The 144,179-nt window shown below is 42.5% G+C and overlaps 1 protein-coding gene across 3 annotated transcripts; it reads left to right on the top strand.

Annotated features, from left to right (window-relative positions):
* Positions 1-26,447: 26,447 nt before the first annotated feature.
* On the top strand, positions 26,448-126,506 carry EPB41L3 (erythrocyte membrane protein band 4.1 like 3). Of its 3 annotated transcripts, XM_050915677.1 has the most exons (23): positions 26,448-26,495; positions 56,844-57,043; positions 62,279-62,476; positions 85,246-85,350; positions 87,672-87,714; positions 91,244-91,319; positions 92,726-92,944; positions 93,265-93,352; positions 96,918-97,070; positions 99,119-99,216; positions 100,573-100,748; positions 102,872-103,092; positions 106,811-107,377; positions 111,502-111,555; positions 113,472-113,507; positions 114,224-114,415; positions 120,392-120,514; positions 121,027-121,425; positions 122,484-122,615; positions 123,054-123,152; positions 124,268-124,348; positions 124,613-124,729; positions 125,983-126,506. In XM_050915677.1, exons 2-22 carry the CDS (start codon positions 56,855-56,857, stop codon positions 124,721-124,723), a joined length of 3,360 nt encoding a protein of 1,119 aa, XP_050771634.1. In that variant the 5' UTR covers positions 26,448-26,495; positions 56,844-56,854; the 3' UTR covers positions 124,724-124,729; positions 125,983-126,506. The 3 variants fall into 3 exon arrangements, with proteins under 3 accessions (XP_050771634.1, XP_050771635.1, XP_050771636.1); XM_050915678.1 differs by lacking the exons at positions 106,811-107,377; positions 111,502-111,555; positions 113,472-113,507; positions 120,392-120,514 and adding an exon at positions 117,796-117,870; XM_050915679.1 differs by lacking the exons at positions 106,811-107,377; positions 111,502-111,555; positions 113,472-113,507; positions 114,224-114,415; positions 120,392-120,514.
* Positions 126,507-144,179: the final 17,673 nt, after the last annotated feature.

The following is a 144,179-nucleotide window of genomic DNA, read 5'->3' as shown; positions in this document are numbered from 1 at the left end:
AAGACAGCTTTCATTGTTTAACCTCTACAAAATGTTCCCTACCCTTAATGAATGTCTGATGCCAACCTTAGATATGTAGATGATGTCTCATGGGGAGAAGGAAATCATTGCAATAAGGTTAAGATTTTAGCTACTGATTTGTACTTCCCAAATGTTCATATTTACTGGAAGAGATTCTAATTATTTCATTTTAATGCAGTTAGATTTGTCCTTATGTCTGGTCACAAAAGAATCCTTAGGTTTCTGGCTCATCACGTTTATTCTGTAAATATTTTTTTCATTATATCAAATTTCTCTGAACTTTTGAATATGAATACACTGAAGTACAGTGGCTTAACTTTTTTTTTTGGCATGTGTAACATGTTAGATAAATGCATCTTTCACCCATGATGGGGGTTCTATGCTTTGCAGTGAGAATTGTACTTTGGCCAGCAACATAAAGATCTACTTGTGAAATGAATAAATATATCACGACTACTGATGAAAACCTCCTCCCCTTCCACCTCCCCATGAAGTGCTGTTGCTTTCTCCTATGCCAGTTCACTTCTGGAAATGTTCTTTCTAAGCATGGTTAAATGGCAGCCCAGCAATGGCCTGGGTTTTATTTTCGTCGCTGAGAGGAATGATGCTAACATGCTGCAGAAAGTGTCTGACAGAAAGTGCACAACCATTTTGACTTTCCAGGCTAAATGAATTCTCTCCTCCTGTGGTATCATGTTTTTAGCTTAGAGCTCTGCTGGTCCAGCGTAAGCGCATCCTTCCCACGACTCCTCTTCCTGCCATCGCTGTCTCAGGTTCATGGTCCAGCTCCTTCCCTCCCTCTCGTTGCTCTGCCTCCACTTTTACTTGGGGATTTCTTCCGGAATGACAGCTGATAAAATAGTGGGTAGCCCTCTTCCCTTCTATGTTTTGTTCTTCTTTTTCTTTATTAAATAAAAAAAGAAAATTCTTGCCTGCTGCCCTTCTCTAGGTTTTCCTTTCCCCTGGCTCCTGTACAAAGTATAGCCAGAAAAGGATTTTTAATAGCTGTCAAGTTTTCAGACCAGTACCTTGGATTTGGGGAACGGCTCTTGTGAGCTTTGATTTTCCTTAAAGCTCTCTTTTCTGGTGACACCCAGAGAAAAGCAGTGGCTGCTGGTTATGCGCTTGCTTGGCATCCGTGGGCTTCTCTCACCTGCCCTGCTGTGTGCCCGGAACCACCTCTGTCTCTGGTCCTACGCCTCGGTTGTGAGCTCTGCCTTGAAGCAGCATTTGGGAGGGATGCAACTGCTGCTGCTTCATGCAGTGACATACCTCCTCCTGATAATGAAAGTAATAAAACATTAACAGGCTCTTGCATAGGAGAGAATAGCATTTTGCAGTTATTAATCAAATCCAAACATCCTTACTTCCAACAGCAGGAGGTTGGCCTCTCGGACCCAGGGCAGAGAGAGCGCTTTTCTGCACAGTCTTTGCAGCTTCTTCCGTAGGCTTTCCCCATCTGGGATGGTGTGCTTTGAGTCCAGTGATAATGATAATATTATTATTATCTAGAGATTTGTGAGAAGGACATTCCTCTCCTTTGGGGTAGGTTGTACTGGGTACTGAGCTGAGGGGCACCCTGTCTCTTTTTGTGGGTCTCCCAGAAGGTAAGAGTTCAGCAGAGCTCGGTGGTTAGAGCAGCAGCAGTCGATGGGAGAACACTATAGCAGCACAACACATTTAAGACAACAATCCCAGTTTGCTGTTGATTTTCCCAGGATCCTGTCCCCAGAGATCCATAAGATCCTGGGTGATATCTGTGGCCTCTTGCCCAGCAGAGCAAGCTTGTCTCTCTTAATAACAACCATCTGGGAGGACCACTTGGAGGGATTCCTGCTAGCTAATTATCAGCCTTCAGCATCTCCTCAGCCTTTTTCTGAGCTGAATATGGGAGTCAAAGCAGCTGTACAAGCAATTTTTGAAAATATTATATGTGAGAAGTTACTTCTGCCAAGTAAGCTGCATTTTATGTAATTTTTTTTGCTTTAACTTCATGCTGTGTACTAGAATTAAGTAACTTCTACTGAGCTAGTTTGGAAGTTTCCGTGATAAGACTACATCTGCGTATGCTAAATAATAAATCAAATTCAGTATGAATAGTTCTTTATTATATTAATTAACAAAAGATGCCTTTAGATTCATATGCTTGAAAGTGATTAATACATGATGCAAAAATAAGTCATCTTCTGGTTTGTCCATTTGTTCACTTACAAGCAGTTTCTGTAATTCCATGTTGAAATGAGTTTTCCTACCTAGCCTATATTGCAGCAAAACATATGTTCTGACATACCAAGAGGAAATGTAAACAAATCATCAGTTCATAGAATAAGATCCACTGATGTTTAGTTTTTAAAGTGTTCCTTCCTCTTCCCCCCCCCCTTTTTTTTAAAGTTTATATAAGGCAACGCATGGCAGAGAGATTAGAGTCTCTTATTCCCTCCTGAATCCTGCCCCCTGCCCCAAATCTATGAAACACATGCACAGAGTCCACCAGACGCTTTGGCAATTACATTAGCAGAGGTATTGCTCAGGTTTCTGCGTGGCATTTGGCAGATGTCACCTATGGTGGCTGCCGAGGAGAGGGTGAATGGGGCAGTTGGTGGTCAGTGGCCCTGGCTATCATCGCTAAGGGATGGAGGGAGGAATGCTTTAGGCATGCCAAGTGAGTCCCAGGCGCTGGTGGCTTTGCAGGGGAAGGAAGCTGCCTTTATTAAACTCTGCAAACACTGCAGAGAGTCGTCAAAGTCTCTGAAGCTCAGTAAGTTGTTCTAAAAAATGTTTAACTCTTTACTGTGAATATTTGGTATAAATATAGCTGTTCAGATGAAAGAAAGGCAGCGATCCATAGGCATTTTTTTCCTGCATTAAGCTGCCCAGGATTAGGGTTTTTGCTCTCTTTCCTCATTTAGAAATAGTTGCCCACCCTCTTTGCAAGTGTGAATTGCTCTCCTGTAATGAGATCAATGGAGCTTCACCGATTTACAGTAGTAGAGAATAATTTGGCTCATTACACATTTGATGAGATATGATCTGGGAGGCTATCTTTGCATGGACGGGTAGTAAAATAAACATTAAGGACTAATAAAAAATGTCGTATCCTCGACCACTGTGCTCTGGCTGTGTATATAGGGATATGTCATTACATACAAGTGGAGCAAAAGTATCCGTGGGTCAGCTCCATGGGTCGCCCAGATGAAGGCTTTTCTCTTCTTCCTGCTTCTGTTGTGCTAAAGTCTGTTTTACCAGTCAAGGTGGCAAGAGGCTCAGGTTTAATCTTGGGTTTAGCACATGTCCTGGCAAAGTGCAGCTGCTCTTTACACAGGCATAACTGTTGTTTGGGTTTTGTTTTTTTTTTTTTTTGTCTAATGGAAACCCAAATCCTAATGAAGTCTCTTACAGCAGTACCAGGCTGATGTTAAGGGTGGGTGTTTAAAGCCATAATCGGGATTTAAAATAAAACCAGTCACCTCAAAATTGGTTGTTCCTGCAATTTGGTTGAGTAAGTAATCAATCACCCTTTGACAGCCAGCTGGCTACAGGCAAGGCTTTCGCATTCCTGCAGTTCCAGTGCAGATCGTCAAAACCTCTACCACTGTGACAGCTCTGGTGACTGGCTTGTGTTGCCTGGCACTGTTGATCCTTTGGGAAAAAGTTAAAAGTGCTTTCTTAATTTTATTTTTTTTTTTCCAAAGAAAATATGTTGCAATGGTATTTTCTGTGATACTGATAAATTACACACGTTCCACCCCTGATGGTGTGAATTCTGGAAAGGGAAGTGGGAGAATAAGATAAAATTGATTGTGAGATCTGAGGAGCGTACTTTAAAAGTAGTAGCATAAATTATGTGGAGGTCATCTTCTGTAGTCTATTTTAAGAGTCAAATTATTTTTGTTTCTCAAGTTTATACATATCTCAAATTAGTAATGAATTAATATAGGAAAGTGAATTTTGCCAAAAGGCTGTTATTAAGACTTCTGTAGAAAAGTAAATATGAAAGAGCTCTAGTGCTGGCCATGGCTACTGCATGTTCTTTTCCAAGTACTTTTAAAAAATACTTTGTTTTCTTATATACAAGTATTTCCCCCCTTTATGTAACACTATAATGAGTTGGATGATGTTATATTTCTGGTTTATTCACATCTTGCATGTAGACTTTTCTGGACTGACTTCTTGCTCTATACAATACATGTGATGTTTTTACCAAACACATTAAGAGGATTGGGCAGAAAATGTCTAAAGGGATCACCTTGAACTTATAAACTTTATCCTTATAGTGTAAAAATTCAGAGTGCTTTGAATTTTTCACTCTGTAGATGCCACTGGTGAGTAGGGTTTGATTATCTCTGTTCCTAGTAATGGCAGAGCTCTCTTCCTTTTTTTTTTTTTTTTCTCCCCTAAGTAGAGAAGAACTAAATAATGCTTATAATACTAGAAGGCAATGTATTTTACACATTTTGTGGGTTAGGAAGCACTCAGGAAAACAAAGATGGCTTTGGTGAGGTGGAATAATCCTTCAGCTTCCTACTCAGGAGGCTTGGGTTTAATTTCTAGGCTACGCTACTTCAAAATAACCCTTTTCCTCCCCTCAATTAGTGCTGATGACCAGACTGGAGTGTTTTGGCTGCTCAGTGAGGCCTCCCTGCCATGAACCGGAGACATGTTCTCTGGTGGCAGTAACTGCGGATGAAATATCTGCGACAGCACGGCAGCCCTTCAGTGCCCGGGGCTGCATGCTGCGGATCCTTCGTTTTGTTTATCCACCAGCTGCTTTGAAATGGGTCGTAACAGCACTGGAGTCTGTGCCACAGAGCGGGCGCCTGGCCTGCGGGAGGGATAATGTATGAACCTGCTGTGCTTCAAATGTGATGGTGACGTCTCCGTAAATCAGAAATGTTAATTTGCTTAAAACGTACTGTATTTTGCGTGATTGCATGGCTTCATCTGACGTGGGATGCAGAAGATGCCTCTTGTCTGCTGACACCAAAACTTTCCTCTGATGTGTGGCCATGGTGCTTGTGAGAAACACACATTTGCAAAAACAGCAGAGGTCCTTCTCTTGTGACGACCAACGTGGGATCAACTCCAGCCGTGGGTTGCCCCAGGACTTCCTGAAGTGGGTGGGAGCCTCGTGGGCTGTCCGGTGCTTGCAGAGGTTCTTCATTTACGCCATAAATTTCAGTCATTGGGAAGGACCTTATTTTGCTGTGCATTGTACCAATTTCAAACTAAAGTGGGAAATTAAGGGTTGGGGTTCCCCCCCCTCCCCCCCCCAAGGGAGAGGCTGTATTCCACTGGGAAGTGGCAGCAAAGGTTTTCAGACCTTTTTTTGGTTTTCATGGCAGTTGCAACTGGACTACAATGCACAATCTTTTTTCTTTTATTATTATTTCTTATTCTACCTAAATGCCTCCTCCTACCGCTGATAGTGATGGGGGCAGTAAATGCAGATCCACCAGGACAAATAAGCCCTTGTATTTTATTTTGGGTTTTTTAGAGTATGCTTCACCTCAACACAAATCTCATTCATTTGCTTTGCAAGTACACGAATAGAAAAGCTTGTCCCAAGTTCTGCAGGGGGTGCGTAACTAGTGTGAATCAGCATCCCAGTACAGCCCCTGTGTCCTTGGCAGCGTGCTCAGGTAGCGCCCAAGCATGGCGATGATAGCAGTCTGAAGGAGGAAGGATTTGGGACACTGAAGGGATTTTGTGTGGCACATTCTCTGAGCAGCTCTCACAGGGCTGGAGCTTCAGTATCTTCTCTGGTGTCACATATGACTGGGGGGGAAAAGAGCTCTTGGGTAAGGTGCTCCCGAAGCGTGGTGCTTTTGGAGGTTAAACCTATTACCTTGAATTATTCTCAGAAGCTACCCAACAGCTAATGCAAATCTTTTCTATCCTTGGTGATAAGTGGCATGATCTGAAATTTCACATGATAATTGGGTGGCTGCGTTTCTTCTTGTTCCCGAAAAGTTCCCAAGCCAAGGCTGCACTCAGAGCACATTGTAATCCTCCAGTCTTGAAGTTCATCAGCCAGTTTGGGCACCTGCAGCTTAAGACTATCACAGGGCTGCTCTTCTCAAGTACAGCTGAAAACATAAAGTAATCATATATGAGAACATGCGGAATAATTTTGGGAAGAGAATAAGCAGGGTCTTAATAATTTTTTTTAAGTTTCGTAGGTCCATGGTCTTTATGTTGCCTAAAGATGTTATTTTTGAAATCTTTTATGAGCATCTGTTTTTTTTTATTTCACATGTCTTTCATTTCATGCTGTTTAAGATTTCACAAGTGAATATGCTCTGCTTCTGTGGAAAAAGGTAATATAAGCTCCAGATGTGATTTCATTCTCTGCAGAGGTAAATTTAAACCTAGTGATTCCTTACACGCTTTGAATCAGCCATTCTTCCTTTCTTTTTCTTCCTTAATACCTAGCTGATGAATTACAAAAGTAATTCAAACTTTGCTTTTCAGTTCTTTTCTACTGGTAGCTGGCAATTCTTTCACTGTGATGCATATCAAATCGCAACTCACTGAGGCTGCTCAAAAATAGGCATGCAAAGCTCTCGCGTTGTGATGTCCTCAGGTTTTACACCTTTGGGTTGAGAATATGCTGGTTGAATATGAAGTCATTGAGGACTGTTGATCTGAGAAACCTTAGAAAACTTTGATGTTGTTATTTTAAAAAAATAAATTACCCCCCCAACTGATTTCACAGAAAGTCATTACTCTGTTGCTGCTTTTTATGCCCTTTGCACAACCCTTCAGAATCATTTGCCTTAGAAAATTGAATGATGAAACAGTCTTGACAAAATCAAATTGAAGTCTCAAGTAACAAAGAGTGCAATTGTAATGTTCCTGCTGCTAATGAAATGTAATTTAACAAGTTAGTTCAATAATTTACTTCTAAACCCCAGAGTAAAGTTTCATTCAGTGACTGTCAAATATAAGATACCCCAAGCCTCGCAGATGAAGCAAAGACCATGTTTATAGCCCATTTACACTGGGAGCCAGACTGTCAATGTGGAGCCCTGCCAGCTTGGGTCAGATGAGAATCTGGCTCCATACAGAGAGCATGAGATCTGTGTTTTTCACAACTGCTTTTTGACCCTGACATCCAATCCAGTAACCACAACTGTAGCTGAATTGCTAGCAAACAGCAATTTTTATTTTTTTGCGCAGTAGAAACATGTGTCAAGCACAGATAATGAGGTTCATGTGCTGTTACTAGCGTGTTCAGGGAGGCTGGGCAGCCTTCCTCACATTGCTCTAGCAGAGGACTAGATATCACATGCAATCACACCAAAAAACCCCTAGGACAGTAGCACATGGAGCTTTAATGCTTTGGGAAGGGGCAGAGGATGAAGACGAAGCAAAGCTGGCCAAAGCGGGTACACAATGACACAGTTAAAGCATTTTGTCTGATGACCAGCAAAACTGCAATGGCCTTGGTGTGGGCAGGTGATTACATCCCAGCTGAGATCACCAGCAACTATTTTTGTGTGGGGCCATACACTAACCTTTCTGAGGCAGAAGCCAGCCACGTCACTTATCAGTTCAATTAAATATTGTAGGAACTTAGATGGCAATTAGCATCCTAGCATCAATACTTTGCTTCACTGGTGATGGATGAAGTGATTTACCTTCCATGAACTTTTTACTTGAGAAACAATTCTCTCTCCATTGTGGGCAGAGTGGCATTAAGCAGGGATTTCAGAGGAATGAGTCAGCTAAATCTGTTCCTTTCTCCAGCTTCCTGCTTTTTCTTCATCTTTCATGTCTAATATTAATTTGATTCTTTCAGAGACAGCCATTTTAATTGATTAAGTAGACCTGAAAGGTTGGTGATGTGTTGCCAACTTTTTTAACAATATGTTCCTTCAAAAAGTCATCCGTCAGCTTCAAGCTCTTTTCAGAGGAGGGGGAAAAAAGAAACCTATCAATTCTACATTCTTCACCTCATTCCCCAAAAGATCAGTCATTCCTCCTTGTTGCACGTCTGATTTAGTACTTCTTAGCTTGCATTGATTTTTGCGTGCCTTCACATGAGGGTAGTTAATGTTCCCAGAAGCAAAACTGGAAGAAACGTATCCTGTTCCTTCTGCAGGAAGGTGGTTTGGGGACCTTTTCTAATGAAGGCTTTGGGAGCAGAGTTTGCACTGCATTACTTGGGCTGCCTTTGAAAGCAGTGGATGCTTATCAGCTCCCTGACTGAGCAGCAGACGGCTCAATCCTAGGCTTGGACATGAGCTGTTAAGAGGTGTGCCAGGATTCAGGTCTGGATGGGTGGACCTGCCAGGTGACTTTATGCTTCAAAGACTTTTTTTCCTCTGTTAAGAGTAAGTGATTCCCGTTCACTGTTACAGTGCCATGCGAAGGATTGAATTTTTGAGGAGTTAGGAAGGGAGAACCACAAAAAGCTGCATTAGTGGACTAGGAGGGAACCCTGTGAGGCTTAGCAAAGAAAAATGCAAAGTACTGCACCTAGGAGGGAATAAGCCTAAGCAACAGCACAGGCTGGGGGACAGCTGCCTTAGTAACAGCTCTGCAGGAAAGGATCTGCAAGTCCTTTCGGTGGACAAGCTGAACATAAGTCAGCAGTGCGCCTTTGCAGCAGTGAAGGCCAACCACAGGCAGAGATCATAGAATCATTTAAGTTGGAAGAGACTCTTAAGATCATCGAGTCCAACCGTAAACCTAACACTGCCAAGTCTACCACTAAACCATGTCCATGATGATTAAAAAGAGCAGAGATGGCATGTCAAGAGAAGTCCCCCCTACTCAGCAATGGACAGGCTGCATCTGGAGTCCTGTGCCCAGTTTTGGGTCCTGCTCCCATGGAAGAAAGACTTTCCATTTTCGAATGAGGATTATCAAGATAGGAAGGAGGCTGAAGGACAGAATGATGGAACAAGAGAGGAAGGAAGTGTGGTGTTATTTATGCTGGAGAAGAAAAAATTAAAGGGGGATCTTATGAATGGTTTATAGATAAGGTGGATCAGACTCATCTTGAAAGTGCATGGCAGCAAAGGGAGTTCCTGCTAGGTGTAAATAAACAAATTTGACAGTAAGGATCATCAAATATCAACACAGGTTGCCCAGAGAGTATGCAGACTTTTCATCCTTGAAGGTACTCAAAACTTGACAGAACAAATGCTCGAGCAACCTGATCTAACTTTGAAGTCAGCCCTACTTTCAGCAAGGAGATAGGACTTGATGACTTTCAGAGGCCACTTCCAGCCTGAATTATTCAATGATTCAAATAAAATCCTATGCTTCATAAACTTTTTTTGATTTTTAGCAGGAATGACTGCTAGTCTGATGTTTCTCATGGAAAGTGTTTTTCCACCCATAATTATTCCCAATTTGAAACACTTAAGGCTAACCCTTTTATCCAAAAAGAGTGTGTGCCTCACCTGGAGTGGAAGAGAAGGGATTTGTTTTTTCCCAAGCCAAAATTAGCTTAACTTGTTTTCAGGAATGAAAGGATAATATATTGTTTTACTTGTATTCAAATATTTTGACAGTCCTTTCTCAAAAATTCTATTATTCTCGTGCTTTCAAGCAAAGCGTATTAGCCTGGCAGGGTGCATGGCTTTTTGGCAAGGCCATACTGAGTGAAATACTACATGAAAACTTCGTATTCAATGAGGATTTGAACAAGTTGATAAGACTAGGGCTGGATGGAAGGAAAGCCTCAGAGTGGAGAGTATGACAAGGATCAGAACGTGGGGAAAAGAAGGGAGCAGAACAGAAACAAGTCAGAGGAAGGGACCAGAGAGTGGTATGTTTGCTTTGTCCTGGGTAGAACTCATTCAGTGGTGTGCTTGGAAGCCAGCCGGCCTCCTGTTTACTTTTTGCAGAAGGGCTGTGATAAATGGGGCAAGGCAATGCAGGTGATGAAGTAGCAGGCTGGACTTGACTGATCGTTCAGTCCTGCACATTGCCCCAGAGGTCCCTAGTGATGCTATGTCGCTCTATCTGAATTTTCCCTTTTCTGAAGTTTGAGCTGAGATTTGAGAATCACGGTGCAAAAATGATGAGCTGTAGCTAAAAAGTATTGGGATTGTGCTAGAAGATACCAAGTGGTGTAAGCACTCTTCTCTGAGTGGCACAAGCTGGTCATCCCAAACTGATGGATGCTTTTGACTTTAATGTGTGTGGCTCGGTCTCCTGTGTAAAATGGTGGCTGGGGAGATGGTGATTATCAGTATTAATGGCTATTCTTGCAGTTCTCATTTATCAGTGTTAAGCACTACAGGAAAGCATGTGAGGAAATTGATAATTCTGTCTTCATAGCTCAATTCCTTAAATACTATTCACCCTTTACACTGGATAAGGCAGCAGTTCTTTCCTGGCAAAAAAAAAAGGGGGGGGAGGGGGTTGGAAATAGTGGAAGGCAGTAGAAGGCAACTTAATTCTCGTATTTCTTAAGTACTGACTTCTGTAATATTAATGGTAATTTAATATATTCTGGTGGGTAATTTTACATATAAAATTGTGTCCCTATTTCAGTTTTGTCAATTTTCTGTTGTAAAAATTGGCCTTAGTGACATGTTCCTCTGAAGTTTATCGATCTGTTTACATCCTCAATGTTATCTGTGTAAAAGGAGAGGGCCACAAATGTCTTTGTCCTGTCTAGTTCGCTCAAAGAAAAGGAAAAATGGTTTTTCAGAGGCCTAGTGGGCCTTTCTGCTGCATGGGCTTCCACCATCCCTTTCACCCCACTGATAGCGAATATGTATTTCTTCTGCATTTTGGCTCCTGCTTATGATACTGTTAGAGCCTTTATTTTTAGAGTTGCTATCTTTTCTCGTGCTGCCATATCTGTCTGCAGAGTATTGCACTCCTGCCAAGTTACACTTGCTCTAGACACAACATAAACAAAATTACATGTAAGAAATGTGAAGTTGCTTGGATTCACTGTGAAAAGTGGTTTTAGTTTCAAAATAATTTCACTTTAGCCCTGTTGCTAATCTTAATCCTGGCTGTCTAAAGCAAGGGTTATTGTTGATGTGTGCAGGGTATAGCATGCTTTAGCTCTTATCACTGCCTGGAGTTCCGAGGTGCTACAGGAGAAGAATTAATAATGTTACTTATGTGTATCAATAGAAAAAGCTTTCTCATTTTCATACTGACACCTGAAAATGATCACTAGAACTGTTAAATAAATTAGGGGTGGGGGGAAAAAAAAAAAGAGAAAGAAAAGATAGGAGTAAAATATTTATCTATCTTTCTTTAAAAAAGGTGGCCCAAATAGTAGATGGTACTAAGGACAGAAAAGAATTTATTCAGTGTCCTCTGAGGTCTGTCTTCTTCCTAAGTCCTTTAGTTCTCTGATTATTAAGACTATCATGCAAACCAAGAGGAAAATTTAGGCATGTTCTGAGAAAGTGAAATACTTGTGCTTGAGGACACATTACTTTGATGCTAAGAAAAGAAAAAAAAACCAAACCCAAACAACTTTGTTTGGCTAGCGTTAGTTCAGAAAATGCCTGTTTTCAGTTAGGTCTGAAGAGTAAATACTTTGAGGCTGAACTTCAATAACATCTGTTACTCAAACATTGCTTTGATGACTTTTTTTAACTTGGGGAAGAGTCATAGAAACAGAAATGAAACGGTAATTTGGATGGGTCCTGGTATCTGATCCAGTGCTGGTGCAGAAGGTTGTAGCTGCACATCACAGCTATTATGGTAACAGAGACCCATTGAAAGCCAATTTTTTGTTAAGGCTGTTTTCAGAAGAGACATGTGGATGTTATGAAAACATATATACAGTTGAGTTTAAAAAAACCTTTCATTGAGAGATACAGAAGTAGTTGAATGTAATGAAAATGTTAATTTTATTCCTGCTTCTTTTCTGTATCTTGTAGGACTGCCTGGTATCTGGTGGGACTAAAATGGGTTTGACTCTCCCTTATTTAGATAGTGTTATGCAGTTGGGAGGTAAATGTGGTGCTACAATCAATGATGAAAGGAAGGAACTTGATTAATTAATTGCAAAGCAAGGCACAGATGAGCCCTAGTCCAGAGGACCCTGGCTCTTGAGGAGGCATGGAGCTGCACAGCTCATGGGTGACGTTCTTCTCTAGGACTCATTAGAATAAAACAGGCTCTAGAGAAGAGGTCCCAAACTGCTCTGATACTGAGCGAGTGAGCCCAAGAAAACGTTATGTTATCCTTGACAACATGTGGAGCAGTGTCTTGCAGTGATTTAAAACAAACAAACAAAAGGATTATGTGGCCATTCGTGTGACTCTGTGAATATAGGCAGTGTTTTTGCTGGCCTGAATAACTTGCAGACTCATTTCTGAAGCTCCTGGCAGAGCAGCCCTGGAGCCATAGGGGCTGCACCCCGCTTTCCCCTCCCCTTCGCTTAGGGGCTGGTGGCAGCTCTTACCCTGCCTGCACCCAGCCCACCTCCCTGCATGCACGCCCGCCGCCACCGCCCTGCGGAAAGGATGCTCTGTGTGCCTTCTCTCTGCGGCAGGGGACAAAAATTAAGCTTGGGAAAGAGGAATATTCCAGACCGCGCATTTTGCAAGTTCTCCTCTGCAAGAAAGGATTGGTGTGGCAGGTTCGGTGAAAACTCTGGCTATTCTGTGTCTGCTCCCTGTATGCCGAGATAAGATATAGTTGTGGAGCAGCCTATTTAAAAATGTTCCTCATATTTAGAGAAAAACATGGGTATAAAAGAGGGAGAGATAGGGTTGTGTTATGGCCTGGTTGTGCTCTTGTAGCACCCATTTAAATTCCCATTTATATTTTCCTAATACACTCATCTCCTTTTTGCCTCAGAGCTATTTTAATTGAATTTGCTTGTTCTGCCTGCCATTTAGCTGCGAGCTGCCCTGACTAAAACCTGTTTCAATGCAATAACAAACCAAGCTGTTTCACTAAATTTCCGGCGCTAAAAGCAGCTGACCTTCATGTGCTGCTGGGGGAAAGGGAGGGGTCTAGCGGGTCTAATGCTGAGCGCTGCATGCAAAATGCAGTTGCACACATAACTTGGATGAGAAATCATTGTAATTGCACTAACTACCCATATTAAACACAGTTGCTGTCTTTTCCATGCAAGTGTGTGTGTGTAATTTTCAAATATTGATTGCATTTGGAATTGAATTATCAAATGGACTGTAATCATATGCTAGAATACGTTTGGGATGAGTATGTATTTTGTAATAATTAGTTCATTACTAGGCGTAACGTAGCTGTTTCTCTTGAATGTACTTCTTTCATGTATTTAAAAAAAAAGAAAAACAGGTATTTTTAAAAATTCTTCAATGAATACAGCATTACTGCTCTTGGGTAAAACACAAATAAAGGGATGGAGTCAGAATTTAGTTTACCATAGTATATATTTATACAACTGTACAGCTATTAAAATTATCTTTGTCTAGTTTGTAAAACAGAACAGTCAGCCAATGCCCTGTTTCTCTTTGACACTATATTTCTGTTGTATTTGTTGGGCCAACTGCTTGACCACCAGGAATATCAGACCGCAGAGGGCAGAGACATCCTTGCATCATTAAACTCATGAGTTTTCCCATCTTTTTCAGTGGTCCAGGACTTCATCCACTGAGCTGTTGAGATTAGACCTGTCTATTGCAGGGGGGAGTATCATGTTTGCTTATGCAAAACTACTGTGGCAGATATTATAGATATAACTGATTCCCCCCACCCACCCCCCACTGTGCTCTCCTGATAGGAGACTCCTGATAGTCTGTTTCAGGCTCTTGTTGAGTGAGTGATAAGATTTTCAAACAGAGGTTTAGAAGGTCTCTGTTGCTTCTCAGTGGTTTGGTTGGAAAAGAACGTGTCAAGATAAGGCCTTTCAGTAGCACCAATGAGTAACCTATGTGCAAAAAGGCAGAGAGGCTGCTTATTTGCGTGTTTTATAGTGCTGCTTTAATTCTTAGGTTTATAAACGACACAACTGTTCAGGCAGGGAAGTGGTCTTGTGAAATCTGATATCATTATCGGATGCTGCCTGAGAGCTGAATATGCATTCAGAAATGGGTATGGAGGAGGGAGGGCTGCTTCTGCCTGCCCCGTCCTTTCCTCTCGCCAACACGCTCAGGTTCAGTCCAGCTTTCAAATCAGATTTTAAACCTGTTCATTTAAGCAAACTGCTTGATCTGACTCTGGTCATGAAAATTCTTCTATTGCTTATAATAACTTGAGGATAACACCTCCTAAAATCATTTGCTAGAAAACATAATAGATGTTAAAATAGGTTGGCGCATTCTCAGTGTAATGATGAACACTTAGAGAAAATGTCTTGATTATTTTTTTTTCTCGTTCTCATGCACATGATTAGTTTGAGTTTCTTTTATGCTAGAAAGTAAACTTTATCGCAGTACAATGAAAACTACAAATAGTAAAGAAAATTATAGTCTATAGAGATATAAGAAGCCTGGATAAGAGCACGTCTAAATAGTTTATACTGGTTGTCCACTGGGGAGTCTGAGTTATACAATGCTGGGTTGCTTTTATTAACTAAAAATTTTTAAAAAGTTAATTTTTTTGTGAGTTACATGTCACACAACTCAGCATGATTCGTACCACCTCTCCTTTCCATGTTTAATTTTCTTATCCTAGTAGCAAACTGTTACAACACTCTGCTTCCCTTCCACAAGTTACTTTACTGCTCTTTGGAGCTGTGAGGCTTAAGCAAAAGCAGAAGACGTAAAGATGTGGGTGGGAGGAAGACGGGGGAATTGAAACTCTCAGAAAGACCTGGTAGTTTTTATTTCCCAGAATATATGTATATAAAGAGAACCTGCTATAGAAACAGGTATAGGAACATTGGAAATTTGGGGAAGAGAATATACAATACAGTTGAAAATTATATTGCTGCTACATTGCAATGCTTTCAAAACACTTTCTCTGATAAGAATTTCAGGCTGGTTTTAGTCCGCTCCAATAGTAGGTATTTGCAGCTCATCTATTCCACAGAACCTAGGCTTCTCAGGTCAGATTTGTTATTGGTCCTTCATAACGAGCTAGGCTGACCACATCCCAATACCTAAAATATAGGCTTCCTGCGATCTGATCCTGGTATCATTGGGAGTCATGTTCAGGCATGTGTTTGCTCAGGCACCCAAGGCGCTGGCTGTTTTCTTCATCTCTCCAGCCCTCTTGCTGTTGAGCGTTGCAGTTGCGGAGATGAGTTCCCACTGCAGGTCTCCAGGTCGGTGGCCCAGAAGGTGGAGGTGCTCCGTGGGCTTGTCCAAGCTCGACGTTGGCTGCGCAGTTGCAAGCAGCTGTTGTTTCTCTCTCACGTTCCACTTCAAATGGTCATCTCTGTGCACACAGTGTACAGTTGTTCCCCATATGTAAAACTCTCAAATATTTGGGATTGCCTAAGTATAGCTATAACTACTTTCTGTGGGCTAAGGAAATTGTACCCAAAATATTCCTTATCCTTAACTTACTAAGTTCTACACTTGGTAAACAACTGCTCTAGATGTTTCAAAGGTTTCCTTACTTTTCATCACTTTCTTTTTCTTCTGTAAATAAGGAAAAACAACTCATTTTTTATTTTATTTCTGGAAATCTTAGTTTTGTTTTCAGATAGTTTATACAACTAAACTTTTCTGAGTTTGATCTGGAGTGTGGACTCCCAAGGCAAATTTTGAATGGAGTATCTTTGGTAGTGGTTTTCTTCTTTCAGCTAATGCACTGCAGGCCAATGTATTTTGAAGTTTTTGTGTAACCAAGCAAGTGATATAAACACATATTTCTTTTAAAGAGAGAGTTACTTCATCCGTATTTTACATCAAAAATGTTTACACTACGAATTAGTGAAGTTTGAACAGGGTACCATGAATTCTTGGCCTACCACTTTGCATCGTAGCTTCTCCAAGTAGCCATCACTCTGCTTTTGATTTCAAGGCAGCCATCAGCTTGACTTGACTTTTTGTACACCACCCTTACACAATGAAAGTGTTTTACAGGTTTCAGACATTAAAAAAGGTAACAAGAAGTGGTTAAGAGCAGTCGCTGTACTCGTGGTACAGAAGCTGAGGGTATTAAGGACCTAAAAGATAAAATAAGATGTAACATGCTACATAATCTTACCGTAATAGCTCGGTTTGCATGTATATAATGCATCATAACTGCTGTTTTATGGCAAGTTTTCCAGACGTCATAATTGCCTGGTGAACGTTGCTCTGCTCTGCTAAGTTCATTGACTGATGAATTCTATACAAACTTTAGACATGCCACATAATGTGATGTCTGGGAATTGGCAAAGTGAAAACTTCATTTGATTAGTCTAAATAAAATTGATAAATAATGGGGAACATAATTTTAGCTTTAGAGAGGCTTTGAAGAAGGTAAGCGAATAAAATATCCACATTGATGATGCAGCCTTTGCAAGAGACCTTACAATTCACGTGCATTTCAAGATCCCAGTCAATTACAGAAAAACAAAATTTCACTTTGCTTTACCTTGTAACTTAATCATTGGGGAGTTTAACTTCAGAAGTCCTTACTTTAATCATAATAGTGGACGTATGTCAGAGTATTTGATTTCATGGGAGTTGCGGAGTATAGAAAATTTATTTCTCTCAAAGGGTAGACTTTTTGTCATGTTAGTCTAGGAAATGTTCATTATAAGGCTTTTTATTATTATTATTATTAATTGCTGCTCATTAAAAACAGGAGGAAAAAAACCAAAACCAAAACCTGCCAGTGAGGAATTTACTGATGACATGAAAACACTTTTTCTTTGAAGCTCATTTCAGAGTACCGCACAAAAATGATCTTGCTGTCTGAAGGGTTTTGGCACTCTTGCACCCCAAGAAATATGTCGCCACAGTTGTGGTGGAAACTCGAGGCTGAGTCCTCCAAGAATAAGCCGCTATATCTCCTGCCTTTTTGCTTGGGTGGAACATGAGAACAAGAGCTCAAGTTTCATCATTCATCTGTATAATCACTTTCAGGTTCCTTCAAAGAGTGGCAGAATCCCCCAAAAAGGAAAATAAAGCGGTACTTCGTATGCTTAATGCAAAGCAGAGGGTGGGTGGCGCAGGGAAAGACATGGAAGCTCTATAGCATGAGACGCTGCTACAGCATCTTTGATGCTACGCATTCAAATCCACCCTGCGTAGCGGTAAGAGAAATAAAGAGTAGTGGTGGTGTTGTAGCCATGGTGGTCTAGAAGAGTCTAGAGACAAACCTTGCCTAAGGGAAATGTTTTGCTTTGGCGTGAGCTCAGCCATTAAATGTCCTGCGTGGCCATAGCAGGCAGGTAGCCTATTTGGCTAATCAAAGCATATGTTGTGATAGACAATCAGCATGTGCAGTGCTGCCTGTCAGCATGCATATAGCTACTGCATATGCTCTCTCTTGCCTGACAGAAATATCTAAAGGGATATTTGAAGAGCTGGGCTTGGTGGTGGTAAGGATGGGGTGTAGAGGACAAGGAGCAGTAATGAAACCTTAGGAACACAAGCTTTCCCATACTTAATTTTCCTCTTTCCAACTTTTCTCCTCAGAATGTGAAAGGAATATAGGAGAGCAACTCATTGAAGTCATCCGAACCCTCTGAAGACTGTTTTTAGGAGTTGATTTATCTGGCTTGCTTATGTTTCTTTTTAATTTCTTTCTTCCACTTAAAATAACTCTTAGACTATAGATTAGCTGCTGTATGAAAAGCAGTAAAATGGCCCAAACCTCCAGAAATGGATTCAATACCGAAGCCAGAATTGGAGGGTTTGGGGACATTTTATTCCAAACTAATTGAATAATAGAGTTTTCTTGCAATTGCAAAGTAAACAACTGTGTGCTGCATATTGTGTAAAAGGAATGCTTCGTATCAATGCCACCATGTTTCTCCTTTGAGAAAATGTTTGTGGCTTTCATTACTTGTGCAGTTATGTGTCTTGTCAGGAGAAAACAATGTCTTAAAGTGAAAATACTCCTTTTACAGCCTTATTGCACTTGTCTGGCGCCTCAAGTGTCAGTGAAATCCCAAATACCATGAGCTCTGGTTACTTCTGTTAAGAACGCCGATAGTTCATGGTACTTGTTAATAGGTGCAATGGCAATTGCAAATTTTTCCTAAGCAGCTTCATGGGTCGAGATACCAAAGTGCAAACTGATGTGATCAGTCACCATGGTCTCATCAGAGTCCTGCAGGCAAGCTGGGAAACTGAGGACCAGTGCTGTTTGTAAGCCCTGACACTATTAACGTGATTTTATCTTGCAACAGAGATTCCAGTCCCGCTTGTGCTGTTTGTTACTTTGTTTTGGGAGAGGAGCTAGGATTAAAACCTTGAAAAGTGTGGGTGTTTGGCTGCTCTGATTGGTATATTAAAGAGGACCTTGGAAATAATTTGACTGACGCTTGAGCAAAATGAGTTCAGATGTGGGGATGAACGCAGCCTGGATCTCTTTGGTTCACAGGCTTTTTGTAAATACATTATTTTTATGTTTCTTTTGTAACCACTGAGATGTGCTTACCTTTAACTGTCACCAGTGGCACTGCATTGGCCCCCAGATACACTGAATCAATGTTTGCTTGTTCCTTGATTTGGGTTAGGAATGGGAAGGCAGTATACTTTGTCTGTTGTCACCCAGAAAATGGATTTTTCAACCTGAATCTTTGTTTAGATTTCAGTTTCAACCTTAGGAACTCCAGCACACAAATTGTTTCTTTGTTTTGGAGGCAATGACAGGAATTGCTACATTTATTTTACTACCAAGAACAAACTGTACGCCCAGAAATTTTCTGGGAAAGAGGCAGAGCACCTCTTCTAAATGCAGGGTCCTTACGTAAGCTTGTGCTTTCCTATCGTCCTTTCTTCTGAGTAACTTTTTTAAAGCAGGCAAGTTGGCCCGATGCTTAAGGCATCGAGGATGTTGCCTGGCAACTTTGGGCTGTGCGTGTGTCTCTCCGGGAGCAGCCAGACAGATGTTTGCATACAGGCTGACTGGGAGCAACCCGGTGGCGACCGAGCAAACCCGGTCCTAAAATTACTGGTTCAGGGGATGTGTGGTAAATTAAACATTTGCACTGTGAGAGGCTGTTCGTGATACTTGTTATTTGCGAAGTGTGAAAAGCTTTTCAAAACGGTGAGAGGCTGAGATGCCTTTCTTGGATATTTTTCAGTGCCTAGGGGACAAATATATATCATTTGTCATTTGAGTGAGTGAAACTTGTTTAGTTTAAAGCTGTGAATTGAAGATGATGGGGTTGGGGTTTTTTTCTTTCTTTTAATGTAACAGTAACATTTTCATGCTATTAAGAGGACTGCTCTTCAGAGATACAAACCCAGATCCCCCGGGTTGTTTTGCAGGTCTGTGTCCAGTTAGCAATTAGCTGCATTTCAGTCAGAAAGAAACCAGTGGAGTGTGACTCTGCTACTTTTGTATCCCAGGATACAATATGCTGGGTGCATACAAGGCACTTTAAGGTATGCCAGTATATTTGCCAAGGGAAAGACACGAAGAGACTGGATCGATACCCCTTGATTTTTCTCTGTGAGTACTGACAGTGAGTTGCAGGGGGAGTAAGCTGTCAAAGCAGAAGGAAGGGATGGGTTTCTCCTCACTACCTTCAACTCAGTTTTACTGGCAATGTCCCATCAACTGAATGTGAGACTTAAACTGTAAACTGAATTAGAGCATGTTTTTAAAGGGTACTGCATTTTGAAAGCATCTGAGCAGCTATAAACATAAGGTGGAGGAGCTCCTGGCTGTGCGCAGAGGCCGTCTGTTAGCCGGAGGTGGACTGGTCCCTGGGAGCCCCGTCAGGCAGGGGCTGAAGGTTAGGGATATCATTTTGAGCAGTCGCTCACATAAATAAAGGCTGGTGGCCAACACTACAGTCTGACGCCAGCACAGGCTGGCGTGGCTGCCAGAAGAGGCGGTGGTGTGACTCTGCCGTCATCCCCACTTCTCATGTCACACCACCTCCCCCCGCTTTTCAGATCTCATATTGATGAGATCTCATGGGGAATCATGGTGATCAGATTTATTGTCTCTCCTCCCTTTTTAGTTTTAACTTGGATAGGTTTGCCTGCTTCCTCCCACGGCCTTAATAAATGCTTGTAGTGGCTTGGTGAAGGGGGCAGGATGGAGGTGGGAGGAGCAGCCAGGAAATGGGGGGAAAGATGGAGACTTTTCTCCTGTTGGTAATGCAGATGTTTAACTGGCTGGGAAAGCGTGGCAGACTGCGGGACAGGGACAGGCTGCGAGGAGCAAGGGCTACGTCTGGCTGCGTGGGCTTGGAGCAGCCAGGCACAGTCTGGACACGGACCCATGTCCTTGGTTTGTGAAGAGCAGCCACTTCTGCTGGCTGTTAAAATACTGTGCAAGGAAAAAAGTAAGAGCAAGAGGAGGCAGCATACTGGGAACAAATGTGCACTTTTCTAACTAGAGATGGAGAAGTTGCACTATATATTTTGGGGTTTTGCTTTCTTGTTGTTTTCTTCAGTAAGCATATTTGGTAGATTAAGAACGCTAGCCCTTTCCCTTTCTGTGAGTAAAGTTTACTTATTGTCAAACATCGGAGCTGGGTTTTCTACTCTTCTGGCACTCAGAGAGAATAAAAATGGAGAGGGATAGTTTGACAGGAAAGATACCCAAGGAACCTAAAATTCTTCTTTAGACATGCCAGGTCAGAAATGTTTGAATTCTAAGGAATCCTTGGAGCTAAATTAATCTTTTAACCATTAAAGAAAACAACCTGTGACATCTTAGCATGCGTAACTGTAAGACAATATAGATATAGGATAAATGTGTTAATTCTTGAGCAGGACTTCTTACCATTTCTTAATAACACTTTAGTATTATGATGAGCATAAGCATAGTTATTCATTGTACTTTAAATAAGAACCTACTAGCGCTTCCCTTAATTGCTATTAACCTTCATTAAGATGAGAGGCAAACTGTGTTGGGTGCTATGCAAACACTCATTAAAGTGCCTTCCCTCCCTGGTAAATCTTGCAGCTTACAAAGACAAATGATATAAAAGCAGTTGGGGGCTGTGCCTATTAACCTGGCCACTGAGAGTCATTTTATTACAGGTGTCATGAGGAAGAGGTATCTTAAAAAGAGATTTGTAGAAGGCAGTTATGATGCAGGATGGCATTTCTATTTCTGATAGTAGTTAATAAATATGAGCATTGATTCTCCTTTGAGTTAGTGAGACTTTAGCTTATACTCAAGGTAAACTGCTTAAATCCTTCTCTGAATTAGGTGCTTCATGAAAAGAAGACATAAAGAGCTAAAGATAGTTTTGTAACTAAAATGCAAGACTGGGTTTAATGGCATGGAAAAGGGGGAAGGAAGGTATCTGCTTTCCTGTTTAACACCCCACAAGTAGGGCAAACCAGCATGCAGTGTGGTAATTAGGACAAAAAGCCAGAATTTCATGGACTGAAATAGATGGACTCAACAGAAAGCACCCCAGTAAAGGAGAATGGTCCATGGTGACCTTGGTAGAGGTGGTCGCCATCTAGGAAGCGCTCAGTCCTAGAGTTGTTACAATAGAAAATGAGAGTTTTCCTTGCCTCCCTCATTGTTAGGCTGTTTACTTAAATTAAAATAAATTTGTGTTAACTGCATATTGCATGTCTTCTGTATTTTCTTTTTCCTATGTCAGTGTATATTAAATCAGAGTACAGTTAAACCATATTAATGATTATGCATAGACAAAATAAATTAAATATTAAAACCTTAACTGAGATAAAAAGCTTCAGTTTATTACTCTATCTGAAAACTAATTCTTGTCTGTTTTGGGTACAGCCTCAGGTACATCCCAAAGCATCTCAGATCCATAAAATTTGGTTACCTTTGGTTCATAATGGGGACTGGAGAACTGCAGCAGTGGGTAATCGCTTGAGAATCCAGTTAATGCTCTCAGTCAGAAAGCAGCTACAGATATGAAAGTGGCAAAGGGCAGTGCTGAATTAATTGCAGTAAATCTCCTATAGGCAGGATTTCAGTTGCAGAAGCACTGGGGCCAAATTTACTGATTGTTCCTTCAGTAGTCTTAAAATGGGGTGGATTTGGCACTGACTGGCAAAGTGAGACTTACTTCAAACGACAGACCAAATAAATCCCTAAACCGAGGTCAATAATCCAGTGTCAAGAATAAATCTGACCTGCTGTGTCACTGAGTTGCACTAAGGGATGTCTCACCTGAAGGTTTACTACTTATATATTTGAAGGCAGTGGTAATATTGGCCAATTAGAGGTCTGTGGGCATTATATTTGCAGTGAGGGAAGACAGGAATAGAAGATTTGGTCTGATTTCTAAATCTTACCTTCATCTGCTGTCTCACAGTGATCGTTCTTAATTATGAGAATTTTGTTTCATTGCCATGCAGAAAGCGAAGCTGCATGAGTCATGGGCAGAACAGTTTGCTTTTAATAAATGGAAGTGGATACGGTAATAATAAAAAAAAAAAAAATCGGTTCGGCTCCAAACCCATCTACCCGTCTAGACAGATAGTGCCAAGCTCCTGTCTGCTAAGAAATATCTTCTTAATAATGCTGTAATAATGCTACTACTTTTACAGTACTTGCCATTTTTCAAAGTGCTGTACCCAGCTAATTCACCGTTGGCTGGGCTTGAGACGGCCTTTTGCTGAGTTTGATAGCATTTTTGTGTCTTGCTTTTCTGTAATGCGCTATTTTGAATGCCATGTCCAATCAATTAGGGAATCACAAGAATGTTTTAGGCAGCGGTTCCCAGGGCTGGGCAATAATCCTTGTCCCTGCTCTTCCAGGGTTGCCTATTCATCCTTTCCTGGCAGAGACCGTGAGTCTCCCCATTCCCCTCTCCTATAAAAAAAAGCCCTTGTCATGGCCAAGTACTCTGTGTGGGCCCATTTTCCTTATGGCTGCCCTCCTCTGACTGGTACCCCATGGCAAAGGGGGGTGCATGCGTTGGCACCTTTTCCTTCCCCACCTCGAATTTACCTGCTTCATGTTGGAGGCTGTCTTTGCCTTTATTCTTCCCTGGCTTTTCATGCCAGAACAACTCCTTTCCTTCCTCCCTCCCTTTGCAGGACTTTCCCAAGCAAGTTGCATGTGTTTACCGAAGAGAAGAAACTGGAAAACCAAAAGGGATGGATGGATAGAAAAGGGAATAGAGGGCAGAGCTTGCCGCCTATTTTACCCATTTCCCCAGCTTAGTGTCGATCTCCCGAGTGACTCTGAGTATTGCTCATACAGTTGGGTCCTGGTGTCTCAATAGCTATGTGCCTTCCTCCCCAAAGGATGGGGTGCTGGGAGCAGCCTGGCTCCCAGACCAGCACAGAAGCAATTTGGATGTCCATCTAGCTCCTTGCATGGGAAGGAAATGGAGGATCCTGGCCTGGAGAAAATGCAGGGAAGGTATATGGCACAAGGGGAAGGAAACTGCTTTGGAGGGGAGGAAGATGAAGAGATACCTCTTGTAAGGGCAAAGGAGGAATAGAGGGTTGGGAGGCCCCTGGCCAAGAGATATGGTGGTAATGGAGGGAGAGGGAGAAGGGGCTGAGTGGGGGTGGAGAATGGGGCACGCTGGATATGGGAGGAGGAAAGGGGATGACCTGGCAGGAGGAGGCTGGGAGAGGTTTTCTGCAGTCACTGAAATGGAGAAGAGATGGTGCGTGGGTAGCGGTACGCAGGGAGCTTGTGTGTAGAGCAGCAGGACGTGAAGGGTTCGAAGGCTGTTTGTTCAGGGCAACCGTGAGCGTGTGGCATCCCGCATCCTGCCCAAGCTGGTGCTGTTTTTAAATGAGCGGAATGTAGGAGTTAAAAACTTCTCCGTGGCAGGCAGCGGGGGCTGTGTGTCTGCCTGCTGGTGGAGGCGAGAAAGGACTGCCTTGGGCTGCACCTAGCCTGATGCGTTGGGAGTTGAGATGAACAGAAACTCAAATGGGAGCGTTAAACTCATTTGCTCCTGACATCTAGGTCTGAATCACCACCTCCAGAAAGGCAAGAAAATAGCAAAAATAAAACTATTGTCCCGTAGCAAGGCAGGAGATCAGTCTCTTCTAGTGCTGCCTGCACTTGTCATCCAAGCTTCCTTTCGTGTAAATGGACACTGGGATAACTCCAGTGAAGTGCGGGGGGATTATTCACATTTCCCACCTGTGTGAGAAGAGTATGAATTTGGGCTTGCTATAAATTACTGGAAGAACAGGGGTTTTTAAATAATAATTAGAAACTGCTGATTCATGGAAACCTAAACTTCCATGGAGCTCCCATCTGGCAGAAGTCAGGGCAAGCTGGCCAACTAACCCACTTTGGAATTAGAAAGTAACATTTGAAAATGAAAAAAAAAAAATTAAAAATACTGTGAGTGTTGAGAACTCTGAAACTTAGGCCCATATTGGTAGCCCAGAGGTATCAGCTACCTCCTCTCTGTTGCAAAGATTTCCTGCTTGTAGGAACAGCCTGTTAATACCGCTTGATGTTTTGAGGTTAAATCAGTGTGCTGAAAGCCTTCTAGATCCTCGGATGAAAGATGCTATTATATATGCGGCATATCCACAAAAGGGATCACAGAGTATATTGTAACTGTGGGGCAAATCTGCCTGCAGTACTGCTCAAGGACAACATGTGTTGCTGTGAAGCGCTAATACTCCAGCAGTGTATCTCTGCTTAAAAGCAGTGTCAACACTTCCTCTGTAATGGGCGGTACAAGAGCTGCAAAAGGTTGAGCTGGTAAATCTTGCATTGTTTTTCAAATAATATTTCTTAAGTCTCCTAGCTTGCTTTTGAGACTCGATCTGATTGAAACCAACTCAGTCCTTTTCTTACTTTGCTTTTTTTTTCCCCCCAAATCAAACCTTGTTAACGCTAATGTGTGTCTTAGCTGTCAAGTCCATTCCCTTGTGATTCATGATGGCTTCCAGAGCTCCTGGTGGAGAAGAGTATACAAGTCTTTTTATTTCAACTGCATGACTAGAGGTATGCCCTCTCTTAGTTGATGGCATGCATTCTCCTTTTGAAGTCTCTCTTCTTCTTATGCATGTTGCGATGTGCCAGATCTGCTAAATGGCACTCCTGTATAGCAGGTGAAGGGGCTGTGTGTATGTGTGTGTGTGTCTTGCTACGATTCTACAGTAAATACAGAGCAGCGCAGTTTTGCAGATCTGAGAAATGGTACGTCCGCTGCCTACTGTCAAAACCTCTTTCCCTTCTTAAATCCCACAGAGATGCTGCTAATTAAAGGATATCTTTGTTTGGGTTTTTTTTCCCCTGATTCATATCAGAGGCCTGAATATAATTTGGATCTTATCATTTTTGGGAGCCCTCAAAATACACTATCTAAAGAGAGAATAAGCCTGATTTATCCACTTTGTTGCACCAGGATTGAAGGTGCAGCATGCAAGCGTGTCGGTCTGTGGCTCTCTCATAGCCAGCCATAGCTACCCTTCCCATGGCCAATTCCTCCCCGGGAAAAGAGCAAGTTCAGCCGCTTCTGGTCCCCCAGAGAAGCGAAGGAGCAGTGCCTCTGAGTGCCGTGGTGCGGCAGAGTCTCAGATCCGACAGCCGTTCGTATGCATGTAGTTAGTGGAGAGCTCAGTTATGTGCTCTAAGAGGAGCTACGTATTTACCAAAATGAAACGGTGCAAGTAGAATTATCCCCTTCCAAACGGCTTCTGTATGCGCTGGGAATTTTTGATGCTTTCTGACATGTGGCATGTTGTGGTCTGTATTGTAGTGAAAGCTCAAAAGTAATTTTCAGTTTTACGTTACCCTTTCTGGATCGGGAGCTGATGTATGGCAGGACCTATATTTTTTCCTCTTTTGGGGATGCTGTTGAGTGAAATAGGGTCCAGATTTTAAGAGCATGTGGTTTGTCACTGGAAATAAAAATCTAAAAGGCTGGTACCACCCTCCCCCCCGCCCCCCCCCCCCCCCCCCCCCCAAGCAAAAACCCCACGTGTAAATCAAAGCCAGACCTTGCCAGCACCCAGCTTGCTGCTTTTAAGTTCACAGGGAGTCTCTCCATCGCTAGGGCTTGGTTGCAACTGCAGCAGCTAAACTCATCTGTCTAAACAGAAGAATTCATTTAGCTGAGCCAAAAAGCGGCCGGATCCCTCCGGAGGCAGGTGGGGATCCCGGTGCCGGGGGGGGGGGGGGGGGGGGGGGCCTCCCTGCTGTGTGCCCGGGGAGCAGCCCTGGGCGCCCCCCGCTCGCTCCGCGGCAGCAGGCGGGGGGACTGGCTCCAGAAACCTGCCGGCATCCGGCTTTTGCCGTTCTCCGTGGCTTCCCCCCCTTCTTTTCTTCCCCCTCTCTCTCTTTTTTTTTTTTTTTCCTTCCCCTTCCCTTTCCTTTTTCCCTCCCTCTCTCCGGAGGAGCCTCCGCAGCCCTGATTTGCTGGGAAGCGGCAGAGGCTCGCTCTGGGCAGAGCCGGGCTGCGCTGCCGCTGCTGACGCGTGGCCGCCGCCCGCCGCCGGGAGCAGCCCCGCGCCCCGGTACCGCTGCCGCCGCCGCCGCTGCTCCCCGCCGCCGCCGCCAAGGTACCTTCCCGCCGCTCCCGCCCCCGGTGCGTGCAGTGTCCTCCCCGCAAGGGGAAGCGGAGGATATGCCTGGGGGGGCGCGGGCAGATTGCATCCCTCCCTCTTTTTTTTTTTTTTAAATATACGTATTTTTATATATATATATATATATATATGAGAATATATATAAACCTCATTCCTAGGAGCCATTTTTAAGTTAGCAGCCGCGGAGGGGGCCGGGGGGCGGCGTGTGCGTGAGGCCGAGATGCCCGAGGTGGGGGGGCGCCGGGGGAGGCAGCGAGCGGTGCCCCCCGCAGAGCGGGGAGGGCGGCGGGGGCTCCGCGGGGGGCGCTCGCTGCGGCCCGGCGGGGGGGGGGGGCACGGGACACGACGACGCGGCTGCTCCCGCCGCAGCTGTGCCAGAGGGGGATGTAGGGGGGGGGGTTTGCAATTTTAATTTTTTTAGGGCGATACGCATTTCTGTGGGAAACTTCTGTAGGCGGCAGAGGCACGGCGGGGGGGTGTCTGGCTTGGTAGGGCGCACCTCGCCCCCCCCCCCCCCGGGGGTCTGCTGCCCCGCTGACCCGGGGGCACAGCGCCTGGGTGGTGCAGGGGGAGCCGGGCCCTCACCCTCCTCTCCCTCACCGCCCGGCCGGGGTTGCGCGCCTTGCGGTGGCGGGGGGGCTGTCGTCCGTGTCCCCCCCCGGCCGTGGCTTCTGCAATGCGGTGGGTGTGGTTATGTACGGAGCACATCGCAGCCCCGGACCGCTGCAGTGGCAGCGCCGCGCCGGCCCCCGCCCCGCGGCCCCGGCCGGCAGCGAGGGGCCCCGCCGCCCGCGGGTGTCGGAGCCGCCGGGCCGGGGCTGCTCCGCCCCGCGCTGCCGGGGCCGCCCGGGGGAGGAATCGCGCGTGGGGCGCGCGCCTGCCTGCCTGCCTGCCTGCCTGCCTGCCTGCCTGCCTGCTTCGGCGCGGGCTCCCAGGTGCGCTGGAGCGGCGGCCAGGGCGCTGCCCCCCCCACCTTCTCCCCCCCGCCACCCCCACGCGTGTCCCCACGGAGCGCGGCGTGGAAGTTGCGGTACTCGGCCAGGTCTGTGGGGAAAGGGAAATAGAGAACGCGAGGGTGTGGCCAGCAGGAAGGCTGTGCGGGTCCCGTCCTCCTGCATCTTGGCTGCGGCCCCTCGCACTCGGGTGACCAGAGAGGGGCTGGGGGGGCGAGGGGAAATAGTATTTTGTCTTTTTAGGTTTTCTTATTTTTTGTTCAGAGTTGAAACTTTGTCATATATACCGAGAAGCTTGAAAACTCGCACTCCTGGGGTCATCGCAAGTAGCAAAGTATAGCCAATCTGGCCTTGCGGTTTCTTGATTTTTTTTTTTTTTAAATTATTTATTTCTCTTGGGGCTGTGCTTGAGGAGGAGGGCATTTGGGAAAGGTGGTTATCGCTCTGAACGCTGTTCTCCAGTGTGTGCTTGTGCTTGAGGCAGAGATGGAAAGTATTTCCTCAACTCAACATGCATGTCGCTTGTAAGTCAAAGGGAAAGTACCTACGATGTTTGAAGTCTCTTCTGTCAAAATGATTGCAAGTCAGAGGCCTGCTTGCCAAAAAAAAAAATCTCTGGGTTAGGTGTGTCCCACGTGCATCTGTTTTTTTACAGTGTGGCAAGCTGAATGATATCTTTTTCATTTTACTTTTAATATTGTCAGCATTTGTCTGTGTCCATAGAAAGCTGAAAGATTTCTATAAAGAAAACAAGTATAACTAAATCTCATAGAATATGAGAATATGAGCAAAATATGTAAGTTTTTGACCAGTAAATCTTAGTCAGATGCGATCGAGTGTATGCTTTTCCTCTAAATCTATGGAGAACAGTCCTTTCATAGAGTATTCAAAGGTCAAGATCATCGTGCTGCATCGCTGATGTGGTTAAATTCGTGGGTCTTGCTGCACCTGTGTGTGTACATGCATAATATAGTATAGGCGAATACTGCTATGCTGGTCTCCTTGGGCTGGAAAGTTTCAGCTCTAACGTGAGGATGGGATCTGCATGGCAATAAGGGGAGAAGAGAGCCCAAGAGCACCGCATTAGAGTAAGAGCCGCTGGAAGTTTATTCCTTACGGTACTGCTTGAGCAGGAAGGCTCCTTGAGCCGTCGGTGTGCTGCAGACCTGCTCACTGCAGCAGAGAACATGAAACGCATCGGGAAGCATTAAAAATACATTGGTTTTGTGTAATCAGACTGGTACAGACCGGGCCTCCCCCCGAACTAATTGCACGCAGTCGCATCCCTCTGTTAATGATGCAGCTGATGGCCTTTTCTCCCCAAAGGCTGCCCCGTATGACCGAGGAGCTAGTCAGATGCATGTCAGGAGCTCATCCGATGGGAGCCTGCTTCTGCGGTGGGCAGGTTTTGGCTTTGGGGGGGGAAAGAAGGAGGAGGAGGAGGAGGAGGAGGAGTGGGGGGGGCAGCAGGGTGTGGCACCATCGCCAGCCACCCACCCACGCCTCCGCCGTGGTGGCTCCTCGCAGGGTAGGGCTGTGTCTGTCTGCTGGGGAACTGCAGCAAAACTGGAGAGGTCTAATTTTAGTTGAGGTTTTATTCTCTTCAGAGAAGGAGCAAGTGAAGGTGAAGCTACAACTTACGTAATTTTTTAATTAAACAAGGTGAGATTTTTTTTTTTTTTTGTAGTGGAAACCTGCTGAATATGTACTCTTTGAAAAAGAATTACTGTTCACAGGTTTTTCTTTGAAGGCTGGGGGGTTTTTATAGATAATATGGGCACTGGTGGTAGGTTTGACCCACAGTAGCGTGCTCACACCTATATTTTTGTTAGATTTGTTGTTTGGTGCAATGGTTGTGAATTCCTTGGGGGCTATGCGTGGTTATTTTTTAAAATACGTAAAATGTCACTTCTTTGTGTTTCAGGCATGATCTTGAGCTAACAGAAAGTTCTTGAAATGTGTTAAATGTGTTATTCATGGCGGGTGACATTCAGACTTGTTTCATGGAAATCTCATGTACCAGTAAATGACTGCTTGTTGTCTCAGAGAAAACATCAAACCATTTATAAGTGGTTATAAAAGAATACTTGTTTCTCATGAGATGAAGCATCAGCTTTATCTCTCAAGCTACAGCATTTTCAACATGAAAGTATTAATAACTGTGTGACTTTATCACATCGAAATATATCCTGGGGTGAGAATCTGTGTACATTCAGTGCACATTCAATGTACGTTGGGCTTTGAAAACAAAGGGTTGATCTGTGCAGGGAGGGCTGTATCGTGAGTCTGCAGGATTGTGCTTTTTCAGTGTGTATAGCATGGCCCTGGGATATTGTGTTTTAGAATCTTATTCATCACATTTTTAACTGGAAGTATGTTATGACTGCAGAGTTTGAATTTTCAAAGTGTTTTGTTCAGACATAATTTCTCTCTAATCAAGTGAAAATAAATGCGTGCGTATAACTGAAAAATATGATTGCTGTCAACTAAGCTGAAAATTAAGCTGAAAACGTGTTTATTCTGAAGGATCATGATGGATTGTTTTTATTTGGTACAGAAGTTACAGAGTATGTAAAAGAGTGTTACCCAGAACCAGACTTAAATAGGCATCGCTAAGCAGTTTGAATCAGTACCATAAAGGAGGCCTTTAAAAGAGATGAACTACTGAAAAGATGGTGGATTAGCTAGGTTTTATCACATGTTTCTCTTAATTTTTAATCTCACGTATTAGCCATTTCTAATGGTTGGGGAACGGTCCAAGTCTAAATGTGTATATGGACACATAGCACTTCCTCTCGCATTAGCTGGCTAGAAGCACCCAAAGAGAAATGCTTATTTTCTTTGGAAAGATCTCCATTTGTTAAAATGAACAGCACAGGTAGTGGAGAAGAGGAGCGTAAGCACTTGCCTTAGCTTTGGTAAGAGAAATCCTACGGGCCCTTTGCTCCTGCCCCTGCCATTCTCAGTCGTTGTCACCGTAAGCATCAGTGCAGAGGAAACTCGGGAGGATTGCCGAGGACTAAATATCTGTGGAAAAGCAGAAATGGGTCAGTATTTGGGACAACTGAGTTAATCTGAGACAATGTGCTGTATAGACATCTCCTGCACCCTTCCTGAGTAATTGATATAATGCAATTTGAGTAATTGTCAGCTTTTTGTCTCTGGAGGAAAATGAAATCTTTACTTTTTACTTGGTCATTGACTGTATCAGCAGGGCTGGTTGTTATTGAATAAAGCGGATAAAAGCAAAAAGGAAATTATAATAATCTTCTAAATCCCTTATGAATCTATTTGCATCCTATGGGACATAGTATATGAAAGGGTAATACATAAACAAAAGTTTAAAAAGTACATAGAAGTAAAAAAAGGGGGGGAAAAACCCCTTTTTACATACACCCCTTCAATTTTTACCCTTTCCTGTATAGATCTTGGAAATACTTTGCGTGCCACAGACAGAGAATCCCTTTCAGTGGCTTCATTACTTATCAAAACTGATCTGTTGGCAAGCTGAGAAACAAAAGAAGTACTGAAGTCTGTATGAGGATCACCCACCAGATGTTTGATCCCACTGAGAAAAGTCTTTATAGTATAGAGGGTTAAAGAAGAATGTGGAAACCGGGGACTCAGAGCGTGTGTGGGGGGTAAAGGGCTAGAATAAATGGAAAGCATATGTGCATATAAAGAAGTATTTCGGGAAGGGGGCGGGGAGTGTAAAGAGAAAAAAGCAGCATACAATTTTGGATAAATGCTCACGTGCGTGTATTTGTATGAAATGTATGTTTACTGACAAATGTGACAGAAGGGTAAAGTCATAGCACTGCTCTAGTGAGTTAGAGGTGGGAGAAGAAAGCTCCTGCGTGGAATGGAGAATGGTTGATGTTTCTGTTTTCAGGCTATGTTAAAATCTGAACTACCAAGGTATAGCATGCATCTCTCACGTGGCTTCTGTTGCAGCCTTTTTCCTAAAACAGAGGCTGGGTTTTGATCCCAGATGGGCTGCAGGTAGCAAGCGGGGGAATATATTTGAGGTGGGAACAGCTGACCTGGGCGGGCTCTTGGTTGGAGCCCTGTTGGTGGATGATGGGATGTTCATGGGGGAGAGGAAGGGAAAACACCCGTGTCCGGCTGGTGGTCAGACCAGAGCAAGCCACATGCTTATGTCTGTGGTTTTACTCTTCTCTTTAGTTGTGTCCTGCTCCCCCAGCCAGGCTCCTGCCTGTTGCTCCCACCACACGTCCCCTTCCCCTGGCTGCAGTCACTGGCTGGGTACCCCTTCCTTTGGGCTCCTTGGCAGGGTCCCTGCTGGGGCAGGAGCCTCTGGCACCATCCGTCCTTCCCATCACCCAGGAAGGTGGCCAAGCACCTGCCCCGCTTCCCTTCCTCCCGATTTGGGATTACCTCTCTGCGTTCCTCATCCTCAGAGCTTCATCCCTTGCAGTGGCTCAGCTTCAGCGCTCTCTACCTCCCCGGAGGAGCGGAGGAGGTGAGTAAATCTTGGGAGGCTGGGAGGCAGCCACACATCGGGGTGCACCAGCAGCCGTTCCCCAGTGGCAGGAGGTGACACCGCTCCCGGCAGCTGGGGAGCATGACATTGCTGGTGGCGATGGAGCAGGAGTTGTCCCTGGTGGTGGAGGTTACCTTGTTTACTCCTTATGAATCTGAGGGCAATTATGTGTAACACCTCCTGGTTTCCTAGGACATATTGGCTGCAAATAAAATCTTGTTTAATAAAGCAGCAAATGCAAACAGGCTGTGAAGGGGGAGGAAAAAAAAAAAAAAAAGCTCTTCCAGACCTGGGAAACATATGTTTATGGTAACTGAGAGACCTGTTCTTGCGTCCTGACTCGCGTCAGGGAGTATCTTTATCTGCCAGTCTTCCCACGGAAATCGGTAAGCCTGTCTGTGAAGCAAGGCTTGATTTGGTTTAGATACAGGTATCAAAATCTGATGCTACCAAATCATAGTTTAGGTCAGGAAGCTGTAATCTCTCTAAGGACCCTGGAGATGATTACTTCACCAGGTCCACTGAATTCATCGCTGTTTTCTTTCAATTAAATTACTGCTGTTGCAGAGCAAGGTTTGGGGCAGGCAGCGCTCAGCCCCTCTGCTCCCCAGCACAATGTGATTGCTGTGGGTGCCCCACAGTTGCACTGGAGTCAGTATATGGACATATGCATCTATACAGAGAGAAACATTGCCGCTTGCCTATGGGAGTTTGCAGCAAAAAACCTAGTACCTCTGGTTTGTTCCTAGTAGTGGTTCTTAACCTTGCATATCAGTAAATACGAGGTTTGGTAAAGGTAAAGATGGTGGGTGAGCTATAAAAGTGTGCTCTCAGGAAAGCGGGGTCGTTTTGGTTTATCCAGATGGCCTTGGTAGTCCAGGCACTGGTTGCACAGAGCCCTTTGCCTGGGGCATCTGGCACCGGTGTTGGTTGGGGAGGTTTGGGGAGGGTGATGGGCAGCTGCCTTTTTGGAGGTCAGCACGTCGTCTTGTCTCGAAGCAGGAGTAAAACACAGGTCTCACTCCCACTTGAGGGGCTGGCGCAAGGCACAGTTGCCTCTTGTTGTAAGCAGTTTTCTTAATTGATCATTTTATAAATGGCAGCACGTGGCTGGTTTAACTGTGTCTCACTAGGCAAACGCCAATGTAAAATCTTGAGAACAACTCTGGAAGGAGAGGCCCAGCTGCGGGGTTGAAAGGTGAAGTGAAATGGTGGGTTTTCACCTTGGAATTTGTCTTTTCCATTTCTTGTCTCTCTCCTTTGGATCATTCCAGAAGACAGAAAGTTTTGGTTAATTATACGTGCTTAAAGGGAAACACTGTAATGTAGTTTCCACATACTGGAGCATTATTCTTGTACAGCTGGAGCTGGCAGCCTTTCATTCCCTTACCACCTCCTTTTTCTCCTAAAAATAGCAGCACACTACAGTGGGATTACAGGAGAGGCAGAAGAACGTTTTCTGAGCAACAATTTTTGCCGGATGGTGGTTGAGGTGGCATCAAGAGCAGATTTTGGGGCAGTTGGAGGGAGATAAAAATAGGAACAGAACAAAACGGGACAGAGGCAAAACTGGGGTGGAGAGCACAAGGCTGGTAGTTGGGATGGATGGCAAGGTTCACTGGGCTGTGTAACAGCCTGCCCGGGGAATGGGGAGAAACCTCAGCGCTTGAATCATTTAGGAGTTGCCGAGACAGAGCACTCAGCAGCACCGTATGGGTAGCAGACTCATGGTGCGGATAGGAGGCGTGGGCAAGATGACCTAATTTCCATCTCTGATTTCTATGATTTATTAAAGAGTTTTGCAGGCTTTCTCTTAGCAGGCTTAGAGCTGGAATTTGAGGCATGGCAATTAGGAGGGTCCTTTAATACCGTGCCAGCAGACTGTCGGGGTTTGATCGCTTACTTGCAGGGGTAGCGTGCTAAGTGCAGCAAACGGAGGTTGTGGACAGGCTCTACGCCACTTTAGATCTGGTATTGACAATGGTTTGCATTCTGTGTTCAGTCCTGCCCTCAATGCTACTAGTCCTATATGTAGATTATAATAATATATTAATGGGCTATAGTAGATATCTTGGAAAAAGTAAAAGTAAAAAAGATAACCACCACCCAGAACCAGTTCTCATGCCACCCTATGTAATGACACCCTCAAGAACTAGAGAATAGTTGATTTGTCTTAGTTTATTCCAATCTTGGGAATCCCTTTGCGCCTGTAATGGATTGGAGAAGAAGAGCCAGCAGACAATACTTCCGCCCCCACCGGTTGTCCAAGGCAGGGAGAAAAGACAGCACCCACTGCCTTCATCAATATATTTAAATATATTCAGCTAGGCTTTCTGTCTGCATAAACCATGTACCTACTTGCTTTTGCACATAACTAAATATGCCACACAATTGTGATAGTGAAATGCTGATATAACTAAAGTTACTTGAAAAGCCTGCCTTTCTCTTCAAAGTGTTGGCGTTGAGGTTATTATTTCTGATTTGTACCTATTGACCACAGTTCTTGCAAACCCAAACCAAACCATCCAGAATTTCATGTTTAAAGTTTGAAAGTGTTTTATCCTCATTTGCTAGTGGCGTGACACAGATTTCTCGACTTGTTCTTCATTGTGCGAACCCAAAACTATTTTTCTTACACTCACATCATACATAAACCATGACTATTGTACTTTGCAGCTTTTCTACTAACATGGTAATGCAGAGCAGTAAAGCCAGTCCTTTTCTCAGCCCGAGGGGACAGTGATTGAATTAAGGATGCAGAGCTGAAGAATAAAAAGAAGTTCCTTCTTTTTAAAATTTTACCAACTTCCCACTGCTGTGCTATAGGAACAGACATAAAATGTCTCTTGCAAGTACCGGGCAAATGGCGTGATTTTGGGGTTACCCACAGAGTCGAGGCGGTTGTGGTTTCTGTGTTACACTGGCCAGAAGGGTACCAGCAGCTTCTGTAACAGGAGTGTCTGTATTTATTAAAGTAAACTCTCTACCTGGTTTTGGACTCCCTCCCTCTTCAGCTCCAATTTTGTTTTTACCTATCTGCCATGCAGACATGATCATTGTGTTTTCCCTTGTTGTTCTGAATCACTGCACTTCACCCCCGTAGCAGTTTGGTTATTGCACTTTATTTTGCTATTTGCCTGTGTCCTGCATTTTCCATCATCTGAAGCACTGCTTTCTATCTCTTGCCAGTGTTTCTTCTATCTAAAAGCAAGGTAGCTGGTATGAAAGAAGATGCCCCCCATGACCTTCTGATCCTGTGATGTTGCTTTGAAGAATGCAATCAGTGTAGTTATGCTTTCTTCTTCTAAGCAGTTTGTGGAAATCAGTACAAGTGTTTAATATCTCCATAGATTAGTGAGAAATCTTGCTGTGCCTTTTTTTTTTTTTTTAGTAAAAAAAATGCTGGTGTGCAATAGATGATGCAGCAACAAGCCATCATATTATAAAGACACAAATTGCCATAAGAAGGTGTCTGTCATTCTCTAGCTTGCAAGCAGTTATAAAGGGATAAAATAGATGTATTTAATACATACTACATTACATAGTTTACTGAGAACACTTCGCTACCTTCTTTTAAGGCACGCCACGGCTATCGTTGTTCCTAACCCGCAGAACTGTGGGTTCTGCTTCCTTGGTAGTGTCCTCTGCGCCTGGGATGTTGTTGTAAGAAGAAAAATCACTGCAGGATGGGTCTTGGCAAACAAATCAAGGTCTCGGCCAAGGAAATGCGTTGTCTGTTCATTTTCTAAACAAAACTAGTTCAGCTGAAGGCGAGTGTTTTGTATCTGGTTTCCACTGGCTGTATTTTGATTTTGTAAAGTAGATATGATAAGCAATTATTTCTACTTACATGCCGTTGTTTAAAAAATACTACTGGTTAATTATTTCTTAATTAAATGTTGGCTGCTAAGCCTGAAAGAAAATGTCCAGAAATTCAGAAGAGATAGCACAAACATTAACAAGAGTCTGAATAAGTATTTACATGATGAACAGGATTATTTCCTACTTAAAAACATACTAGTTTGAGAATTGAGCTGAGCAGAAGTCACTCTTTGACTAGTGGCACGTTTAAGCCCAACATCTTGAAATTCTCAAGCAAGGAATCCTGCTTCCTGGTGGCATTTGGCCTTCGTTTTAAGACCGTGTATAACCTATTCTACTTTAACCTAGTATTCTGAAATTGTGGTGTATGGAAACCCCATTTTAAGTTACTCTGTGGAAATTTTTAGAACTTTATTTCTTTCTGAACTCTGGTTAGACACATAATAAGGAAATTATTGATCAGTAATATTAGAGAGATACAAAGTTAGTACCTAAGAGTAATATTTAACATCTCTTAAGATGACAGCTCTGCAAAATGCATGGTATCTTCCAGAACTGGGGTGGCAAGGCATCATGACAAGTGTACTCTATTAGAAAAAGGCAACTCCTTGAAAACTTAGTGGGAGCTTGGAGTATTTATTGCCTTCTGTAGGGAAATGAAGTAGTGACTGGCAATAGGTAAGGTTTTCATTCAGGCATGAGTGAAGCTCCTCAAACTCCTTGGTCTTCCCTGCCAGAGCTGCCAGTACAGAACGAACTGCTCTTTCCAGGTGCAGATAAAGCCCTCAACTTTGTTTCTCTGTCGCCTTCATTGCAAACCACGGCATTTCTTATCAGTGGGGCTGCCCAAGGTCCTCCCCTGCTTCAGAAAACTGAAGCTAGGAGGTAGCAGTGGGAGCAAGGACGGAGGTCCCGGGCCCTCCTGGCTGCAGCGCCTGCAAGAAGTGCTTTGCTCCGGGGTGCTGCAAGACGCTGCTTCCCCATCTCAAGGATGTTCTGTAGTAGCTCCTCGGGCTGGTAACTGACTGACTGCGCCGCTTGATCCTTTGTTGTAGGCGCCGCAAAGATTAATAATTCAGTTTGTCAGGTGAAAATTTAAATTGTACCAGTCACACCTCTTGTAGAGTTATCCTGTGATTAAAAATGACAAACAGTTTTCAATGAAACACTGTTTTCACGTTCTTCTAACCTCTCAAAGCATACGTATTTGAAGCTTAAGCGTGTTACGTGCACTCTTCAAAATTCTCCTTTAAAATGATACGTTTAATGTAAGGAGGGAGGAAAGTTTCACCTATAGTTTAGATAGAACTGAAAGCATATTAATTTCCACTTAAAATGTTGACCTTTCTTGCCTTGCTGCTAGGAACAAGCCATAGCTGTCCAGGCTTTGAATTTTTGCACCTGTCTGGTATGATCTCTTCACTAAGCAGCGATGCTTTTAGACTTGACAAAACCCAAATGATTAATCTGGTAGCCTACCAAAAGAGCCTTATGGTAGCTGATAAATCCTGCGCAGTTATTCAAATATTTTGCAACATTACAACCTTAATGTTAAACTGTTAACCTCAACCAGCGGGATAAAATTGAAAACAAATGCATTCCTTTCCTGAAGGTGCCCCCACTTTGTTTAAATAGCAGATAACTTTCAGCAAGGCTGCAGCCTTCATCCCCTATGAAACCAGCCTGCGGTTTCAGAAACGTGAAGGCTGGATCTAAGCACTCAATTTATCTCTGCCACGTCAGGCAAAAGGCAAAGCCAAAGCACGCTGCGACTCCTAAACACGTTAAGAGGAGTCACGGGGGTGGCTGACCCTGAACATCCCCGCGTCTTCATCAGCAGGCGACGCGATTGCTGCGGGCTGGTGGGCTGTCAGGATTGCCGGTGGACGCTTGCCAGTCATGTTATGAATGGAGCCCACTCGCTGTTTGTAATGATAGCTCTTCGGCAGTCGAGCAAATGTTGCCCTGCTCTATAACAGATAATATTGGGAGACGTTGGCTCCTGGTTTGCGGTGCACGGAGTTGCAGAGCTCTGGGATTGAGGATGCCGTGCGTGGTTATCCAGCCTTCAGGTTTGGGGTGGGGGAGCTTTGTGGACTCCGAGGCTCCGCAGATGTCCCAGACATTTGGGGCTCACAAAAGTAACACGAGTTACCCCACTGTCTGGTGGGGTTTTCTTGTCCTGGATCTGAAGGGCTTGTGGATCATCGTTCTCCTGAAGCCCGCGGTGTGTGCGCACTGGGTGTTACGCTGACCTGCTCTGTTCAGCTGCCCCAGGGCCATGTTATGTCACGTTACCAAAAAATACAGTGTTTGCTTCAGGCATCTTCTCCCTTCCTTTTTCAATTGTGAAGCCAGTAATTTTCTCATAAAATACCAAGTCCTCTTGAACACTGTAACAATAGCATCAGACAAAAATGTTGCCAACCATCTCTACTGTTCAAGTAATCATTTACATGAATGTGAAAAACAGATTTTTGAGATTGAAGTGCTAACCCCAATTTACTGTTGCAATCTAAAGTAAGATGTTTGGTCTTTCATTACGTTTATTCAGAAGGTCTTTCCAAATCTTAATTCTTTCATCTCAGAGCTGCTGTTTAAACTTTGGGCTTGGATTGAACAGCTTTGTAAGTGATGGTGATTATACAGCTCTTTCCAGTGTATTTTCCATGCAAAATGTGGAAGCACTTGCAGCATCTACCCATCAGTTTTCAAGCTCTTTGCACTCCACCTATTGGCACCATAAAAATGCATTAGTTTAATTATTAAGATAATACTACTCGGCCATTTAATTTCCCTAGTAAAAGATGGGACAATTTGTAAGTGAATGGAAGGTTTTTAGCCTAAAACCTGTGAGTGTAAGAGGCTTTGGTCCTAGCCTATGGTCTTGGAAATTGGAAAAAGAGCTTTTTAGGGACTACTTAGAAACAAATGATGGATATTGGTGCCATCTCCGAGTGCAGCAGCTGGAAAGTTTAATTATAGGCTGGAAAGTCAGTTAGGGATTAAGGAAAGTGTTAGCAGAAGGGGTGAATGTTAATGACAGCTGTTTGCTGTAGGCTTCAGGGAGGCAAAGTACGTATAGAACATAAATAAAGTGTAGGGCCAAACATATGCTGGCTTTGAACATTCAAAAACTCCAGGTCACTTGTTCTTGAGACGTGAACCTGGTTTGTACGAAATCATTTTAACGGTTTGCACACATGGAGAGGTGTATGTAGAGGGGGGGAAAAATTCCTGCCTTCGTGTCCCCCTAGAACAAGCGTGTGTTCACTGTTGGAAAACAGCACCTGGGCCAGGGATAAATATAAACCCCAAGAGAAGCCTGCGCCTGCATTAGGCAAGGGGCATTGGCCTGAGAGAAGGAGGTCCGTACAATGAAACGTTCAGGGCTGAGGACCTGACATCCACGTGCTTTGCACTGGCTTTACTCTGGTCCCAAACAGCACACTGCCTGTGCCTGCCAAGACCTGGAAATTAAAACGAGTTAGAAAACCCATGCCACCGAGCGTGGGGTTTGTAAGCACATTGTAGCTCGTGTTGCAAACTCGCACCAGTAGTTTGAGGGAAAATTCCAGATCCTTTTGCCTTTAAAAGTGTATAGGTTGAGAAATAGTTCAGCATCTGCTTAGGGTAACTATAAATCCTGTTGTACAGATCAGGCACTGCTGCTGAGATTAGTAACGGTGTAAATTGCTAGGACAGTTATAGCCAATACATTGTTAAGGCTGAATCAGTCTTCCCTTTCTGTCATTTTTCTCAGGTCTGAGTTTAGGTCTTTTCATTCAAGTACATTCTGTCTGATCTGAAAATAGTTTGGTTTTTTTTTTTTTTCTTCTGTGGCACAGGTTTTTCACTATATAGATTTTGTTTGAATGAGGAGGAGTTGGAAGGGATGTGTGCCGGACTTAAGCTTGCTAGGTGCATACATGACTTAACGAATCTGCTTTCTAACACACTACGGTAACCAGAGGTCATTGGCTGAGAGGACAAAGAATGATAACATGAGCTATCTTTTGGGGAAAAAAACCCAAACAAACCAAAAAACCCCAAACTCCCAAAAGCAACCAAAAACCACCCCCCAAAAACCAACGCAAAAACCAAACCAAAAATCCAGCCTTTTTGTTTTGAAGAGTGTTTAAAACAGACATGCAATAGTGACTTGGTGGAGTTTCTAGTCTTATGTTGAAGGGTAGTAGCATATATGGAGAAGTTTGGATTTATCCCTGTTGGATGTGAGTTTTAAGATTGCCTTTTATTCAGCTGCAGTAATAGATCTGCTGTACCCTACAGGCTGCTGTGGCCAGAGCATTAAAGGAATAAACTAAGGGAATAGTCTTCCCCATAAAATCAAACTAATTTGAACATGTGGCATTATTTATAATACATTTCATAGATTTATGGTTATACATGATCTTCCTTGACAATTAAAAGCTCGTAGAGCACAAAAATGTGTCTAGTTTAATAAGCTACAGAACTGTCCCATATGAGACTTCTGGGTGTTACAACACTGAGGTTGTTGCGAAAAGGTAATAATTCAGCCTTTCCACACATAATTCAGTATGACCGGCCATAATGAATGTATGGCTGCAGTATATAGGGTAGTACAGCCGGCTGCTTGAAAAATAACTGTGCGATCTTCATACCAAAAATCGGTAGCTTTTGGGTACTTGCCGATTTCGGTTACAACTGGAGCGGGTTGGCGGTGGAGTGAAGTGGCTGGTTATCCCGCCGATGGTATTTTCTGTCCTCGCTCGAGTGAGCGTGGGCGGAGGGGGCTCGGGCAGCACCCAGCGCTGGGTGGGTGCCGTGGCACACAGGGGCTGCTGGCTCCCTCTCTCGCCAAACTGCTTCCCACTCGCCAGGGAAGGACAAAGGTATTTACACCTCTTTCTTGGAGACCTTACGGTCCTTGGGAAGCTCTCTGGCAATGGAAGGAAGGCGCTTGATGTGGTATTTAAAATGCTGGACAAGAATTCACAGCAAGCATTTCCTCTCCTCTGAAGTGCGAGCGGAGGGAGAGAAAAAAGAAAAAACCCTAATAAAATACGGCTCACTTTAGGGATGGTGAAACTGCATACTTGAACCTGTTTTACTTAAGGTTATGTCAGCGTAGGTCAAGCAACGCGCTGAACTGCAGATGAAATAATAAGAAATAAAAAGAACCCTCATCTTCCTGAAGGCAGCATGCTTTTATGAGACCGTAAAAGATTACAAATGAGGTGAAATAGGGAAGAGCCTCGAGTACATGTGTTTTGGGAGTTGTGCCCTTTATTGTATGCTTGCGTGTGAGTGTGTATGTGTGAACAAGAGAAGAAATCCTTAACTTGCTCAGTCTGCAGGCTGCTGGGGTTTTTTGGGTTGTTTTGGTTTAGTTTTTTTCCCCAGTTGATTCTTTTTCCCCTCAGCTTGGAAAACCCATTAATTACAGCTGTAATTCTGAGGCTTAGATGCAGTTCTGGGTACAAAGGACCCTGCCATGTTTCTGGTCTTATTTAGTACTAATGGATTAGACAAAAAAAAAAGTCTCAGAACCCCACCCTGAAATATTGCAAGCTGCTTTTCTTCTTAAGAACTCCTAAATATCCAAGTCCACACTTGCATCTACTTAAGCCAGCTTGAACTAGCTTCTCTGCAAGTTTTCAGTCGTCTGAATGCCAGCCATTGTCTAGCAACTGGTTTGAATGAAATGGTATCCTATGTTGGCCTGTCAGCCCATTCCTTGGCATCGTGTCCTGATGGCACATTTACTGTCAGTACCAGGGACAGGAAGAGTAGTTGTTCTCCTTAGTGGTGTAAGGTAGGTTGGGGTTTTGTTCCCTCTTAAGAAACCAATATCAAAACTGTTCTTAAAATACAGGTTAAAGGAGTCAGCCTCAGTCAGTCTTTTGATTTTCCATTTTTCATTGGCGAGGCGTAGCATGTAGTTCATTTCATGAGTATATTAAGATGCCCAGATTAACCTGAAATTGCAGTCTTTTCTCACCATTTAACTTTTGGTTCAGAAAGGGTTGAGGCAAACATTTGCCAGCATACCGAAAGGGACCTGACACTTCTGTTGCAAATAACTTTTCCCCAGAAGCACTGCTTGTGTTGAAACAGTTTGGGTTCTGGCTTGCAGCCATGCGTTCACCTAAGCATATTACAAGAAGTGACAGGTAGACAGAAGTAATACATATTTTAATGTGTTTGACTCGGCTAGAGACCATAAAATGGGGTAGACTAGACTTTCCTTTCCTAGCAGATGTGAGCTTGCTCCCAATTTATTAATAAGTTACAACACTGCCAGCACTGCCACTCAGGTCACCTTAATGGCCCTGAGGCTCTTGAAAGCAGATGAGAACGTCGAGTTCCTGCGTTTTTTGGAAGATGTTCTCAGCTCCCGTGAAACCACTACAGAAAACGTGCTGAGGGGTCGGCCCAGCCAAATTGCTAATGCCCCTAACACCGACCAGGGACTGAGGTGACTGTTTCTGGAGTATTTCAGCAGTGGATGGAAGCTATAAGTGAAATTGGAAATGTTTCCAGTTGGTACTCCCTAATATTTCAATAAATAAGAGAGTATCTGGCTTGAATATACTTCGGATTCAGGGAGCCACAGTTGTTGTAATATAAATCATATGCACTCTGTCACTGAAACTAGATCTCATACATTAATAAATGCTTCACTTGTTTGAATGATACTCAGCACAAGAGAAGGAACTTTTTAAATATAAAATGAAGAAAATAAAATAATATCTACCTAGTAGATTTTTTTTTCCTTACTTTTTGTTGAATATAATGTAGTTAAGATAGTTTTCTTCCACTTGGGAGATGTTTAGGCAGGAGTTTGGAGAAAACTGTGGGATTATGAATGGATCGAAGGTTAAAACTAAGTTGTTAAGTGTCATAATATGGTGAAAATATTGAACTCTGCTACCAGGAGGTATAAAGAGGAGTATTGTTTTCAGACATAAAGCCATCCTTGCAATCTGTTCAGCACCAGTAAGCACAGTTGATCTTCAGCTGAAAGTAGGGTTTAGATGCTATTGCTCGGGAAAGAGAACAGAGAAGAGAGAAAAGAGCCTGAGAGAGGACTAAAAATAGGACTTGCCAGAAGAGGCAGAGGAGAGAGTGGTCTGAGGGGCGAATGGCAGCCGTCTGCAAGCTGCAGAGCCATGTTATGCATCCACTGTCATCAGGGTGAGGAGGAGTGTGCCTACATTTCAAGTAGGAAGAATTAGGTCAGACATTTGGGAAAATTTTCCTCAACAGTAAGGCTAGGGAATCAATGGAATAAATGGTCTGTGGGGAACATGGAAACTTCAGCATTGTGGGATTTTAGTAACAGGTGACATAAATATATACCAGGTAGAGTTTAGACAAGGGAGGCTGGGAAGGGGACCATGAAGCACTGATGTCAGTATGCAAGACATTTTGAAACGATGAGCCCCCCTAATTAAGATCCAGCACGTGTCTGATGTGCTTGTTTTGTTGGTGGTGCTTTTGGCATACTTGCATGTCTGTATGTCTCCAAAAAAGTTCGGTGGCTGCTGCTGTAGGGATAATTAATGCTGTTCTGGAGCTGGGGGGAGGATTAGTTGGTTTCTTGCTTCTTTGCAAACCTTTAAAAAAATGATTTCATAAGGGTAAGGTTTCTGTGGCCCCAGCTGTGGTGAAACACATGCATATAGCGAAGGTGACGGAGAGCAGAGTGGGTTGGACCCCAGCTGCAGGGTACCGCTTCCCCAGGGCATTCATGACATCCAGGGAGGGGGTGGATTACTTCATTCATTCTTTAGTTCAGATGTAATGGCCATGTGAATATTGGCATGGAGATTTCTGTCCCCACAGAAAACAGACTGCAGAGTGAACAGAAGAGGGGAAGGAGAGGTAAAATGCAACTCTGTTGTTTATCTAGCATCAGCCATAGCTACTAGAAGAAATTTTTGGTTGCTGAACCACAATTTATGATGAAGTACGGAGTAATTCTCTGTATTTTCTGCATGTTTATTAGCTCCTGAAAAGGTTCTATTGTGCACTAAGATATCAAAATTGTTTGATAAATTAAACTTCGAAATTATAAATGCCTTCTTGGGCAAATCTTTCCGGTAAGGAGCGAGACAGTTACCTTTTTTTTTCCCTACGCTACCATGTAATGTAGAATATAAGTAAGCTGAATTTTACACACTGTGATCTGAAGGGTACTGAAAGAAATGGATTGGCATAAAATAATCAGTAGATACAACACACAGCAGTCCTTTGTCACATGCCCAGAGAGTCTTGCATTGGGTCCTGCACAACATCAGGAGGAAGGATGGAAAAAGCCACCATTTATGGACCTGTTTCACTGATTTGGGCACTTTCCTGGTTAGCACACGAGACAAGTTTGAAAGTCAGCACACCGAACAGGGTCTGGTTTCGAAGTCTTTCACTTTATTTCTGAATGGTAGGATTCTCCCTTAAATTAAGGTAGATAATTTGGATTATTTAGTAGCTACCAAATTAGTGATTTGTAGCCTTAAAGACACACTGTCAAACATTTAGCAGAGCTATGTATAAGGAAAAGTATGTGGGGAAGGACATAATTCAGATTGTAAAGTCATTCATTCCTGAGTTAGGAAATAGCAGCATCTAGCTTAATTACCTTCACTTCTGCTTTCAAATTATCAACTTGATACAGAATAGATTTTTATTTTTTTTAAATGCTCAATTCCTGTTGAGTAACTTAGAATGATTTACATGACTTACTTTCTTTTTTGAATCCCCAGTGATTTAAAAGCTGCAAAGAGCTTTTCTTCCACTTTCTGCTGCAAGAGTTTGTCCATTCCCTCCTACTCTCATTTTTGTGATTAAGCTGCATCACTGCCCCTTTCTACTATCTTATTCTTCCCCTCCTCCCTTCCTCCCCCATTTTTTTCTGACCACTGTCTTGCAGGGACGCTTCAAGCCACCTGGCTGGCCCCATTGCCTCAACCCCTTCTGTCCTCTCTGAGCTGCTGTCACTTCTTTGTGTCTTAAGTCCAAGATAGTCATACATATCAAGGAGGAGTTGCCAGATCCGGTGACATCCATCTTCAGAGACAGCATAATCCAGTATAATACTGGGTCAAGAGTATATAATGTAATTACTATATAGCTGTATGTATAGCATTTCAGGATTTAATAGGTAAAAAGGGTTAGACCCTCTTTAAAGATAGCTGTTTTCTTTGTCAGGCTGTATTGGATGCTGGTCTTCAGATCCTCATAGTTTAGTGTAGCTGCACAGATGGTGAAAGGTTTTGGCTTTATTGGGATGTTACATGAAGATACAGAAGGCTTGCTCTTAATTCCTTGTAGAGCTCATCATGCAAAGGACCCTCAGGACTTAACTAGTATGCATTGGGACAACATGTGCACGAGCTTCCCGTGCTTTGAAAACACATAACTGAAATGGTCCTAAAACACGTAACCAAAGCGTAACTGAAGCTGGGAGAGAATCCTGCTTACTCGGTGATTTTAAGTGAGATTGCTCTACTCTGCAGATGCCTGGATCCGCTGTAAATACTCTTGTTGTCCGTGCGCTTCCACTCTGACTGATTCGTTCCTAGAAGTCCCTGCTCCCACACCATCTGTAGGTCTTGGTTTGCATCCAGCACATTATTTAACAGCTGGTGGCTTTGAGGCGTCGGGGCCAACTGCTAGTTTGTGCACTTGAGTTTTGTGGGGGACATGTTGAACTGCATTTTTGGAGCTGGCAGTTTCTCCCGGTTGATGGTCTGGCGTGTTGTCATCGGCGTAGGGCTGGGAGGATGGTTTTGGAGTGACAGTATAACCTGGAGCAGGGGTGTCGCAGGCTAGCTGCTGGTGCCAAATGAACGGTATTTTTGTAATCTGTAGCAGGTAATTAAAGCGCTGGGGAGTGTGGGGATCCCAGAAGAGTTTAAGTATAAAAAGCTGGCTGTCTGATGCCACGGGTTTGGTTGTTTAGACTCGCAAGATTTTAATTTGTTTGGGGAGCCAGTGGTTTCCTGATGTGGTGCTCCAAACTGGAAAGTCTATTACTTGATATTGCAGGGTGTGTTTTACGTTCAAAACTGACATGAATGCCCTGGAGATTAAAATCTAAATACAAAGTGAATAGTCCATTTCAGAAAAACAAAAGCTATTACGACTAAACACGCTGTGATGCTTCATCATGTAGTCTTACTGCATCAGACCTGTTTAATGCCTTCAAAAGTTGAAAAACAGGATGTAAAATTAGTATGATATTTGGGGGGGGGGAAGAGGAAGATGAAGTAGAAGCGTTTTTAGTCCTAGGCCTCATCACGATCGTTCTCCTCACACAGAGCCGCCTTTATTTAACTAGGACCCAGTATGGATTCAGGGATGGTTCCTCTGGTTTTTTTGCTCCTATGACTTCTTCCTTCCTTTTGTGTTTGCCTGAGTTTGACGATTTCCCAATTATTTTAATCCAGCGTTCAAGAAAACCTGCAGCTCCCCAGTGATGGAGAGCGGGCGCTGGTCTGGGATGCTGTGGGGGAAGCCATTGCTCAGACGCCCTGTCTCGCATGACCCGTGTGGGACGGCTGCCTCCAAGAAGAAATGATTGATGACCCCCTTAAAAAAATTTTTCAAAGGCTCGGTTCTGGGCAGGTTTACAGAAAACACTGTGGCCTGCTGAAGCTGAGCATGCTTCAGAGCAGCAGTACGTGTGGGCCTGTGCTGGGGATGGGAGCTGGGAGCAGAGCTCTTGGCTACAGCACTAACGTGCGTCTTGCTGGGACGGAGCAGCAGCGGAGAATGGAAACGGCAGTGGCTGGCTGGAAGAGGCATTAGCCAGCTGACTGCAAAACATCTGTCTTCTCTACCCTAAATGCTTCCTTTTTTCCATCTCTGAACCACACTGGATTGGAGAAGAGGCTACAAAAATGTAAAAAAGAATCCCCCCAAAGCCATAAAAATGGGGGAAAATATCTATTCACTGCAAAAGCAAAAAAAAAATTGTAATATTAATTGCTTTTGCAAGTAATAGGCTGGGGAGGGTTTAATTCATCAGTGAGCAGTTCCTTGTGACTTTTTCAAGCACCACTCAGTAAAATAAAGCAAAAACCAACTGGTTTCTTTGCTGAATTCTAGTTAGTAAGATGTCCAGGAAATCAGAAAAGCCATGTTGATATTTTAAGTTATAGTTCATCGTTTTTTGTTTTGCTTTGTAGGCTTTTACATCACCTGAGCTGGAAAGATAAATGTCTGGTGGGAGGGAGCAGGAAGCCCTTGGAGGAGATGGGCTTGATGCTCTGATCTGTACCTTGCCTATCTGATTCCCTTGTTTCTGTGAGGTTGGGCAGGTCACCAGCTTGGGAGCACTGGAGCACGGTCTATTTAGGTAGTGTATGAAACAGAAAATATTGTTCACAGGTGTTACAGTATTTTGGCCTGAGGGTAGTGTGATAATGTAGCACACCTGCCATGTGTCAGCAACTCGTGCAACTCTTTTTTTTTTTTTTTTTAATTTTGAATTGATTCTATTTTCTGCTCAATATAAGAGAATATGAACTTTAACGATCTGATGCCTGAAGCGCACTCAGTCTCTGTAGCATTAAATATAACTTTTAAATATGCACAGGGGGCTCCACGTGAACATTTGGCTCCAGAGTGATTCAGGAAGGTCAAAACCTCATGTAAATGTAACCCAAGTAATCAAAGTCACTTGTCTGCAGAAAATCAGTGTGCGCCATTGAGGGCTCTTTCTTGCCTTTTTAGTTGCTGAGTGAAATATTTACCCATCAGTTGTAATCACAGCACTACAAGCAGTTTTGCTGTGTTTTCTTTTGCCTGGATTTTTTTTTTTTTTAAACTGAAATGAGGAAATGGTAAAGTTGGGAGAGTTTCTATACAATTCTCTCATCACCAGCATCTGTGGGATGCTGCTGTAGTCTCCATTACTGGTTCCTTCCTTTCCTTCTCCTCCTCCTCGCATCTGCCTCCCCCCTGTAATTCCCTGTTGTTTCTCAGCATACATATTTATTGAGTTATTTGTGTATTATTTCTGCTCCCCCTTACCTTCCTGCAATTGCAGTATTTGTGTGAATTAAAGCTTTTTGGTGAGCGGACGCTTTGCTGAAGTTTGTTACAAGCAGCAGTTTCTTGTGTTTCTCGGGAGTCCTCCTTTTACCTTTTTGGATTTTTTTTTGTGATGTTGGTGATGGTTTTTTTTGTTGTTGGTTTGTTTTGGGTTTTGTTTTTTTTTAATGAATGAAATAGCTCCCAGGCTTGGGTTTAATTGCTATGCACTTCTGTAGTTACACCCAGTACTCCCAGGAAGGTGTGTGCTTGTCAGCTTGTGTGTGTGGTCTCTTCCAGATGGGAGCTGTCTGCAGGAACCAGGGCATGAGTAGTGGGCAGTGGCCGCGGTCCTGCTTTTGGAGCTGGTGGATGAATCCTGGCACCGGGGGATGAAGGGGGCAGAGCCAGCCCCCACTCTGGGTGCAGGGAAGGGTGCAGCGGCAACTCCACCCTGTGCCTGGAGACCTGTACAGAGAGTTTGGTGGGAGAACGCAGTTCTCTTCTTCCACTGGTAAATCCATGTCTGCCCATGGGGAAAACTGCTTGGATCAGTAGGGCGGGAAAAACCCAGCCCAAGCGGGTTATGGTGGCCTGATTTTTCTTGTCCTGTTCAGAAATTAGGGTAGCCTTAGGGTGCTCTAAGTGAAGGGACCTCCAAAAGGTGGTCTGGTGTCTTCAGGGAACCTGGTCAGTCATACTTGTCTTAAACTTTGCATGCAGGAGGGGCAACAGAAATTGCAGTAATTCTGGATTTTATTGCTGTGGGAAGCCACCCATCAAGAGCGCAAAACAGACCCGGGTAATTTCACTGAATCATAGAAATGAAAAGTAAACAGGAAATAAAAATGTTATCCTGTGCATCCAGATGCTCTGAAGCAGAAACAAATACATGCATTTTGTGAATTCAGAGTTGCCAACCCAAGTGGAAGGAGTAGCAAAATCAACAAAATTTTAATTGCTTATGCTTATAAAGTTGCAAACAGAAAATTTTGCTGCTGCTGTTTATTTGTACATAAGTCTCCAGTGATGACTCCATACAGCTATAGATAACCTCTTCTTGACTGTCATTATAGTTGATATTCTGTCTACTCTAAATCCCACTTGATGCCAATCAAGTTTTTGCTCCACTGTTAGCAAATGCTTGATTACTTTCTGTCTGCAAGAAGCTTGTATGTACTGCAAGGCTCTTATCAGCTCCCCTCTCTCTATTCCCTTTCCCAGGGTAAACAAATTCAACTCCTTAAACCTTTTTCCACTGATCACGTTTTCTAAACCTATTCTTGTTCTTCCGACTCTCTTCTTGACATTCTTTAATGCATATTTTTCAAAAAATATGAATCCCAAACTGAAATACAATATGCTGTATACTTCTCCCTGGTGCTGCAGAAGGCAGAACAGGTCCAGCATCATGTCCCAGACTGAAATTCGTCTTGCTTAACGCATGACTTCAGACCCTCATGCTGCTTCATTCCTGCTGCCTAACCCATAGCTTCCCCATCACTGTTCACTTCTGAGGTCCCCACTCCTGTTGCCGTTACCCTTACGGGAATGTAGTCAGATTCGGTGTATACAGGGTTTTCTGTCAGACTGCTTTTCTCTTCTTTAAGTCTGGTGAGGGTGCCAGCAGCGTGCCCAAGCCTCCCCAGTGTGATGCTGAGCAGGATCAGGCACTCTCCTTCCTTCACTGATGCTCAAAGGGCTGTGATTCCTCAAATCCGTAAGTTCTCACAGGTTGTCATCGTGCTACTGATAACTGTTCGTAGGCTAGGGTTTGGGGTTTTTTAATCACTTGTACACCTTTTTTTTTTTTTTTCTTTTAATCATTTAAACTATTTCTGTGGTTCACTCATGAAAAAGTCATGTGGGGCTGTTTTAAAAGCCTTTCTAAAGATAGGCTCTGTCATCTGTACCACTTTCTTTTTATCAGCTGGGACAGATGCCCTGTCAGAGAGAGCGAGAGAGACGTTGCACTAGTTTGACGTGACTTTTTGATACATTCATGTTGACTGTTTGTGTTTTTTTTTTTTTTTCTAATCTCATTATTTTTACAAGATTAGAAATCCTTTAGCAGAGTGCTCCAGTAACTTCTCTGGTATTAGAAGTACACTGTAATTTCTGGCTTTTCCGTCCCCACTTTCCTTTGTAAGATCGGGTGCTGTGTTGGTCTTCTCATTTCTTTTAGACCTTACCTGGCCTCTCTGGCATCTGCCAGGTGGTGGTTAATGGTTTAGAGATGATTGCTGGTAGTTCCGCAAGCACTGTAGGGACATTTCCAGTGGTTCCTGCTGACTTGAAACCACCTGGCTTACTGACGTGTTGGCTCTGTTCTTCCCTTTCTCCATCCAGCCTGCGCTTGCACATCCTGCACATCAGGTGAAAGATGCCCCGAGCATCTGGTCCCAGCTAGCTGCTGTGAAATGAGGCACTGAATAATTCAACCTTTCCTGCGTTCAGTAACAGGCCTGGTTTTCCTTCTAATGTATTTATAGACTCTCTTCCTATTGCTTGCTGCATCTCTTGCTGATTGTAAGTCACTTTGCATCCTAGTCTTCATTTCTCCTTTTATGTTGATGTTGGTCTTTTATGTTCATCCCTGAGTCATGTGTCCTTGGTTCTGCTTCGGTGTACAATCCCTTTTTGATATATTCCTCCCCCCCACCCCCCGTCATTTAAAAGATCCTGATGCTTCCCATCCCCACCCTTGCTAGGCAGAGGATAATCTCTCCAGAAACACTCAGCTGTGTTTTCTTTTGGTAGTGGTGCCAGAGAGGTGCATGCGTGCCTGGGGCGGGGGAGTTTTGGGTCCTTACACATCATTCAAGTCTGCTATTGCCTTTTTGTCCCCTCTGAAGGGTGCTTCTGTTGGTTTTAAGGTTATCCTCCATCTCCTCCAGATTTCACGATTCCTTCCTCAGATGTTGCCTCCGTTTTTCCTTCTTTCATCTTCATCAAGAAACTTTAAGGAAATCTGTATCATTCACCTGCCTAGAAGGCCAAACAAATATTTTAACTCATGCTATGTGTTGCAACACCTCCAGCCAGCCTTATTTTATTATTGCTTATTAACACCTCCCTGAAGTCTCTCTCCTGCATCTATGCTTGGGCCCATGGCTTGTGCCACCAGATCTGTTAAGTCATTTAACCCGGAGCATGCTGTGCTGGCACAATTGTAGCTCGTCCTGATGCTTAGCACCTTTCTCCGTTGGTTTTCCTCTTGTCTTTCTTGTTACTACTTTTTTGACTTTCTTTCTGTGTTTTTTCCATGTGCTGACTCTAATGTGTTTGTGTTTATGTTATAAACATATGTATATGTTTAAGGTGCAATACTAAACTCTCAGTACAGCCAGTGTGTTTGCGCATTGAAGTGTAAGAGTTGCACTTGCTGGGCTGGAGCCTCACAGCCGTGTTTGACAGACAGGGTGCCCACTGATGCCCGAAGGAGGGGTGCTGCTTCCCCCTCCCCATACTGGGGAGGTTCAGCCCTCCCAGCTGAGCCGCCCGGCCCCCCCAAATTACGCTGGTACTGGCACGAGAGAGGTGACAGGAGTGTGTGGTTGGGAGGGGGCATCCAGATGCTCTTTTTGGGGTTGTTTCCCACCCGTGTCCGTTCAGGCCACATCTCTGCAGTCGCTTTGGCTTGTTGCTGTCCACCGGAGAAACCATAACGCCAGGGAGATGCCTCCTCTGTAAGGCCTCCGGTTGCTGCTGGCACCGGAGGATGGTGATGGGTAAAGAAAGAGCCAGTCTTAACTCCTGGCGAAGTGCAGCAGAGGTCCTGCCTCGCCCCTCTCCCAGGGCCCTGCGCCAGGCTTTTGTGGCTTAGGTGCCTCCTGCACGTGAGGGCAAAGCTCACCCAAATTAAAGAGGCTCAACGAAAAGCGGTCATTCTCCTAATAAGGAGCCCAACTGGAATGAAGTAAGCTGAGACTTCAAGCAGTTTGGTGAAAACAGTTTATATTTCAAGCTTAGAAGTCGGCGTTTTGGCGTGTATTCTTTTCTTGAAACATATATTGACACTTCTGTTACTGCTCATAGCAGCAATATTGCTCTCCATATGCTCTTCTCATCAGCATCTCATAGTTATTGGATAAATATGTCTCTCGTTATGCGGAACATTATTTTTGAAGTATGGAATCATTTTGTTACATAACTTCCAAATTTGGACCTTTGCAATGATTTATAACAATCTTCAGAAATTATTGTAATTAAAGGAGAACTTTCCACAAAGAGAATTAATTAGATCAAAGAAGCATTTAAATGTAAATCATTAATCTGGGCATTACAGGAAATAGTTAGTGGCTATGTATAGTTCATTTAATTATGCTTGGTTCAATTTTATTTTGTCATTACATCACAATTTATTCAGAAATAATTTGCAATTTCTTCTGTAATGTGATTTCCGTTTGCTTAATATAGCAGATATTTTCACTAGCATATATTTATATATAAATAAAGTTTTATTAATGACTGCTGGGTTAATTAAACTGTGGACTCTGCTGTCAATTAGCTGTGAATTTTGTTGCTCAGTAGATGCAACCCAGAAGGTCTGTGCTCTGAGAACAGGAGGCAAGGAGTCAAATAACTTGTTGAATGTATGAATATATACAGTAGATAGTGACTGTCACTTGCTGGAGGGGACCAGGTGACATAGCCTGGGCTTTGCCTGCTCAGACAATTATTAATAGATGACAACATGATTTTGGTTCCCATATGGAGAAAAGGAAATTATGTGCTTTAAGTCCATAGCAAGTAATAGGGAATGGAAATGGTAACGTCCCAAGCTGCAATATGTTGGTAGCTGTAAGTGACAAGGACTAGGTGTATTGGAAGGTTTTAGGATGTAGGCTTTTTGCGCAAGTGGTTTGCAGGGTCTGCAATCCATATGTAATGTCTTTACTTTGTATAGTGTAAGGGTATGAAAAGATTTCTTTTCTGTGATTTGATCTAATAAAAATTATTTTACAATGTCATGTAGTTTTTTGAAGTTGTGTTTTAATACCTTGACAGTATATTAATGTTTATCTTCCCTTAATTATTCTTCTGCAGCACTCTCAAACACTTATATTTTAAACTTTTACACTGCTGAAAGTACATATATTTTAACTTAATTTTTAAGTAGTAGATTAAAATAAGCTAGTTCTTGGCTTTTTTTTTCCCCTTTAATCAAAAGACTTGATCTTCATTCTGATCAATTCTGTAGCCAAATCGACTTTAGCCTTAGACTATCCAGTATTAGCAGCATCTGTGTTAAGTTTGGACTCAGCTAATCTTTTGGAATCTTTGAATATTGGGTTGTAAGCCAAAACTTAGCTATCCAAGAGCACATCTGGCTTGCATAGTATTACCTCATTTGTGTAAGGTAGTGCTCTTAGTTTCTTTTCATTAGTTTGTTTTCTGTTTGCTCGAAAGGGGAATTTGATACGAGGGTTGTGCTGGCAACAGAAAAAGTTTAAGGAACTTCAGTGATTTCTTTCTTCCTGTACTGAAATTCACATTAGAAGTCATGATTTTGGTACATAGCCAGGTATAGTAGATAAACTAATAAAATAAAACCAAGAAATTCTCAGCCAATTGTATGTGTTTGACAAATGTGTAGACACTACTAGCTATTCTGTCAGGTTTGCTGTGTACAAACAAAGGTAGAGTAATATGTATGTTGTTAAATTTCTCAAGATTAGTGTTATTTCTTCCAATAAGTGAAACTACCTCTTCCTAGGAGGATTGTTCTGCCATTTGGAAAAAATGCAATGCTTTCAAAGTTCATTTGGATAAGCAGCTGTTTGCTGAGGAAGGCAAAACAACCTATTGGTTTGCACTGAGAGAGGAATGTTGTTTTCTGTCTTGTAATTTAGGTATTTTCAACCTGCACTAGATGGAATGAGATAAATCTTAACAATACAATCATCTGAGGAGTTTGTAAGAAATTGGATTCAAAATGTGTTTGCTCTGCTTCTATTTACATCTGTAAGATAACAGCATGAAAGCAATAGTATTTTGTTCTCAGTATTTGTTATTAAACATATTAGTATGCGTAGGGAAATAAAGACGACATTTGCAAATGGGTAACCTTGGGTTAATTAAATCCATCTGCTGTCTGACTAATGACAGGAATATTGTATCCAGGGAATCGCTTATGCTAAAAGATTTGATAACGCACAAAAAGTTTTCTAACAAAGCACTCTTACAGCAAGCGAGGACTCGTGTAACTGGAGAGAAAACGAGTCCCAGGGAGTAACTCACAGTGTTGTAAGGCTCTGCTTCATGCGGCAATGTACCACAAGAAGTTAAGAACCACATTTGTTGTTCCTTGAGATGCAAAATTATAACTGGCAAGAAAAGTAAAACTTTTTTCATCTCATGCTACATGAAGTTGTGTTTTATGGGACTAATTTAAATGGCTGTGTTTCCATGCTCACAAACAGCCAGGATGCAACTGTTCATTAGGAAAGAAGCTATATAGGGTGCAAAAATGAGCTTCCAGAGACACAGTGATGGCAGCTGAAGGACGACAGACTTTTAATTTGTACCGACTGGCAATCTGATCCTATATAGATTAATGCCTCAAGATACTTGGGATGACTGTTTCCGAACAGCAAGTATGATAGTTGCTTTCTATTTACACTGCTCTAACTCATATCAAGAGGTGGGAAAAAAGACTTTGTACTACAACTTCCATGCATTACACTTTGTATTGGTCTTCTATGCTGTTTGGTGTTGTTTGATCAGTGATTTTTGTAGCTGTTATTTTTTTGTTATTTCCTAATTCATAGTTTCTGGAAAACAAAATCAAATACATAGTTTGATTTTATTGAATTAATTATATGATTAACTTACATTTCATATCTTCATACACTTGTACAAAATATGGTTTGGGAGTGGGGGGAAAAACTTGTGAAGTTTGTGGAGACCTGTGTGCTTTTAAAGCAAGGCAGCCGTAATAGCATCAGATGAAGAATAGTTTATTCCATGGTGATCTGACAGATGGGCAAAACAAAACTCTGAGAGATTAACATTGTTCTGCAATTTAATTTTTAAAGCGTACAAAAAAGAGTGGCCTAATAGAATTGGAAATGGAGGATGGGTTTGTTTGATCTACATCGGAGGAACTTGTTTAGCTGTCCTTCGTAGCGAGTCGGATAAAGTCGCGCTAGTATGTGATTTATCTCAGCTTAAAGCAGGCATCTAAAATAGGTCAGATGAATGGCTCTCTGAAACATCTGGTTTTCTGCTCTGCATTTAAAGTGACCATCTCAGATGTGGACATCTGAAGTTTAATTAGATGAATGCCTTTCCGACTGTCACATTTTAAAAGACATGAGTCAATTATTGCTTTTTGTAGATGATAAAGACAATTTGTTAAACAATACATTTTAAAAGGTATTTTTGCTATAACTATGCCAGTTTGAGTGTAGAAATTTATGATGTATTCCTAAACAAGTGTGTCACACATTAGTACTTTGAAAATGTGGCCTGAAGCATAAATCTGCCACATATGCTTTCTAATTCTGCTTCTCTCTCGTGCTGTTTTGGCATGCAGGAGGTAGGACCGTGCACCCTCGTCCTCACGCGCAGTGCAAAAACTGAGAACAGGCTGAATGCTGTGCACTTGCTTGCTGTACAGAGACATGTATTCACTGGAGAACTTAGCCTTGAAAGTGCAGAATACATAAATGAGTTTGAAAATAGTAATTGGCCTCATTTAAAACACTTTCTGTCAAGCAATGTAGCTTATTAAACGTTTAAGTAAAAAAAAAAAAAGGCCTGTACTTTTTCTGTGATCTTTAATAAACCTGCTTCTGCTAGTAAACAGTGTTAAGAGTTGATAGTGACTTCCTAGCAGATTAATTAGCAGATGTATATTCTGTGGAACTGCTTATAGTTACATAGTAGCTATAGTTACCAGGTTAAAGAAATCACGGCCTGATGATGAACAGAAATACATTGCAGCAGACTGGTTTGTTTTTGAGTTGCTTAAAAGCAAAATGCTCAAGGATAAGATCATGAGGACTAAGGAAGTATGAATAACAAACATAAGAGCACACTCTCTTTGCTGAACTGGCACAGAGTCTGCTTTTTCAAATCCTTGATTTGGTACAAAATGACAGTATTTTTTTAAAGTTGGTTTTTGCTTGTATGTAGTTGGAGAATTGGGTGCCAACCACATGTTTGTAACTAAACTATTTAATTGAAATAGTTAAGATTTTGAATGAATATTGCTAATATTTTCATTTTGATTTAGTACTGGACAAAGTTAAGTTCAAACATAGACTTTTCACACTCAAGGAAAGTCATATTCACTTTATTTTAAATCTAACACTTAGAATGACTTAAGGGAAGTATTTTTCTTTTGGGTGCTCTAACACTTAGAAAGAAATGACAGAAGTGTGGGTGAATTGAAGCGGAAAGGACAGAACTAGGCTTAAGGACAGTTGTACATTTGCACTGATGTCGGTGAGCCCACTTCAGATGTTTCTAGCGTGTATGTTGCCTGGAAGCATCAAAAGTACTGGAGTCCATTTCCAAAAGGGAGTGCAGGTGTTGAGGAGTTCAAGCCCTGTTGACTTCAATGTAAAGAACAAAAGATTTAATATTTTCAAAAGTTTCCACATGGTTTAGAAACCCAAACTGCAGTGAATTGTGTTGGATTTAGGACCCTCAATCACATGAGCTTTTCACAATGTGTTACTCTCCTTTTATGAATTACAAACTATGTAGAACTATATGTCTGTACGTAACTTGAACGTAAGTCCTATAATGTCTGTATATTATAATGTAGAATAAGATTTTATGGCAACGCGCTCTTCCTGAGCGTACGGATGCATTTAGACCTGGTCTTTTGCACCAGGGAAGCTTTCCTAGGGATCCTCGCTGGGCCGGTGTAATAGCCACTTTAGTTTTAAAGGCTGAGCATATTAAGACTAAAACTTTGCGCCTGATGCTTCTCCATTTTGTAAGCCTAGCTTACAAATTCACGGCTATGAGATCGTACTCAGTAGGTCTGCTCACCTTGTTTTACAGAATAACCAACCATGACTACAGAATCGGGATCGGACTCCGAGTCCAAGGATAAAGAACAGGATCAGCAGGAGAGCCCTGCGCAGCAAGGGGCGGCGGAGACCCAGCCGCAGGACCAGCAGCAGCTGAGCGCAGAGCATCAAAACGCGCTCGAGCAGTTCTCGGCTGTGGCAGCCCACAGCACGCCGGTGAAAAAGGAGCAGGTAAGGGAGCCCGTGCACGCATGCTCGCTGCACGCAACTAGCTACGTGCCCACTTATTGCTCCTGGGAAATAATGAGCCTGGTGTTTTAGGAGTGGAAATACATGTTCAGATATGCATGGAAGGCTGTTTGGTGTGATGCTGTAGATCTTGACTGGTTGGTCTTTTGCCTTTAAAAAATAATAGTTCTCACGCAGAATGTTTTCAAATTCGTGTCAGATCTTTCTGCTTCCAGTGCTTAAATATAAGGGCAGTCTTATTAACTAAACGGGAACACCTTCGATTTTGCATTTGCTTTAGATAGCAGACAGTGCCAATTTTTAAGAAGCTGAAAACGTTTTCAGAGTTCATTTCTTCTTTGACACCTGCCGAAAACTGATTTCATGCTTGCTTGTCTGATGCGTGAGCCATGAAGAATCTGTGGTCCCTTAAGCTTCTCATAGTTCTGAAATGACTGTATTATAATTACTTTAGCTTTTCAAGTAATAGGTTTCAGAAGAGCTGTCACATGCTTTTCCATTTGGTTCATTGTTGCACTTATTAAATTTGCAGAAGCTGCTTTCTTTTTCCCGTTAATAATTTCCAGTCAATAGGATTAACAGGCATTGTTCTACATGGGTTAGTGACATACAATTAACGAGGTACCTGCAAATTGCATCCCTTAGCTCCGTAAGGTTATGACCCCCATCTGATCACATTCACCTTTGCAGAGTGGAATAAGTCAGTCTAACTCCTCCTCTCCTCCACCCTTTAAAAAATTCAGTTTGAAGTGGGGTCCTATTATTTTGCCTAGTTGGGAGACAGTGCTGGTGAAGCAAGCAGGCGTAAGGTGTTACTTCATATCAGCGCAAGTGCTCCTGTAGAGCTGTTTGGGGCTGGCAGTGGTCTTGGGTTTTAAGCTTTTGTCCACAGACCTACAGCCCAAACTTGCTGTTGGTGGGGAAAAAATGGGGGTATAAGCAATTTCAGATACAAAGTATTTTTGTATCTCCCTCGTTTAGGGGTGCATTACCTAGATGCTTGGCACAACAAATGTTTCTGGGACCAAATTAAAAGAGGTGTCTTATGTCTGACTTCTAATATCTCAAGAGGTAGACATGGCAGGGCAGGATTTCTGGTGTTTATTGCTATTGATGGTCAACCATTGGAAGAAATGCTTTTTTTTTTTTTTTTTTTTGGATGGCTAGCCATTTTTACCATTGATAACCCTTGATCAGCCTCACTCCACGCCCACTAAAGACCTCTCTGCTCTTGTTCCCACATCCACTGATTATGTGTTGGGACAATTTTTGTGTCTGAAATAGATCAGAAATTGCATGTAGTTAGTTTGGGGAGAAGAAGCAGGGCTGCTTGTCCAAAAGAGAAAGGTGCTGCATAAACTGGTCGTTAATTTAAAGTGTAATTCTGTCAGGCCTAGGCATAAGTATTATTAATTTTGTTCTTCCAGACATCTTCAGTAATCTTTCTGCCCCAAGTTTCTTTTCATCTTAAAAAAACCAAAACAAACCCCAAAATAACCACAAAAAAGCCCCAAACCCTTAGGCACCAAACCTGTCCATCTGTGTTTACAGAGGTGTGAGTTTGGAGACCTGAGATGTTCTCGTGTGCTGCATGATCTCTTCCTTTCCCAAAGATCGCCTGTGGGCAGGTGTCTGCAGAAGCCTTCATAGAAGAACTGGGCTAGTGAAGGGATATGCAAGACCTTCCCATTGAGATTACCAGGTTGAATCCGAAAGTCCCTTTTGTAAGCTGACTGCCAAATCCAGCTGCAGTGATCTGCCCAGTATATTTTGTAGTGGCTTAAGTGTCTGTATCACAGGAAAGAACCACTTAAACGCAGCACTAAGAGACAGAGCTGTTGGCAACTGTGTCATTAAAAAAGCCAAAGATTGAAGGAGTGATGGGTATCATTCTCTCTCTTGCCGTCTGTAATCGCAGTGAGGAAGTTGATGGTTTTTGCTATCGCTCATATGAGAGAACCTTGGGAAGAAAGGTTTAAGTTACCGATCCATGGCAGTGACTTTTTGTTGTCATTCTATACACATAAAAAAGAACATTTTAATGAAGACAAAAAGGCTTCTTCATGTTGAGATTAACAGTTACTACAGAAATTAGTCCTTTCTATCAGGTCTAACAGTGTAATCTTACTATCTTCCTGCCTTCCTGTCTCATTGAAAATGAGCAAGAAGGCATCGCACAAGTTGGGCACTGACATATCTGAGCAACTATCATAAGTAGATGGATTCATGTGTTGTGCAAGCTTGGTAATATCACTTCATACCGTAGTGAGAAGCTGTGAAGCGTCAAAGATCATTACTGCTGAATCCTGTGACTCCAAAGGCTTGCTTCGAGAGGGAGGTCTAGCTTCAGAAGGGCTTGAACATACTGTGTCATAGTAAGGTACAGTAATATAGATAGAGATGAGACAGCTTATGTTCAAAAACCACAAACCCTGAAGCAACTTCTGCTGCACTAGAATTGAGTCCATGACACTGAAAATACTGCAGAAATACAGGACAGAGGTATCTTGGGAAAGAATTTAGGAGAAAATACAAGCATGCTTGCAGAGTTCAAAATAATTCAGTGAGTACATGGGTTTTTCACTGGCCATTTTTTTTTTCCCCTAGATACCAGGATGTCATGTTTCTTTAGGAAGAAGAGGCTTAATACAGTCTGAAAGTACCTCAGTGCCTGAAGATGTCAGCATGGGTTGAGGGATCTTCTCTTATAGTTCTTGGCATGTTTTGTTCTCTAGACAAATGAGAGAAAATCCTTTGTATGATTTTAACCTAGACACATTCCCCTGATCTTAATGTAGACAGGAACCTTAACAAACAGAATAACCTCAATATCATTTAAAAAAAAAAAAATTATAAATAAGCAAATTTCTGCTGTAGTCTTGAGTTACTGAGTGTCTTCGAGTGAAGGAAAATAATCAGCAATCCATAAGGATTCACAGAATGTTTTTGTAGGCTGAAGATGCTTCTAAAATTTAAATGGCTGCTGGGTGCTGTTGTTTGGGCTTTTCTCTCAAGCAGCTTTCCTGTTTTCTTTAGAAAGATTAATTCCATGCATCTGTTTTTTTTGTTGGTTATTTTTTGTTGGGGTGGCGTGATAACTCTCACATGTGAAATCTAATGAGCCACTGGCAATGACAGTATATTTCTGCCACTTTTGCCACCTACACATCTGCATGTGCACCTTCCGTGGCAGATTTCTTTAGCAAAACGTACGGAAATCATCAAAGAGTCCCTCTGCCCGTCAGCAGTAGCACGGCTCTTCACAGAGGCCCTAGGAGGAGACATCTTCAGTCTTGTTTATCTCTCGGTGCAGTAGGTTGGACCACTTGCCAGCTGGCCGTGGTTGTGGTAGAGGGGTAGCTGGCCTCAAGCCTTGCTGTGACCCTGGGGGGATTCTCCCCCTTCATCACAGCCACTGTGAGCATTAAATGCTCAGCGAACAGCTGACATACGCTGACATACGTTGTGCCTTCATCTCCCGCCAGCCTTCAAGGTATGCGAGGACCTTGACATCCAGACACTAGAGCTGGTGTCCAAGTGGTGGAAGGAGAACGTCCTCCAGTGCTGGAGCTAGATGGGGGAAGAGCCGGCTGGTGCTGGGTTCTTCTCCTGGGGAAGAACATCCATGGCTCAGGGGATGAAGCGGATTTTGAAGGCAGCTTTTGTGTTGCTTTTTTGTCTTTCTAGTCCCACTTTCTTCCAGTCTCCCCACCCAGGGAAGCCCAGCAGACCTCTGCTATGTCCTTTCTCACAGGGAAAGGAGGAGCGTGGGTCTTGCCTCGCCTCTTCACAGTTGCCTCTTTGCAGTTTGCTGGGGCTTTGGTGGGAGCTGGTGCTGTTGGTAGCAGAGGCGATTCCGAATTCCTCTTTCCCCCATTCACCCGAAGGCAGAGGGAAAGCTTATGGCTTGTTTGTATGAAATCCTTCGGGGAAAGTTCCCTGTGATTTAGCGGTACACTTGTTGCTGGTTATATGATGCAAGGTTGTTCTAGTCTCAAAGCAGATTAAAGCCTTTGGATGGATTTGCTCCATTCTCATGAAGGTTTATTATATACAATGAATGGAAACAGACTTGGAGGATTAATTTACAATATATTTCCAGCAATGCTTGTTGCTTATTACACTGAAACCATTCAGAGCCAAAACAGGTTTTTTTTTTCCTTGTAGTGAGATAACAGAAGGATGTTATTTTTATTTTATTTTATTTAAACTTTAGCTTAGATATTACTGCACTCGTGTTGAGGTTTTGTTTGGAGACTATCAGGGGCATAACTGATGAGAAAGGTAATGACTGCGGCACAGTGCTGTTGCTAGGAAGGGTGAAATGCTGTAGAGCTGTTCTGGCTTTCATCTAGTGCCGTGGAGAGGACCACGGGCTGTGCTGCATCACGGTAACTCTTCAAATGGTCTGACCCTCAGATAAACCCAAGCAAAAGTAACCACGGTTGTTTCTTCTTGCCCCTTTTCCCTGCAGTATATTTGTCTCTCAAATAGCACCTACTTCTTGCCAGCTTGAGGGACTTATCGTGCATCTGCAGAGAGCAAAATTCAGCCTCTCATCCTGTACTTATCATCCATTAGCCAGCCAGCTGCACATAAAAGTTGTTTGGCCCCTCACTTCCATCCTGTTTGTTTAACCCTTTGCTCGGGCGCTTGGGGAGCCTTTCGCTCTTCCAGGCACGTCAGCATCCCCCTGCGAATTCACACTGTCACGAGGGGATCCATGCCCTCATTTAGGGGACTGTTTTCTCACTGACAGCAAAATTAGTGCAAACCTGATGGTCTTTTCCTGTTCTGTATGACACCACGGAAGCATCATATGATTTAATGGGTACAGGACTTAAAAGTAATATCAACAAACTGTAGGAATATCTGTTTATCACAACGTTTACCCATTATTCAACATTTCCAACAGACCAAAAAAACAGGTCCAAGAGGGATTTTGTACCTATGGAAAAAGTAGAAGCCTAAATTATTTTCATGCATGCCCCTCCTCCGCAGGTACTCTGTACCTTTTGGAGTGAGAAGAGAGGGCTGGGAGGAATATGAACAATATGGGAAATCTTTTCAATATGTAAAGAAGACTCTGTCCTGCATCAGGGGCTTTCTTGTACAAGCCCCACATTAGGCTCACTTAAATGCTTGGGTGCAGGTGCATTGTGTACTGCATGGGGTGATTGGTATATCTCATTTCAAAAAGTATCGTTCTCTTTATAGGCCACAGACAAAGAACAGGAGTTTGCTGCTGCGAGTGCAAAACAGCTGGAATACCAGCAGCTAGAGGACGACAAGCTCTCTCAAAAATCATCGTCTAGCAAACTTTCCAAGTCTCCTCTAAAGATCGTCAAGAAACCGAAAAATATGCAGTGCAAAGTGACACTCCTGGATGGATCGGAATATGCATGTGAAGTAGAGGTAAATTGCTTTTTGTCTTCTTTTTTTTCATCCTGTCTGGAGGAGAACAGTTGAAATTAGATTCCTAATTTAAGCAAAAGAATGAATGGCCTGATATTTCACCAATGCCAAGCACAGAGATGCTTCCGTTGCTTTCTCTGGACGTTGAAGACGTTGCACAGATTTGAGCTGGATAAGGGATCATGAGCAGTCCCTGGAACAGCCAGAGACTTTGGATTAATTTTATGTCAGCACATGCCACAACAGAATGCAGAAAATAAATTATGGGCAGCAAAGCCCATAAACAAAGAAGGATTTGATCCCATAGGGCTTCTCTTTTCCTTGGTACTCTGCCGAGTCGAGGCTCACATTGAGTCACTGTCCAAACAGTAATTCTGACCATCGTGAGATTAGCGGGGGCATGAGAGACACCCAGAGGAGGCAGGGGAAATGTCAGGAGCAAATAGCAGTGAGAGTGGTGAGTTTTATGTGCTTCTCCACGATGTCTGTGAATCGTAACTGTGTCTGAACGTTACTGGCAGAAAGTTGCTGGTGGTTTTCTGTAAGGAAACTTGCCTTCCCTGCTGGGACTCTGCCAGGAGCCTACTTTTGGGAGGGATAGTCTTTGCTGCACTGTCACTTAGGAACTGGTCTGTGCCTGTGGGCAGAGCCATGCTAAGAGGATGCCTCGCCTTCAACTCCAGAAGGCCATGGAGAAGCAGAGCGTGAGCGAATTCAGCATCTCATAGTGGGCAAGAGCAAATTCAGCATCTCAGAGTGGACCCATTTATCCATTCAGCCTTTCCAGCCATGTCACCGAGGTGGTCTTTGGGCAGCGGACCAGCCTGTACTGAGCCTGCTTTAGGTCAGGAGACCACAAGCAGCAGCTGGGAGGGGAAGGATGTGTGTTGGAAGGCTCGGCAAAGCCAGCCCTCCTTCAGGCAACCACAGGGTGCGGCAGAGAAGAAAAGCCACGTGGGGAGGACAGAAGAGTATGTAAAGGTAGAGATGGGATAGTCTGCAGGCTTGAAAGGGGAACCCACAGAAACACGAAGAAGGAGAGAGGGCAGAGGAAAGGAGTATCTGACTGGGAGCCAAATCCTGGTGTCTTTACAATCAGATTGCACTCAGCCCTTGCATCGTCCAGCTGCTCTTGTTTTAAGCACTTTGGAGAGTGGCAGGTGAGGAAGAACTTTATGATTTTTATTTAACAGTGGCTTTTACAGTTTGGGCCAAATTTTTCTATGCTAACACAGGAGCTGTGATTTTATTACTCTTACAGCAACTTAGTAGTCACGCTGTCGAGTATCTTTTAGTTTCACTGGCCAAGTCCTGTGTTGTTTCCTTCAGACTAGCAATAGCTATCTGGCCACATACTTTGTGACTATTAAATTGTCATTTCTTGACCTGCGGTCCCAGTTCTGTCTGTCAAGAATAGCGTGCGAACCATTAAGCTGGAAGGATGACTAATACTGGCTTTGATGGAAAGAGTCAAACTCGTTTCAGCTTTTGCCATTTGGTTATAAAATATGAGTCATTTTTTGGAATACAGTCAAGCAAGTTTTACCAAATAGGATTTTTATGGAAATCTTGTCTAGCAGGCTGAACTTTATGAGAATATAAGATGGAGCAGAAGGGGACATTTGTTATGTTAGACTTCCACTTATGCAAAAAAATGCTGTGAATAATACTTTCTTTTAGGAAGTTTCACTTTTTCACTAAACTTGGACTCTGTTGGAGTTGAAGTGTCAAAATGCTAGCATATAGAAGCCATCATGTTTTATTGCTTGTCAGATTTCTCTGCTTTGCAAGTTCTGAATAGCTCTTGAATAATGTCCAATATAAATTTTGTATGCATTTTTTCTACTTACACTGCTGAAATATTTTGAAGTTGTATTGACTGTCATCAATAATCACTTTATCTGCTGCTAAGGTGGTTAGACTTCCTAGGCAGAACGTAATATTGATGAGAATAGAGCTCCTAAAAGGATGAATCCTCAAATGACAAAGCTATGATGATGAGCAGACCATTGGGTGCATTGAAACAGAAGTTAGTTAGGAGGCACAACTATTTCAGGGAGCAGTTTAGAAGGTAGAAATATTTCAGGGAACAAGTGCAACTGGAGTGACACGTGCCTTTACATACCTTAAATGGACGATCTAGACTTTGCATCCTTCCTAGGTGGTATTATCAGCATACTGTGTGTATTGAGGATGCAACTGCAGGTACCTCTCTGGCACAGCCCACTCTGGCCTGTGGGAACACTTGGTAGATCCCCAGGGGAGTCTACTTTCCACGTGCATAAAGTTCAGCTACAGCAAAAGGATGCTGTGTCCAGCCAAGAGAAATGATGTAACTTTCACTGTGCTTTTTATCCCGAGGAGGAAGGTGTATACAAAGGGAGTTAGTACGGCAGGGAGACTGAGGGACTGTCTGAGGAGACATCTCAGGAAACCATGTAGGAGGCTGAAGGTGAAGTTCTATGGTAATTTTACATAACAACAAAGTTCTGTGGCTGTTTCACAGAAGCTCAGTGCTGCAGCATAAGAAATAATGTGTCATATTTCAGAAAAATGCTATCATATTTTAAGGATCACCTACAAGTGAACTTACTGTATCCCTTTAAACTGGGGGGGGGGGGGGAATATATATGAAAAGTATACTGAAAGACCTAACAAATTATGGAGGTCAGTAAATTCTCCAAGATTAATTCCTTAAGAGAACGGGGAGAGGTGCGGACAATACATGGCAGCAAATATGTAGTATTTCCATTCCTTGTGTTTAACCCACTTGACTGCATCTTTCAGTGTGGATGGTGGCCCAGGGTAGGGATGTGACAATTGGTGGATGTGAGTCGGAAATGTCATCCCATGTTGTCAGCTCCTGTCTTCCAGCTCTGTCTGTGTCATGCTTCTACCCACTGAAGGCTACAAAGCAGTGTGATCTAGAAGGACGAGAAACTTAGAAACCTAATTCTGAGCTAGAATAATAGCTCTGTCAGTGAATCTTGGTTTGGACGCGAGCCAGATATTTATCCCTCTAGAACTGCATTCCCTAGTCTGGGAGCTGGGGATCGTTATAGAATCCATCAGGTACTCTATAGAGAGTGCTTTGCAAATGACAAATGCTTTTATATATGTTAAATATTAATATCATTTAAAGGAGCTTATTGCTCTCAAGTAGAGCGCAACCTACAGCTTATCAATTATGTGTTCATCCAGTTAATGACCTGACAGCCAAAACTGCACATACTCACAGACTGAGATGCTTCTGAGGCAGGTTTTGTTAATCCATTATTGCCTTAGTGTCCTTTGTTTCAGAAGCCCGTCGTTCTTATTCCATATTTAATACTGAGCATCTTCACTACCTTTTGCTGTATCTTTCAGTCTCTCTCACGTGCAGTACTTTGCATTTGTGACACCAGGAGTTTTTCATATTGTATGAGATATATCTGCAGGCGAAAATGTAGTGGAGGTAACGTCAAAGCTGAGGTTAACAGTGGTTCATCTAGTATGGTATCCATTTGGTAAAAGGATCTTAAGCAAATGCCAGGTAAAAGCTTTCTCCTGAGGCCCCACGGTGTTACTGCCTCTGTGCTGTATCTGTCCTGACCCAGAAAGTCTTTCATGCAGTGAGACATCACAAGCCAAAACCAGGTTAAGTAGGTAACCCAACCCCTTCATTCATCCTGCTCCAAAACCATAAACCAGAAGCATTACCATCTGTACCCCGACTGCCGCTCTTGTCTGGGAGCCTACAGATGGTCCCGACGGGCTTATTGAAGAGGGGTGTTTCCTTTCAGAGGTGGGATGGCAACCTAATGGTGCTTCACCTGTCCAGGGACAGCTTTTGGCTTTTGGAGCAGAAGTATTTGCTGTATGCTGACATGGTCCCTGGTACTCTGTCAAAGAAAAACAGCTTCAGGTGGTTCTCCCATGTCATGGGAGCGCTGCGAACAGGACGGGCCAACAGGGCGTGGCGCGTCAGCCAGGGCGTGGCGCGGCGGTTTGCACAGGAGGGAGCGTAGGGAGGGCGCCTCTTCGAAGGAGGGACCTTCCACTTGCCAAATGGAGAGGCTTGAAGTCCACATAACCCAGCAACGGGGCACCGGTGCAGCTCTGGCTGAGCTGCAGGAGGCCATGAGAGGGCTGCGTAACATCAGGGAGGCTGAGAAGGAGTTAGATCGCTAGTTCCAAGCGCGGTCTGCAGTGGACCCACAGCCCACGGCCAAACGGCCAAAAATGCCCCCACCAGCACACACAGAGGGGAGGGGGGCCAATAATGCAAAAGAATGGAAGCTTGCAACGGCAAGGACCTGCAGGAGGAAGGGACTTCCCCTGAAGCCTGAGGTGCCCTTGCAGAACTGCTTCACCGCTCTGCAGACTGAAGAGGAAAGACCCGTCACATCAGGAGAGACACTGGAGCTGAGTAAGACAGCCCGATCTGCTCCCCGTGTAACAACCAGCACAACTAAAAAAAGGCGATGGGCAATAGTAGTAGGCGACCCTCTTCTGAGAGGTACGGAGGCACCCATCTGCCAACCTGATGCACTCTAGAGAGCTGTGCTGCTTACCGGGGACTTGTATCAGGGATGTCACCGAGAGACTGCCAAGCCTCGTACAGTCCGCTGACTATTATCCACTGCTATTGTTTCACGTGGGCACCAGTGATACAGCCGGGAGCAGTCTGAGGAGTATCAAGAAGGATTACAGAGCCCTGGGAGCGACGGTAAGGGACTCTGGAGCGCAGGTAGTTTTTTCCTCAATCCTCCCGGTCAAAGGGAAGGGGTTTGAAGGGCCAGCTGAATCTGGTGAATCAACAAATGGTTACAGGACTGGTGCCACAGCCAGGGGTTCAGCTACTTAGACCATGGGACTTGCTTTGAGAAGCCTGGTCCCCTGGGGGCTGACAGGGTCCATCTGTCAGAGAAGGGCAAGAGCATCTTCAGTCATAGGCTTGCCAAGCTGGTGAAGAGGGCTTTAAACTAAAGTTGCCGGGGGAGGGGAACCTCAATCCATCCCACTCCTACCAGTTTGATGCCAGTGCCAGCAACAGATGTCCAGAGCTTGGAGAAGGATCACAGGTCAGCAGGAGAGCACCTAAAGAGCAGCACAGAGGAATTCCAGCCAGTAAGTCAGCTTCATCGGGGGCCCAACTTAAAAGCCTCTGTGCAAACGCATGTAGCATGGGGAATAAACAAGAGGAGTTAGAGACATGCGCACACTTGCAGGGCTGTGATCTTATTGGCATCACGGAGATGTGGTGGATGGGTCCTATGACTGGAGTGTTGGAATGGAAGGATACAGGCTCTTTAGGAAGGACAGGCAGGGGAGACGAGGAGGGGGTTTCGCCCTCTCTGTCAATGACCAGCTGGAGTGCATGGAGCTCCGCCTGCGGATGGATGAAGAGCTGACCGAGAGCCTATGGGTCAGGATTAAAGGGAGGGCAGGGACAGGTGACATTATAGCAGGGGTCTGCTACAGGCCACCCAGCCAGGAAGACCGAGCGGATGAGGCCCTCTGTAGGCAGATAGGAGCAGCCTCACGTTCACAAGCCCTGGTCCTCAGGGGGGACTTCAACCACCCTGATATCTGTTGGAGGGACAACACAGCAGGGCATAAGCAATCCAGGAGGTTCCTGGGATGCGTTGATGATAACTTCATTCTCCAAGTGACAGAGGAGCCAACGAGGAGAGGTGCTATGCTGAACCTTGTTCTCAGCAACAAGGAGGGGCTGGTGGGAATGTGAAGCTCAAGGGCAGCCTTGGCTGCAGTGACCATGAAATGGTGGAGTTCAAGATCCTTAGGGTAGCGAGGACGGCGCATAGCAAGCTCACTGCCCTGGACTTTAGGAGAGCAGACTTTGGCCTCTTCAGGGATCTGCTCGGTAGAGTACCATGGGATACAGCCCTGGAGGGAAGAGGGGCCCAAGAAAGCTGGTTCAAGGATCACCTCCTCCAAGCTCAGGAGCAATGCATCCCAACAAAGAGGAAGTCAGGCAAAAATGCCAGGAGGCCTGCATGGATGAACAAGGAGCTCCTGGACAAACTCAAACACAAGAAGGAAGCCTACAGAGGGTAGAAGCAAGGACAGGTAGCCTGGAGGAATACAGAGAAATTGTCCAAGCAGCCAGGGATCGGGTTAGGAAAGCCGAAGCCCTGATAGAATTAAGTCTGGCCAGGGACATCCAGGACAACAAGAAAAGTTTTGATAGGTATGTTGGTGATAAAAGGAAGACTAGGGAAAATGTGGGCCCTCTGCGGAAGGAAACAGCAGACCTGGTTACCAGGGATATGGAGAAGGCTGAGATACTCAATGACTTTTTTGCCTCAGTCTTCACTGGCAAGTGCTCCAGCCACACCGCCCAAGACGCAGAAGGCAAAGGCAGGGACTGGGAGAATGAACAACCACCCACTGTAGGAGAAGATCAGGTTCGAGACCATCTAAGGAACCTGAAGGTGCACAAGTCCATGGGACCTGATGAGATGCATCTGTGGGTCCTGAGGGAACTGGCGGATGAAGTGGCTAAGCCACTACCCATCATATTTGAGAAGTCGTAGCAGTCCGGAGAAGTTCGCACTGACTGGAAAATGGGAAACATAACCCCCATTTTTAAAAAGGGAAAAAAGGAAGACACGGGGAACTACAGGCCAGTCAGTCTCACCTCTGTGCCTGGCAAGATCATGGAGCGCCTCCTCCTGGAAACTATGCTGGGGCACATGGAAAATAAGGAGGTGATGGGTGACAGCCAGCATGGCTTCACTAAGGGCAAATAGTGCCTGACAAATTTGGTGGCCTTCTGCAGCGGGGTTACAGTGTTGGTGGATAAGGGAAGAGCAACGGACGTCATCTGCCTGGACTTGTGCAAAGCATTTGACACTGTCCCGCATGACATCCTTGTCTCTAAATTGGAGAGACATGGATTTGACAGATGGACCACTCGGTGGATAAGGAATTGGCTGGATGGTCACACTCAGAGAGTTGCGGTCAATGGCTCAATGTCGGAGTGGAGACCAGTGACGAGTGGCATTCCTCAGGGGTCGGTATTGGGACCACCGTTGTTTAACATCTTTGTTGGCAACATGGACAGTGGGATTGAGTGCACCCTCAGCAAGTTTGCCGACGACACCAAGCTGTGTGGTGCGGTCGACGTGCTGGAGGGAAGGGATGCCATCCAGAGGGACCTTGACAGGCTTGAGAGGTGGGCCTGTGCAAACCTCATGAAGTTCAACAAGGCCAAGTGCAAGGTCCTGCACATGAGTCAGGGCAATCCCAAGCACAAATACAGGATGGGCGATGAGTGGATTGAGAGCAGCCCTGCAGAGAAGGACTTGGGGATATTATTGGATGAAAAACTGAATATGAGCCAGCAATGTGCGTCTGCAGCCCAGAAAGCGAATTGCATCCTGGGCTGCATCAGAAGAAGCATAACCAGCAGGTCAAGGGAAGTGATTCTCCCCCTCTACTCCGCTCTCTTGAGACCCTACCTGGAGTACTGTGTTCAGCTCTGGAGTCCCCAGCATAAGAAGGACATGGACCTGCTCGAGCAGGTCCAGAGGAGGGCCACAAAGGTGATCAGGGGGCTGGAGCACCTCCCCTATGAGGAAAGGCTGAGAGAATTGAGGTTGTTTAGCCTGGAGAAGACAAGGCCCCAGGGAGACCTTATAGCGTCCTTCCAGTACTTAAAGGGGGCCTACAGGAAAGATGGGGAGGGACTCTTTATCAGCGAGTGTAGTGACAGGATGAGGGATAACGGTTTTAAACTGAAAGAGGGTAGATTTAGATTAGCTATTAGGAAGAAATTCTTTACTGTGAGAGTGATGAGGCACTGGAACAGGTTGCCCAGAGAGGTTGTGGATGCCCCCTCCCTGGAAGTGTTCAAGGCCAGGTTGGATGGGGCTTTGAGCAACCTGATCTAGTGGAAGGTATCCCTACCTTGGCAGGGAGGTTGGACCTAGATGATCTTTAAGGTCCGTTCCAACCCAAACCTTTCTATGAAGCTGGAGGTTTCTAATGGGCACTCACAGGAGTCAGCACAGTCTGCTCAGAGGGATGCTGAGCAGTGATTTCCACCTAGATGTCCACCCCTGCTGGAAGTGGTTCTCCTTGCGCTCTTCATTGCACTCTCCCAGCCAGCATCAGGATCAGAAATACTTTGTCAAAAGCGGCCAAGCCCACAGCTGCGGCCAAAACTGCACTGCAAAGAGGGTGCTGAAGACTTCTCTGTTAAGCAAGCCAGACCTATACTTTGCATTTGTTGGTTTGAAGAACCAAAGATAAAGCGAGATCCAAGGCTGCAAATTGATTTCAGATAACCTTAAAAAAGACAGTGAATGCACTAGTTCAGGTTTTTCCTAAGATACAAGAAAACAAGCAGAAATAACTTATTTCTGGATTCTTCCCACTTTAAGTAGGGGTTTTCAAGTGCTGTAGTGCAATTACGCTATTTCTAGGATTTATTTCCTTCCTCTTCCCTCTCTGCCCCATCTCAATTTTCTGTTATCTAGACTACTGCATTTTAATTAAAAGATGCAAGTGGAACCAGCTGTCATCCTCTCCCTTACATGTAGCCTAATTTGAAGTGTCTTCCTAAAACAGGTTGGAATTTGCCTTCACTGTTTCTGCTGTAAACATATATATGTTATTAATCGCAAAGTGAGATCAGAAGCTATAACATAATCTGTCTAAATAAATAGTAAAATAATTAGATTTCCTTTTCAAAGGCTCAGCTGTCTGAGCCCATTGGTAATTTATACTCTTTCTTCGTTCCTCTACGGCTCAGACTTTCTTATCATGCCGGACACCAGTAAATGAAAACAAATGTTTCCATGGGAGCCTGTCTGTGGCATCTCTGCAGGCCTACATCAAACAGAGCGAGTTGTCGTAGGATTCAGATTGGCTTTCCATGTGCTCTGCAGCCTACGTCTCAGAAAGCATTACTGGCATCCCCTCTTCTTGGTGGGTGGGGGTCAGCTGAGGTAGGAGGGGACTGGTGAAAATGCACTGTGTTTGGGGTGTTTTTTAGCTCCCAGTTTTCTCAGTCATGTTGCCACTGGGACCAGGGCAGTAGTTGGGTGTCCCGTGGTGCAGCAGCTGTTACGCCTTTGTGATGAACCTCTGGTGACTTCCTCCCTGATGGAGACCCCATTTTCTTAATGGGTTTCCCCACGTCCTCAGGTGACTTCAGAGTAGCATATCTGAGTTGAAATGGTGAGAAGTTTTATTTCCGTACGTTTGAACCCGGGGTTTTTAACATAGAGGCAGACTGGAGTGAACAGGTCCCTTTCTGCCCTACACAAGTATGTGCTGAAACCCCTTTTTGGAGACAAAAAGGACATGAAATAAATGGATTCTCAAATAGGATGGAGTATTGTGTTTCACATGATTTTTTCTTTTTCCTGTTAAAAAGTGAGAGTACATGGACTCTTCCTTAAAAAATAAGTCATTAAAGATGGTCATAGGACAGGCTTTGAAGAATAGAGAACAAGCAGACTTATTTCTGCTCTGCCACCACTGCCAGAAATGAAAGAGAGCAGTGGCTGACTTCAGTGCTGCATGTGTTTGTTCTCCTGGCTTGCAAGACTACCTCTGGAGGAAAAACCCTTCTGTGTTTCTGTATGGCAGTGGAGGAACGCGTGGCCCCGTTGTCCCCCTCCCAGCACAGCATCCAAGCTAACCTTTCCCCAGGAGCCGTCTCAGCATGGATCTGCACACCGCTTTTGCACGGGGAGTTTAATAACATTGAATTTCTCATCCTTTTTGAGGTAGGCTTTAAGGTCAGGAAGGAAACCTCTGTAATAAGATGCACTCTGCTTTCTGAAGGATACAGTTTCAGTTACCTCCTGCACATTTTAATTGTTTAATGAATTCCACACAGTCTCTTGCAAATGACTTTACATGTGAAACTGATTACTGAACACAAGAGGGAATTTTTTTTAATAAGTCTTTTCCTTTTGACCTACTCGTTGCTTACATTTTAGTTAATTTAATATGAAGAGCTTTGTTTTAGGTTTTTGTTCCTTCCCCAGGACGCGTTTCAGTAAATGTGACTGGGTTGAGATGCATCGTTGTCGTTACACAGAATGTTTTCTGTCCCCAGACCCGCTAATTAGGGCTGACTTAGATTAGCCAGGGGATTCAGTTAAGATCTATGTTACCTGACACATGTCAGTAGGAGTCTGAGTATTGCCTGAATATGTTCCAGGTGAATAGAGTTAACACACAACTCTTCTGGCTTGCTTTTTCCAAATACTGTAGGCAGCTTTTTATGAATTAAAATACTTGTCAATTCAAGAAGCATAATGGTCTGGAAATTGATACCGATGTTGTCCAGCTCATAATAATCAACTGTGAGGCTGAGCAGAAAAAGGTTTTTTGCTTCAGTTTGGTAAATGAAACAAAAATAAAAATGTTAGGGCTCCTTTTAGTGGTGGTGGTGGTGATGATTATTATTATTATTTCACTGAAGCTAAAGAAATCTAAATCAAAAGAAGTCACTTCAGGGTGAGCGAAGCCTTTTGGAAATGCCACAAGGTGGAGGGAGGATGCTGGCGTGGCACTTGTAGGGCTGGAGCATTTCCTCCTCGCCAGGAGAGGCTCAGCTCCCCCAGCTCCCCTGCAGCTCCTCGCAGCTGGGAACATCTGGGCTGCGTGGTATTCAGGAAAAACGTCTCTTATAACCGTAGTAGGAAAACACCTAAGCGATTAGACAGCTGAGGTCTCTTGTATTTCCTCCAGTTAATATGCAAGTATTTTACAGAGACTGAAGGACAACCAAGAATTAAAACCAAGTCACTCCTTCAGACGTCGTACCAAGTAAACAGCAGGTTGGGCTTTAAATTCCACCTTTTGGCACAGCAGAGGACATGGTCACAATCAAAATAAATGCCAAAAGTTTAAAATAACAACAACAACAAAAATTTGTACGAGTCCTCTCCACATCCGTTTTCTGGATCTAGTCCTCTTATCTCTTGCCTTTCGTTAATAGTTTCTGAAAATGATTTGGGCAGTGAAATGATGGGTTTAGCAGACAAAAATCTTCATTTTGACACTTCGGAGGCGCCAACCATTTTTCATAATGGTGAAAACTATAGAGAGGAGTTGACCTACATTGACAAATAGTTTCAGGTGCCCTGAAACTGCATTTTCTAGGGAATAAATGATTAGCTGAAAACTTCCTAGTAAAATGTTGCCTCTGGTTCCCTCCCCTTGGTGCACCAGTTGGACACGAGCCAGGCAACAGGAGCTTGTTCTCCATCTGGCGAAGTTTTAAAAAAAATTTTGGTCATGCATACTCAAACCCAGCTACTGCAAGGCTCATTGGTGGTTAACCTGTTTGCAAGACCTCAGGAGAGGATGATCTTTTACCTGCCTTTTACCCCAGACAGATAGGGGTCTGTTGGCTCCAGGGGTTCTATCCTTGTCACCATCCTGGCTGATGGCCTCACCAGGGTGAGACTGCGTCAGTCCCTCCACGGTTGTCTTCTCCAGACTCATCGCCTGGGGTGGTCCTTACTCCAGAGAGCCTGCTGCTTCTTACTGGGGTGCCTGGTGCAGCCAGCAGCCAACATCTGCATGTGTTTTTAAGTGCTGTTGGAATATAAATCACAAACAGTGGATGAAGGGCTTTGCTTACCCTTTTCCCTTCCCCAGACAGACGCTTAGATTTTAAAGCCTCCTGCTATTTCTGGACAATGTGTCCATTCCCCCACCTACCCCATGCCCATCCTTCCAGAGAAGTTGCTGATTTTCATGTCACTGCCCGATCACACTTCTGCCAAGCTTCCCTGCATTTGGTCATGTTTCCTGCCCCGTTTCTGTGTTACTCAAGTGCCTGTTACCTGCTCCAGCTCCCAACCGAGCCGTCTGAATTCATCTCCAACTCTGTTGCTAGTTGCTCCCACTTTATAGATGCTGTCCTCACGTTAACACTTAGAGTTGCTGTTTCCAGACCAAAACTAAGCAACTGTTCACTTTATTATCATCCCCTAAAAATATTAGCTGTCACATAAAATCCTAACACCTCATATGAGTGATTTTTTTTCCAGCTGAGCCCCATGCAGTGTTCACTGGGCTGCTTTTATGTTTTCTTATCCCTGTCTGTTGATACAGTCAAGAAAATATCAGAGATGGGACTGGGTGGTGAGGAAATGCCTGTTTGCAAAGCAAAGCTTTGTTAGGCAGCGAGGTCTGTCTCTCATGGTTTATCTTGCTCTGGCAGAAATGGTTTTGATCTGAAGTAGATAAAGGTTGGATGCAGCTTGAGAACAGGCTACATCATTTTTCTTCACAACCCAAGCATTGATGGTGTAATACTGCCTAAGGTACCCCAAATCTAAAAGCCTTAGATGATCTAAAAGATCATCGTGCTGCCTCTCCTGCCTCAAAAGCATCTTTCTGTGCAATGGTTTCTGTGCGATTTATTTATTTTTTTCACTCCAGCCTGGCAATGTAGGTCAGGGAGAGCTCTGTGGCTTTTAAATTCATATGGCAAGATTACTCTGTAAATCGGACTATGTTGACAGTAGAGCTTTTTTCACCTGAAAATAAACAAAATGTTTATGGTTGATTTTTGCTGATATATGCCAGTAACTATTTATGTTACAGGTAGCAGTTGGTTCCCCTTGCTGTGTCGGTGCTAGGCTTGTGCATAGTTAGCAATTACACAGGAGAAGCGAGCGTTTGCTGAGCTCATCCAAGTATAGGTAGAATAAGGAAAATATTTATATTTATAACCCCCACTGGAAAGCTTCCAGCTGCTGCATTGAATCCCAAAAGACCCACTTGAGTTACCGCAGAGTGTCTTGCAGGAGGTGGTAGGGTACTCAGGAGGCATTAAGCCAATGGATCAACTGCACGTCTAGTTAAAATCCAAGCCCAAACAATCTATGTTCTCAAGAAAGCTGAGCAGTGGAAGTACTTTCTCTGTTGAAAAGCCTCCAAAATCGTGGAATACGGTTTATTATTTTATGTCAGGATTTAGCAAATGTGTGAAACTAATCAATGTGCTGAGAATTGAACTGCTGTTTGAGAAATAGTATCCACTGGTTTTTTCCTTTTTCGGAGAGTAGTGCTTGTAAGCTGTTACCAGATCTCAATTTTTACAGCATGAATTCTGTTGATGCACTTGGGATGCCCAAGCGTTTGATAATCATCACGTTTGACAGGTGTTTCTGTACCTGTTGTGCACGTGCAGCCATGGCTGTTACGCTTCCATGTATAAAGACATGCTCCAAAGTATTTATTATTTCTCGGGTGCCCCCTTTTGCTGCTTTGCATTGCCATGAACGAAGTGCCTGCTTTTTTCCTAAGCATGCAAACTGTGTAGCGCACACGTCAGTACGCTTAGAGCTCATACGATGCCAGTGCTGGTGTGATCTCTGCTGATGATGTAGAAGGCAAAAACCCTAATTTGGTTTGATGCCAGAATCGGGACTAGGTCACCAATCTTCTTACTGGGATTTAGCAGTCCCTTGGGTTTTTTTTAGATTAGTGCTGGCTTTTTAGGATTGCAAGCTCAAACGGCATTAAAGAATGTTGCCCCTGATAAAAACTATGTCATGTTATACAATGTCATTGACACTTGCTGGAGGTATGTAACTGTAGCATAGGCAGTGTTACATATTTATCTAAATGCTTGCATTAAATACTTAGGAGAGGTGTCAGAAAAGGTTATTTTCAGGAATGGTAATACATTTCAATGTGCTATATTACAATAAATATCAATAAGCTGATAAATTTTAGTACTACCACGATGGGGGAAAAAAGAAAATGATCAGTCGTCACTGTATGTCAAAATACTTTCTAGTCTACTGTAAGTTTTCTTATGTGGCGTTCATTTATATGTGCAGGGCAGTATGGGATAGAGTTCTAAATTAAAAAGCAGAAATAGGCAAAATACTATTGCAGTTTTTATTTCAAACTGTTAGATTATTTTAGTCACCTACTGGGATGTATATGCAGGTTCACACAGAAAAAAGTTAATAAAGAAATAGAACATTTGGAGAGCTTGTATTGGCATGCAGCTTTCAGGAAAAGCATTTCCTTATATGAAATATATTCACATTGGGAAAAAAAAGTCTTTTTAACACAGCTTTTATTCAACTAAATCTTTCTGAAATTGCCTAGTTCTTAGTTCTCCCTGCATTTGGCTAAATTGTTTATTCAGTAGATTGTATTTGGAATTGTGACCTGGGACATTTCCAAATGCAGTTTACCATTGAAGTATGTAAAAGATTAAATGGTACTTCCTTTTGAGAATCAAAAACTGCATGTGTTTTGCTTTGAACCTTTTATTTTCACTGCCTGTATTTTTTTTGCCACCTGAAAGGCTAGCAGAAAGGTCAGTATCTCCTACACATGCTGATGAACTGCTTACAACCTGGATGAGAGTATTATGTGCATCCAAGGGATACGTGTGTCCTCAAATATGTTCATTTATAATACTCTCCGTATGCCAAACCCAAGATTTTTCCCTGAGAAACATAAAATAGTTGGAGTAAAAAGACCGGATGAGTTAATTTATTTTATCTTTAAATTTTTCTCTGTTTGTCTGTGTGGGAAAGGGGAGTAGGGTGTTTCTTGTTTGCTTTGTCACTCTGTATATTTTACTGCTGTCTTTGGTGTACAATGTTGTACCGGTAACTTCAGCAAAGTTTTTGTTCCGTAGCAGAACTGACTTTCTTTAAAATGTTTTATATAATGCCTAGAACATCACTCTCAACACGCTGAACTTTCAGATGAACTAAATGTTGATGTTTCTGGAATTGCCAGTGCCATTTTCAGCAAGCACAGCAGGGGATGTAGGGGCCTAAATTCCGGTGGTTAAGTCATGTTATGCTTTTAAAAGCTCTCATCCTGCAAGTTACACATGTCGTCTGTAAGATGTACTTCAGTAAACCAGAGGAAAACTTGCTGATTTTCTGCCAATTAACACTCCACGAAAGATTCTGCATCCTATTCTTCTTCCTGGATGCTCCCCGCTTCGCTTCCTGCTGAGGACTTCAGTTGAGAAATGATAGATTTGAAGAAATTCAGGGTTTCTTTTCTCTTCTGTCACCTTTCTCCTTCTTCTTCTTTTCCCCGTGGAGAGAAACTGTGAAGTGTAAACAGCACAAGAGCAAACCCTTTGAAAATGCAAATTACAGATGTGTGGAAGTGAAATGAAGCTAAACTTCTTCGGAATGACTTCTTCCATTTATCTTCCTTGGGAAAAATAAACCTTCTGCTATTTTTTTTCATCTTCTAATCAAGATTTGTTAAAAAACCACATTCACCCTATCTGGAAATTTTCTGGCCTGAAGTGTAATGATTAGCTTCTAGAATTTCTCAGTTCAGCCCTTTGTATCTTGGCCAGCTCAAACTCTTTCAGAAAAAGCACAGGCAATGTCATAGTATGTAGGTTTTTATTTCATTCACAGGTAAAAATGCACTCCTTACCAGAATGACTGCGTGAGTTTAGGACCTCCGATTGACTCTCCATAGATGGAGAAGCACTGTGATGTGGTCACCAGCTCCTCTACATTTGGAACCACACTGAACATTCACTTATAAATTTGTATGTGTTTGTGTATGCACATATTATGTGCATTAAATTATGCACATATTTGCCTATGCGTATTAAATTATGACATATATGTGATGTTCAGATCCCTCCCCCAGAAATGGGGTTCTCTATACAAGAGTGATCTTGGAAACTTGCATACACTTGATCACTTTAGCTTGCAAGTAATGACTGTTTGCGCAAGTAATTTTTTTTTTCTGGGATTGGGCATATTTTTGTGTAAGTTGGGTAATTCATGAGGAAAGGAGGAGAAAGTGTGTTGTCAGGAGGCTGGAATTCAGCGACTCAGCTGGGGGAATTTGTGGGAAGAGAGTGCTCACTGCGGCGAGTACAAAGTATTCCTGACAACCAGTTAATCATTTACACTTGTTTGTGTTGCAAGAATAATTGCAGAAGCTGCAACGTGGGGGAAGAGAAACTTCCCCTTGTGTATGCTAGTTATTTGTTGCCATATACATTTTAACTTTTATGGGTGTTTTCCTTGCATTTGCACAGAGGAGACCACCACGTGGCCCCTGCAGTGTAGAAATCAAAATGCTGACCAAAATAACTTGCAAAATGCAATTTAAATTGAAACAGTAAAATGAAATAAAATCAGTAATCTGGACACAATTGGAATCTTTTTCATCATGCACACTGCAAATGAAAAATCAGCTAATACTTCCCCACCAGAAAGAACAGGGGAAAAGGAAGAGGTTAGTACAGCCACATGCCAAAATACATTACAGCATGCAAGGCTAGAGCCAGCCTGCACATTTGTACAGTGCATTGTTAAGATCCATTGGAAAGTGCAAATGCTAATTAGGAATGTGAACCAGATAACCTCAACATCAGTTAAAGTCCAATTATTCCTACCGGGATTTCATGATACTAATCTGTTTGTCCTTCTTCCAGCGATTGTGCCCAACTAGAGTTATTACAGCAATTGTACAGAGTTTAATGCCAGGCTAGCGCTAGTGTGGCATTGCTCGCTGGCAGCTTGACAGCTTTTCCGAGGAAAGCGGCAATGTCATGTTTGCATATGTATCCGTGCAGAAAAATATGTGCAAACTCTTTCAATGTAAAATCCAGGTCCACAGCTGTGATACTTGTTCGTCTTGCTGTGCTCCTTGACTGAACAGGAAGGGAGGTGAAGTTTCAATTCATTGGGGTGCCCTGACCTTGCAGTTACTGTGCAGTGGAGGTGATGGTTATTGGTGGCAAAAATGAATCCCGTTATAGCTGTTTGGCTGTGGGACTCTTTTTCTCTTCGGGTTTTCCCTTGCCTATAAAATTTGGTCTGAATGTGATCTCTTGTAATTTCTTTCAAACAGGAGGGGCATACCTGCGTGCTGCAGACAGCCCTTGCTCAGCGTTTTGCATCCACATGAGACTGCAGCATTGGGTGCAAAAATAGAACTGCTCCAAAATGCGACACTTTGGAGGTTGCAATAGCTTTCATTTCTAGGAAGCTGAGAGGGCTGTTTTCTGCTCTTCAGCTCCTCATCCTAGTTCCCTATCAGTGAGAGGAAGGTAATCTGCTCATGAGTAAAAATAGAGTATGAGAGTAGACTAACACTCTACACTTTAATCAGGTACAAGACAATTAACTCCTTAGCACATGCAGAGGTGCATGGGGAGCCCAATATCACGGCTGTGCTGGTTGGAAAGGGCTTGGGAGGCCCCTGATTTGAGCAGGGTGATGGCCGGCGCTGGGTCAGGCCAGCTGTGGCATTGCCTAGCCAATACCTTGAAACCCTCTGAGAACAGAGGCTCCTTGGCCTTGCTGAGATACTGGTCCCAGTGCGGTATTGCCCCTCCAGGGAGAAATCTGTCAGACAGAGGGTTGGATTCGGTCTGGAAGAAGCCCGAGTGGTGACAGGTCCTCAGCACGGATGCGCCTCTGATGGAATAAAGCTAGGAAAGATGGCTGGTCTGGTAGGTTGGAAGTTACCTGGCAAGCGAAGGTGTGTTGTTCAGGGTGAGGGTGCATCAGAAGAGAGGCTCAGGCTGCATCACCAAGGTGGGTGCCAAAATGCTCTACAGGAAGATTGCAAATGGTCGGGTTTCAGGGGCCGGGCAGGATTGCCAAAATGGGAACCACAGCAGCTCGAAGGAGATGTTTCTGAGAGATGGTGCCTCCCGGCGTGGGGCAGCCAAGCCTACACTCTGGCACAGAAGCAAAATTTGTCTCTTGGAGGTGGCAGTTCTGGATCCTGATAAATTTTCCTCTGGCACAACTAGCTTCCAGTCAGGGAAGCACCATCCAGCACATAACATTTGAAATCTTCCTGATCTCTTCCCTATATCTCACTAAATAGCAAAGAGGGTTCCTGGAGTCTTGCTAGCACCTGCATGACAAGGAATTTGGTGTCACGTCTTTGTTTTAAGTTGTTGGTTGCTCGTTTCCCATGTAGTTTTCCTTGTTGCTTATCACCGTACAGTAACACATGGTTTTGGTAGCTTGATTGCTGCAATATAGGGTTTATTATTACCTGAGGGTCCTGATGGACAACGAGGTGAACAAGAGTCAACGATGTGCCCTGGCAGCACAGAAGGCCAGTGCCATCCTGGGCAGTGTCGCCAGCAGGTCAAGGGAGGTGATCCTTCCCCTCTACTCAGCTCCTGGAGTGCTGGGTCCAGTTCTGGGCTCCCCAGTACAAGCGAGACATGAACATACTGAAGAGAGTCCAACAAAGGGCCACAAAGATGGTGAAGGGCCTGGAGCATCTCTTTTATGAGGAAAGGCTGAGAGCTGGGACTGTTCAGCCTGGACAAGAGAAGGCTCAGGGGGATCTTATCAATGTGTATCAATATCTGATGGGAGGAGTAAAGAAGACAGAGCCAGTCTGTGCTCAGTGGTACTCATTTGCCAGGACAAGAGGCAAGGGGTACAAAGTGAAATACAGGGATTTCCATTTAAACGGAAGAAAAAAACATTTTTACAATGAGGGTGGTCAGACACTGGCACAGGTTGCCCACACAGGCTGTGGAGTCTTCATCCTTGGAGATATTCAAAACCCAAGTGGACACAATCCTGAGCAACCTGCTCTAGGTGGCCCTGCTTGAGCGGGGCAGGGTGGACTAGGCAATCTCCAGAGGGGCCTGTGAGCCTCAGCCAATCTGTGATTCTGTGATTATATTAATGCGCAATACATATTTTGTGGCTGAAGTGATAATTTATCTTAACAAAAGCTTGCGTTTTTTCATTTTAATACTGTTCATTTATCATAAGTACGTTACAGCTTATGGGCTTAATCATAATACAGGAAAACTTTCTCATTATTTTTCTGCATTAAGAAATACCAGACTTCGTACCCAAATGTTCGCCAGTGAGAACAATTGACTTTATAATAATCTTGTTATCCAGGCAGAGCTAAGATGGAAGTACTTAATTTTTGAGCTCCTCGCTCTCAGTGATGTACGTGTTATATTGGTCTGGTGATTTTGTAAGGGGACGGGGGTGTGGTGGAGGGATACAGGCTGAAGAAGCTGACATGGAGAGGTTTGAGCGTGGACTGTTTCTGGAGAAGCCAATTAGGGGATGGGAGAGCCTTTTTGGCCTTCAGCCTCCTGAGGAGGGAGAAGCTCAGCTCCAAAACCAAGGAGAAGCTGGCGAGGAGAGAGGCTGCTTCTCTTCTCCCTTGCGTGTGAGAATTGCTGGCAGGCGCAGGCTTGCCAAGTTTGCTGCTGCTGGCTCCTTTCACTGGGAGCTTGACCAGGAGGCTGTTTATTCCCATTCCAGCTTCGAGCAAGAGCCCTGGCCTTTATAGAGCTGCAGGGAGGAGGCTGTGAAAAGCGTGAAGTTTTTGCTCCTGGACTTTTGTACTCATTTATATCGTTCAATCTATGTTTTGCATTCTTTCTGTTGTCTTGATTTCCCAAAGCTTAAGCAAAGTGTGTCTTTTTCCACATCTGCACATTTCATTTCATCCCATTTATGCCTGAAAAATAGCTAAGAATATTTCTGGAGGAGACTTGCCATATTTACCTTTCAGAAAAACACTTCATTTACAGGGACAGTATTTTATAGCATGAAGTCTGATATTTTTTATTTTTTTTAATCCACATTTTTTGGACTATTGAGAATTGGTTGGCATTTTTGGCATTAACTTGTGATCCACAGTAACCAGCAGACTGTCAGTCTTTCATTGCCTTAGACTTGTCACCCCAAAATGGTGGAATGCAAACGTTTAGGATGGGTTGAGGAGCTGTATGAATTTGTAACTTGACCTTTCTCTCTTCCTCCTCCCATTCTCTCCCTGCCAAAGTAATGATGCCCGTGATTTGTCTGGCATGCTTATTTGGGCACACAGTAAAATAAAAGCAATTAACAAGAGCACGGGGGTCTGTACAGTTGCTTTAATTATATATTCCTAACTAAACCTCTTAATTTCCCATGGATTTATGCAGTAGCTTTCCCTCACTGTGTTTCTGTGCAACGACGTTTTAGAAAAAGAGTGTGCGTGCTCATGCCGCGTGGGTACGAAGCGGCAGCACTGCATATACGCAGGTGCATGAGGATTTCTTTTGGTGTTTGCATTAAGAGGGCAGCAGGGGTGGCTCCATTGCCAGGCAGCCCTCACTCCCCAAATGACAGGAGCCCTCTAAATCCTGCTCCCATGGGTCAGCTCTGACCTGAGAAGAGGCACTCAGGGGCAGCAGCGAGGCTGCAACGTGAGGCTCGTCTATCTGGATACTGATGGGCATTTCTGTGGACAGTGAGAAGGAAAGTGGTCCTGGTAAGGCTTCCCCTCAACCATCACCAGTTCACACGTGGTGTCTGGTGAAGAGAGGACCCTGACCAGGAAGGGCTGTCAGTTATATGTGGTATTTCTGATGTCCTCTCTCAGCACCGGCAGGGTTTTCCCATATCCTAATGCAGCAGGAATTTTGTGGAAAGTGGCTGAGTACAATTTGGGAATCTTCATACAGGAGGAGGAGGATACGTTTTGTCACGGACAAAAAACGAGCCATGCAAATTATTCCAGGCTTGCCATACTTATTCTCACTTGGCCGCAATGTGTAGCCAAACAAGAAATCCTGAGCGTTGGATTTTTTTTTGGTTCGTTGGTTTTTATTACAGCACAGCCCCAGACAACTGTTTCCTGCAATTCCCTATTAAAACACCATACCTTGCAGCTGCTAGCTACTATTTCTCAAAGCTGACATCTGTGTAGCTGCACAGATTGGCCATATAAAACAGTTCCTGTGTTGGCCTTGTGTGACTCTTAAAATTAAGAGGACATTGAAGTGTCACAATTCAAATACGTGTAAATGGTGCAGTGGTGCAGACATAGTGTTTCTCAAAGCAGGTATCCTCTAGAACTAACTTGCTTATTTCTTTCTATTCAGTGTAACTACTTGGTTTGTTATCAAGTAGAAAAGCAAGAAATTTGGCAAAATACAGCATTGCTTGCTTATAGCAAAAATGTGACTATTTTGGCTTGAAGGCTCTGAGTTGGTTCCTCTCTGCACACCAGTAGGGAGATCTTTTTTATCCACCTGATCATCTCCATGGAGCATCAAGTATAAAACCACCAACCTCTTATTATCTACTTCCAAGTTTGGGGCGTGAAGAATTAACTAAACATTTGTTTGACATCATAAAGGAGCTGGGGTATATTTATGCTTCCTACTACAGGGTGGAAAGCATGTGACAAGCAGAACAAGGCCCTAGAGCTCTTTGCTCAAATGATGCTGGAAGACACAGTAAATGAAGTTACAGCAATATGCTTGCAATGCACTTCTGTGCCTGTTTTTTTCTCAGCTGGAGAACACTTGTTAGACTCTTATCAGCCACACTCTGCAGTTTCCCCATCGATAAAAATGTAGAGGATATTTCCCTGCTTCCTTTCTAATATACCATCAGAGCCCCAGTAGAAATACCAAATTTAACATAAATTAGGTTATGCTGCACAAGTCCCTCCATCATCTCTCATAATGTTTTCACAGGGTGTTAAGCAGCAACCCTCAATTCTTTTTTTTTTTTCTCCTCTGTTCTCTTGGCTTGCTTACCACTTCTAAAATAGTTTGAGCCCAGCGTTGGGCTCCATAGGTTTGTTGGCATAGCTGTGTCAGCTGGTATTGTGAAATACCCAACCCGCTGGCCAAGGCTGCTGGGCTGGCAGCGCGGTCCAGGCGCAGCTCTGTCGGCGGAGGCGCGTAAATGCGGTGGCGGCGTTCTCTCGTCTTTTGTGTCAGCCTCCTGCATTGCATTTCAAGAAAGTAGTGTATTTCCAGTCCGTTTCAAGTCATGTGTAAGCTACAGATAAGGCAAATGCGGTGCTGACATGAACTAAAATATTTATGTATGCGTGTGTTTGAAACGAAGTGGGGAGTTCTTTTCCTTTAGCTGAGTTGCACTTAGGGAAGCAGGCAGTGATGAAACAGTGGCCCAAATAATTTTGAATTGTTTATCGTAATTAATGCATATCAAAGTTGGCACATGTAGCTTATAAAGAGGACGTTTCTGTCTGCGTTTGGTTTTTTGGAGATTTTTTTCTCAGTGTCACATATAACACTGAGAACTAGGATGACCTGAATTTTTACCGTCCAACACGAGAGATACTACAAAGCTTCTGCTAAGGGCTCTGGCTGTTGACAGTGAAAGATCTTCTCATCTAACGCGTTAGCAGTAAAGAAGGTTAGTGGGACACTGGAAAGCTGCTTTCTTACCCAGCTGCATTCCCAGTGAGATACTGGGCTCTTTCAGTGATTTCAGTAGATGGTGTTATCGCGTTTCCCTGTACATTAGACAAAAACGGATCCTGGAATCAGTCCACATTGTTGCCGAAGCAAGAAATATCTCCACATTTGTTTTTTCCTCCAGTGGATCACCCTCCCAGTCACAACTCTGATAGTCCGTGACAGGGAATATTTTGTACCGTTGTTTGTTGCTACTGTTGTACACAAAGAACGCTCCGGTTTGCTGAGATACCACCTCGGCATGCATTTGAAGTTGCAATTTCTGAAAGACAGAAGAGATTTCTCATTGAAACTTGAAACATGACATGTATTGACTTACTTTTAACTCTGCAAGAAGACCTGAACTTTTATGAAAAGCAGATTGGCCCCATTCAGCAGATTCTTATGAAGCTCCAGGTCAATAGGTTTGAAAGATGGGTGAGTTGAATTAAATCATTTTGGAGTTATTGAATTGATGATTAAACAGAAAAGGTGTTATTTTAATGCTTATATTGTTTTATTTTGCAAACATGATTTTTTTTTTCCTGTTCATTTTCCACAGAAACGTTCCAGAGGTCAAGTGCTATTCGACAAAGTGTGCGAGCATCTGAACCTTTTGGAAAAAGACTACTTTGGGCTAACATACAGAGACACAGAAAACCAAAAGGTAACCCACAAAACTGGGGCTGGCCTTTGGCATGTGGACGTCAGAGCTGCCCGAGACACCCCCTAGGCAGCTGCGGACAGTCCAGAAGTTGTTTTTATCTTCCTTGCCAAGTTCCATAGACATAGCTTGAGCTGTTGTTTTTTGTAACTCTACTTCTCGAGAGCATCCGCTGTGTTTCCCTGGCTTCCCTCTGTGCTGGCTATTTATGACATGAAAGAAGTTAATCGTGTAGCTGGTTCTCTTTCTAGTATTATTTATTTCATTACTGCCATAGATGAAAGTCAGATTTACATGCATAGATACACTACTAAACATATAATACTAAAATATGGCTTAATAATACTGTGGTTGGGATACAGATAGACAGGAGTTGATTGACTGCTCCTGCTAACTGCTAAGATAAAGTAAGGCTTTAAGTCTTGACTTTCTTTATCTTAGCATTATTGTTGATTTGGCTAAAGACATTTGTCTTCAGAAGCAGTTGGTAGCAATAGTGAATCACATTCTGCTTGTCTACATCTCAACTTTAGTATTAAATAAGCTATGTATTAATAGTGTCCAAGATGATCTAATGTGCAGGTGATATATATATATATACACATATTTGGACACGTTATGATGAAAGAGAGAGTATCAAAGGGTAACTTAAAATATGCTGTGTGATTTTGGCATTTTAAGATAAATATTTTGAAAGAAACCAGTAACAAAACTTCTTGGTAATATGTGCAGTAGCCCATCAGAGCTCACCAGGTGAAGGTATTTTGTGCTTTGCGTGGCCTGAAAGGTCTTCCCTGATGGAAGCTGGAGCCATTACTACTTCTTTAGCTGTTTATGTCTTGTGAGAACAACAGTTGTATTTTCTAGGCTTCCCTTTGTTTCAGTTATGTATGATACAAAAGAAATCAGTCTTTTTGTCTCTCTTTTCCCCTTTCTTTACAGACTTCTAAATATGAGGATTTTGTTTCTGATTCAGACAATCACTTAAGCAGACATTTGGTCCATGCCAGTGCAAGATAACACTTTAACATATGCTTAGTTTTGAGTTGTGGTAAAAGTGAGACAGATGTTTAAGTGAATTTCCAGATAAGTGTGCTTTCTTGTACTGGAAGGAGAAGAATGTATTCATTATTAACAGGTGGTTTAGAAGCACTAACCATGTATAGATCACCAGTTACTTTGCGCTAAAAGAATAACTGCCTGCCACCACATTTATTGATCAATAACATGCATATTTTTAATGTCAAAGTACTTAGCAATTCACCTCCATCCTCTGCCAGCTAACTTCCAGCTAGACAATATATGTGCCCACATCACATGTCATCTTTGAAAACAGAAATCCTGATGCATCTTTAATTTCTTGGTGCATAGTGTGCTTTCGTGCTCAGCAATAGCGGGAGCTCTTCAGGCTCATGTTTTGCACCACAGACCAAGTTTGGACAGCTGTAGACTGGTTGTTTTTGTTGGGGGAGGGAGATTGTTGTGTTCTGCTTGTTTGATATTTCTTTAGTATTTTTTTTTTCTCTGATACATTTGTTTAGCTATCTTTGGAGACAGTGGAACTTTCCTAGGGGAAGCAAACTTTTTGTTCTGGGCTGCATGATGCATTTTAAATATTAATTTGATTCTGTTAGAGGACAAGGCAGCGGCGGTACTAAGAGACCCTAAGCTGCTGCATGCCTCCTCCAGAGGAATTTCATCTGCTCCTTGGCATCCATGGAGTAGTAAGACATCGCTGTGATAATTCCCCACCTCCTCGGCAGGGATTTTGTCTTCTGTATTCACCGGGCTCTGCACGGCATGGATGGGGGCAGCCCGGGTGCTGTGGTTCTGCCTGTGGTTTCCCCCCGCGCTCCCTCTGCCCCCGAGGAGCCCCTCGTGCCCACGCCGGGTTGCAAATGGGGCAGTGCCCTGCACCGTGCTTGCTTATCCTCTCACAAGGCTTTTCAGCCCTTCCAGGATTAGAGCAAAAAAACAACCAACCAACCAAACAAAAAAGCTTTCTTAACAAGCTTGTGGAAATTTAATTTTTCCAGAAGATACCCTGGAAAAAGATTTCTGTGGATTTATTTTACTAATTTCTATTTTTTAATTTTTTATTTCAAACCATTCAGCCCCTCAATGCCTGGGAACGTTAATAAAAATCCTGCTTCTACCCAGGGCCACATCTTGAAAGTTAGTGTTATCCCTGCCTACTGCTGCTCCAAGGAGAAGGGGGTGGCAGACCTTCTCGTGTTCTAGCTTTGACTCATAGCATTGTTTTAGAAATAATGTTTATTGTGTTTTCTAACTCAAATTGAAAAAAGGAAACATTTTATTTGCAGAATTGGTTGGACCCTGCCAAGGAAATCAAGAAGCAGATCCGAAGTAAGTTTGTTACCATTTCTGTGCTTATTTCAGGGGGTCTGGAAAACTTTCATTCTGGTGTATCTGGACCCCAAAAATCTGCACGAAAAAGTCTCTTCCTCTAAGCTGCCATCGGTGTTTGTGAAGGCGTCGGACCCCTGTGGCGCTGAGCGGGGATGCGAGAGGCAGAGGGGGCTCCCCAGCAGGCAAGCAGGGCGTCCTGGGCACCAGGCACCCGTCACTGCCCAGCCCCTCTGATCCTCTGGGCTTGTTCCTAAACAGCTGGGGTAACTTGGGTTGAAGGGCCCGTCCCACCGGGCTGCCCCCAGCACCGGGGGCTCGGCAGCTCCCTCTCCCCAGCCCCTCACCCCGGCCCTGCTGCCCACAGGGTGAGGGGATGGGTGGGATAGGACCACGGCCCCCTTCTCGATGCCTTCCCCCAGGAGAGCGTGCTCCCCCCCCAGGGCAACAAAGCCTATTTCACAATCTTCTTTTGCATCCTGTCCCAAGTCTCTGGCAAAGGAATTACCTGCATCTTTTAGGTATTTTACCCCATAACGAGTGCAGGCAGTTACGGAGGCTCGTAACACATGAACTTGCCTTGCTGAAAACAACTTGACATTTGCAGAGATGCGATAACCTGAAGTTTGACATTAAGCAACGTAACCTTAGGGACTAGGCCACACACATAAATTATTTCTTTGCATTACTGATATTTATATCATATCCAGGAATGCTGCTCATGCCCCATCCTGAAATACTTCACTGATGCAAAGATAGCACTCTATCTAAAATATCCTTCCTTCCTGCATTTCAAAAGCTTGAACTTTGCTCCTAAAATGACCATTCAATTCACAGAGAACCAGTCAATTTTCTGTTTCACATGAATATTTTAAAAAGCTCGGTTGTTAAATTTAGCCGTTTGCTACATTAGAAATTCAAAAACCTCTCAAAGGAAAACCTTGTCAGGACTGCCAGGCTCAAAATTTCACCTGCCTTCCCCCCCACCCCACCCCACTTTTTAAAATTGATGAAATGCTTGTGTATGTGACTTCTTTGGGCAGGAAAGGCTCAGTAGTTTTTTTCTTTGCACATTTTGTAAATGTTCTCTTCTAGCACTTGTGCTTTCACAAGCAAATACATCTGGTAGTTCACATTTGTTGAGTCAGGCCTGGCAAATGAATCACTTCCCTCTCCAAGATTCAGAAGGTTAATTTACACTGGCTGGAAAACTTCCTCACTTACTATGAGCAACCACACCTTTCCACCAGTATTATTTTCATTAAAAGTAAGTCATCTGCAATAAAAAGTAATGAAAATCTGCCTTTTTTTAATCTCTTGAGAAGATGGATCTGGAGAGGAAGGTGCTGTAGAGCTCGATGAGTCAGGTTACGCTGATAGTCAATGCAAGTAAAGCAGTTCAGCTCCACACTGCTGATTTGAAATGCATTTAATATGTGCCCGAGCTGAGAGATAGATGATGAAAGGTTGTGACAGCGAGAGATTAACCAGGGCAGAAGAGTCTCGTCCTGGACTTGATGCGGGGGACAGTTGTATTTGCAGAAGATGACAGTGATAATTTGCTTGCTCTGTACAATTCACCCCAGAAGTTTGGAACAGAACAATGGTGGAAAAGTAGGGCTGTTAACCATGACGCTTTCCAAAATACATACATATAATCCTGCTAAATGCTTGTTGAGTTGTACAACACTCAGATATCTGTGATTCCACTGCAGACCACAGGGATTTCAACCCAGTGGTTGAGACATGAGGCTGTCGCCGTGTGTGCGGCCCCTGATTCGCGCCCTATTAGTTATAACCCACTAACTTGCACAGTGTTAGGTTTTATTGAAACCCCTGGAAGTGAGGGGTCAAGGCCTCTTACTCTGATATCTTAACTGTCCATGCTCTATGATAGGCTATATCATAGGTTTGATTTATTTTGTGTGTGCCAGAGGAATAGATTTTCGGGCCATGGTCCCTTCCCTCTGTCGTGGGGCCAGGTGTCACCCACAGGCTCCGCTCCCCCCTCGGAGCTGGTGCACCCCCTGGTGGGACCATGCCCCATCCTTACTGCCAGCCAGATCTTCCTTTCACCAGCTTTTATGGCCCAAGAGAGTGGAGAAGTTCCTAAAATCAAGGAGCCCAAAAGTCTCACCAAGAGCTGAAGTCCTGATGGTAAATGTCAAAAGTCTTCTCGCACATTGAGCCTGTTTTCTCGGGTGCGTGGATGACCAAGGTGGATGGGGCTTTGCACGGGATGAGATTTCCTTGTCATCTCTAAATAAATACTCCCAAACACCCACTTAGGACAACCATACAGTATTTCCAGGTAAGCAGACCTGTCCAACATGTAAGCTATCTTACCAGAAAGCGCACCAGATACACCTTCAAACCATAGGAGGTACCTAGGCACAAGGTGCCCCTGAATTGCAGATCATGGGAAAGCCCTACCCTGTCAGGTTTATAAGGAAGAGTCCTGTTTTTCACAGTGTTCATGAGCACTTCCTCATTACATGGCCAATACGGACTTTTCAAGAGAGAGCTGTTTAGTTAGATTTGTACTTTGACATGAATGCGTTTCAGAAAACAGAAGTGTCATTACTTTGGCTTTGGTTTCTTGACTACAGAAATACTGCAATTTATGTGGTTGAAGTATATATGAGAGGTATATCCCACAACAGAGGCTTCGGTGAAAAGTCTTGCTACTGAAAAACCACTGTGTTCCTTGTAAGAACACTGTGGTTTGGGGTTTTGTTACTGCTTTTTATTTGCATTCGGGATGTGCGCTAGTATAACCTGTCCCTTTTTTCAGAATAGCTTTTATATTTACGTACTATATTCAACTCTTTTTTTGTAGTCTTGATATTCTTTCTTTACAACATTTAAAGCTAACGCTCCAAAAAAAATTTCACAAACTGTGGTGATGCAAACCAGTATCCATCCCATGGGTCACCTAAACTTACTGAAATAACTAAATAAGAATTCCCCAGTGTTATGTACTGGTTTTTAGTCATGCTCTCTGTTTGTCCTTCCAGTTTTGTCTGCACAATAATTTACGTCTGCTGGAGACAGGAGCTATGTGCTGAGGCAGCACTCTCAGAGAGTGCTGTGAGCTGGTTTGGGCAGCCAGACCTCGGCACATCACCCTGCTCCAGAGCCCATTCGTATTCTGGCTTGTGGTGTTACCAGTGCCTCTGTGTTTTGAGTTATTGGTTTTCAAAGCTTGTATAGGGTGTGTTTTCAGATGGTTAATTCCAGTAAACATTGTTTTCGGGCTGAGGTTTTTTTTAGTGTTAGTAAAAAATTACTGCTCCCTTAGGGTTCTTGCTTCAGTGGAAATCTTACTAAATAAGAAGAGAGCTGTAAAATCTCATCTAATACTGTGAGAGGGAAAAGTAGTATCTTCAGAACAATGTATGGGAAGAAGATACTATCCTGTTCTTATGAATTGCTTGGCTGGGGTATTTTTAAATCTGCTGGTAAATTGAACAGCATGAGCATCTCCATTTGCACTTACAGTGTACTTTCAATCTGTGTTCTTTTCCAGGTGGTGCTTGGCAGTTTGCATTTAATGTGAAATTCTACCCTCCAGACCCTGCCCAGCTATCTGAAGATATTACCAGGTGTTTAAAACATTAAATACTTTTCTAGAAAGGGCTTAAAAGCTGTTCGTAGCAGCGCTTACACTCTAATTATCCAAGAAAAGGAATGTTTTGTATTCCCATTGGCGTCCTTTCTCTTGTGAGCTTATGGAAAATATGCAATGCTTTGGCAGAAAAGACACTGTGAACAGTGTCTACTCTCTGAGCTAACAAGACTTTTGTATAATTTAACCCTAAACCCCAGCTTTTCCAATATACATATTCCTGAGAGTTGATTTTAATTTTCACAAAGATGCCTGCTGTCCATTTCTGCCAGTGGTAACAAGTTGTTATTGTAAGTAAAATCATAACTATGAAAGGAAAGAAGTGGGATGAGAATAAGCATGCGTGTAAATTTTGTATGTCATTTGATGAGGTAAGAAACTGATGTGCATGGTATAGGGAATATGGTGATAATGAATGGCTGCTCCCTGCTATCCAAGTCACTTAGCTTTGCAATCTGCACCTCTGCTCTCGGTTTTGTATTAAGATTGCAACCACAACAGAAGAAAGAACCTCACCTAGTTTCCTCCTTAGTATAAGGCAGGAAAACTTCTGAGCCATGATGAGTTTTGTGCCATCAGCAAACTGTTCCCTAGCCTGTTACAACATTTTGCAACTTGTGGATATTTTTAACCTTTGTTGCTTTGTGGACTACTTGTTGCTTTTAAGCTAGCATAAAGCCTTTGGCTTAGATCAGAGGTCCCCTGTGCTAGGCACTGCGCAGAAAGACAGTGTGCCAAGAGTTCACACTTCAGCAGAGGTCTTCCAAAAGAAAGGATTGGTTTTTTAACTCTTGTTGCCCTCAAATCTCCCCTGGGAACTCCGTGCCTTCATCACCAAGACAACGGTCTTCACTTCTTTTCTGTTTTCTTCTATCTGGTGATCCCTGGCACTGCGTATCACCATGGTTTTAACAGCATTTACTGTTTAAATGTATTTTTGAGAAAGCTCAACAGTTTGCTAAAGAGACAACTTATGTTTTTTGAACGGCTTGGAGTTCAGCTACCCTTTAATGAACAGTATTTGGGGGTTTTAATTATTTTTTCTCCTTAGAGAAAAGAATTATCAGGTAGCTATATATCTTAGTGATTTATGATAGAAACCTGGTATGTTTAATGGGTAATTCTCCATCTAGGTCACTAAACAAAGTAATAACCTATTTTATTAAGAGATCTCCATGCTGCTTTATAAAGATAAATTAGGCGTTACTACCTGTAAGTTAGGCAAGGTGGGTTTTTTTCAAAATTATTATTATTATCCTTGGGCTTGGGAGTTGTCTGCAAATTAGTAGAGGAACCGAGGCCTCTTGCCGGTGCTGGGGCGGTGCTCCTTTGGGGGCAGCGGTGGAGGAGCACTTTCTGAGCCGCCTTGGTGCTCCGTTGCAGGTACTACCTCTGCTTGCAGCTGAGAGATGACATCGTGTCAGGTCGGCTGCCCTGCTCGTTCGTCACGCTGGCCCTGCTGGGCTCCTACACCGTGCAGTCGGAGCTCGGCGACTACGACCCCGATGAGTACGGCAGCGACTACATCAGCGAATTTCGCTTTGCGCCAAATCACACTAAAGAGCTGGAGGATAAAGTGATTGAGCTGCACAAGAGCCACAGGTAGGCGAAGGACGTCAGTGTGGGCTGTAGCCTGCCTTCAGATACTGTCCTGGTGCATCAGGAAATGTTAAAATGTGCTGCGGTATACTTAATAAGAATATTTTTCGGGCAAGACTCCTCTCCATGTCTTCAGTTAGAGAAGAGCTTTGCAGCATGAAAGATAACAGGGTCTGCACCAGACCTTTGGCTTTGGTAGGCACCCAGCTACCTAAGGGGTACGGCTGTAGTTCTGACAGGCTGAAAATATTTTCCAGCTGCTGGATTTTATTTCGGATTCTGTTTCCTTAACATTGATGCTAGAACTGGTTGCTTTTCCTCAGGGGAATGACACCTGCAGAGGCTGAGATGCATTTCCTGGAGAATGCCAAAAAACTGTCAATGTATGGAGTAGATCTCCATCATGCCAAGGTATGTACTCTAGTTCTTTCACCAGTCATCTTTCTCCTGTGGCATAGTACTTGAATCTGAATGGACTCCCTGATTTACTCTTTCTTGTTGTTCTGAGACGGGCATTTTGTGGGATAAATCATGTGTCAACATGAGGAAAGGTGACATATGGGATAAGCATAAATATATCTTGTAACAGTAACAAAGCTTAGCCTATAGATCCAAAGATGTTGCACATCAACCTTTCATGTTGATTAAACAACCAAATCCTTTGGGAAAATATTGAATGGACAGGGTAATGAGGAAGGATATTAGAAGCTGTCCAGAGAGTGATCAACTGTCATTTCATTCAGCTACATTTTCCAATTTAATAAGGCCAACTATGGTATCTTAACTCAATAAGCAGATTGTTTCTAACACTGCAGAGAACTTTCAAGCAATTATTTAGCCGTGCTGGAAACCTAATCAGATGGATAGTAATGGGGAGACAGTGGCTTGTCTCTCTTCTGAAGTGTGGTCGTTGCAGTTGACTGGGAGGGCAGTAATTCTGCTGGAAGCATTCTCCCATGATGAAGTAGTTTCTCTAATCATCAGCAGATGAAGTTATGAGTAAAACATGGTCATTCTTATTGTGGCTTGGGAGAGCCACCTACCAGCCTTGTGTTGGTTGTCTGGATTTTGGTTTTTGGTGTTTTTTTTTCCAAGTAAATAATTACTATTTTTTTCTTCACTCTTCAAAGTAAGGCTAATGTTTTAACATCTTTGAGGTTAGCAAGCATCCTTGGCAAATGAGTGCTGAACAAAGAATCCTGAGCTGTGAAGAGCGCTGCATTTGCTGTGAAGGTCAAATTATTGTGAGCCTGGTTTTGTGCTGCAGCAGATCCTTTCGAGAACCAAGATAAATTTGCAGCTTGGATCTTGAAAGGGCCTGCAACCGTGTCTTTGGGGCATTTTTAGGAGCTGTACATGTGTGTTACAGAATTCAAGGCAATCTTTTGTGTTCTGTTAATTGCCTTCACTGAAAATGAAAAATCTGGGTATGGCTCAATGAGTAGCACTCTACCAGAAGGCATGCCACTGGCCTTCCCTGTGTCTTGCAGATAGGCATAAAATCTTGAGGCACATTTGGAGCAGAGATAGAAACGGATTGGTGAATGTCACTCAGTAGCTTTTTTCCAACATCCCTTGTCCAAGACAAAGAAATCTGCAAAACAGCAACGAAGTGAGTTCCCGTTCTAAATACATTACAGGCTTTGTTACTGAAAATTTAACATAGCATAGCATTGAGGCCTAACTATTTTTTTCAGAATATTGGAGAAAGGCTGTGAAATTTAAGATAGGGTATCCTGAGATAACCATTTTATTTTTTTTCTAAAAAATATTAGTATCTGGTTTTACTCTTCTGTTTTTCATATGGAAAGACTCAGAGCAAGAGAAGTTGGTAGACAAGCCGATCTGTCTCTAAAGTGATGTTCTTAATTTAAAAAGCTGCAATGGTAACCAAATTGGGTCTGTCTGTGGGTTAAGAAACCCAACAGTAATCTTGGAAACCAAGCTGAAGGTGGGAAAAGTAGACTCTGCATGAGAAGCAATGTTTAGTTTTAATTAGGCCTGCCACTGAGATCTGATGGTATCAGGCTAGGGGACAAGTATCTCTGTGGATGCCTTTTTGAAGTCACGCCGTGGCAGATGTCTCTATGTAAATGTCAATTCATTAAGGCTGTGCCAGTATCTTAGGTATTCAACAGATGCTGGACTCGCCAGCTGCTGTTAAAACTAGTTCTCAATTATCCAACACAAGGCTACAATAAAAAATGTGTTCAAATAGACGGATTTGTCCTCTGGGCTGTCACTGCTCTGATAAAGCCCCCCATTCATATGCAGAGCTGCAGGGATGTGCAGCTCAACATCTCGTGCCTCGGACATTACAGCTAACAGTTCTCTGTTCCGTGCAACCACATCGCTCCTGAAAAAAGCCAAATCCTTTTATTCAGGTTTCATTCTACACCAGTAGTATCACATTGAAAAGCAGTCTCTGACACCGACAAGTAACAGAAGCCTTGAATGGACTTAGATCTGCTGCAAAGGTGGGGATGAGGGAAGAAGGCATTTCTCAACAAGTTTTTGAGAAATTATATCAAAAGAAGCAGCCCCTTGCACCTGCAGCTATGTGCCGTATGTGAGCATATGTGTATTTCAGGCATTCGCCAGGCAGTGGGATTACTGGCAATGAGGCTTTCTTTTTCAGAATGTATTCACTGTATTTAGACGTTACTCTTTGCTTAGGAAACTGTGAAACTGAAGTCCACTGAAAAAATTTAGCTTTGTCTCTGCTGTAGTACTCGACAGTGATATCACACGAGAGCTTTATTTAGAAAAAATCTGCCTTTAAGGGGTGATACCATCATTGTTGGAACATACATCCTGTATTGGTGTGTTTTCTAACACTGGAGTGACTTTGTGGCACTAATTCTATGTTGTGTCTCTGATTTTAAAACAATTTTCTTTTGTATTTCAAGCTGCACCATAGCCTCTTCATCATGACTGACCATGCATGCCTTTGTGTTCATCTTAAAATGTAATCAGATTTTCACTGTGTGCCTAAAAGATGGCTTGTTGGGAAAACCAGAGGAAAACGATGAATTCACTTCATGATTATCATAGGGTGACATCTTCATAGCTTCTGTTTTCAGACTTTTGTAGCTTTAAGTTATTTTACAATAATTACCGAAGAACTCTGTACTTTAAGGTGGATCCTTCTTTTCTCCAGCAGTATTAGTACTTAGCTAAATGAAAAAAATAGGATTATACAGGGTAGTGGTGATAGCAAACAGTGGAGATTGGTTTTAGACTATTTGAAGGCTTCTAAAGGAAAGAGAAATGTATACTTCTTACTTAAAAAACACATATTTATGGGTATATTCTGATAAGATTGTGGCCAAATCTTTTGTAGTGCTAACGTGTCTGACCTACGGCTTCCCTGTCAAACATGGGTTATAGCACAGGCACAGTTGCACGCTTTTAAAAGAATCTTTCTGGTCCAAATGCCCAACTTTCTGCCCACTGGTCCTTTCAAGGTGAAAATACAGAGCATAGACACAACAGCATTAAAGAAACTAGTAAACTGACTAAAGCCACGATGAGCAAACTACAGAAGTAAAATCTATCTAAGGATTCACAAGGCTTAGTCATGGAGATGAGTGATGCCAGAAGTAAATTTGTATGCTGTCCTACTTACTTTCAATCTGGTATTTATGCTAATAACACTTTTTTTATTATGCTAATAAAATTTTGCTATATGGTTAATATAATTCTTTTAATAACGTCTAAAATTTCCCCCCTCCTTTTGGAGTCTTTCTAAAATATAAGGAAACATTTGCAACATTCTGTTTCTCTCACGCTGCCCAACCTGACTATTACTTGCATGAATGCAGGCAATGAGTAGGGTAGCTCTCAGAAATCAGGTCACTACAGCTGATGCATTAAAAAGACGTAGCTCAGATAGAAACGCAGTATACAAGAATCTGTAGTACTGTAGGATGTAAGGACAGAAATATTCAACAAAGTGCATTACTTGCTTTTCCAGGATTCTGAAGGAGTGGAAATCATGCTAGGAGTTTGTGCAAGTGGTCTCTTAATATATCGAGACAGACTCAGAATAAATAGATTTGCCTGGCCAAAGGTTCTGAAAATTTCCTACAAGAGGAACAACTTCTACATCAAAATCCGACCAGGGGAGGTAAGGGCATCCTGACACTCTTTAGTGGATGAACCTTTTCAAAAAACCCATGTTCTCATTGATTTGTTGATTTGTCATGTCTTCAAAGCCTTTAACATTCCTCTCCGTTTGTATTTTTTAATTTGTGCTGATTTTCTTAGGAAAGATTAGGTAAATACTTTATTTAAAATACAGGTAAAATCTTCTTTGATGTTTTTCTGTTTACATCCATAAACTAACATAAAGAAGAGATATGGCCATCTGCACGTAAAAAGCTCATTTGTATTATGAATACTTTGGGAATTTAAGTAACATATCGCTTATTCATGGAGTGCTTGTTATCTGCCATCATGCTGTATATTAAATTAGTGTCTGTTTATCTTACCCACTAAGCGATGTAGCCAGGCCATACCAAATTTTATAAGCATATCAGACTAGTACACTTGGAGTCGGAGCAGAAATCCAGCGACTGATAAAAACAGAGTCAAGCATCCATCGTTCAGCATTTTTGGTAGCTACACGCATTAGCCCTCCCAGGCCCACAGGAGCTGATGTTCTGGCTCTGGAGAAGGTGATGTGAAATCTCGTACAGGGAGTGCCCTCTCGTGGCTCAGCCGGGTGCATAGCAAATACTGACCTCATGGGTTGAGCGTGTGCTAACCCAGAAATAAGATGATAAATCTTAGGAAAAATCCCAGGAGGGGTACAGGATCATCACAGGCAAAGGAGTGTCTCCATTTTAAGTGCTGGTACAATAATTGGTTTGGGATAGATGAAAAACCCATATCCATTTTAGAGGGTGGAGCTGTATAGGAGGACAGAAATCACCTGGATGAGGACTGGCATTTCTCCCTTAATGCAGTATGGCAGTTGGGAGTCCCGAGCCAATGTCTCCAGTACTGACTCTGTAAGTGACCTGGGAAATCTGCTGGGGCCCCCCACCGGCCCCAGGGCCTGAGCCTTTTTTAGAGTCCTAAACCAAAATCCACAAACCTACATCTCCTGCCTCTCAGCAGACACAGTTTTAGTAACCAACTTCCCAGTCTTGAGTTTGATTTAAAAAAAACCCAAAAAACCAAAAGAACAAAAAAAAAAATGAATAGCCACTGATGTTCCCAATGCCTGCACTCAAGCTCTCCACCACTGAAGCCCTATTGAGCTCTGCTGGTCTTGGTATGTAGCGTCCTGTGACCAGGTCATAGTTCCTTATGCAAAATAATCAATGCAGTCTCTTTCCAGATCACATTTGATGATAATGTGATTCACCATCCCATGTGTCGCTTATATCATCTTTATTGTTTTGCTGTTTCCTGCCTTGTTTCTGTCAGCTCCCCGTAGGGATCCAGGCTCCCTTACACGTACCCTTCTGCCTACCTTTCCCTGATCACAGCAACACTATTTCACCTACTCAGCTATCTGCATGTAGCCATCAACATGTTACAGCGGTTGTAGCTGGCACAGCTTTTGCATCTAGAATATATAAATCTGCAGCACAACCTAGAAAGGTCTCTTATTATCCCCAGTCAACTCTTTTCAATTACCTCTCTTTTCCTCATCCTCCCCAGGAGATAAATTAGCTAAAAACACTGTGATTTACTAACTGTAGTTCTTTCACTGTAAATCTCCTTAATCTAAGGCTGTGTGAGACCAAATCAGTCCCTGGGGACTATTGCTCCCCTCCAGGCTATTATCAGGCTTCCCACTGTTGTTTAAACCGGTGAAGTTAAAACAACAGGGTTAAAACACTTAAATGATGTTTTTCTCAGAAGTCTCCCAAGTCTTAACTGATCTCTTTGTTACTGTAGGGCATAAAACATCACTCACCATCAAAAACCTCTTGCTTATTATCTGGGTTTCCCCCCAAAAACAATCCTCAAAGGTTGCCATTGATTATCACTCACAGCTTCCTTCCCAGACAGTAGTCTGTAGAATATGTATATATGTGGTTATATATGTGAGCATATATGTTCACCCTTGCAATGAGATGATATAGACAGAGAAGCCTGTGTACACTGTCTAAAAAAAGATGCACGGCATCAAATACATACTTTTTCTTTTTTCCTACCTAGTTTGAGCAGTTTGAAAGCACTATCGGTTTTAAGTTGCCAAATCATCGTGCTGCAAAGCGCTTATGGAAGGTGTGTGTTGAGCACCATACATTTTTCAGGTATGTGGATTTCTTTTCCTAAAGGTGTGGTATAAAACGCAACAGAAAAGACAAATTCTGTCAGCAGAGACAAAACCCTTCAAATCAAATTGTCTTTTTGGTCACGAGGTATCTCTGAGCAGACAAGGGAAGGTTATTGCTTCTTCAAAATATGAAATGTTTCACCCAAATTATTCATAGTATTTCAGATAGATACTGAATGTTTAAAATGACCATATGGTCCCAATTAATCATTTTGCTTTGTCTGTGCCATGATATTATCAGCTGCTATAATTAGAGACGAAGGACTCTGCTGCACTTCTGCACATACGCCTATATAGGGAGAACAACTTATATCAAAAGTTACTGGGGGATGTGGGTAAGAGTTTAAAAAAAAAAAGGAGATTTTTATTTAATTACATACGAAAATACGGACAGTAGTCAGTGGTGTATTTTTTGTTCACCCAGAATACCCAATCCATAGCTGTAATTTTTGTATTACTGAGGAATTTTGCAACTATGTTTGTGACATCTAAGAAGACCTGAGAAAAGTTTGGAATAGTGGAATAAATGCTGTAATTAGTTTGGGCTGAGATAGTCAGCAAAGAGATACTTAGCAATGGAAGCCCAAAAGGGTGAGATTTTCAATGGCGTGAAAGGGTGTCCAGCACATAAAAAGCCCTCTCAAGATGTTTGGGAGGACTGAAGAATTTCTCTCCTTTCTTAAAACTATTGGTTCAGGCTGCCTGTACGTTCATAGGAAATGCAGTGTTAGCAGCAAAATGTCTAAAAATAAATTGAGTATGCATTTTTGGGGTGTTTTCTGACTTTTAATGCAAAATCAATGTCTAAAGCATAAACTCCATAGCAGGAGAATGGCTTCTTCAGCAAAATCTCATAGCCAAAATACAGAGGGTGGGAAGGCTCTAACCTGAAAAATGTCTGCATCCCTGTGAATGAATACTGCCCAGCATTCACCGGAAATTTGTTCTGGCCCTGTCTTCAGCATAGCAGCACCATGCTAAATTTGAAGTATAAGAGATGTATCTGTATTTCAGCCCAGATCAGGGTCCCTGATACAAGGAACACCTTATTTTTAGTTTTGGCAATTAGAAAATAATAAATCTGATTTTCAGGCAGGAAGGAACTGAATGATTCCTGCCCATTAGGAAGAGCTCAGCTCTTCAAATGCATTAGCTAAGCGGTTTTGTCGTGCTGTATGAGGGGCATCCTTTGATTCCCTTTCAGCCGCAGACCCATGAGGCACAGGTTACAATGGAGAGTGATACCCAACAGTCATCTTCCCTCCTCTGCAGAAAGAGTGGACTGATTTTTGGAGGAGCGGGAGTAACGGGTGCACTGCTTGGTGTGTTTTAGGCTCCTGCTGCCAGAAGCACCTCCAAAGAAGTTCCTCACGCTGGGCTCCAAGTTTCGCTACAGCGGCCGGACGCAGGCCCAGACCAGAAGAGCCAGTGCCCTCATAGACCGTCCCGCACCTTACTTTGAGCGGTCTTCTAGTAAACGTTACACTATGTCTCGCAGCTTAGATGGGGGTAAGATCCTCGCAATTGACTTTGTCAAAAGTTATCGTCACGGTGATCAGTGCTTTAGGTATAAACCTCTTGTCATCTCATCTCCTTGAGCTTCAGCTGAGTGGAGGCTGTGAGTACCTGCACATTCACTGCACGGATAGGGGAAGATGCAGAGAAACACTGTGGTAAATGTACTTCTGTGGTCCTTACAAAGTGTTTGCCTGGAGCAGGTCCTTGGGAGTCCAATCTTCATGGAGCCTCTCTCCTTGGCCTCACACCTACAAAGCACTTCCTCGCTTTGGGGAAGGATGGGGTGCCCGGACCTGCCAGGCTGGACCTGCCTGCTCGAGCAAGTCAGGCTTCAACGCTTTTTCAGTGTTTGCATGAGTAACTGTTTGGGTTTTGGTTTAATTTGGCTTTTTTTCCTATGTAGGTTTTTCATTTAAGTATATGCTACAATTCATAAATGAATTATTTCCCTGGATTGAGTAATAACACTTGCTTCTGTTTACCCCGCGTCCTAGTTGGATGAGCGTTAACAGGCTTTTTCCATACATTACTTTTGAAAGCGTGAGATGGAGAATAACATACACAGGTTAACAGAACATCCTTCCTCCTTCTCTCTTTCTCCATGGTTCATGGAGGTCACGGTTCTGCTGCTCCCTTAGGTTAAACCAGCGTGTGATTCAGAGTCTCAGCTACTTCATCAGCTGTTACTGTTGTCAGCTGTTGAGTAAAAAGAGGTTGTGGTTTATTTTTGTAGAAAAAAAGACTGAGACTAAATTCAGAATTGCTACAGTTTAAAAAAAAAAGGTGAATTCTCCTGCAGAGTATCACAAACGAACTGCAATGAGTGTAGTTGATGGTGGGGAGGGGGAGAAGCTTTTGTTTAAAAGTACTAGTGACAAGCCTTCTTTTCTCCCCCTGAAGGTGCTGCTTGTCATTAATAGTTTGGAATCTTCTAATTCTGATGTGCTTCTTGCTCGTTACCAAGCAACTGGTGACCTGATTGCTGTGCATGTGTCTCAAAGCAGAAATTATCCTTCTGCATTATTTTGTTTGTAACATCTAAACAAGATGTCTCCCTCTACTCCCTTTGCTTTCTCCCGCCTCCTAAGCTCATTACCAAGAGACGAGATATCTGAAATGCTTTTCCCCAGCATTTGTTAGACTCCGCAAGGTTTTTATGATGTTCATTTGCATAAGTGCAAATGGGGAAAAGAGGTTTTTTTAATCAGTGCTTATGATTTCTTCACTAATGTTGTTACTATAATGCAAACGTGGCTGTAACATTATGCATCACGATTACACTGTGATCCTGGACCTGTCATTTGTTACAGATGCAAGTAACTTTATAAATTTGAATAGTCCTAATGACTTAGAAATTAGTTACACAATAGTCAAGAGCAGGGTCTGGGTATATATTAATGTTTTGATTATATTCTATCTGTAAATTTACTATTTATTTCAAAATCATTTATATATATTTAAGTTTGCTGAATTATCAAACGTTTACATCCTAAAATATTCTGGTTTGGTCCACTGAATTGAATGCCATCACTTCCCAGAATTTTTTAGGATAATGAGCTCACTTAACTGGCAGACTTTAATACTCAATAATACAAAGATCACATTTCATGATTCTCAGATATTATGCCTGTGTTACATCAATATTGTCATTGCCTGTAATGCAACACGTTACTTACCATGCATTTGATCTGCATTGTTATATTCTGACAGATTTCAAAAAAAATCTCTTCCACCCCCATGGCTGATGTCATAGCTGGTTCTCCTTATGTTTCCTGCCTGATAACTGTGGCAATGCATTGATTTTTTTCTGATGTTTTACTACAATAGCACTTTTAACGGCTTGCTAACATTTAACAACTGTGTAATGCGCACATTAGCTACAGTAATGTGTGTATACACATCCATAATATATGTTTATGGATATAAAAGCTACAAGCTTTATTTCAAGTAAACAGTTTATTTAAATGTATGCACATGCTTCTCGTTTCCTGAAACATGACGTAGTTGTGTTTTCAGCAATATCTCAAATGTTTTACTAACCCAGCTTTTTAATTTTATGCAGCTTCTCAGCAAAAGCTATTTCAGACTTTCCCTCTTTAAATATTTGCTTTTAGCATCAGTGAATGAAAACCATGAAATGTACATGAAGGATTCTGTGTCTGCTGCAGAGGTTGGTACTGGCCAGTACGCCACAACAAAGGGCATCTCTCAGACCAACTTGATAACCACTGTGACTCCAGAGAAAAAGGCAGAAGAAGAGAAAGATGATGAAGAGGGCAAAAAGAAAAGAGCAGAGGAAGTCACCCCGGTCTCGGCAATACGCCATGACACCAAGGTAGAGTTTTGAGGTTTTTGTATTAAACTGACCTGCCTGGAGAGTGCTCCGAGAAACGCAGAATTGTTAGGGAGGGAGGGAGGGAGATACCTAGTTCCGTGAAAGGAAACTAGAATATACGCGGTTGTATGTACGTGTATATACTTGTCTTGAATCAGTATTTTTATAGTCCTTTCACATTTCATATGATGTTGTAAAAGTTAGTTCCTGCCTGGGACAGTTTTTTGAAATCCACTTAACAGTCAGCACAGTGTTTTTTACATAGCATTCAAGAGCTCTTTAGGAAATACCCAAAAGTAGCCTGGCAGTGCACGTTTTGCTCCTTTGGTCTTCAGTCGCATTTTGACTTTAGTATGGGCATCATGTTGTTTCTTTTTTGACAAGGCAACAAAATAGTTCTGTGTTCTTGTATGTAGCTCTGTGCTTTAAACGATCGTATTTTTCTCATTTACTTCTCATAACGCTCTGTTTCCTTGCATGTATTTCAATGAGCATTTTTCTCTATTAACTTTTGGGTATTAATATACTATTATAAGCTTTTTTTTCTGGCTTAGAAAAGCATTTGCTTTCGTCATATGAAGTTTTGCATTGAAGAAAACTGTTTTTGTTGATGATTCTCTGCTCAGTTGTTAAATTTGATTCATCCTTCACCATCTCCAATCGCACCACCACCGCATACAAGTATGCACATGGCTGTGCATTATATCTGCTGAGTTATTAAGACAGGGTAAATCAAACAGGGGACAGAGAAGATACTGAATTTGAGAGATTGACAGTGAAGAGAAATAAGGTAGAATCGGAAAAGATTGGGTGTAAAATATCCTCTGTTTCTTTTACATTGAGGAGAAGGAAACAGAATGTGAAATATTGAATCTAGGATATCATTCAAAAAGTGTACTGTGGAATGCACTTGCTAAACAAGTAAGATTTACCCTCTTCATTTGTGAGAAAAAACCTTGATGTATACATTTACACCCACAAAACTGTCATGCATGCAAATGTTAAAACCTGAACTTCTAGCCTTCATCATATAAGGCCACAATGAGCTGCATAGCTAAAGGATCAAGTCCTCAAAAAGAGGTACCAAAATCAGAAACAAATTGAATTACTGAAAATTGCAGATGAGAAAAGATTGTCTTTTGAAAGTGTGCGCTGTAATTGTAGCATTAAAAAAATAATCTCTGTAATATTTAACTGGGGTCTTCTTGAAACTCCATTAGTTTCTGCATGGAGAAATATTGATGAAAATCAAATATGCAGAAAATATCCAATAGAAACTAATTCTGTTCCAAGTGTTTGTTAATTTAGGTCAATGGAGACATCAGCTGCATTTCGAAGATCATCTGTTCCTTATACATGGCTAGAAATAGTCAAAGATATTTTTAGGAGAATATTTTGATGGTACTTAAACATGCACAAATGAATGATTTTTACCCCCCACTCAAGAGGTGGGTTCTGTTTAAACCATCCGTTAATAGAGCTTCAGTTCTATAAGCCTATAGAGATCTCAGTCCTGCTTCCACTGGACCTGCTAACAGCTTTGTCATTCATCATAAAGAGAATAAGGTCTCAAGAAGCACAGGACAAATTTGAAATCAAATTCCTGTTTAAGGGTATATAAATTTTATAGGTAGGTTTTCAACTTTTCCACTAAGACGTTTTTCCTCTTTTTTATCCATATGTATTTAAGTACCAGAAGTTATTCTAAATATTAGCACTGCAAAGATGTCAGTAAGTGACTAGTCTGTATTAGCAAAGAATAAATTTACTTTGGTTTTTTTGCCTTTACAGTATAAAGAGAAGTTCTGTGTATTTAGCTCACATAAAGTCCTGTGAGTCCATCAGCATTAAATTTTGACTTGAGCTTACTGCATTAAGCCCGTAAAGAAGACATTTGTAAGCGGTTTGAAGTTAGACTTGGTTTTGGTTGCTTAATTCGGGAATACAGATTGCCTGAACTGAAAGATTGGGTTTTTGAACTGTTCTGGTTAGAGAAGAGAGAGAAGCAAAATATTAAGAGGAGGGGAAGGAGCTCTTCCATGTAAGTATTGGGCTTAAATCCCATTCCTACCATTAATATACCTGGTAAAGATTAGGCTTAGTAGCCGGCATTGATGCAACCTGTGTCTAAAACTTGGATCCTGCTTGTTGGCTCAGATTTGGCACCAGCTTGTACAGGCAAATGCTGTTTTGGCTTTGAAGTCATTTTGCTCTTGGGAGCTGGGAGTGGCTGGGGGGTTGAAATGCCTTTTATAGCTCCTCGGGGAGATGCGTGATGGATGGAGCAGCTCAGGCACTTAGGGTTTGGTCATGGAGCCAGTGTGCCACTTCAGCTAAGTGCGCGTAGTTGACTTTGGCCAAAACGTCTCTGATCTATCAGCATTGTGGCAGGTCTGTTGTACTGGGATATTTTGGTGGCGATGGTGGTTGTTGTCCTTTCTAAGGAGCAGTTGTGGCTGCCCGCAGGGAGCGTGTTAGGTGATGGTCGCCCCTCCTGCTGAATCACCTCCCTCCTCGTACCATTTTTTTGTCCTTGAATGACCTTAAAGACTGGTTGAATACCCTACAAGAGGCGTATCAAAGCAAATCCTGCTTGTTGGTAGCCAATATTCTTTGCATTGTGGTAAAATTTGTAGCAAAAGCGTTGGGTACATTTTTACCTCTTCGCTATGGGTAAAGAGTCACTTTTTGACTATGAGGAGATGTGGCTGTGTGGGGCACAGACCTCTTTCTGGTCAGCGCCCCCCTTCAGATCCCCAGCAAGAGAGCACGGGATCTGCCTAGCCAAAACCCTCAGCTCCCTTCTTTCAACGTGCTGCCAAAGCGGTGGGGCGCAGCATAGAGGGGCAGCAGGGCGCATGGCCGGGAGGGGGCCAGCCCCCCGGCGCTGCCTGCTCCGGCTTGCGGCAGGCAGAGGTGAGGGCAGGGCTGTGGGGACACCCGGCGGAGGCCAGCCTGGGTGGTGATGGGAGCCGTGCTGAGGAGCTGGCTGCTGGGGTAGGTATCGAGCTAGTAGAGTTTTTTCCATTGGTAACAGCTGATGTATGGATTTATGCCCCCCTCAAACCAGAATGTGTTTTATTTAGGTGTAGGACCTAGATTTTTTTTTTTTTTTTTTTTTACTTTTTAAAATTTTTAGAATTTTTAATTTTTTTTTTTACAATAGCAATGGAGGAATTTGGGCACATAGAGTTTTAAAATCCTTGGGGTTTTAATTATTACTGCTGAGGTAGCCCAAGGCATAGATGGGAAGCATCTGGCCCCCACTGGGTCTTCTCCTGACTGCAGGAGTGCTGTCACAAGCAGTGTTGGTATAAGAAATACGTTCCTTGGTTTCTTTGTTGCTCTCCGTGTACTTGATGTTTGAAAGCTCCTTATGATCTGAAGCCAGTCTTACAGTAAGTAGAAATTGGCAGCACCTGCAACTCCACATAAGGCTGTGAAGGTTTTTATGTAAATCCCGTGCTGCAGATGACTAGGCAAATGCTGAATCAAGAAGTTGCCTTTTGTAAGCGGTAACCCTGATGCACTAATACCTGTGGTGCGTGGCATGGGAACATGCACCTTTTAACTCAGTGGAAAGCTGTGGTGTTAAAATACTGTTTATAATTTTATATATATATATAATTTATTATCACGGAAGAAAATTAACTAATTACAGTTTTCTTTTTGTCCTTTTGCTTTTGCGCCTTGTTTGCTGCTCTTTCCCTGTCACCAGCCATCTTTGCTTGGCGCTGATTCCCACCACCCCTCGCCATCCTCGCAGCCTGGCCCCCATGTATCTTCAGGAAAGCTTCGCAGGAGATGCAAGGAGAGCGCTCGAACAAAGTCCTTAGGTTGTGAGGCGCCCAAAGAGAGCGCTCCAAAGCACGGCGAGTCGGAGCCAGACTCTGACAGAAAGGGGCGAGTTTGCTCCACCGAGCAAGACATGGCTTTCGGCTATAAGCAAAAAGCCGGCAAAGGCGGAACGCTGTTTTCCTTCTCCTTGCAACTTCCAGAGTCATTTCCTTCCCTCCTGGATGACGACGGCTACCTATCGCTCCCTAACCTCTCCGAAACCAACCTCCTGCCTGCCAGCGTGCAGCACTACCTTCCCATCCACTCCCCCTCCCTGGTGCCTTGCTTCCTCTTCATTTTTTTCTTTCTGCTCTCTGCCTCTTTCTCAGTGCCATACGCCCTCACTCTCTCCTTTCCTCTGGCTATGTGCCTCTGCTACCTGGAGCCCAAGGCGGCCTCCTTGAGTGCCTCACTTGCCAATGACCTGAGTGACAGTTCAGAGGAAGAGGTGTGTACCTCGGCATCGAACACACTCTTTTTCGTGTTCAGTGCTTCAGTCCTAACCAGTGTTAGATTGCTGCAATAGTGGTCCTACTTTCAGAGCCTCATTTCTGTCTGTGCTGATATGTTAGAAGGGGTGTTTTGGGGTTTTTTTTTTGTTTGGGGGTTGTTTTTTTTTTTAATTTCTTTTTTTTTTTCCTCGTGTTGGGAGTGCAGCTTGGGGCCCAGGGTTAGGCACAACACTGTGTGGAAGTGGCTTGGTTTGAACTGTGTCAGGTGATGCAAAGTGACTTGCACTGAACAAATTGCCACTCATCAGCTCTGAAGTATTGTATCTGAACCCACCAAGACCTTTTTCTTCCCCCTATCAGTTTATACTAGGGTTAGAATAGTTATCTAAATAGTTGGTATTAAGTACAATTTCCTGCACAACTACATATGCATGCATATATATGTGTATGTATATAAATTATATTTATATAACTCGCTACCAAATAATAATGGGCACCCTCACCAACTTCAGCATGTTCAAAATTCAGGTGGACTCAGCTTTTTGCAAGAGACTACCAGCTGTAGCCCAAGCCCAGAAAAGGCTTTCTGGTCCAGCGAAACCTGGAGGTGGATTTTCAGCCTTGATCCCTTCTCTGCTGCAGATTAAATAGTTTTCCCATGCTTAAATCCAATGTATCAGTGTGAGGTCAGACTGGGACAGCTGTTCTGCAGCTGTTGGGGGAGCATGCCATGTGGGCCGTCTTGCCATTTGCAGTGTTCAATTAGCACTGCCAAAACCAATTCCTCAAGCCACCAGGGTTATCACAGACAGATAAACCAACTGCAGTAGAGGAGGAGTCCACAGTGGTTCTGGGAACTGTGGATGTGATAATATACCCAGAAGAAGGAAAGGAATCTGCTTGTTTAAGTAACAGAGTGACTGGCATCTCCGTTTTTGCTGGTGCCTAGTTATTCTTTGTTGACAGGATAAAATAATGATTTCAGTTTTTCCTCGTTTTTCTTTTTTCCCCTTCGTCTTCAAATTTAAAAATACGGTTTTGCTTTGTATGTAAAAAAGCCCAGATCAGATAATCGCAGACCAGTTGGCCGTTTGTAAAAAGCCATCTTGGCCACTTGTCAATGCCGTTGCCGTAGTTGTCTTCAATAAACCAGCTTGTGCATCTAAACATTTGTGTAATCTGCCGCTGTTGGTTTTGTTAGACTTGGTGCAGGATTTCATTTCCTTTTTATGGAAAGCCAAAAGTTGCATCAATTTATCTTGTAAAAACATTGTCTTTAGATGCTTTTGGCTCTGTGATGCCTAACAACTAAATAATAATGTGCAATTTCTGATAAAAGGCATCCAAAATGTTGCTGTCTCATTTCATGTCCTCATTTTGAGTTAGCATTTAGGTCTCAATTTGCATTAGCTCTGCACTTGGATTAATCTAATAGCAATAACAGCATTAATACAGTGCCAGCTCCAGAGGCAATAATGAGGCAGTGTTTATGTAATACATTGGTCTGTTCCTCTTTCAGAAATGAGCACTTCTTTTCGTTAGTAAAGTTAGGAAGTATTGAGCATAAAAACGTATAAAATAGGCTTTTTAGTGTCGCTCTTTTATGAGGTTGATTACTCTGGCAGTGCTTCCTGGCAGACAACACAGACTTGTGCCTAATCCAGCGGGTATTTCTTGTTCAAAATATTGCATGAAAGTGAACATGTTTTAAACTCGGGCATGTCTGCATTACATTGGCAAAACAAATCACAGCAATTACGATCGCAAGTTAGAGGAGGTGCAGCCGCAGCATCTCAGGAGATAGCTGCCTTCCCTTCCTGCTCGATCCCTCGCCCGCCCACGAGCCCCACCAGCAGCTGCACTACAGCCGTCCCGGAGTTGAGCCCAACCTTTCTTACTCTCCACTCCAGAGGAGACCTGCCTTGCTCAGCCTTAATTCGCCATTCCCTGCTCTGTGATAACCCCAGATCTATATTTCAAGTAACTCAGTAATGCTGACTTTAACTCCGTGGCTGTTGATTGGCTTATTAGCAGACATGTATGTTGCAATAAAGCAAATTTTATGCCTTATTTAGGATTTCATTGCTCTTACGGTAAAAGAAATAGAAACCTTTTTTTTTTCCGCCCAGTTCACAAAAGATTGCACGCAGTGATGCAGAAGGCTACAGCCAGTATCCTGAACCAATCTCATACCTTGTTGAGCTCTGTTCTCCCTTGAGCAGTGCATCTGGAGGCAGTCCGTGCAGTCAGAGACAGAATCTCATCCCTTAGATTTGATTAGCTTCTGTGTTTGTACCTTAGCAGCTAATGTTTCTGTTGACTTTTCTCTAACGTTCCCAACTTCAGGTTCTTAAATGAACCCTATGTGCCAGACTCACATGTTACAGTGCCTTCACACAAACTTTCAATTCCTTTTAAATGCCTAGATTAATTAATTCCTCTTTTTTCTTTTTGTAAATAGGAGTGACAATGCATATTTTTTTTTTTAGATTGCCATACCTTTACAATTGCTTATAATGTTATAAAGATGTGAGATCCTTCACTAATAAAGAAACAATTTTCTAACACTTTAGTGAAAGCAATTTCACCAGCTAGGTAGACTATTTTGGCATTACAGTTTCATTTAAAAATAAGAGCAGTCTGTCTAGTGAGTGGTTATTGCTTGAAAAATTGCATGTAACTTGCATTCATGCACTTACCAAATAGTGCAAAATGCCTGCTTATTCTTCTGCCTGTCATACAAGCAATACAAATTATTCAAAGGAAGGAATGATAGAAAACAAAGCAATGAAAAAATATAAAAAAACCATTGTTTTATGTTTTATGAAACATTGGAGTTGTCAGAAAATGACAGAAGATAGGAAATTCAAAGTTAAGACTGATACTCCATCCACCAGTAGGTTGCTTTTTTCTCTTGTTTCATACTGATGTGATTTGAGGATGAGATGTATTGTCCTAGCTTTAAATTACCTGCCTGCGTTACTTTAGATTATCTAAGGACCACAGAAAATCACTAATCAAAACCAGAGCTTTCACTGATGTTAAAACAATGTGGATGTGCCAATCTGGGGCAGTAGGGAGCACTTTCCTTACTTATTAGTTTTCCATAAGCTTGCATAACATCAAAAATAGTCATTTGAACTCTCTTCTCAGCCTGTAGTAACCTACACTCGACTCTCTATTTATTAAATCTTGACAGTTGCATTCTCCACTAAAATGTTCTTCATGGTGTCGAGCAAAGCAGGGATAGATCAGTTTGTGCAATGCTGTGCTTTGTTTCATTCTTATCACTTGTACCTAGTAAGTGTTTTGGGGGGGGAGTTACTTTTATTTTTCTCCTGCTTTCATCCATATTCTTAAATGGAATGAGAAGTATTTTTGATTCTTTTAATGGCAGTTTTCTTTCTTTTTACTATCGTTAACAATATCAGCTGCTCTTTATTGGAACCGAGTGGGATCTAAGCCTTACCTTTACTCCACAGACAGACAGTAGATGGGCTGGGGGTATGGTTATTTGAACTCCTTGGTAATGCAGACAGCCTCATGGTGTATAAAAGTGGAGACAAGAACAACTTCTGTACAAATGAGGGGCTGAAAGTCAGGTGACTGTTAAAGTAGCCTTTTTCTTTTTTTTTAATTATCTTTTCCCCCTCCAGATAAAAAGTCAACCACCACATTAATCTATATTGGCTAGAACAAAAAATTGATGAATAATTTTCTTTTAAAAAAACATTATGGGAGGAAAAGTTTGTTTAGAAAATATTAGCTTTTTTTTCCCCCCCAGTTTTTTTAAAGCCACCTGGCTTTCTTAAGGAAAAAAATCTGCTATTCAAATAACACTTTTCCAGTCATGTTTTGTTTGGCTTATAAATTTGTTCCAGTAAAGCCATATACTGTGTACAGTACGCCTCGAGTCTTCCTCTGAGTCTGTTCTGTTTACTAATATAGCATTTTTATTTTGCTTCTTTGACTTGTGCGTGGTTTGAAAAGCAATGCTAATGCAGTTCACAGGGATGTTGAATTTAACAGTTCCCCGTGTGAGCTGTGTGTACTGATCAGCTGGGTTTATTCTTTGTTCCTGCCTTCCTCTTGGGACCCGGTTACTTGTCTAACCAAATAGACTGACAGTGAGCAGACGGATACTGCAGCTGATGGTGAGACCACTGCCACCGAGGTTTGTACAGTCGCCGGCACCCAGTTATGGCAGGGGAGAGCGTTTTGCCTCATCTCTTCCCAACCCCTGGGCATGAGGGCTAAACCGCATGTCTCCTGCGGCAGTTCAGGATCCCTCTCTGCACGTGTGTGCATGTGCGTGCGCGAGAGCTTTGCTCGGGGAGTTGAATTTTCAGTGCTCCCTACGGGTTCCTCTTATTTCTGTGTTTGGTTTGGAAGCTGCAAGGCCTCTGTGCTCTGCAGATAGCGGGGCGGTGGCAGTGTCACCCACGCCAACGCCGCCCACCTGTATGGTCGTGGTGGCCAGATTGTGCCCTGGTTTTTTCTATTTGCTTGTTTGCTCTTATAATCTGCAGCCTATGTGAGAGAGAGAGGGGTGAAAAGACAGTAAAAAGCAGTTTTGAAATTTTCTGGATAAAGGTATTTCCACATTATAAATATCTAAGGTTTTCCTTGAATGTAATTTCACGTGTCATCTTCACGTATCACCACCAGTAGTCCAGTAGTTCAGAGGAAGAAAGTAAAAAAATCTGTATTTTCTTTGCACTGAGAATACTCATATCCACCACGTGGTATATAGACTGCAGACAAATTCAACCCTATGTGACTCCAGTGAAGTACATATAATGTTTTCATAATTAATATGGTTGCAGCTGCAAACATGAGCTGAATTCGGTCTGACATCTGGTAGAAGACAGAATCTTACCACAAACACTACTGTAGGTTTTCAGTAGGATCTCATTAATATTTCAGACTGTTAAAATTATCATCAAGGAAAAATTCTCTGTGTGACACGTCAGGACAATTCGGCCTCGGCTGTAAATAGAATAAATTTGAACTGAGTTATAAAGTAATCAAAAGATTTTCCCGTGGGTCATTTGACTAATTAGGACTGTGTGAAAAATTAACAATAAAATAGTGGCACGAGCGTTAAAAGAATCCAAATGGAGCAACAACATAAAGTCTGTTGAGACGAGTCAGGAGTACAGAATGCTTTGAAGTGCCTCTTGCACTCTGTAGCTTTAGGCCTTGAGCCCTACAGAAAATAAAACATAATCCTAAAACCATGACATTTAAAATGTTCAGTTCATTACTCAAAAATGCATGATAATCTCCCTAGCTGCCGTCTTTATTTTAGGGCAGAAAATTTTCCTTATGGATACCTGATTTTCAATTTACTCGAAATTTACTCAATTTACCTTATGGATACCTGATTTTCAAAACGTGTGGTATACTTGCCATCTGAAAATTTAACCCTCAGAAACAGGGCTGCTTGGGCAGTCCTTATTGCATTGCTTTTGAAACTGTGAGCTGAAGTGAATGTGCTGTGTGTGCCATTCCAGAAGACCACCATTGCAGATAGGTCCTGAAAGAATATATACAGGCTAAATATGAAATAAAATTATATAAATACAGAAAGGGACTGAGGTTAGGGAAATAGCATTTTAAGCAAATAAAATGTGCTTCATTCTGTAGAAAGTGTTGCGGGTTGTTTACCCATGGTAAGTTTATGCAAAGCTTTGCCTGTGGCCCAGGAGATGTTGTATGTTTAAACTCTGGGATTATGGAGGTCCAACAGTCCGCTGTTGCCATTCGGTCCTAAACCAGCCGTGATCTCAGTGAGGAGGTCCAACTGCTGCTCCCTGAATAGAGATCTGTGAAGATGGAGCGCACCAATATTTATAAAAGGAAAATGTTTAACACTCCTTCATTCACAAATAACAAATTTGAAAAGGGGAGGCTTGCTCTGAGTTACGAGAACCATGCAAAGTCAGCCAGTGTGTCTACTCCTTCTTAAGCCCTTAACGTAGAGAAAATGTGATTTTAACCTAGTGTGTTCCTCTCACCAATTTTTGTAAAGCTTTCGGTCATATGAGTGGGTAAGGTGTTGTTTTCCAATCTTTCTCATGCTGGCAGTCGGATCAAGAGGAGGACGGAGATCTAAAGGCACAGGTACAGAAACGAAAGGCCCAGATGTTGCTCAAGTATCAATGTTGGAGGTGTTCACCTCTCTCAGCATGTTATTGTCGATTCTCTGTGAAGAAATGTGTAGAAACAGCATTTTGTATCCTTTCAATACTGTGTCCCTTACCTTTCCCTTTCTTTTTCACTTCTTTCAGAATAGTCTGATTAAGCGAATACAGGGTGAAAATGTGTATGTCAAACATAGTAATCTTATGTTAGAGGTTGGTATTGGTATATACCAGTGCATGTACGTACATGTGTGTTAGTTTTAGTGGTAAACTGTGAATCTGCACTATGATGCATGAACTGTGTATTCCTACCTGCTAATAAATCAAACGGATATTTTTTTTCTCAGATTATGATGACTCCTCTAACCTGTACTATAAATATATATATATGCGTGCACGTATGTGTGTGTGCGTCCACGCGCATATGTATGTTTGTTGGAAGCCTCTTTATCAGGTGTAAATTATAGTGATACAGATAAGCTCTTTAAGAGTATTTTTATACTCACTTGTACGAGATATGCTATGCTGTTATCTTTCAAAATGCCACATTTTCACAGAGTGTTGTGTTAGTGCTGTGCTCCCCGGCTCCCTGAGATGTTACTTCCCTCTTTACTAACCAAGCTGTGTGTTTTGGCTCTAAAATTTGGTTGGCTTAGGATGTATTACAAACTGCTCTATTCTTTTAAAACTGTCCAGGATCTAGACAAAACCCAGGAAGATCTGATGAAACATCAGACCAATATAAGCGAGTTGAAACGCACCTTCTTGGAAACCTCCACAGAAACGGCTGTGTCTAATGAGTGGGAGAAGAGGCTTTCCACATCTCCCGTTCGGCTTGCAGCAAGGCAGGAGGAAGCTCCTATGATTGAACCACTAGTGCCTGAAGAGGTCAGCGTGAGCTGAAAGGCTTCATTATGTATTTGTCTATTCGTTTTTACTTATAATACCTCTCAGTAGATTAGAGGCCGTAGTTAGAGGCCATTCCCCACTTGCAGGTGCTCCCTTCTCTCAGGACTCAGGCTCTAGCAGCAAAGATGCAAGGAAGAGCAGATACCTTTCTTTGAGAGAGAGAGAGAGTATGAAATTCACTGTAAGCCACGTGGCAGAATTGGGTCTCTCTGAGGGTGCAAAACGCAGGCTTCGTTACAGGTTCGGTGAGCTTGAGGAAGTCTGGCCATGCATGAAAGAAACCATGAAGGTGATGGAGAGAAAATTTAAACAATGGTGACTGGTTGGGAGCAGTGGTGTAGTGGGATGGATGGGGCTGCAGTACCAAGCTTGACAAGAAAATACAGAGCAAAGGGCAGAATTCTCTCAGTGTTTGAAGATGGTGAAGAAATAATGATGATAATTAGACCTGCTTGGCCAGTTCCATAAAGGAGCTGCTAGTTGCTTTAGTCTGCTGGATACCATTTTGTTGAAGACCCAATGCAGGTTGCTAAGTGTCTGCATTTTCATGCAGTGTGCATGCGTGAAAAAATCTTGCTCACTGTGCAGTCTTGAAGTGTTTGCAAGAAACTTGACAATTAAAAAGCTGCCTTTTATTTAGTTTGTGGGTAGATAATGAGATGTAGAGGTAACAATGTAACATTCACGTTGCCATAAAATACATAGATCTTCAAAAAAAGCAGAGAGTCTTGATTCAAATCTGGTTGAGCAAAAAGAGCTATGCTTGTGTGGTCTGCATGAAGATTAATTTTTTTATTCTATTGTGGATGGATATCTGGTTTCTGTCTCACAGGAATCATCTTTATGGTTACCACTTGTTTTTAGCATTACAGACCAATAAATGGTCATAAATTTTGCTTCTGTCCCCCAGCACTGATGTAATGTTGTAAGTAATTCAGCAAAAATTGGCTGGAAAGTGTAATTCGAAAGTCTTCTGCTTTCCCACCTTAGAGGTTGGCATTGCAGACCCACAACTCTCTGGGGAAGGGAATCCCTGGAGGCATGCAGATAGCACATGTCAGCTTCTCCTCTTAGGGAAACGGATGTTGCCAAGAAAAAGGTCCCAGCTCCTCTTCTCCCACATTGTACCCATCTAACCAGTGGCTGATACAGGCATCAGACATGCGTTAGAGTGGCCATCAAGTTGGATTAAAATACCTAAAAAGCAGACTCAGTGCCCAAAGCTTACCTTTTGGAGAGAGTGCTGAGGAGTCTTAATGTTGTTCCTACTGTCTTGTTCAAGAATCATAATAGATCCTATGACCATGTTAGTTTGGTTGTAGTTGAAAATACGGGTTTTCTTTCTTAAAAGTAAAATTGTAACTATAATGAACAGGATGCACTTAACATATTAAAGATGTAAGGAACTGTTGAAAAGGGAGCAGCTGGCTAGCTGAGCCTGAATCAGAGGAGTGCAGATGAATCAAACTTATAACCCACCCCAGTTCATTTCATGTCTTTATTACTTTAGAAATTTAATAACAATTTTTAATTAAAATGCACAAGCAGTAGCAAAGCATTACACAGTTATGTAGGCTTCACCCTGAGGAAACACATCCAAATTAACCATTAATTTGAAAAGGAAAAGGGCAAGAGTTATCGTTATCTGGTATCTCTTCTCTTACTGGAAGACTTGCTCAAAAGCAATGTCCAGTTACTATATCTTATATTCATCTAAGTAAAGTACAGCTGTCCCACAGAATCTCATCCAAATGAAGGCGTTTCTGTGGAAAAATGTGAGTGGATTTGAGCTTTCAGAGACTAACTCTGAGGTGACTTCTGGCACTAAGGGACCCTGCTGTAGATAACATCTGACCATCCTTTTTCGTCCCACTAAGCGGGATGGTTTCAGTTCACATGTCCTGCTGAAAGAGGAATTTTTCAGGAAAAAACTGAAGCCATGCCTAGGTCAAAATCAGCACCTTGATGTCTACTAAGAAATGTGGAGGCAGTCAGGATAGAGAGCATGTAGAACTGCATTACGTAGTAGCTTCTTCTAGTCAAAGAAGTTACACATTTAACTTAGCATATCCACTTTAAAAATGTATTCAGTGCTGTTACCTGTAGCTCTTTAATATAACAAAACAGGGACAGGAGGGAGAATATGCCTTTTCAAAATGTGTGCTTTGAGCATTTGGCACCTGCGTGTGTTCGGTCAGTTTGACTTTAAGCCTGTCTAGTCACCAGTTGGTTTCTTACAATAACAGGGGAAATACTTTGGTTTTCTTTAGTTATGAAAAATACAGTTTTAAATATCTGCCATAGTGGTGGCCAGATAGCTGCAGAACATGAAAGCCATCATATTAACAAACTCCTTGGTAATGTTTAGTCTGATCTGGATTGGATTAAACCAGCACTTTAGAAATAAAGAATTTATGCATCTTATTGCAGTCAGAGAGATGAGCCGTTTCTGCCTTTCTCTCTCTAGTTTCTCGTTTTGTATCTTTCTTTAAATGTCTACCTTTCTTCTTGAGTACATGGAGCATATATATTTAAAACAGTACCCTTTTATCATGCCAGTCATACTTCCATTGGTATGTCTAATGAGTACACTAGCAGTTGAAGCGGGTAGAAAGGGTTTGGCAAGAAACCTGCTTTGCTCTGCAGGGGCTTACTTGCTTTAGCCAAATGAAAAAAGTGGCCAGCCCAGAAGCTGGGCTCAAAAGGCTTAGGAAATTGAGTCTTACCAACATTTAAAACTTTCCCAGTTGGTCAAGTTGCAGAGATACTATTCTCACAGCATTGGGAAGGCACTGATGGGATAAAAGTGAGGAGGAGGATTTTGGTGTCATGCTATAGCGATAATACAGCAATGGTTAGCTTCCGGCATAGGAAGAAGACTTTGAGACCTCTTATACTTTTAAGGAGAAAGGGAGAGCTGAAATCTTTGCAGGGCAGACCTTCTGCCTGCTTCAGCAGGGAATGCTGCAAACTCAGGAAAGAGCTAAGTCCAGGGTGAAGGTGGAGGGGCCTGTTCTCGGCTATTGATGGAGGCCATGTAAGTTGGCACCAGACACAGTTAAATGAATAATATAAGATGAAATTAACACAGTGCATCCACACCCGGGTGTTACTCAATTCAGTGTTTTTCGTGCTACGCAAATGGTATGCTCATGTCTGCTTTGCATTCATCACAGAGAGACACTGATTTCACTTCTTATTGGAAAACTCTTTGCTGTAAAAATTTTCTGTTTAATTCTGTTTCCTAATTTACCATGCAATTAATAATTTGTAGAGCAGAGAAATATGATGAGCTATTGTAAAGTATAGTGGACTTTATACCCTCCGTTTACTAAAACCATTTATTCCCCTGACATTAGACCAAAGAAGAAAGAGAAAAATCAGAAAAACTGATATTTTTGCAGAAGGGAGGTACTACATTCCTTGAATTGCAGGTAAAAACAAATAATACTTTATTGAAATGCAGTCAGATAGGCCGGCAATGATTTATTATTTTATTATCTTTTTGCCTTTCCAAGCCCCCCTTTCTGTCTTTTTTTTTTTTTTTTTAATTATTTCATAAGTTCCAGAGAGAGATGTAATCTGGGGGCCAAATTCTGAGGAATGAGTCCCCTCCAGAGCTTATGGCTTCCTAATAGAGACTGATTTCTCTGCTAGTTAGAAATCTACTTGCACGGTGCTGTTTTGTGGATGTTGTTTGCAGTTGTGCATGCATTTCCAGCATAAGCCTCACTGAGAATGTTATGGTGAATGGGGCACTTCTGTCATTAGAATTAATTTCCTTTATACTGTCAAGTGAATTCAGATTATGCTGAGTGATGGTGAACTTTGTATTCTTATTGGTTTTTCTATTAGCCAAGTGTGATAGAGAAGAAGCTGCAGGAAGGAGAATCTGCTGGCACTTTGGTTACTTCTCATCAAATCATTATCCAGAAAAGTATCCCATCATCCCTAGAGGTTATTTTTAATTCATTCGATTTTAAACTACCACATTTGCTTAGTTAAATACAGAAGTTACGGTCTTAAGGTCAAATAACTGGATGCTGATTGCATAGTCAAAGCAAATCACATAGCATATTTGCATAAGGAGGAAAAAAGACGCTGCATTAAGTTCCATTCAGAATCTTTAGTAGTGTGGTGTTTACTGTGTTGTACTGCTCAATTTAAACAATCCTGAAGGGGGTCGATGTTATTCGAATGAAAACAAGGAAATTCAGTGCAGGCTATGGCTATATACAAATGCATCCTATTCTAAAACCTCATCAACAGTGTGTTTGTGACAACTGGGGAACAACTGAATGGATGTATTTGCCATATTTTTGTAATTTGTTTTTGACTGTTGCATTATGAACCATTGCAATATATGATTTTTAACCTCAGGATGATTCCAATCATCATTTTAAATGATGCACTAAAATGCTATTCTACTTCAGATTAATACAGAAATAGTGTGGCAAAAGTAATTTTTTGTGTCCAGGTTATATGGACCTCTAAGGGGAGGGAATATGCAAAGAAATCATACTTTGCCTAAGGTGGTTCTGTTTATTTGTTTGATAACTGCTCTAAGAGGTACAATGGTAGAAGTTATTATATGCTTTCAGAAGAGATAGCATTGATTTATTAAAAATCTTCATACTTTAGTTCTCCTGAAGTACAGATAAACCTTCAGATATTCTAATTTAGCTTTTATATCTCAAATATAGGGCACTGAGGATTGGGTTATTATAGACAAAATACCCTCTGAGGTAGTTGATGGTGAATCGAAAAAAAATCTGGCATACAAAATAGTGACTGTGAGCAGTAAAACTGCCTTTCCACCTGAGATATTAAAATCCAGTACCATTCTAATGCAGAGCTTTGAGGACTTGGAAAGTGAAATACAATCCAAAGAGGAGAATAAGCAGAAAATGTTCACCCTAGGAAAGTCCTATGATACCGTATCCGGGAAAATTGTAACCATGACAAGTAAAGCTAAAGAGGGTGAGAAAGCAGTACAGCCTTCAGTAGAAGCTTTGCAAAAAATGGAAAGGGAAGTGCAAGAATCTGTGAAAGTCATTCCGGTAGTGGCCGAGTATGAAATCCTCGAGCCTGTCCCCGATGAGAAAGCCAGGCGGGGATCCGATGTGCAGAGCACGAAAAGAAAGCTGTCCGACTCTCTGACACCCATAAAGGAAGCAGAATCTCAGTTGCAAAGTCCTGAAGAGGAGAGTTTGAAAAAGACACTAAAGATGGACCAGGATTTGCAGTTACATGGTACACTGGGAAGCTTGCAGCTTGGCAAAGCAGAAAAACACCTTGGCAGTGAAGCTGTAAAAGCAGGGGCATTTGCCCGGAGAGATAAGAGCCTGTCTGAGTGGAGATATTCCAGAGAACAGCCATTTACCGTTGCTACTGCTCACTATGTTACCAAGTCGTCTGCGTCAAAAGTAGTGGTAACAAGTGGCTTTGACTTCATGCCACGGTTTAAAGATTAAAGCATGACTTCTTTTAGGCAATCCCCTCACACCACCCTACCTTTCGGTTCTCTTGCTGCTTGGCTTTATGTTGACAGCAGCCAACCCAGCTTATTTTTTTTCCCCTCATACTTTGACTCCGTCCCACGGTCTGAAGCAGACATTATATAAGGCTTTCAACCTTTCTGGTTTATTTAAAGATCCATATTACTGAAAAGTAGTATTGCTGCTGTGGCTTGTTAATAAAAGGAAAAAAAAGGTTTGCTTGAACCAGCAAAACGCCAACGCTAACAACTATGCTTTGTAACTATTGCTTACTACAGCCATTATGAATTTGCTCTGATTTATTTTCCCATTCTTTTCCTGTTTCCAACCTCTCCGTGCCCCCGCAACCTTCTCTCCCTTTCCTCCGTCTCTGCCTCTGGTTTTGGCAATTAGTATGTCTGTGCATGTGGGTCTGCCTTTCTTCTCTGTATGACTCTACATTTCTTTGTCTGTTTAGACTAAACAGTCCACCAGTGAAAAAACCTTGGATGGTTCAGATATCTTCAGTTTAATAGAGTCTGCCAGAAAACCGACTGAGTTCATAGGAGGGGTTACTTCTACTTCACATAGCTGGTCTCAGGTGGCCGTTTGATTCCCTCCATCAACGTTATAACCGCACACCAATTACTTTTGCTTTTCTTTTGTTTCCTGTTTTTGTGCATAACTCAGAACCTGTATAACTAATGCATGTATTCGTGTGACTTTTCCTTTGTTACAATAGACCGCAATAGAAACTTCACCGAAAAGAAAAGAAAAACAAAAAAAACCAGGTTTTCTCTCATTTTACTTTATTTTGGTCATTTTGCAGGGTGCTGTATTTTGCCTTTATAAAACTCACACAAAAATACCAACGAGAAAAACACTGTGACATTTCTCTTCACTTTTAAAAATTGTGATTCTTGCTTTGTTTTTCATTTCTGCTATTCTGATAATGTCCTGAGAACGAAAATCCATGCAACGTGAGAGAAATAAATTGGCAAAATGTAATACCCATTTTTTAATTTCTGTTCACAGTACATTAAGCTGAGGAGTTATTGCAAGTAGTGTGGTCTGCTTCTGACGCTGAGGGGTTTTTTTCCTCCTTCTCTGCAGAGAATAGACACGATGACGTCTCAGGAGATAACTTCCAGTGAAATGAAGCAAGCAGTTCAGCCGCATCAGGATGCAGTGAAGAAGGTTGTACAGGAGACTGTGGTTATCAAGGAGAGACATGGGATGGATGTGCAGGCAAGCGGGGATCCTGCTAAAGCGGCCGGACTTGCACTGGATGCCCAGGCTGGGGCAGCGTCGGCGGTGGCTGCTGGTGTGAAAGGGAAGGAGGGCTCTGCTGGAACTGAGGGGGTGAAGGAGGAGAAAAGGGAGGAGGCTGGGAAAGCCCTAACCAAACAGGAAGGAGTCGCTGCTGCTGCTGCTGCTTCGTGTGAGCAAGCAGAGGAGCACAGTACAACAGTCCACCTTTCAGAGTCTTTGGAAAGAAAAGCTCATTTTGAGGTAACTCGTTATTAAATCAGTGCTGAATTGTGAATGTAGGCAATAGTGGACTAAGTTAATTCCTGTCATGGAAAGTAAAGTGTACCAAGCTTTTATGATTGCATCTTTACAGCAGGCAGTCCTCTTGTTTCTCCTCTTATTTCCTCCTTGCGTGGCACCTGCAAGGCTTGTTGCGGTTTCCACCATTGGCAAAATGCCATGCGTGTTTTACTTAAAAGCGTTTTTCATGCTACAGAGAAATACCTAATTTGGTGGTGTTTTATGCAACGGATAACAAGAATTCAGCTGGCATTCTCTTTGGTAAAGTCCATCAAGATTGGCAAAGTTCATGTGTCCTCAAAGACAGAAAATATATTGGTTTTTCCATCCTTGGTACAATTGTAAATAAGTGTGCTATGTCTGAAACAACCCAGGTTCCTTATCTTAGCCCCATTAGCAGAATTTCAAGAACTGTTTTGTAGAGGGGTTAAAAAAAAACCTTGTTCTTGCTCTTTTTTCTGAGAGCCAAATGGAAGACTAAGCCTGAACAGGATTCATTTTCTTGTAATTTTAAGGAAATGTAGAATCACAGAATCCCAGAATAGTTGAGGTTAGAAGAGACCTCTTGAGGTCATCTGCTTCAGCCCCCCTGCTTAAGCAGGGCCATCCAGAGCCAGTTGCCCAGGACCTTGTCCAGACAGCATTTGAATATCTCCAAGGAGGGAGACTCCACAACCTCCTTGGGCAACCTGTGCCAGTGCTCGGTCACCCTCACAGTGAAAAGGTGTTTCCTGATGTTCAGAGGGAGTTTTCTGTGTTTCAGGCTGTGCCAATTGCCTCTTGTAGTGTTTAGATCTTTTCTGAAGTTTTTTTTCCATGAAATCCAGGATAGTGCTAAATGTTGCCAGCATTATATACGTATACGTACCACTGTAACGAAGAGAATTTTCTCTTCTTTTTGTCAAATGCAGAGCACTTTTTAGTTGTTCCCCCTCCTTTTCCCAAGCAAAAAAAAAAAATGTTCTGAGAAATCCATAAGCTTTGCTAAATGTTCCAATTCCTTTTTTTTGTTCACACAGTCACCAGTTGTGAAGACTGAGACTATCAGTTTCAGTAGTGTTTCTCCTGGTGGGGAAAACCTTGAAATTTCAACAAAGGAAGTACCAGTAGTCCATACAGAAACAAAAACCATTACGTATGAGTCCTCTCAGGTAAGAAATTCTGCAGAAGCCAGGGTCTAATTTAACATGCTGTTAAGGAACCTATGGTTATTCACCCGTCTTTAAGTGTATGCCTTAGTGTAAACTGTTCTAAGTTGTTCAAGTATTAAATATGGAGGAGGATGTACATAAGAATAGCTTACCTGAGGGTGACGCTCATGTCCTGATGTAGGGCCTTTTGAGAACATTGATGAAACTACAGATTTCAAAGCCCCAGCTTCTCATCTGTCCTTCCAGAAGTGAAGGGGAGTCTCCAGATGCAGAGAGAAATACTGACACATGATCACCCTCATAGCAGTTATTTCCCTACCATTAGATACTGGCTTTATGAAGAACTGTAGAAATAGGGAAGTTCAGCCAGTCCAGTTTTTGCCTCCCTGTGCTCAGGAGCATGTTTTTGATGACTGCTTTTCTCTTTTGGTTCCCTAGGTGGATTGCAGTGCTGACTCAGAACCGGGTGTACTGATGAGTGCACAAACTATCACGTCTGAAACCACCAGCACTACAACCACTACACATATCACCAAAGTGAGTCCTCAGAAAACTGAGAGCTTTTTTTTCACAAGGGTGTATGTTTTCTTAACTTCAATTCTATTATTTATTTTAAAATGTGGACACATGCTTATACTCTCTGGACAAAATCCTATCAGTTTTGGGTACCTGTCTTCATTCACCTGTCTTTGGCTATCCTGGCTTCATTAACGCATCATCCAAGGACTTGACAAGGGATCTGAGAGTCATTAAACCCTTAGGGTATGTTTATGCAAGCACAAAACCTTGCTGTGCAGAGACACTTGACTTAGCTGCAAATACTGTCTGGAACTGGAAGCAGTGTAGCCACGTTGGCATCATATAGTAGCCAGGAAGGAATAGTTTGCCTGAGCATGAGGCTCCATTGACATGACTATACTGCCTTTGAGTCCTGAGCTATTTTCCCTGTACGGTGTTGAAAGCACATAGTAAATCTGTATCATGTAGTCATAACGGGACATTCAGTCAGCTCAGACGCCTCGGTCGCATTGCTGGGTGGTACCCTAAGGAACCTGCTCACAGCCAGACCAAAAGCTTATGGCTGCACAGGCAAATGATGTTGGATCTTCCAAGTTCCAAGATAGCATCTAAATAACAGTTCCTCCCTACGCAGAAACACTCTTAATGCCATGACAGCTCTCCTAGCAACATTCACTGAGGACAGGATTTCATCTTCCTGCAGTGAAATTCACCCTTCAGTAGATGAGCTATACAAAGGCCATACCACCCTGTACGTCCATCTGAAGCCTGCAGTTGGACTTAACTAGGTCTTAATATGAGCTGTCTGTATGTCCATTCTTTTCTTCATGGAATGAATTTACCATAAGTACCTGCCATTTTTGACATACAAACATCTCTCCTGACACGTGTGCAGATTGACTAGAATCATAGAATTGTCTGTGTTGGAAGGACCTCTGAAGTTCATCTAGTCCATTCAGAGCAGGCCAACTTCAGAGCTGCTCTGGTTGCAGTTCCGGGTTGTCTCCTCTGTGCATGCTGTTTGAGATAGTTCAGATAGTCATGTCTGGGTTCCTGCACGGATCGTTCTCTGGATGAGTAGCAGCACTCATCAGCAAGTAAGTTACTGACATGCATTTGTCCCTTCCATCTAGACTGTGAAAGGAGGCATCTCAGAGACAAGAATTGAAAAGCGAATAGTCATCACAGGAGATGCAGATATTGATCATGATCAGGTAAAATCTATAAACTGCTAAAGGCTACCCTGAAGACTGCCAAAGAGAACATTTCTAAACATTGCTTTAGAAGATGCTATTCATACTGGCATGCCCTAAATTAAACTGGATTAGTAGTTAAATCAGTGATAGTATATTTCATATTTTAATCATTTTCCTCATTTGTAAATTGTGTAATATCTCATGAATCTCTCCACCTTGCTACTGATCATGCATGTTCCACCTCCTTTTTGTTTTTGCCCTTCTGTGGTTTCCTTGGGATAGGCGCTGGCTCAGGCAATTAAAGAAGCCAAAGAGCAGCACCCTGACATGTCAGTGACCAAAGTAGTGGTACATAAAGAGACAGAAATCACACCAGAAGATGGGGAGGATTGACCACAGGTAAGAGGACTAGATGATTTTCCTAGGCATTTACTGGGCTGGCATGTTGCAAATGTTGTTTTCCTACCATAATTCACCTCTAACTCTTTGCTTTCTCTCACTGGCATTTGCAAGTTGCATTTGTGCTGGTTATCAGTTCTGGTATTTGAATGTAAACCACATTCAGCTCTAAAAATCTTTCTTCATTTAATGTTGCCAGCTGGAGAAAGAGAAACTACTCTTGCTTTTGTGTTGGCTCTCTGGAAAGTCCTCATTGTCCATGCTTTGATATAGTCTAATTTTCTAATTCTGAAGTCAAAAAAATCTGTTGTCTGCTTTTATGTCATTTAAGAACAAAAATAATTTGTTCTTAAAGGCATGCATTTTGTTTAAAAATGCCAAGGGAAAAACCTACAGTTGCTTTTTAAATGTCCCATGCAGATATGTTACAAGTTAAGCTTTAATTCCTAACTTGCAAAGATACGGTCCAACTTGCTGTTGATTTTTCTTTTAAACCCAGTGAATTAGTGTGTCGGTATTTGGATGTCTTGGCTTTCTTGTATTTGAAAGAGCATTTTATGTTTTAAAGCAGCATTGTTTATCAGGATGAGATGATAATGCAGCTTTTCTTGTGTCAAGTTTTTTTTCAGTAAAGGCATGCTCTCCAATTGTGGCTGGCTAAACAGATGTCTTAATATTACTATATTTATTCTGTGTGCAAAAACATGTCATGCGTACTAACCTGCTATGCAAAAGCCATTAATGCCAGCACCATTGCACAAATTGCTTTGAATGCTGTATGCAGAAGGGGAAAAAAAAGCTGCTTGTCTGATTTGTTTAAATTGATAGCAGCATTTTATTCTTAAAACAATATATATTCCCTAGCACTTGGTGTAAGTAACGGAGTATAATGCACAGCACCTTTTGAAGCTGTTTTGCTCTCCTGCTTTTGGATATACAGACCCTAAAGAAAATTGAATTTCAGTATCTGTTATTTATTTGGAAGATGGAACCAGTCACTGAGGAGTGAGTAGCTGTGATTCTTGTGGTATTCTGCTAATTGTTTCAGAGACAACGCAATGTGGCTTGCTTAGAAGTCTATTGATGTCACTAATTCTTTCCATTGGCGTCAGTGGACTTTGGACTTGGGCCAAGTTGCTTATACTGGGATGATGCTGTTTTCAAATAGCTTTTGTTACATGAACAAATTGACAAAATCTCTTTTGTAAGAGAGTAGTTGCTTCAAATAATTAACTCGGTTCTCTTTCCTGCAGGAATAACCTAGATTGCATATGAATCCAGACATGCACACCAGTAGGAATACGAGAGCCTATACAGAGTCTCAGTTCCAACCTGACTGACTTGTATCTGTCTATGGAAAATTTCAGTACAGAAGAATTGATCTTGACCGTTAATAAAGAAACTGGCAGAGACACCTTCCCATAGAAAGCAATCTGAATCAGCAGCAGTTAAACAATATTGCATGAAGCAACGATAAAATTACAGAAAAGCAGCATTTTTAATTTTCTTAAAATGTCTAAGTTTTCAGCTATACCTGCACGTTCATAAACAATATAAACAGTGATCTCATGTAACACATAAACAGTTCATGCCTTTCACAGTTTATGAAAGTCTAAACAAATTAAAATTTGTTAGGTGGCAAGCCTTTTGTTTACAGATATTGTAAATGAAGATTACCCCCCAAATGCTAGAAGCTGTATAGGTACTGTGTATAATGTTTTACCACACATTAGACGTGCCAATAACACGGTTTATTCAGTAAACAACTTGAATCTTATATTTGTTTCATCTGGTTTTATTACTGCCCGATAAACAATGACGAATCTTTACTCTTACCAAAATATTTAAATGCTTACAAAGTGTGCTTTGTATACCTGACTGAATACCTTATGAGGTAGTAATGATTTTAGTATATTAACTTTAACGATTTTTGTCAGCATTGTTCAGAGTCAGCTTCCAGTCACCCTTCACAGATCCTAACCTTGTAAATTATATGTAGTTATTTTGGAGAAAAAAATCTGTATTTTACTTAGTTTGCAGCATTAGAAAATTATTAATCTGAAATAACCGTGATGGTTTTCTATTGATTTCCCTTTTGTTCTCAGAGGAAAAAAAGGAAAAAAAAAAAAATCTGTTTGAGAATCTGGTCAGCATTTACTATCTAGTTCAGAGTCAAGCCTTAACCTGTACAGAACATCCACTGAAAACTCGTTAGTGTCCAGCTATAATACCCACTGAAGGGATAGCGTCCATTACACTGTCAGCTGCATCACAACACATGGTGAATGTATGTTTCTGCATAGTGAAATAAAAGTGGTAAATGCATCCAAAATCGTATTGTTCTGTGTCTAAAAGCACCTAGTGTTTTTTAATATTCAAAACGTTAAGTTAAGTTTGAAAGACACCACAGGTTTTACTCATCTGCACAGTAGACATGTTTTGTCTTCAGCGGCTGATGCTGCACTGTGCAGACAGTTGGAGTTAGCGGAGCATCCAAAGGGATGACAGTGTTCACCTTTGGGCATGTGATGTTTGCAAAGGAAAAGGAGTATTTGGTCCCTTCTGTTTTCTCTGGTTGTGTACCGTTTCACCGAAGCTAAATGAAGGATTTTGTGGTTGCTTAGAAAGTGAAGGCCAGTAGCGCTTGGTCCAGATCCACTCTCTTTTTGTACTTTTGTTCTGAAACCTGGATAAAATTCTCTTTAAAGCAGTGCTTACTTATCTGTTCCTTTTTCTTGCTCCTTTGCCACATCTCTTTGATGCTCCCCTGGTACTTCAAGAGAAATTCGTAACAATTAATTCACCCTTCAATCTGTATTTCCTTGCAGGATTGAAAGAAATGGGTACAAGCAGACTTTTCAGGACATAAAGGGCCAAATTTGCCCTTCGTTGTTTACACGGGGCTCCCTCACATTGAAGTCAATGGATTTGGCTTCAGTGGAGAGCAGGATTTGACCCAGTGACTTGTTAATAAATGTTTATTTTCTTAATTTAGAAAGAAAAATAGTATATATAGAGAGAATAACCTGTAGATAATAATTAAAAGTAATATCCCAAGGCTTTTAAAGCTTTGCCCTTAGTCTCCAAAATGTCTTCCTTCCACCAGCCATTCTTCATGCCTTTAATCCAGAGTGCTAACTATGTAACTCCCCCTACCACCGTCATTGCTTACCTCTCGCCTAATGACCAACGCAAAGATTACGGTCTGTTGTGATCTTTGATTGATCTCTCCTCCTCCGAGTCCAAGAGCATCTATGTTCTCAGCCCTCTCGGTGACGGTAGGCTCAGCTCTCTGTTGCTGCCAGCGCCCGGCGGCAGCCAGGGGTGGAGGAGGTACTCGCCCTGTGTCTCAGCAGACGGCATGCCAGCTTTTCTCGCTACTGCATCAGGAGTTTAAAAATAGACTCTGAAGCCATATTGATCTTCCCTCAGGTGCCCCTCATGTTGTCAGCTAAGAAACAGCATTGTATTACCTCAGAGAGACGCGAGGCGATTGCACAGCCTTCTCTCCAGAGTTAGCGTTATATTTTAGCATGGCTTGAGGAGATTGTACTTTGGTAATACTGCACAGTATGTACGCTGTCTAAAGATATTGTATCGTAAGAAGTTAGTCTCCTTGGAAAGGACGCTCACAGCTAAGATACGGCCTAAGCGTATGGAAACTATGAGGAGATGAGAGTGGGCAGGCAAGGACATCTCAGTGCCACTGTTGGCAGTAGACCCTTGTTTGCGGGATGGTTCCTGGAAGTGATAGCTTTGGTTTTTGTTAGAAACTGTTTCTTGGGTTGTCTGCCTAATGCTGTGCCACATGAAATAAAGAACACCTGCCTGTTTCTACCAACCATCTTTTGTCTCCGTCTCTTCTCATTTATTGTTGGTCTTTGTCGGGCTTCTCGACGTAAAACAGCTTAGAAAACAAACCGTCAAATACCGTGTTCCTTGAAAACACCATTGCCAACACAGACACCAGTACAGGAGACAGCCTCACTTGGTACAAGAGGACTCACAGCTTCAGCCCTGTGAGAGCTGGCTGCTCTGCACCGCTGAGGTAAGGGACCAGGATGGCCAGGCAGGGGCTTTGCACACCAGGCAAGAGTGGGCATAGCAAGCAATCACAGCAATTGTGACCATTACAGATACAGAAAAAATGAATACATTGCCTTGGCATTTTTAAGGCTGTTTGGAATCACTTAACATTTATCCCTCTGAAGTTTTTTAAGGCTGTCTCATCACAAATGGCAAGTAATGGTGTTCTGTGCTCAAGCATATAAAAAGAAATTTAATGGGCCTCTAAATCCAGATATTAGATCAAAGCAAGGGTTTAACAGCTTAGTCTTATTTCTTCCCAGAGCAGATTTAGGCAGCTGGTGAGATGATGTGGCTCACCTGTACACCAATTTGTATCTGCTGAAATTATTGTTCCTTATAAATAGTTCTTCATGGCAAATTAATTGGACATTGAGTGCAGGCTTCAGTTTGGTGAACACCCTGGCAAATCTTGCTGCAGATTTCTTGCCTTAACCCAAAATAGTTTTGTCAGTTAAGATCACAAGGCCCATTTACAAGCTTCACCTTTACATCTTCCCTCTTCACAAGTAATAAGGGTGAGGTAAAGAAACACGTTCCCCTTTTTTATACAGGAGTGATAATGGTCCAAGTTCTGCAGAGCTAGGAATCAAACCTTAATTTTTAATCATTTTTCCTAGTCTAGCCTATTAGAAGTTTCTGACATGCCTGAGGCAATGCTGAGATACATTGTGTGATTTTTTTTTTTTTATGTTTGTTGAACACACCAGCAGCACATACTATATACTCTTAACTGTATTGCCCGAACAAAATCCTGTTCAGTCAACCACATGTTCAATCAAACTGGCTGGCATAATTTTTATATTGTTAGTTACCATACAGTCAGAGACCCTACACAAAAAACTATCTCAGATTAACAAAGTTCAAACTAATACCAAAGGAACCCTCATTTTCATTTGACTTCAGCTATTTCAAAATATTAAGAAGTGATGTTTTTCAAGGTACATATGTCCCAAACTACAGTTCACTGTTTTGAAAATTGATCTCAGGTCTTCTATATTGTTAACTTTAAGGAAAATCCTTAATTAATTGGGCAATTTCCCGTTCCCAAGTCTTAGATCCACTTTCTCCTGAAGTACGTAAGAGTAACACTCGGCTAACGAGAGAAGATTAAAAACAATTGCTAGATTCTCTTCTTTCCCTTCCCCTCCATTACATAAAGCAGCAGATACTTGTTTTCAAGTATTTTCTGTTGGTACTGAACCTCCTTCAGTTGACTCTACTGATCTAATCTCGAGAGGCCTTTGCAATTTCTTTTGCTCCTGAAACCCACTATCTTTAGTTACAGGCTTTCAGTGTTGGTGCCTTCTCTGGCTATGTGCTAATGAAATGACGCCAAACAAACTCTCCATCAAGTGGAGTAAGACCAAAGTCCTTTCAAACAGGATCTGGGGCTGGGTGAACATGAAGAAATGCTTTCTATGACAACAGGAGCTGAACTGGACCTCCTGAAGTCCTGTATAGATCCCAAGGTATAGTGGTGGTTTGAGGTACTGTGGATGCACTGTGAGATGACTATGGGTGGACTAACGGATGACTATGTGAAACGCTTGCTCCATTGCACGTGGGTTTTTTTTAAGAAGGAGGAAATGAAGCACTTTTCTTAAATCTATAGATTACAAAAGCTATATCAGTCTTACACTGCAAATGATGCTTTGCTGTGTCTTTTGTCATTAGTGTTATGCTACATCAGCAAAAAGGTTGTCTGTGGTTGCTCTGGGTTCCCTCAGAGCAACACAAAATACCAGCCTTCCTAATAAAAACTTGGTCATACTCTTAAGAAGACTGCTATTAGTTATTCATCTTTTAGTTCTGTCTCAAATAGGGATTTAGGTTTAAATAAACAATGAGGCATATTGCTGTTAGTTTTATATAAAAATGTTTTCCACAAATTCCTGTATTCATTAACTGAAACCAGATTATTCTATTATCTTGGAAGTACTGTTAGCCCTTGTTCATACTGTAAATTACTCAGGTTTATGCCATTTGATTCCTCCTCCACCCTTTTTTCTGTCTCCCATTCAACGTCAGTCCTGCTCCTCAGCTAGAACTAATGGCTGCTGTAAAGACTACTAGGAGCAGAATTTCAAAAATCCTTGTTTAAAGGAAAACCAATACCCTCAAATTATGCAGAAATCTCAGTCAACTCTCTCCCTTCATCTTATGCTCCCAAATGCAGCTATAACCTCCATAAATCAATGACCTCACTCTTGCAGCTGAAATGACCATCACTCACTGTGAGTAGGATTAATCGCCTGTCTTTGAGAATGACTACAGTGACATAAAGGGGAAAAGAAAAAAAAGAGAAAAAAGAGTACTGACACTAGAAATTTTTTATCTGTACAGTCTACCAGCTCCATTTTCTCCAGTGCAGAACTTAAATAAAACCTTTTACTCTTGTTTCTTTTTGTCCAGAGTTTACTAGGAATTTCTTTTTAATTTTCTAGAAGTATCTTTGCTGTCTGCTTCTGTGGTGAGGTGTACCATGACTCTTAGCTTCTGTGCACAACCAAAGTTGACAATGATGTCAACTAATCTGAACTGCAAAATGCAGATCCCAGAACGTGTGGAGCTTTGGAGCTGCCTGAATTACAACCCAGAGCAGCTTGTTTCCACACGAGTCCTGCCTTACGGTGCACATATTGCTTTTAAGTACTGGGCATGTGTTCTTTAGTGGATAATCCTGAGTGACTATAGTGTAAAAGATACAAGATTAGACAAAGCACATTAAATGGCTCAAGGAAGGGCGTATCATAAATCATACAACAGAGAAAAAAAAAAAGGCAATATATCTGAAAGTACAAAAGCAAATCATTAAGAAACCTTCAAAGCCTCTTCCAGTAGGAAGAGTCCAGCTGATATGATGTTCATTCTTTCCTTAAATCAAGAGTGCTACTAGCACAGATATCCTTCCTTGATGGATTTATGACGTTGTTTCTCAGACATACTGGTTTTCTGGCCAAACTCAGTTGATGGATTTGGCATATGAAGGCTTCTAAAGGCATTTCTATTCCTTTAGTCCAATCTCCAATACATATACAACTTAGACAAACATGAATCATGTTACATAGTCACAGAAGTGTTGACAGTTTCACCACTCATCCTTAGAGCTCCTAAATCCCAAGCTACTGGACAAATACGCACACACACACACATATGTTCCCACAGAACATTATTTGTTCCAACAGTATTTCTATGAAATCATCCTTGAATATGCATTAAACTGGATTTTTTTGTTTTGTTTTTCCACTCAAAATGCCATCTGGTGATTGACATGTCACAAGATTATTTTTTTCCTGCAATCAGATGCAGTATGTCAGTACAAATACTTTTTGTCATATCGATCTATAAAAGTGAATATGTAACATCAAAACACTGCAACATGTGGCCTGCCATCACAGAAATAAAGGACTGTCTTGAATATCTGCATGAGGTGCTCCTGTGACAAGGAAGCTTCTGCAAACTCTGGGAAGATCGCCTGTAATAGTGGCTTATCCCACTACTTCACAGTTATTTTAAATTCTCTTTGTCCCTTCTTGCTTTCTTTCATATTCTCCAACTTAATCCATCTGTGTTTGATCTATCAGGCTCCTCTCTTCTGCATCTTCTCTCCTTTCCAACTTTTCTCCTGGCTTTTGAGGAGACTGCATCTGCTGCTTCTCTTTCCATTCATTCTGCTGTTACATCCTATCCTAACTATCAACCTCCTTTAAAGTCTTGCTAATTCTCTCTGTCCTGCAGTCTTCCCCACTCATCCTTAACAACTTCAGCTCCTACAATGATGATACATCCAACCCTTAAGTGCGTATTTCTTTGCTTTCATGTCTCTCTTCAAATTTCAGCCTTGGTTCATTCTTCTCTTCTTATCACTGGTGTCTTTCCCAGGACTGATTTTATCAAGCAGTACTCTCTGATTTTTTTTTTTATAGCCACTTTCTCCCTCTTCAGCCATCATCTGATCTCTTTCAGCATCAGCCCATTCTCTCACACATTGACACTTGGCCCCTTCATGTTTTCTGGTCCATTAGCTTTCATGGGTTGTCATCTGCTTTCAGACCTTTCAAACCCCATCCCTAGTTTCTCTGCTCCTCTTTCTGACCCATCATTGAAAAGCATGCATGATGGAAATCCTGTAGATAGTTTTCCTTCTGTACAATAAACATTCTTTTTTCTAACAATGTTAAACAACACTCTTCTATTTAAATAAATCCCCCCAAGCAGACAATGTAAGTGCTGCCTGTTGCCTCTACTTCTTTCTGCATGGGCTCCTGCCCATACCTTCCAAGGAGATCATATTTAAAAAGCAGAATGACTTTTATCACCCTCTCAAATTCTGTCCTCTTCATCTTCAGCTTCCACTTGCCCTTTTCACAGACATACAAGTTTTTTGTCTGCTTCAACTTCTGACAGCCTGTCATGGTTTAACCCCAGCCAGCAACCAAGCACCACACAGCCGCTCGCTCACTCCCGCCTGGTGGGATGGGGGAGGGAATCGGAAGAGTAAAAGTGAGAAAACTCATGGGTTGAGATAAAGACAGTTTAATAGCTAAAGCAAAAGCCGCACATGCAAGCAAAGCAAAACAAGGAATTCATTCACCGCTTCCCATCGGCAGGCAGGTGTTCAGCCATCTCCAGGAAAGCAGGGATCCATCACGAGTAACGGTTACTTGGGAAGACAAACGCTGTAACTCCGAACATCCCCCCTTCCTTCTTCCCCCAGATTTACATGCTGAGCATGATGCCATATGGTATGGAATATCCCTTCGGTCAGTTGGGGTCAGCTGTCCCAGCTGTGTCCCCTCCCAGCTTCTTGTGCACCCCCAGCCTCCTCACTGGTGGGGTGGTGTGAGAAGCAGAAAAGGCCTTGACTCTGTGTAAGCACGGCTGAGCAGTAACTAAAACATCCCTGTGTTATCAACACTGTTTCCAGCACAAATCCAAAACACAGCCCCATACTAGCTACTGTGAAGAAAATTAACTCTATCCCAGCCAAAACCAGCACACAGCCTCAACTCATCCTCATGATTGCATCCCAAGGGATCGTTCTCCTCACAATATCAGGTTTATTTCCTAAATCTTAAGCTCCTCTCATTCTAAAAATGTCTGCTCTGGTCCCCACCAACTCTCAATTTCACATCCAGGACCATGTTGTTGGTATTATCTAGAGCTGCTCTCTCCCACTCTGCAGGCCAGCATGTTTTCCCCCACAACAGCTACCACAGCATCTCTGGTTGTCTTCTCCAGGCTCAGGACCAGTACTCTACTGTCATCCTCCATGACCTGTCCTCTCTGTAGACACATACCCCACTTTTCTAACTGAATCCTGTCCTCCTCTCTGTGCTCAGTTGAGTCCTCCTGACTCTCCAAACATTCTTTTGGCAACAGGCTCCCCTTCTTTCATTCCACTTTTCTGTAGGAATTTTCGGAGCTCATGGTGTGCATCCAATCTCCCTTTACACCGCCTCACTGCGATCTTCCCCATGAATGTGGATTCAGCCAGCCCCTATTTCTGTCTCACTTGTTGAAAGTAAGGTTAGTGTCGCTTCTCTTTAGCCAACTTGTGTGTATTTACAGCTGCAGCACTATTGAGCAGAAACAGCTCTGTCACTCACGTTACCGCATTAAAACTCCTGTGTGAAGGCAAAATGGAAACACCCCCAGGAAATGTGATATGTATTAGTGTATAAAAGAGGTAACATCATCGCTATGTTGACACCTAAACTGTTCTGGAATAAACGGCCAGTTTTATTTCAGCCGATAAAGAAGCCCCATGACCAAAAGGGCATCTTCGCTGGGGCCCAGCGTTGCACAGCCTCTGAACTGAAGCTGGTTTCTATGTGATCTGCTCAGAGCAATGGCCGAGGAATGGGACTGTCTTCGCCCATTCTTGTACACGTGACCCTTACATAAACCCTTGGAATGCAGTGAAATTATATTATCCATGGGAGGCAGGCTGCTGTGACACAGGCTGAACAAGTCAGGTATCAACTCACTGATTATACGTGTCGGTGCTTTTGTACTGAAACGGTGCATCAGCATTATTTATTCAGTCATGCCACTAAGCTCTCCTTCAGCGCACTTAATGCTGCGCTCACATATAAGTCTGAGTGGTTTTAGGAGGAGGAAGAGACAGCAAAAGAGAGACAGGCAGAGCAAAAGCTCTGCCATAGCCTTGTGGATGACGGAAACCTTGGCTGACACCCTGCATGTTCCATCTGTGTTGTCAAGTACATCAATCACTCCAGCAATTAAAGCTAATGGATGTTGGGACAACAGTAGCACCAGTTGGCTCCCTACCCAAATTTTATCATTCTGTCCTTGTTTGGCCAGAAATATAAGTACATTGTGGAGAGCTGATTCCAGTTTCCCCAGTGAAGTAGGTTAATCTCCTATTGACAACTAACCCTGCAGCATCAGAAAAGCCACCTGGTGCTGTGGCAGGCCAAAACCCATTGCTCTACTGATTTGGAACAAGGTTTTTTGTTATAGGAAAGCTAATTTGGCCAAAACAAAAAAGTGCTGGTGATAGGGGGAAAAAACGCTACCAGCTGGATTAACAAAATTCCTCCAACAGCAGCAGTATTGTTCACGTTATGGTGGGAAAATCAGTCCCTCAGGGTATGATGGAACTTATTTGTGAGCCTGGGGAAGATGATGTGACTGAAAGATAAGGTAGGTGGTAATAGTTCAGGATCAAGAAAGCTGCTTCTTATGACTGAGTCTCAGTAAAAAGACTTTGCTATAACGTCAAACTTTGTGCTGTATCTACAGCATTAATTTTTTGCCTCTTTAAGACAAAAACAATGGTGGCAGAGGGTTAGAAAAATCTTGTGGCTATTCATAAGAGAACTACCATGTGGTATGCTGCTTTTGGCTGGGATAGAGTTAATTTTCTTCATAGTAGCTCGTATGGGGCTGTGTTTTGGATTTGTGCTGAAAACAGCGTTGATAACACAGAGATGTTTTAGTTACTGCTGAGCAGCGCTTACACAGAGTCAAGGCCTTTTCTGCTCCTCACTTTGCCCACCAGTGAGGAGGCTGGGGGTGCACAAGAAGTTGGGAGGGGACACAGCCAGGACAGCTGACCCCAACTGACCAAAGGGATATTCCATACCATAGGACGTCATGCTCAGCATATAAAGCTGGGGGAAGAAGAAGGAAGGGGGGGACACACATTCGGAGTGATGGCATTTGTCTTCCCAAGTAACCATCCATCACACGTGATGGATCCCTGCTTCCCTGGAGATGGCTGAACACCTGCCTGCCGATGGGAAGTAGTGAATGAATTCCTTGTTTTGCTTTGCTTGCGTGTGCGCGGCTTTTGCTTTACCTATTGAACTGTCTTTGTCTCAACCCACGAGTTGTCTCACTTTTACTCTTCCAATTCTCTCCCCCATCCCACCAGGCGGGAGTGAGCGAGCGGCTGTGTGGTGCTTGGTTGCCAGCTGGGGTTAAACCATGACGTGGAAAAAAGAAAACCTGCAGATATGTGCAAGTAAAATAAGGGAGTAGTGTTGCAGTACGGGGTACTTCAAGGTGGTACAGAGCAATCAATAGCTAGGTGGGTTTTGCAAAACTCTTCCTTTTTTTTTGGAAACAGAGAGGTAGGGGGTACAGTGCTAATTCAGGACTTCTGTAGAGAGAACACAACCTATATGTCTAAGTGACCCTTGGTAAAATACTAAATCAGCCAAAATATTGTACTGCAGGAGTAATAAAATATTCATGTATGCAATACAACATATCTCTTCTGTTAGCATGTATCCTATAAAAATAGCTTGATGTGCTCGTAGTGTTCACTGCAGTCATAAATCACTAGTGTTGCTGTCTCAAAAAAGAGTAAAAATAGTGATGGACTAATATCCATCCACCATCTGAAACAGGCATAGTTCAACTTTGCAGGCTATTACTTTAATATCTTGATGAATAGAGATAACAATATAAAAGGCCATCCCCATAATGTTGGGAGATGGCCCCCTAACTTCCAAAGCATGTTTTCAGTGTATATAGTACTAAACCATATCTCTAATCATGTCTTCAGATACTGACAACTGTCTTATTATTTGATGATATTATTAATATATACCAGGGAGATACCAGGGGAAAGACTGTCTATATCTAATGTCTGCACAGCTCCAGTTGGTATCTTAGTGAAGCTACTGCTGATGACTCAGTCATGAGCACAAATGTCAAGTGGTGTCTAGATTCATGAGGCAGTAGTATGCTCATTTGCATTTGCCCCTACATAAACAGGCATGAAACTACAAATTTGTGTGAGCAAGCTCAAAGTATTTCTACGCTAAACTAGTAATATCTCAGTACCTACATGAAATTATGCAAAGCAGCTATTGCTGAGACTCGAAGGTGATCTGACTCCAGCTGTACATCCTTGACTATGATGTCCATCTGTCCTGGTTTCGGCTTGGACAGAGTTAACTTTCGTTTTAGTAGCTGGTACAGTGCTGTGTTTTGCATTTAGTGTGAGAATGATGTTGATAACACACTGATGTTTTAGTTGTTGCTAAGTAGCGCTTATCTTAAGCCAAGGACTTTTCAGTTTCCCATACTCTGCCAGCAAGCAGGTGTGCAAGGAGCTGGGAGGGAGCAGAGCCGGGGCAGCTGACCTGAACTAGCCAAAGGGATATTCCATACCATGGAACGTCATGCCCAGTATATAAACAGGGGGGAGCTGGCTGGGCGGCGCGGATCGCGGCTCGGGAACTAACTGGGCATCGGTCAGCGGGTGGTGAGCAATTGCATTGTGCATCACTGGTTTTTTCCTCCCCCACCCTTCCTTTTTTTGTTGCATTCCTTTTCATTACTATTATTATTATATTTCATTATTACTATTGTTAGTATTATATTTTACTTTAGTAATTAAACTGTTCTTATCTCAACCCACGAGTTTTGTTTTTTTTTTCCTTTGCTTTCCTCCTCCTCACCCCACTGGGAGGGGGAGGGGGAAACGGCTGCGTGGTGCTGAGTTGCTGACTGGGGTTAACCGACGACACCATCCTAAAATCTTTGCTTGATCAAAGAAGACCTCTGTGTGCTCAGCTACGCTGGCAAGTAGATTTGTTATATATCGATTGGTAAAGCAAACCAATTATTTGTCAAAATTGGTGTGCACTGTGTTGGCACCAACAATTAAAACTCCCCCATATCCTTCCTGCCTCCAGCAATGTTTTGCTGCCGGAGAGAGAAATAATGATTTTTTGAGACAACAGTTATGTCTAAGACTTTCTAACGTAGATGCCTCATCCTCTGCATCTATTTCTCCCCCAGGGGAGGAAAAATTAGACAAAGACAGCAGGATTTCTCTCTTGATTCTCTTGGGAACATACTGATGGATAGAAGTCATAATCCCATGCAGGCTTTGCTTCTGACAGGGCAAGCCTTTGTCCTCAGAAGATGTGGTATTTGAGAGCATTGAATCTGTTGGTGTCTTTTCTATCTGGTTTACAGCGGTCTCCTTGCCAGCCTTCCCTGCTCAGTTACACTTTAACTAATCTAGAACTGTAGTGGGGAGAAACCTGCCTCTCCTTGTTCTGCTTCTGCTTTCTATATTCCCCCCAGCTATTCTTCAGTGTTTCTCATTGTATGCATTATGGGCGCCTTGGCATTCATCACCCACCATCATCTTTCTTCCAACAAAGCTTTCAGCTTCATGTCTGTCTTTCCTCTCTGGGATGGAGTCATGGCCGCACTTCATGCTGAGTTTTGCTGCCATTTTCCTGGTAAAAGAAAACAGTGACACAAATCACAAGACCTGAAGATCTGACCTTTCTAGTCTTCTGGATTCAGCCTGCAAATACAATATCCCTACTACCCTGATGACAGAAATTTTCATAGGCATCCATACCCATGCAAGGTGACCGGGAAACTTTCCTCATCCCTACTTATTTGTCAGCCAATACCTGCAGCCTGTTCAGAGCCTGCCATGATGGCAAGCAGGGCAAGGATCTTTCCACGTTATAAACACCCACGTATTGGGTCTCAGTCCCCTTGGTGGATCTGACTGAGCACTGACCTTTGTGTGAGCTGAACAGAAGTGCATACGATAGCTACCAAAAGAGAAGCTCAAACCTAAATAACGTAACCCCTCCTCCACAATTTTCTATTTTTATTTTTTTTCAATCATAAGTGCCACATGTCTATACCCATTTATCAACAGCTATTCCCTACGAACGCCTACCATCATTCATAGCTCTTCATACCCTGCTGCTATGGCTGATGAGCAGAAGTTCACAAATGCAGGGCGCATTGCTATTATTGCCAGCTAGAGCTAATTGGAAAACTAATGTCAGCCTGAATTCAACATATCCATTGCAAATATTAAGGTATAAATGATTAATGTCATGGCTGATTTGATGTTATATTCTGCGTCTTTGTCCCGCTGCAAGTACAAATGAATTAGGCATGGCAGTGGGAGTTGGGAGGCACTGCTTCAAACATGCGAAGGGAAATCTTGCTAGGGAGATGTTGTCTCAAGACATTGAAATGTGTAATGTGGGTATTAAAGAATGCATATTGCTTTCTGCAGTGCCAGACAGGGAAAGAGTTATGACAGATATAGAAGAAAACATAGCATCTGCCTATATCACACAGATAAACAGAAATATTTGTCTCTAAAAAGAGATTTAGTTTGGAAAAGAAAGTCTGTAGACCCTGAGGTCTGGGATTCGAACTAGCCCAAACAAAGAGGTCTGAAGGATATAACCCTAAAAGAAGGCTACAGCACACAGCAGGTGTATAGCAGAAACACCGCATTGTACTGAAAGCAGGAAAAGTCATTTGGAACTGAAGTTTTATTACATGTTTGTGCTTTAAGAACCAAACTTGTGAACAGAACTTGCAAGAGATGTTATTTGTGTTATTAATGAAAAACAGTTGGAGCCTGACTTGAAACCAAATGAGAAAAGAAGAAAGGAATTCTGCTGTGGCAAGTTTTATTTGGGCAGCAAACAGAATTCTGCAAGGTCCTCCCATTTCTAGATACAATCTTTTGGGTATTTGGTAAACTTTATTCAGAATGTACACATTCCACTGTTAGCAGGAACCACAGTTATGTCTTTTAAAGCCTTCTTGCCCTTTAAAATCATAGGTCTCCAAATGTTTCATGAAACTGTTTGTGTAGTATTTCTTTGAAGTATGATCTTGCCTCAGAATTTTACTTCAGAAGACCAATATTCCTTTAAAAGGGATTTTTCCACCCGATATCTGGCAGTAACCCAAAGCAAATCACTAGAACTACAATATTGGAGCAGCCTCATAATTACAGCACCGATTTCAAATGAAAACCAAGGTCTATAAAGACCATAGCCATTTGAAGTCCTGAACTGGTAAAGCCGATTTTACTATGTGAAGGTAATTCATAAGGCAAGTATGCTTATGCTTTGAACTGCGTTAATATTTTTTTCTTCCATGGGAAACAGTGCAAATAATACACAATCTAGAACCTCCTAACCACGCCACTAGGTTTAAGTCAATGTATTGAACACAAGTTGTACATCTGGCATGATGTTTGCTGACTTATTTCATACTAAAACACAGTAAAAAGAGAGGAATTAATAACAAATTAGGTTCATCATCATTATAGTATATAGTTTGTTTTACCATATTGTTTTGAAGCCCCAGTCATGGACTAAGACTCCATTTTGCAAGATAAAACACACATACAGAACAAGAATGTGGATTCTTCCACCAAACAGCTTACAGTCAAACAGTAATGCAAGAGATGACTGGATAAAGACACACAGGTGAATACGAAGTGATACTAGGGATAAAGGATCCCAGCGCACGTGGCTTATCTACTATCAAGAGTTTTGAAAGAGGAATTTTTAAGCAGGGCTCAAGGAATACTTTATGCATGTTTATAGAGAATTCCCAGAACAAACCCAAAATAGTCCCACAATGGACTGCCTGGGAGAAAAACTAAGGTAAACTAAGAGAAATTAAGACATGGATTTTGATGGCTGGACTAGTGACAGGACATGATGATGCAGGCCAATGATGCAAGAAACTGAACTGTACCAAGGTGGAATGGAGCCAAAGATGACAGAGAGTTTTATTCAGTGAAGGCCCAAATTGCGTAATTATCCTTGTGGGGAGTTTTGAGCTAAGCTTATAAATTGAGCAGAGGCGAGGATGAGGAAATGGGCAGCTAAGGTGGGCCATCAACAAGGAGGTCACTGATGTCTGAGCATGAGGGGCCTTAAGAAGAGGAGAAAGTCATTCAACAGAGAACAGTAAGTCAAAATTGGCCTACAGGGTCCAGGTACCCAGGAGATAATAAGAGAATAGTCAGGTGAGATCAAATGCTCTGAAAGTCAGAGGAGGCAAGAGTATTTGAAAATAAGAAGAATGGAAAGGGAAAGCTGTCACATCCTCGCTCTGGTCTGTCTGCACTAGTGATCTTACGAGGGGGAAATGGCACCCAAGTCTTACTTGAGTTATTGCTTATGTGGAACTCCTGTGAGCAACATATTGTACGCATCAGGAAAAGCAAAGTAATTGGCTGAGCAGAATTCATGGTTAAATTGCTCCTGCAAAACAAACAAGCAAAACATTTTATTAGCATGTTAGAGGACTGCAAGAGAATATTGCTGAATCAAAGCAGCCTGCAATGCCTAAGGCTGTTATGATATATTTAGCCTCTGAGTTGATCATACATAATTCTGTTAATCTTGTAACTATTACAGCAAAACATGCAAACATATATAATAATGTTAACACTTGGTGTAGTAGGCTAATAGACAGCATACCAATCCAAAGCTCTAACAGATATTCCTGACTTGTGTGGTGCATGAAATACTTAAATATTGTGAGCATAAAGTCACTGATTAAATAAAAAAAAAAGTAAAAAGTGGCATTAACTTGCCGAGCTGTATGCTTTTAAGCTAATAAATTTACTACCTTTTTTTTTTTTTTTTAAAAATACAGCTGCACCTGAGCTTTTCAAGCTAGTGGGCTAATAAAGGTACTCTCAGGTTCTCCTGAAACAAGATGACAATTATGTTAGCAAATGAGAATCTTGGAGAATGCACAGTTATATTTGGTGATCTTAAAACAAACAAACAAACCCTGCTAAGTTTCTCTAAACTTGGCTTTGGAGAGAGTTACAACATAGCTAAGTGTGGATTGTATGTGGTACATCGCCTGACAAGCATTTGCCCTCCCAAGTGCCAAAGGCTATGACAGAATGTGAGGTACCACACAGGATAAAAATGAAAAGAAGATGGTTTCTGAAATGCTTTGTGGACATCATATACCTAAATAGAGAAGCTTCTGCTACTGAAATGAATGACATCTACAGAACCTATGTCAATATAAGAGGTGATGTTTATAGCTGCTGTCATTTCATTCTTGCTTCTGTCAAGTTTCAGTCTGTTTGAAAGACTTCTCTGAAAACAGGGCTTGTACTGTTAAGGTACCAATCATATGGCCTAAGCTGCTTCCAGGGCGTGCTAGGACTAGTCCCATAGGCACTGATGGGATAAATGAACAGGGTGGTCTAACAGCAACAACAGCCACATTCCCTTATATGGACGTATTTGAAGCAAGAATTATCCTAGCACTTTGATTTGCTTAAATGTATATGGAAACTTGCTTGTTGACATTTTATCAGCTATGAAAGCATGTAATTGCATGCACATAAGGCTGACACAAACAAATTTGGTTTACTTCCGTTACTAACCATATACCTTATTAACACGAGAACAAATTTGGAAATTGCTGCAGTTAGAAAATATCTCTAACCAAAAAAGTGCATAAATAACCCTGATTATCATTTCAGTGAGTGCTACCATTATGGACAGCGCTGGCCAGCATGTGGAAAATTCTGTTTTGACTATGGTAAGCTCAGAGAATGATAGTCAATATGCAATAGCAGTGTACCACACATCTGCTTTATTTGCACGTATCTCCACCTAACAGGTATGACCATCAGCAATGGCTAGTTGCATTTGATTTAAGGAGAGATGATACTTGAGATGGAAAAGCCTATGAAGGGACGGAACCTCTCTTAAAGCACTCTATAGACCATCCATTGACTTTACCTGCATGAGACCCACCATCCAAAGATGATCCAGACTGGAAACTTTACTTTCTGTAAATTGGACTACTTGACAGACAGTAGGCAGAGCTATTATGCTGATACTATGAAAATTGTTCTCCTCTATCCTCCCCGTCCCTTGCTCCTTTGACTTATGTTACATACAGATACTGGACTGAGAAGGTGCTGTAATAATCATTCCTGAACTGTGTATGTACATTGTGTTACTTATGCAACGTCTTTGAGAAGCTGCTGTATCTTCTTCAGTATCACAGTTGGATGATTGGTGACTTAGTTGTGAAGCTCCTCTAGGGTTTTCCGAAGAGTTTCTTTTTTTAGCATGTGTTTCTCTTCCACATTTCTGAGACCATCTCTCTGCATTCATGTCTACATAAAACAGGAAAGAAAACTGCAGAAGCTAGAAAGCAGAGAATGATGCTTAGCCATCCATCTTGAATTCTGTGAATAACAAATTGGGATTGAACAGTAAATACAGATTAGTTTAGTTGCCAATGCATAAAACAATCAGACTGTAGCCAATGCATAAAATAATCAGACTGTAAGTTTGCAAATTCTGCTGCAGATGTACTATAAGTGATGAATGTAACCCTACCTTATTTTGAAATTGTAGCACATATCAACCAAAAAGGCTTGTTATATTACCATCACAGGCTCTAGTTATATCACTAACATCTTTGGCTGAGATGTCGGTGGGCATTTAAGTCCAAAGTATGCATTAGGTAAAGCAGAATGAGTAATGTTTGGGATGACCATAAGGCATGATTCTTATTAATCTCTTTGTACTTACAGAGACTGAGCAATGTTCACTTGCTCCAAGTAATTTGGCAGTTACAGCTGCTGGAAATATTTGTATGTGTTCTGTGGAAAAGACTCTAACGGGCTGTGGTTATAAAACATAAATTGTTCAAACAAAGCAAATGTAACTTCTGCTTATTTCCATGGGACTAATAATTCACATAAGCCTATAAGTTATTGCAAGTTATGTTTCCTGTATTTCGTGCAACTTGTACAGTACTGAAGCACACGACCCGATTGTGATGCTGCTATACACAACTGCAAAGCCCATGTGCGTTCGACATCGTGTATCAGCTTGAGAAATACATACACATACACTGGGGATACAAGCAGCTGAAAGAACTTTGGTCAAACAAGCTGGTAAGAAAAGTCTGTTTTGGCAGAAATTTCGACAATCCTGTGGCTGAACAACCAACGCTGTTCTCAGACCAAGTCCAACTGTACAATATCATCACTACACTAGGAGAAGCGGCACACCACAGCCAATTATCATTC

Source organism: Gymnogyps californianus, chromosome 2 (genome assembly GCF_018139145.2).
Source record: "Gymnogyps californianus isolate 813 chromosome 2, ASM1813914v2, whole genome shotgun sequence".
Classification (NCBI taxonomy): domain Eukaryota; kingdom Metazoa; phylum Chordata; class Aves; order Accipitriformes; family Cathartidae; genus Gymnogyps; species Gymnogyps californianus.
Note: the sequence above shows the minus strand (reverse complement) of the source record. Positions and strands in the feature narration are given on the sequence as shown.

Bases quoted from the DNA above. Each gene is read 5' to 3' on its own strand.
- EPB41L3 (XM_050915677.1), top strand. From the start codon at position 56,855: ATGACTACAGAATCGGGATCGGACTCCGAGTCCAAGGATAAAGAACAG. The intron at 121,426-122,483 runs GTAACTCGTTAT...TTGTTCACACAG, and splicing joins AAAGAAAAGCTCATTTTGAG to TCACCAGTTGTGAAGACTGA. The intron at 123,153-124,267 runs GTGAGTCCTCAG...CCTTCCATCTAG, and splicing joins CCACTACACATATCACCAAA to ACTGTGAAAGGAGGCATCTC.